This window comes from Lepidochelys kempii, chromosome 1 (genome assembly GCF_965140265.1).
Source record: "Lepidochelys kempii isolate rLepKem1 chromosome 1, rLepKem1.hap2, whole genome shotgun sequence".
Taxonomy (NCBI): domain Eukaryota; kingdom Metazoa; phylum Chordata; order Testudines; family Cheloniidae; genus Lepidochelys; species Lepidochelys kempii.
The window spans coordinates 167,660,296-167,804,474 of record NC_133256.1 but is presented as its reverse complement, the minus strand read 5'-3'; the positions used below and the strand labels follow the sequence as shown (position 1 = coordinate 167,804,474).

At 42.2% G+C, this 144,179-nt stretch overlaps 2 protein-coding genes and 1 long non-coding RNA gene across 4 annotated transcripts; 1 reads left to right on the top strand and 2 right to left on the bottom strand.

Moving 5' to 3' along the window:
- Nucleotides 1–8,526: 8,526 nt before the first annotated feature.
- ADAMTS1 (ADAM metallopeptidase with thrombospondin type 1 motif 1) lies at nt 8,527–18,176 on the bottom strand. 2 transcript variants are annotated; one of them, XM_073363027.1, is made up of 10 exons: nt 17,809–18,176; nt 17,139–17,775; nt 15,464–15,810; nt 14,912–15,044; nt 14,332–14,499; nt 13,708–13,994; nt 13,333–13,519; nt 13,026–13,201; nt 12,002–12,177; nt 8,527–11,624 (listed from the first exon to the last, which is right to left on the bottom strand). In XM_073363027.1, the coding sequence occupies exons 2-10, from the start codon at nt 17,719–17,721 to the stop codon at nt 10,883–10,885; spliced, it is 2,799 nt and encodes a 932-aa protein (XP_073219128.1). In that variant the 5' UTR covers nt 17,722–17,775; nt 17,809–18,176; the 3' UTR covers nt 8,527–10,882. The 2 variants fall into 2 exon arrangements, with proteins under 2 accessions (XP_073219128.1, XP_073219118.1); XM_073363017.1 differs by having other exon boundaries at nt 17,139–18,176.
- A 41,993-nt stretch (nt 18,177–60,169) lies between these two features.
- On the bottom strand, nt 60,170–108,835 carry ADAMTS5 (ADAM metallopeptidase with thrombospondin type 1 motif 5). Its single transcript, XM_073362993.1, has 8 exons — nt 107,177–108,835; nt 94,054–94,186; nt 78,358–78,525; nt 71,663–71,946; nt 69,663–69,846; nt 69,003–69,178; nt 67,547–67,722; nt 60,170–64,211 (listed from the first exon to the last, which is right to left on the bottom strand). The coding sequence occupies exons 1-8, from the start codon at nt 108,194–108,196 to the stop codon at nt 63,641–63,643; spliced, it is 2,712 nt and encodes a 903-aa protein (XP_073219094.1). The 5' UTR covers nt 108,197–108,835; the 3' UTR covers nt 60,170–63,640.
- On the top strand, nt 107,528–117,976 carry LOC140918482 (uncharacterized). The gene is made up of 3 exons (XR_012161203.1): nt 107,528–107,686; nt 108,376–108,659; nt 116,178–117,976. It is a non-coding gene; the product is annotated as an uncharacterized lncRNA (long non-coding RNA).
- Nucleotides 117,977–144,179: the final 26,203 nt, after the last annotated feature.

The window sequence follows — 144,179 nt, the reverse complement described above, 5'->3', positions numbered from 1 at the left end:
CAAAAAAAGTTGTAAAGCTGGCATATCTGGCCTATGGAGGACTTCTCTTACATAGGAGAATCCCCAAGTGGTGTAGAGCAGCTGTAATGGCTCCTATACTATACCCTTCTTCACCTCCTTCAGGTGTAGGAGGCATTTCCAGTGAATCTTTATGTCTCACCATCAATCAATGAATTCCAGAACAGCCCTCTGGGGCCATGAGCAGCCAGGTGTAAGTTAGAAAAACCCAGAGGCTTGCTCTTCAGGATCAGGCGGCATGAAGATGGCTTAACATGACCTTTGCCCTCTGCCTTGCTTCAGCCCCACTAATGTAGTTTGGCTGGACCAGGAAATCTGAAATATTTAAAGTCATTCAAAAGAAAAAAAAAAAACAATCTCACATTCTGACTATGCCATTACCAGCTATGGGCTTCATCAGGCACTCCTTGACTTCTCTTCACTAAGAATAATGGATCCAGTCGTATAGCCCTTACTTATGTGAGTTGTCCCATTGACTTCAGTGGCATTACTCATGGGAGAAAAATTGAAGGATTGTGCTCTCTGTAAAATATAATGGAATTTGTGTTTACCATTAACATATGTATCATTAACAAAACATTTTTTTTCTGCCTCATTCTCTCTTTCACTGCCAATATATTAAAAGACCAAACTATGGTGGAAAATCACTTCATGAGGAAGAAATCAAATGTTATGAAATATCCCTTAGAATTTTTCCATAAGCTGGCAGTTTTGTCCCTTTGAAGAAGTTGTGACTCTGTAGAGTATGGACAGTTTATTGCTAGGGAACAATGTCTGTACATAATGACTATAAGATGTTACATAAAAGCTTAAAACAAGTCTGCAGTAACTGTTGCTTCTACATGGGAATGTCTTTCTTCACATCTGGGTTTCAGAGGATCTTAATTTAAAATAATTTAAAATTAGCATAGAACAATGTATTGTCTTCAAAAAATAATGCTGCCATCCTCTCACATTACAGTGTTACTGACTCCATTGGGTCTTATTTAAGCTTTGTCAGCTTTTCCATCAGAAACCTTGCTGAGGGGGGATTAATTACTTCAGCTAAAAAGGCAAAACTTTTTATTTTTTCTACATTGTATATTTATTGGCACTTACACAAAACTCTCAACATCAATTCACTTGCTTTCAATTGAGAGATCAGCGAACAAATGGAAGAGTTTCACATGCAGCCCATTGTTTAAAATATTTTGAAAAAGCAAGATTTTATTTAGTTATTTAGGGCCAGCTCATGCCTTAGGTGGCCACACAGAGAGTTAAAAGGAAATATGTACCTCCTGCATGGCCTCTCCACATTTTGGCCTGAGTATGTATGGGAAAGCACGGACTCTGTACCTGGTACCCCACCCTCAGCCCATCAACAGGTGGGTGAAGCAGTGGGTGGAGCCATTGAATGTGTCCTCCCCTCAATATGAAACTGAAGAAGGGGGAGGTGGATTGGTGTCTTGGTATGCACAGACAGAGACAGCCACAAAATCAGGGCAGGTCTCTAGGGGTTCATTCAAACATCCAAACAAAAAGCAAAGAGGAGCTCACTAGTCAGACACTGTGGCTATGTCTACACTACAAATTACTTCAGTATAACTTATATCAGTGGTTCTCAAAGCCGGCCCGCCGCTTGTTCAGCGAAAGCCCCTGGCGGGCCGGACCGGTTTGTTTACCTGCCATGTCTGCAGGTTCGGCCGATCACGGCTCCTACTGTCCCTTGGCCCGTGCCGCTTCCCGCAGCCCCCCTTGGCCTGGAGCGGCAAACCACGGACAGTGGGAGCCACGATAGGCCGAACCTGCAGACACGGCAGGTAAACAAACCGGTCCAGCCCGCCGGGGCTTTCCCTGAACAAGCGGCGGACCAGCTTTGAGAACCACTGACTTACATCACTCAGGAGTGTGAATAATCCCACTCCTAAGCGACGTAAATTATACCACCTAAGCACCAGTGTAGACAGCACTATGTCGGGCTTTTTCCACCAACATGGCTACCGCCTCTCACAGAGGCAGGAATTATTAAGGGAGCGCGCTCTCCTGTCTGCTTAAAATGTCTTCATCAGAAGCACAACTGTGGCGCAGCTGCATTGGTGCAGCTGCGCCGCTGTAGCTGCTGCAGTGTAGACATAGCCTTAGGCAGAACCAAAGCAGGAAGGGAATTGCCAGGCAACAAAGCAAATAGGTAAAGTAAATAGGCAGGGAGCCACTGAAGTACAAAGCCAAGCAAAGACAAAGGCACCCTGAGAAATCGAATGGCAGACATCTAGGTAGGCAGAAAGACAGGTGGACAAGCAAGTTATTAGTTAGTTTGATAGGTACCTCTGTAGGTTAAATGTCACTCCTCCACTGCAAAGGCAGCCAAATCCAACCATTATCTCTTAGTAGTCCAGGTCTTGGGTAGCAATCATCTCCAGTCCCAGAATCTCTTTCCTGACCTCCAAATGAAATTGAATAAAAATCTCAGAATCCACTTTCCTGGCACTGGAAACTCCTGGAATCCTCTGAGTATCCACTACTTCGTTCCCAGCATTCTGCAATGGGACAAATCTTCATAGCCTCAGAAGCTATGGATACTCTGAATCTCTGCATTTCAAACCTGGACAATTTATTCACGATCTCCCCAAGAGAGGAGATTAAACCAGGATGATCTGTAAAACTAGGAAGATCTATGTTCCCGCAGTGTGTCTCCATGCACTGCCTGCTCCAGCAAGTGCTGCCCCCACAGCTCCCATTGGCTGGTTCCTGGGGGCACTGTGCAGGGGGCGGGAGCAGTGCGTGGAGCTGCCTCGCCCGGCCCCCCAGGGATGTGCAGAGACATGCCAGGAGCTGGCCACTTCCAGGAGTGGCTTGGGGCCACAGCATGCAGGCAGGCAGCCTGCCTGACCCCTGCTGGGCTGGGGCTCCCTTTAGCCCAGCACACTGGGCTGCAGCCCCTAAAGCCCCTGTGTTAATCTGGCTCTGACCCCAAGGCAGGAATCCCGTCCCAATTCACTCCATTCAGCCAAGGCACCCCTAGAGACAAAGAGCTAGCTTCTCCCCCACTCCTGTTATTGTGACCCAGACATCACTGGGCCACTAGGTCCATTGTAGTATACAATGTGGCCACTCTCCAACCACTTACTCTGAGTGACCAGGCACTGCAATCTATCTTCCGTATGGGGGTATGTCCTGTTCTCCACTTACAGTCAACTTGCTGGTACAGATTGGACAGTCACCAGAGGGTGAAACCTGCTGTATAGTTTCAAAAAGCAGCGAGTCCTCGGGAAAACCTGTTACCTTGAGAGGGAATGTGAGGTGGTGGTGGTTATCCCACAGATTTTAGCCATTTTTCTTATTTGCAATCTCCTTTGCATTATATTTGAGAGAATATGTATCATGACTGAAAACAATGAGGTTTACAGTCAGTGATTCCAATAAGAATAATTATTTTGTTTTGAGCTTACGTTAAATGTTACTCTCACTGCTGGAATATTATCAAATTGTTTTTCTAAATATGGGATTTGATTGGATTAGGCTTGGATTTTCTTAGAGTCCAGACATACTCCCTGACCACTCAGCATCTCTATCCGATGGCTTTCTGGGGCCAGAATATAGCTCTCTTTAGGTTGGAATATTTTCTAATCCAATGACTGTTTCAGAGGGAAGGGAATTTTTTTCCAGTCCAGCTGTGAGATACAGAGGGTTAGCAGATTGGTAGCAGACTCAGTCAAATCTCCAAAAAACCCACTGGAATTTCCGTAAATCAAAATTGATGGGACCCAAGAATATCTTGGCTCTCTGAGCCCCCATTCCTCCCAGCCAAACTTCTAGAGCTACTCAAAACTCCCCCTCTTTCAGCTGCAATATTTCACAGGAAAATTCCTTCAAGAGCCTCAAAGCCCCTATTCTCTCTTTGGATCAATGTAGATAGAACACTTACATTTTCTTTATAATCCCCTTTTTATATGGCCTCAGGCTCATCTTTCCCAATCTGCTGCCCTCCCCCACCCCACAAATTCCAAATCTCCTCAGTAAGGGAGGAATGAATTTCTTTTTATTATTAAACAAACGTCAGTTGGATTGTGTAAAGAAAGGAAATAAACCAATATTTGGAAGAAAATAAGTATTGCTTGATAACTTCCCAGTCGCTGCCTGCCAAATGCTCTAAAGCACAGCTTTCCAGTCCCTCCCCAGATGGAGTTTGAGACTTTCTTGAACTTTGTGCCACTCTTTGCATCCCTTCCCCCCACTACACACTCTTGATCTTCACTTTTAGCAGCCTAGGGCCAGTCACAAAACACAGGATAAGGTCACTTCTCTGTTCTCAAGGACTTATTGGCGTCACTCTGGATAGTCTATGAAAACATCTGCTCAGTGTGCAGCAGCAGCCAAAAGGGCTAGCGGAATCTTAGGAACCATTAGGAAAGGGATGAATAATAAGACGGAAAATACGATAATGCCACTATATAAACCCATGGTACGCCCGCACCTTGAATACTGGCTGCCATTCTGGTCGCCTCCTCTCAAAAAAGATATGTTAGAATTGGAAAAAGTACAAAGAAAGGCAACAAAAATGATTAGGTGTATGGAATAGCTCCCGTATGAAGAAAGATTTTGTCGTTCAGAGGTGTTAAAAAAACACACACCACTGAAAGACAAAAGTTTTGCTGACGAAAAGCACTGGCGTGAACAGCGCTTTGTGGGCGGGAGCGCTCTCCTGCCGACAACGCTAACGCCGCTCGTTGGGGGTGGACGTTTTTTGTTGGCAGGAGAGCGCTGTCCTGATGACAAACAATGGCTACGCTTTGCGCCTTTTAGCGACACAGCTGTAGTGGCACAGTGGCGTTGCTAACAGTTGCGTAGTGTAGACACAGCCTCAGAGATGTTTGCAGTTGCATGTGATCAACAACTTTTTCACGTGTCTAACTTTGTTAATATTTGAACCTTATCCACATGGCAATGCAATTGAATTAGTGCCTCACTGACTGGTGTAAACCTAATTGGTTCATTTTAAAAAAATGAAAATGAATGATCTACTATTTTTTAGTTATAGAAAGTGCTGTTCTGTAACGCACCTCAAGTCAATGGGCGTCTTCCTGCTGATTTCACTGAGTGGGTGTTGTGCCAGGCCTACAGGGTTTTCTCATTTAACAGTAGAGTTCCATTTTTCATTTCTGTTCTTTTTTGTATGTAGAGACAATGTATCATCAGAAATCTCACAGGTTGCTGAAGTGCAGAAGTTAGATATTAAGGGGGGATTGTTAGCATTGGTGTCCTGCTACATATCAGATTTGGTAATTATCGTCTGCCCTCTTAAATTTCCCTTGCAGTTTCAACTGGAGAGAGTATTTTTCTCTATTTCCTTTCCTGAACTACTGTGTTAAGATGTGTTGTGCTGTTAATATGGTATAAATCTGTGATTAAAAGTCCAGGAAGACTCCAAAGGTCTCCCTTGCACACACACAGAGAGTATACCACTAATTCATTGTGTGATCTGGGGAAAATCAGTTAACCTCACTGTGCCTCTTTGTTATACCCACATTACAGATGGATAAACAAGTAGAAGTTTATGATGAATAGTACCACTTGCTTTCCGCTCAACAACTATCTAATACAAAGTTAAAAGTTACATTTATTAAATTATTTTGTTTCAAAATGACATTCAAAATCATCTATGACGTCTACAGTCTGAAACCATACATAATTACAAACAGCAGAACAGCAGCAAAATTGTGATTCAGGTAAGAACGTACTTTCTTACTTTCACAGCTATGCTTAGACCACAGGGATGGGAATATAGCAGAATGCATTGCATGCGGCTTCTTCCATCAATCATTAACACATTTGAAATAATGGTGAATTAGGTCCTGACTCTCTATCACTAGGATCAAATTAGGCCCTTTCCAATTCTGCTTTTAGTAATATGGCAATCATGTAAACCAAAATTTCAGCTCCAGATTTCCTAGTCTTGCCACTGAAATACTATATAGGACATCTGTCCCTATATCAGACTGTAGGTCCATTTCCCAGATAGGGGAGCCTTAACTGGTTTCCCAAATGCCACAGTTTGACATTCTAATTAGCTGGAGAGGGAATGTTACATATCCACATTCCTACCCAAACGCCCATCTGCTCCCTAATTTAGATACCCAAATTTGAAAATAGGGTTCTTTGAGTCTAGTAATCTTACAAGATTTAAGGCCTGATTCAAAGCTCATTGAACTCCACCAAAAGAGTCACAAAGACTTTGGATCACAGAACCTCAGTACCTGGAAACCCCATAGTGGAAGAAGTTCACTACTTCAAGAAATATTCTTGTAATTGCTGTTACTGTCACTTATCTTCTGCTCTAGCAACAGATAAGCTCTTATCAGTAACTGAAAGATAGTGCAGTCTTCGGATGGATTGGCACAGTATAGCAGAGAGCATTGAACTGGAGGATAATTAAGATAAGCAGATTTAATTCATTTTGGCACTTCCAGGCAGCTATTCTGCATAAAATATTTTATGACTCATGGTTCATCTTCTGTGTCCACACAACTCAGATACACCTGTACATTTTCTGGCAATAAATCCAAGCTGGTGGTATTGCTGAGACAGGCAAGTTTAGCTCAGTTAAAATCTGGATAAATGTCCACTCAACTGTCAAAGGGTTAAACTGAAAAAATGGGGTCTGAGGAAGAAATATCCTTGTAACTAGACTTCCCCTTCGTCTGTACCCAATTTCTAAAGGACTAAAAGCACATATTTTTGACATGGAATTAAACCTCAGTTTAAAAGGGGGTGGAGGAGAGGTGCAGGTAAAAGAGGAGAAGAGAAAAGAGTGCCTGCTCATTATCTGTCTGACTGGAGAGGCTGCCGGATACTTATACACCCAATGAACAATGCCAGGTATGACCCCAGAGGGAAACGGTATGCAGGTTACAGTGTTTATGGTGATTAACTCTGAATCTGTTGGGTGAGGAAACTAGTAAAACTGGGCTAAAATAGTCCATCTAGAGTTTGCCAAAGGCCTGCTCCAAAGCCAACTGAAGACAATAGGACACTTTGCATTGATTTAAATAACAGTTTAAATAACAAAGTGCTTTTGATACCTTTAAGGATTATTTCCTATGTTAAAATGTCCTCTAAATAAACACACAACCTGACTTTCTATCTCTCTCTTTCTGGACCTAATTTTGTATTAAATAAGTCAGTAATAATGTTTAGAGGCTCTTACGCAAAAAAGGTGCATTCACAAAGAATAGTGCGCAGGCCAATCCTTCGCCATAAGCGCTATAAATTGGCGGACTCTTATTACAGAAGATATATTTAATTGCTTTGCGATCTCAACTGCCACACAGATAAATCACATCCAGTTTATTTTGCTTATTTTTCCTTTGCTGTGTCACATAAGAGAGTATCCTTTCATGGGGCTAGACTTTCTTTTAACTAAGTTTTTTAAAATCATGTAGTATTTGGTACATGCTCTTTCAGTAACCAAATCCCACTTTTTAAAAAAGAATGATTTTACAAGCCCTATTCTAGTGTTATAGCACAACTGATAAGAGTTCATAAATTGGTGAAAGAAAAATATTACAGCTGTGGTTATCTAGCTAGAAAACTACAATTTAAAAATGTAATCCTGGTCCACTGAGCTACAAATTTTGGTAATGACCTGACCTTTGCACTGCTGTGTTTGTGTTCATTGTGCCACAAACACCAATATAGCAAACAGCCTATCATAACATTTTATTATTTCATTTTGTTTTTATGAATGCAAATATAATCATCATTGCCATGTATATCTTTAATTCTAATATAGAACAAATGTTTAGAATCCCCCCCACACCTCATTTACATCTTAGCTAAAGATACTGACCATTCTAATCATTAGAGTGCCCACATAATATGAGTGTAAGCACTTTAGAAATGTATAGAGAGAAATAAAAGGTCTCATGAAACTTTTTGCAACAATAGGGATCTGCTGCATTCAATTTTATTGAGCGCACTTCGACATGAAAGAGTGTGCATAAAATATAATTTCCCTCTCTAAAAATGTCTTTTCAGCCTTTTAAAGGGAGTGGGGAGAGGATGTCAGCACCATGGAATGCCTTTAATCGACATAGGTATGCTTGTGAGAAACAGTTTCCTCTGTTTTGTTAGCCCTACAAAGCTCACTTATTCTTGGTTGATGTATGTAGTATTGGGTAAGGCACTGATTACTAACCAGAGATCTTGGGCCCAAGCCCATTCCTTAGCTACAGCACATTGCTGGAATTTTATTACTATAACTCACTGGGTTCACAAGTTGATAGCATGAACTGTGCCAGTATAACTAAGCACTTAGAAAATAAATTCGATAGGGAGGAGAGGTGCAGTGTAAAATTAAAACAGACTGTCTTTTTTGCAAACTGCTGTACATTTGATTTCTCACCCATCAACTGTGGTGTTTTTTTTAAAAAAAGCTATGATTTAATGTTAGTAGAAATAAGATACAGTAAAACAATATTTACTCCTACCGTTCTCATGGAAAGACCATGGAATTAAAACCACAAATAAAAGTTAAAATATTTTGTAGTGTTTATTTCTAACCATCACATTTAGTGCAAACTGGCCAGCATAGTAAGGAAAAGGTACTATGTTGCACAAGGGGTGAAATCCTGGCACCACTGACTTTAACAGGGTCAGGATATCACCCGTGGAGTAACAGAGAATTACTGCTTCACAACACAGAAGGCCAAACATTTGTCAGGGCACCTTTAATAGGATACTGTGCCAAATTTTACTTTCCCTTAACAGATGTAACTTCAACAGGATTTCAGAGAGCAGTGAGAGGCCTTCAATTTTCACACTGGGCATACTCCTGCTCCTTTGAAAGCCAAAAGACAAAAATTCCCATTGATGTCAATAGTAGTTTTTCCTCTTGAGCTCAGTGGGCATTGAGTCAGAGTTAAGGGAATAAAATTCAGTTTCTGGATGTTTAAACTCTGATTTAAAATGTCAACATTATTGAGCATGTTACAAAAAATGTTAGAGCAGTTCACTAAAAATGTATTTCTAATTAAAAGAGTGCTTATCATACCCTCAAGAAATTTGCTTAAGGGAACCTCTGACTTTTGGTTAATTATTATTATTATTAAACTTAAATGCATCTTTCCCAGTAATGCATTTTAAAATGTTAAGTACTACATGAAAATTAGCTAGTTTTGTAGAAATTTTGCTGGTTACAAACACAAGCTGACAGAACAAGTTCTGCCCCATCCATAAGCCCAATTAAAATCAAGAATATCAATTAACTCATATTCCATTTTTTCCATCTAAAAAAATGAAATAACTGCTGTGCACCTTGTTGGTGTTTAAATAACAAAACACAAGATTACTCTTTTACCATGGCATAAGACATTATGGGAAAAGTTTTCAAAAGCACCTATAAAACTTAGGCTCCTAAATCCCTTAGTCACTTTTGAAAAGGTTACTCTAGATTTCAGGTACTTTCACTGGAGTAAAAATCTATATATAAAGTAGAAATAAAAACACTCAAATTCAAAAATTCATAGTGTTCATTTATTACCTCTAGTAACATATTATACTGTATAAATACTCTATCCTTGTTATATGTCCTTTTAAAAAAGCGATAACTTAAAAGATCACAGGAAGTATAAAAATAAATAGGTTTATTATGCGCATTTATTACAAACTATAACCCTTCCCAGAAGGTAAAGAAATATAAAATACTTATAAAGTATATATAATCTATAGTAATATATTTTACTATATACATATGGAAAGCCATATTCTCTCATAGTCTATGGACTGGCACAAACTTTTAATTACGCAACTGCTAGTGTACTGCTGTGGATGGACCTGCTATCCTTCAGCTTTGTCTTTCCCGCCTTATAAAAGTGATTTGAGCACTATAAAAATGTCATATATTAGAGATTCCCATTCATACTGGGAATTTCTTTTTCCTCTGATCTGCATAACACAAAAAAGTAAGCTAGTATTGGCTGGAACATGGTAAAAAGTTAGAACTTGAGACAGCGCTCAAATCTTCACTGTCATAACTTTGGTTGACAGTATGGTAGAACCAAAGAAACCAGTGGTTTGGTCAGGAGGCACTAAAAGCAACAACTTTTAGACAGAACCTGCTCCATGGAGATTGCCACTTATTCCAGCTTTGTGGGTTACACATGTCACAATGACTACATCGGCATGGATGAGAAAAATGGATAGAAACATTGGGTGATACAAAGATGCTTAAAAATAGAACATTCTAGTTGTCTGCAGGTTAAGTTAGGTTAAGTTAGAGTGATTTTTCTTGATATTTTTGACTCTACTTGTGGAGAATATGGCTTTATTTTTATATAAAACTAATCTCTGAAACAATAGCAGCCATGAACAATGTAGTTGAAACTCCTTTTCTAATCCGGTTTTTTGTCCTTTGTGAGGTAGGTAAGCCTTGACCAATTATTTTAAGCTTAGATGAAAGCTATTTTCTCCCTCCTACCCCCCACCCCAAGCTACCCACGTAAAAAAACCTTAGGGACTTGAACAGTACCACAACACAAATTTAAGGGGTGGGGGGTCTGAAATGTTTACTTAAACTCAGTTTGGCCCCTGCTTATATTTTCTTTAACTTGTAACGGACTTAAAAAGGAAATTATAATGCCTTAGGGCTTTATCTACTGAAGATGAAAGAGTTAGTGACATTGGCTTCCTAAGCTATCAAATCTGCACTTTGCAGGATATTTTTATGATGCAACACCACCCTAAAATTATTTTTTACTGTCCCTTCTCAATGAATCCTCACCATGCCCTTTATATGCAAGACACATATGCTACCTCTAACTCTCTTGTTTTCAGTGCACTGTTCTGAGAGAAAAAAAAAAAATCTTTAGCTTTCCCAACTGGATACTGTTTAAGTGCACTTTGTAACATTGCAAAAGTCTATTAAATGTTTAGGTTTCTTTGAAGGGTCACAGCTTTCTTGTGGCAACATACTGCCATCGTAAGACATACATTTTAATAATCTCTTCTTGAATCCTTTCCCACATGTCTTAGAACATGGTGACCAGTCTCCCAATTGCCACTGTGGGCAGGGCATGTCTGCACATGATCGGAGATCATTTGGTTTGAGTTCTTTCGCACAGTCTGTGGCAGACTGCCCATTAAGGTCTCTGCATTTGACAGATCTTCTTTGCCAACCGGACCCACATGACTTTGAACATTCTCCCCATTCTTCAATAACCCATTCAGATAAGATCGTCTCCTTGATGGCGTTAAAAGATTCTTTCTTTTTGCTGGAAGCTTTCTCAGACCCAGACTGTAGTGGTTTCTTCACAAAATAGGTATATTTGATTTTAGGTTGAGGTGAGTCACCCACAGTCAGAACCTGGATAGTTAAAGGTTCCATCAGTGGGCTGAAACTGCGGATTCTTTCCAAAGCTGCAGATGAGCCACTGTACCTTAAAACACTGCCTTTATGAGTAATGTCTTGTTCCAATGTCGATAGAGTGTAGTCACCATTAAGAATATATGTGCCATCAGCAGCTTTAATAGCAAGGAAACTGCCATCATGTCGTGAACCTCTGTTATTTCGCTGCTTAACTTCAAGATTGGTTGCCCCAGCAGGAATGGTGACAACATCATGATAACCAGGTCTACAGGGAACAAAATGCAAATGTTGAGTCCTTAGTCTTCCACTAATTAAGGCTTCAATTTAGCAAAAACACTAAATTTTGAGCTTTACCTTATGCACATGCTTTAGTCCAATTAACTTCAATAGGCACAAGCATGTGCAAAAATGCTTTGTTCAATCATCCTAAATTACTGCTACAATACAGGAGATCCTTGTATGATGCACTTAATTTAATTGGGATTTTACTTTAAAAAATTATAACTAAATCAACTGATTTTAAAAGATTAGTTTTCAATTCTAAGAGTAAACTGAGCCAATACCTGTCTTTGAAACAGAAAGGTTATTTTGCAAGATATTAACTATTGCAGTTCAAAAGAGGAACAGTATTTGTAAACTCACTTTGCACTAATGAGAGTGCCTGACACTTTCTTGCAGGTAGATCCATTGCCTCCACAGATACCACATTTGTCATATTTCTTACTGGAGCCTATCATACGATCACAGCCAGCCTTTACACATTGCCCCTGCACACAGACAGAAGTGGAATCTGGGCTACAAGAGGTGCCATCCACAACCTTTAAAAAAGTAATAGTGCCTTTGATTAGAACATGGACATTTTATTTGCAAACACGGATAATAAAATTAAAATATGGATGCAACATGTCCCCTTCATATTCTGAAGATAGCAACTGTTGAAAGTAAAAGTATTCATTTAGAGTATGCAGTGCTACTTCATTCCACTTACAACACTAAAATGCCATGGTAACATGAGAAATTGATTTAATATCAGTGTTTATCAAAGGGACAACTTTAAATTGTTTAAGCCCATATAAGGAAGGACATTGCTTCCTAAAGCCAGTTGAGTCAGTCTTGGGCCATGAAGCATAAGGACTGATAGCCCTTTCAACAGTATCCTACCTAGCAAATAGCTGTAGAAGCTAGTCTTAAAAGCGTATTTATTCCTTAATCTTGCTAAGCCATTGGTTCCCAGTTCCACTGCCTAAATATATTACATTAAAAAGTATTTCTTTTTGACCGTTTTAAGATGTTAGCCTTTTAGGAATGTGAGACAAAGAGCAGATATTTAACCTGAGGCTGAAGGACCTATGAAAAGTTGAATAAAATAATAGAAACACAATGTTCTGTAAAAACTCCAGTTTAATAAAATGTGATAAGTATGTGAGTTTAAAAAGCTGTGACTGAGTTTGAAAGAAGCATGTCCCCGTCAATACAAACTAGATTTAAATATGTGATTAGACTACTTGTAGAACAGAGGAACGGAAAATCTGGCGAAGATATTTTAAAAGCTTATGATTAAAATATTTTAGTTTGCATATCCTTTGACTCCACTTTAAAAAAAGAATCAGAAAAGGTAAGAATTCCTGCTTAAAATGTAATGTACAACACATATTTTAAAAAATACCTTAGGTTGCAGAACAAAGAAATATCCGGTGCCTTTTGCTCGGCAGACAAGTTTGCATCTATCCTTTGGAGAGACTCCAGCAAACTTGGGTGTCCATTCCACTGCAGGTCCACTTCCAAAAGGGGATTTGGAAATGTCATTGTGTATTTCACACTGCTCTTCTCTGAAGGTTTTGCCTATACATAGGAGAAAAATTAGACAGACATTAGATCTTCATCTTTAATTGTCTTGCTCCTCCCCCGCCCCAATCATCTCTCCTGCCCCCAACATCCCCTTCCTCCATGTCAAAGATCAACTCCCAACTTACCATTATTATCTGGACAGTCCTCAATATTACACGATCGGTATTGCACCCGTTTGCCTTCACAGTACTTTCCTCCATTCTTTGGAACTGGGTTATCACACTCTCTAAAGGAGTACTGCACTCCACCACCACATGTCCTTGAGCAGTCTCCCCAGGGTCCCCATGATCCCCAGCCTCCATGGACAGGGGTCTAAAATGATAAACAGCAAATATATAACAACCACCACACTAAAACTCTCAATTAAGTTGAGCCCCTTGCACAAGATTCCTTCTATGTTTTATTAGCTACCGCCCTCAATTTACTCATTATCAGAAATTAAAACTATGTATCTTATTGAAATATTATTGCATATTCTAGATTTTTAAAAAAATACTTACATCATAATGCTTCTTCTCAGTCTTGTTTACACATTTGCCATTCACACACCATTTCCCCTCTCCACAACTGGTGCCATCTGCCCAAGGAAAGTGTTTAGTTTGGCACACAAGCAATTCTCCAGAGATGCCTGTACACCACAAAGTTGTACACGTGCTGGCTGTGTCCGGACAATGTTTGGACTCATCTCCAAATGTAAATTGGCACTGCCTATTGGCATCATATAAAGTTCCAGGGAGATCAGAGGGAAGCTGTATAGGTTTGTGGGGCTTGTCCAGTAAACACTCACCTGGAAAAAATAGTAATCAATTAGCTGGTTTGAATGGGAAAAATGTATTTTATTTGTTCGATTGCACTTAGCTTTCTTGTTCAAATAATTGTTCAGCTTTCATTACACCAACAATTATGTGAACCAGTTAAAGACTTCTTTAATGTTACTGGCAGCCAAGTAAAAATATAACCTTGTACTGGAGTTCTCTAACAGAAAGTGTTGTAAGGAGGGGACTGCTTCATTTTTAGTTTAGTGTTTTGTTTTTTTTTAAAGTAGGAAGAAAACAAAGATACTTTTAGCTGCCACTTAAACGCTAAGAGTACAAACTTGAATAGAAAGCTTAATAAAAACTTACCATATCCATTGTCCAAAAATGTTGTAATCATGTAGGCACTGCACGGAGACCAAGGTTGGCTTCGATCCAGATTGGAAAGCATAGACGCCATCATGTGGGAATCCCGGCTTAGACCATTAATATTGGCACACTGCTTTGCGTCGTCATGGGGCATGTTAAACACATGGCCTTAAAAAAAAAAAAAAAAGGATTTTTAGGAAGTTTGTTTTATGCATTAGCAAATATTTTTAAATGTTAGTCTTGAACTGATCATTGAATGCATTTTAGATACTTAAAAGAATTATCTGAATAGTTCCAACATTTTAAACAGATGCCACCTTCTTTTTGCTTGTCTCATTTGCAAATCTAAGAAAGATGGTGTTTCTGCAATTGCAGTCAAATCTACAGCTCCCACATACAGTTATCTGGCCAATCCTGCCTGACAATCTGCCATGTGCCATTGTCTCCTACTGACTGACTTTAGAAGGAGTTGAGGGCATTCAACACCTCACAGAATTGGGCCCTATTACATAATGAGATATTTACTTTATGGTATCAGACTAGTTTAAATTATTCAAAGCTCATGTCAAAGGTGAATTACCTAGTTCATGGGCTGTTGTGAAGGCAGCTTGCAATCCGTCATCTTCTATGATAGAGCAACTGCGGTTTGGATCACAAATTGTTCCCACATCAGCCATCCCAAGGGTATCACATGTCTTGGCACCACAAAGGTCCTTTAAAAAACAAGGCAGTTTCATTTAACCTGGTCAAAGACTTAACCTTGGCAAGAATCATTCAACCTTGGCAGTTTGCCTTTACTTATGGAAAAAGCATAAAGATTCAGAATTTCAAGATACTATGGCAAAATTCTCCTTTGCAACATGCAAAAATGCTTGTACTTATTCCATAATTTCAGTGCTAAATCTTGCTAAACAATCCATATATTAAAACAGCAGTATGCTGCATATAAAGTGCCTTTCATCTGAAATAAGATAACATTACAAAAAGGTGGTTAATTATTATCCCACTTGTTTGAGTCAATAATCTCAGACGACTGAATCTAAATGTGATTTTTCTGAAGACTGTAATTAAAAAGGTTAGGCTTGCTTTGTTTGTAAAAAGATGAATAAACTTTCCCTCTCCTTTCCCTTACCTGTCTGGTAAAGAGGATTGCTGTGTCATAGTGCTCTGCATGTCGGTCACTGGGTGGATTGTGTTGCTTTTGCCAACTGCAGAAGTTCCTTAAGGTAAGGGCAGCATTAGAAGAAACATCAGGTCCCTTCTGCTCATCATAGATAACCAGAATTTTTACCAACACCAGACTAATAGAGTTTCGGATACTGGGATGCTTGTATAATTTGGCTGCCACAGACAACAGAGTCAAGAGATAGTGCTTCAATCCACTGCCATGGAACTCTGCCATGGACTGGTCTGCTACAAGCATGGTTTCCACATAGCGAGGGCTGGACACAAATCTTTTTTTCCGTGTGCTTCCAGTTTCTATATTAAAAAAGAAAAAGGGGGAAATTGCATATGAATAGCCTAGCCAGAAACATTACTGTAAATTATTATAAGGAACTAGAACAAAATACAGTAACAAACAAAATTTGCATCTAAGGCAGGAAATATTTTACCACATTACTTTATTACTAACGGCAGAAAGACCTTAAAATGGAACCGGAGGCTTGTGAGGGCACACCTACTTAAAACAGCCGGTTTTTGACCTCTGAAACCTGAGCAGTGTTAACATAATCTCACCCACTAAGTCACTTTTGCTGATGCAGTAAAGAGCAACCTTGGCCAAAAGCGTATGATGTGAGACCTTGCAAACGAAAGGGTGACTCAGAAGTCTGAATGAGACTTCATTGGGCTCCACGTGGAAAGCACAGTGCAGTACTCGAGGCTCCTGCCAAGCAACCCGATTGCTACCGGGCCCCTGCAACAGCACCGCCTCTTACTCTAGTAGGACACTGTGCCCTCGTCTGACTTTCAGTTCCATTCCTCTCTCCTCCCCGTTCCCATGTGCTGTTCCAGTCAGATGATTAAACTCCCCCATTCGTAGGCCCTTTCTGGGCTGTCAGGCACTGTAACTTTCCCTCTCTTTGCTACACACCTGTGTCAGAGACACGAGTCCTTTTTCTGAATGAACATACTGTACACTAATTACTAGGGGGTGGGATTCTTTGTATCAACATTTACAACAAATGTGCCTCTGCTTGGATCTGTATTTTGTTTATGCCCCGATTTGGTGAGCCAGAGTCTCTCTTCATTTACACCAGCGTAACTCAAATGACTTTAAAGGAGTTATTTGTGATTTTACGCACATGCAATTGAGATGACAGTCTTGGCTACAGAGTAACAGCCGTGTTAGTCTGTATTGGCAAAAAGAAAAGGAGTACTTGTGGCACCTTAGAGACTAACCAATTTATTTGAGCAGAAGCTTTCCTGAGCTACAGCTCACTTCATCCATGCACACACTCTGTATTTGCAGGAGGTATGGTTTTTCATTGCACTAAACTTCTGTCCTTTTCCAATCCAACCCGCAGTACAGCTAGAGGTTACCGAGGGAGAAATGCTTAATGTGCTGGAAGGGAGTACAACAAAGAGTTCCCCATCCCCGCCTGCAGGGATGTGCTCGGAAGCGGAGGGTGGAATTGCCAAAAGAGCCAGAGGTTCTTTTGAGAATCCCTCCCCAGGGTCTGTCTCTCTCCAACGCGCACGGGACATTCACGCCCCTGAGGACGTGTCGATTTCAGGTCATCAGCCTGAGGCTCCTACGAGAGTAAATGGGAGAGAAGCCGCACGGGAGTCAACCAGGGTCCCAGTACCTGTCTGGCCCACGGGCGCCCGCTGTCCCTCTGCGGCCCGGGGGAAGCTCTGGTCGGTCACGCCGCACTTGGAGCCGCCGCTCGGGCGGACGCTGCTCTGGGGCCGCCGGCGCAGGAGGTGGAGCTGCGGCTGGGAGGCGTTGGCCGGCTGGATAAAGTACTCTTCCCCCTGCAAGTAGAAAGCCCCGCGGAGCCCCGCGCAGAGGCTGAGGGCGGCGGCAGAGCTCGGGTCCCGGTTGACGGTGCCGGAGTAGAAGCAGCGCGCCAGGTCGGCGGCGGGTGGGATCCCGAGCGGGGCTCCCTGCTCCGGCACCGCCGCCTCCTCCTCTTCCTGCCGGGGCCGGCGGCCCAAGGACTGCAGCCTGAAGTCCGGAGCCAGGAAGCTGCTGTCTGGCTCCAGCTCCAAGCTCAGCCGCTTCCCGAAGGCGTCCAGGCGATAGAGCCTCCTGCCGGCCGGCTCGGCCGCGGAGTCCAGCCGCAGGGGCACGATCAGCTCCTGCTCCTCCCGCGGCGCGGGGGTGCCGGGAGCGCCCCGCGGGCAGAGGCAGAGCAGCGCCGCCAGCAGCAGGGGGGCGGGCCCCATGCTGCGCGCCGGGGCTCGGGCGGGGAGGCGCAGGGGGAGCGCAGGGAGCAGCCGGCTCGGGGGCGAGCCGCAGGCGGCCGGCAAGAGGCTCGGGGGCAGGCGCACAGTCAGGGCGCTGCAGCAGGAGCGCGGCGCGGTCTCGGAGTCCCTACAGAGGAGGCGCTGCCCCTGCCATGGCCGGAGCGCAGCTGCAGGGTGGGGAGGGTGCTGCGGGGCGCAGGAGCTGGCTCGGCTCCCCCCGGCTCCTGGCGCTGCCGAGAGAGTTGGTGGCAGGGGAGGCTCCGGCTGCCGGGCTCGGCGCGTCTCCTCTCCGAGTCGGGGCACAGCCGCTTGCACGTCCGCAGCCCTGCCCTGCGCTCGGGCTTGTTGCTGGAGAGGAGGGGGGCGTCCCGTCTTTGCAAACTCCCTGGGCTCCGAGCGCCTCCGCGGTGCGGCGTGAGTGCAGGAGCCGGGGCCGCCGGGGCCGCCCTTTATGGGATTTGCCCGGGCAGCCCCCCCACAGCTGCCCCCGCCAGGCACCGCCCCTAGTTCCGAGCGGCTGGAGCGCTGAGCTCACTCTGCCTGCGCAACCGTGCGGCGGCTGGGCCCCCACCCCGCTCCCGTCGGGGCCTCGGGCGGAGCTGGGGCTGCCCCACACAGAGCGGGGTGAGCCAAGCCGCTGCAGCCGCCGCCGCCTGCTCCCCGCCCCCAGCCTGGGCTCTGCCCGCTGCCCGGGTTTTCCACGTCGGACGGAGAAGGCTGGAGCTGCTCAGGGCTGCAGCGGGGGGGGAGGGAGGTGACAGGTAGCGCAGCCCCCCTCCCCGCCATCCCTTCGTCCCCCTCCAAATTCCCCGCCTGGGTTTTGGCGCTCTCGGGGAGCCCTGATATTCTCCCCCCCACACACACACACACTCCCCGGGGGGCCCAGCCCCATTGCGGCGAACCACTACCTAAAATGCAAGCACGAGAGGGGAACGTTGCTTTTGTCACCTACCCTCGACAGACGCAGAAGGGAGGGAGGCCTGGCCAGGTCCCCCACGCAGAGCTCCCTTTCCACAAGGGCAGCGACGACCTAGGCCACCCTCACCGAGTCAGAGGTAGGGCGGGTGAACTAGGCTAGAAGTGGCAAATGCCGCAGTTGAATTTTCAAGACAAACGGGCCAGTTGTACTTAGATTTCAGCTGGTAGCATTTCTAAAGTTTTACAGCCCAGGTGATTAATCCAGTGCCCTCCTTAACTTGATCATTGTGGGCCAATCCATTACTGTTTCACTCTTTGCACTAAACGATAGTTGCAAAATTTAAAAGAAATTTATTTTCCCTTCCAGTTACTCATTTTCAGACTTCTTCATAGTGATCCTGCCTCTGCCGGAAGCTGGAACTATTGGTTAACAGGTTTAAATATTATGGAAGTACAGGTAAAAGGCAAAGCAAATCTTAAAGTGATCTGACATCTAACAACTGGATTTTTTTTTTTAAGTCTATCCAGCTTCCTGCTTTTTCACAGTCCTCATAACACTTACAATCTGTTGTGCACCTGTAGTTCTGGGACCTTACTCCTTTTAAATCACTTAAACAGAGACATTGATGTAGGTGCAGTCAATAACTTCCTTTAAAACCATAACCAACCATAGTGGTACAGCTAATCCACTTAATTCTTTAAATGGAACTCGTTTTAGGTGTTTACAGTTTGACTTAATATTCTACTTTTCCTCCAATTAAGGCCCTTCTTTAAGAAAGAGGGCAAAGAACCAATAAACAAATGTCTGAATATTAACAGAAATACTATACTTATTAGTGATCCATACCAGGACTTTGAGATTTAAATAATTCCTTAGTGTTACTTGAATAGGAAGGTAAAATTCAGAGGCCAAAACAATTATTCTCCATGATGTGGCCTTTATGTATAGTGAATACTTCTGCAATTTCATTTACCTACTGTACTCTCTCTATATGCAGTGCCAATCCTATACTGCAGCAAGATATGTCTTTCCCTTATTTTTCTTCATACTTTGAGGAATATTACATGAACTTGGGTACATGCATCTTTACTGTGTTGTTATAACAACACATTTATTGCCAATGCAGGATGATAAGCTATAGTCTTTAAGAAATATATTTGGCAGAGGAATGTAACATCTTGTAAGACAATGTATCACTCTCCCTCACTTTTACTAATGTACATTTGGACTAATTCAACATTAAATCAGTCTGCAGTTAGTCCAGTATAAAATGGTTGTGAGTTCAGAGTCAGGCCTAGTGTGTCAAAACATGTCACAATTAGAACTTATTTGTAAGGGATTTTAGTTGATATACTTCAGCAAATTTCCCTCACCTGTATCAAGCATTTTTAGTCCTGAAAGACAGACAAAGTTGTTAGCCCTTCAGGACTGAAATTTTAGTATACAGTGGGTATTTTAAGGTCTATATTTTTGTTGATCCTCAAGTATTATAACTTCAGTCTAGCTATGCTCATAAAGGCTGTAGCCTTACCTCAGAGATTTGGTGATACAGATTCATAGATATTAAGGTCAGAAGGGACCATTATGATCATCTAGTCCGACCTCCTGCACAACGCAGGCCACAGAATCTCACCCACCCACTCCTACGAGAAACCTCTCTCCTATGTCTGAGCTACTGAAGTCCTCAAATCGTGGTTTAAAGACTTCAAGGAGCAGAGAATCCTCCAGCAAGTGACCCATGCTACAGAGGAGGGCGAAAAACCTTCAGGGCCTCTTCCAATCAGTAATGTACCAATCAATAATTTCACTCACGCTTTTCACATTAACACCTGAAAATACTTGATAAAATGCATATTTACAGCATTTATCAGGAATTAACCTTACATCATACCACTGATCAGCAAGGAAGTCCCTCTGATGGTGTGCAACTCATTTAATATTTCTACATTCTCATTGGTTTCATGATTTGAAGAGATACTGACCACCTTAAATGTCTCTATATGAAAGGACTCTCTTTTTCCACCAGATGGCACTCTGCTATTAAAAAAATCTTTTGAATGTATTTCTTTCACAGCTTGTCTCTTGGGTTTTCAAACTATGTTATGGTGAAAACGCTTATATTTTATTACTGTTCTCAAAACTTTTATGATTCGGACAAGTAGTTTAAAGTGTTCCTGCCTTTTATATAACATCCAAGAAACTTTTAATAAATGGCACCAATTCAATGACAGTTTCTTTTTCCTCTTTTTGCATTATGTGCTTCTTCAAATGTAAAATTTTGTATATAAATGACGTACTATGTGAATAACAAAAAAGTGCTAATTAGTCAATTAAACTAGCAAACATCAAAACAAGTGAAAAGTTTAGAAAATAACTTGTATAGCAGTTCATAATCTCTCTGTAACATTGCTATACACTAGGCTCCCCAGTCCTGCAAATGTTTATACATGTACTTAACTTTGTGCATATGAGTAGTCCCACTGAATTCAATTAGACCACCCATGACAAAGTGTGTGTATAAATTTTTGGTAGATTAGGGCTTAAGTCAATCACGTTTTCTCTAAATCAAAAGCGCTGTGATAGTTCCATGAGGGTAATTTTACAAAGCTGAAATAAACTTGTACTTTTCAGTTCCTGGAATTAATGGTTATTCAGAAGTTAGTCACTGAACATTTTCATCATGATAAATGATTTCTATTATTTGATAAAACTGTCAAAGAAAAAGCAACTTGCTTGAATTAGAAAAAAGTGAAATAATATAAACCACCAGATGGAGCTAACAGATCATATTTTAGTCACTGTTGAAAGAACAGCAGTCTATGCATTAATCATGAAAAGTATTGTAAATAGCTGAACAGTTTTAACAATGATGCATTTTTGTGTTTTTATGCCATTACTTTTGTAACTTAATATTTTCACAATTAAAAAATATTTTATTGTATCTGTTTTAAATGCAACCAGGTTTTTATGCTTTAGGAATTATAGTAATTTAGAATTCAAACAGCAGAGGGCACATTAGGCCACTGAATAGGAGATGCAGTCTGATGATGCAACTGAAAACACATAAAAAGGAACATGCCAAGTAAGCTTAAAACCTAAAATATTTTGCTTAACACTCACTTAAAGAACAGGTTTTTTTTCTGTACTACCTTTCCCATCATTGCTGGTGATTCCTTAAGTGTTTGAAGAGAACTCTGTTCTAACCAGCTTGTTTTACTTGTTTAGCAGCATGAGTGTGCTTGGCATTGCATAGAGAAAGAGAACTCATTATAGAATCATATGACTAGAAGGGACCTTGAGAGGTCTTCTAGTCCAATCCCTTGCACTCAAGGCAGGACTGAGTATTATCTAGATGATCCTTGACAGATGTTTGTCTAACCTGTCTTAAAAATCTCCAATGATAGAGATTCCCACAACCTCCCCAGGCAATTTGTTCCAGTGCTTAGCACCCGACAGGAAGTTTTTCCTAATGTTCAACCCAAACCTCCATTGCTGCAATTTAAGCCCATTGCTTCTTGTCCTATCCTCAGAGGTTAAGAAAAACAGTTTTTCTCCCTCCTCCTTTCAAGATGACTGAATGAATTGGGCAAGATTCTTTGCTCAGTCCATTCAGTTACGGCTGTTTGTAGTTTATAACTTCAAGTTTATTACCATGGAATTGATTTTGATGTCACTGTCACAGTGGCTGGAGTGGCTCACAAGCCATAGTGCCAACCTTAGGGTAGACTGTCAAGAACCAGGGCAAAAAATCTCTAAACTGGTTGTATGTTCTATATTTACATTTCATCAACCAACTATCAAGTGTGAACTTCTGAAGCACTACAGAAGTCTTGACATGGAGTCACAAACAGTCCCCTTGGGCACTCCAGTTCATCTTGCCACCCCGGCAAGCCTGACTTCGTGACAGATGGTCACTTAACACCAAAAATCACAACAATATTCAGGTTACTCCCCGTCCCAAAGGACCAGTTACTTACCCCAGGTCAAATTGTACTCAGATCTATAACCAAAGACAATGCTTGTAGACAATCCTGTAACAAACTAGTTTATTAACTAGAAAAAAAAATAAGTCATATACAAGATTAAAGAAGGTAAACATACACACACAAATGAGTATTGGTCTTGAGTTTCAAAAGATAATAGAAACTTCTTTCACACACAGACACTATGCTTCCTTTGGGGCTAACCCAGGCAAAACACATGGGGGACTTTAGCTTATGCTTAGTGATTCTTGCTCCTTTAAAGTACAAGCAGCAAAACAAAACTGAGTTTCTCCTTGTCAGGGATTTTTATCCCTTCACCCCAGAGTCCGAGCTGATGGGATGAAGTCATGCGCCAGTCTCTGGAGGGGTTGAGGAATGCAATGAACAAGGTCTCTGTCCTTGTCTTGCTTCACAATGGCTCATTTGCTCTCAGTGGGCCTACTTTGTGCAGGACCAACTCTTTACTTTAATTGATGCTTCTTTTCCGTTTGGTGAGTTAGTGAACAGATAAGTGAGACTAATACATGCAGCATCCTACAAGCCATTCACAAGGTCTAAACACATTCTTACATCTGGTTTCCAGCTATGCATTCATAAGTGTTCAGTGAGGCCCAGGGCCTTGGCATGAGCTGGCACTTGGTCTGCCAGCACGATAGTCACTAACACTAGACTGTGGTCTCCCTGAATGGGATAACAGGAGGACAAGGCTAAAATATTCTCTTTCTGCATAAATGCTTTCATAACCAGCAATAGTGGGAAAGATAATGCAGGGAAAATTCATGATAGATGTCATATCTTTGAATTTTGGGGAACACATCAGGATCCATGAGAATTCTACGTGATCTTCCATTTCCCCTTAATTTCTCCCTTCACTTAAAGCCTGACGTCAAGCCAACTGCCAAAATTGTAGGAAAGTTTGATTCAGATCTTTTGGAACCCCATCAGATCCAATCTCATGTGTGCTATGTAAAGCAAAATAATAATGTAATATCTAGTCAAATATAGTGCTTTTCATCAGTAGATATTAGAGCACTTTAAAAATTAGGTCACTATTTCTTTCTTCTGCCTTTCACCAACCCCCTGGACCAAGCATGCTGCCTCCACAAGATTTCCAGTTCCTAGTGATCTAGGAAATGGGAGACCTGTCCACTTGTCTGCCAGACCAGTCTATAGCATTATATTATTTAATGGGTTGCCAGAATGTGACTGTTATACTTGAACTTTTTTATTTCTTCAGTTTGTACCTTTTTAGATGATGTGCTGCTATTGGTACTTCAAGGCATGGTATTGTACCATCTAACACGTATATAATGGGGTCCTCGGTTTCATGTGATATGACAAACAGCACTGACTTTTTAAGTGGTGTTTAGATTTTATTAGTGTCTTACTGCAGAATTGAATAAGTTCTTATGAATTCACAATACTGAAAATTGTTGTATCCTACATTTCTTTATTAGAGAAGAACCTTATTACAGTGACTGAGTCCCACTAGGGGAAGGTCACCAGTCTATTGTTATTGGAGCTAACCTTCGGATCCCACATGCCTTCAAACCAGCAGGGTCTGGGAAGCGTTCAGTCACTGTTTCTAAATCTGAGCCTCTAAGGGGAACTCCTGGGTGCAGACCTCCTGTCTGACAACCTTCCTTGGGATGTGAGACTCTGCACTTCAACTGCCCTAGACCCTCAAACCAGTGCTCCGACATCCCAACCCTCTCTAGTCGCTTATGCCCATCCACCAAGTTTCATCTCTTTGGGTGCTCTAGTTTATCGTTCAACTCTTTGGGGACCATGTGTCAGGCAAAGTAAGGAACACAGGCAGCACAAAGGAGTTTCCAAATTTTCAGTAATCTTTACTCTCAAAGCATATAAGAGTTATAGATGTTTAGGAAAACAAGAATAACCTATATGCTCCTCCCTGAATCTATGCTCACCTCTTCTTTAAGTCTTCTGGCCCTATAAGTCTTCTTAACTCCTGGGTTAATTGCTTCAGGGGAGATGTCCAGCATTACAATGAGCTGCCTTGGCCTGTCTTTACCTTCTCTAGGTAGTCATAGCTACACACTCACAGTGCAAGTCACATTCTTCGAAGTGATGGTGACAATGTCAAGTGAAGGACAGTTTGATACAGACTCATGCAGACATATACCTATCCATCACAGACAGGAGTCCAGTTTGGGATTCATTTTTAGTCAAAATGTGGGGTTGTTTGGATACAGGGTTTTGGTTTGTCCAGTTATACAGAAAAGGGCAGCCACAAAGTGCACTCCAGTCTAAAATCCAAACTTACTCAAAGTTTGGGGGAGTTGAATCTGGGCCTTTTCCTAATGTAAAGGTTCAAGCATGTTTCTAGTTCATGACAAACATTTCGCTCTGATTCACACACCACAGAATCGTATGAATGTAGTGGAGCAACATGCATTTTTTTTGTCAAGGAATAATTTAACTCTGGATCTCAAACACCATATTTAATTTTTGGTGGCACAGGTAGTGACACCTGTAGTTAAAGGTTGCCTATTACTTCCCATTAGAAGACTCTGTTTTAGATTGCTTACAGTGTTGCAAAAAATTAATCATTCTGGCTGAAACTTTCTGTCAGGTGTCTGTCTTAAGCTGATTCTTTCTGAAAGTTTTGGATAAAATAGTTCAGCTGTTTCCAGCAACTAGACGGGGGAAAAATACGTCGTTTTGCTCATGTTAAAATTCTTCCAGTCACTTCACTGAGAAGCTCTGGAGACTCCATGCTTTGGATTAGGCACTTGAAATTTAGCAGAGACATCACCCTAGTGTCAGTGATGTGTCTTGCCTTCCTTGTGAAAATTCGCCCAGATTTGGCCACATTATAAGCTTCTGAAAAATCTGTTTGCATGTATTCAGTGAAAACTTTTCAGCGAGTTTGGCAGCTAAATTTTCAGAAGATTCTGTCTGTACTGAGCATGCTCCATCCCCTCACAGCTGCTATGTGCTGACTGGACTGTTCATGCACCATCCCCACAGAGTAATTGAACATGTTATATCCTGGGGCTGCAGAGGCTGAGCAGGACTTTCCCTTCAGTTGCTACCCTTGGTTAAGGTCTGGGGGTGCTGAACAGTGGAACTGAGAGCAGCCAGATTCTCTAGGCTATACAGATCACACTGTATGAAGAGTCTAACTTCTAACATGGCTGCTACTCTGTAACTTCTAGCAGTTTGTTCACACTTGATGAATAGTTAGCCATATTCTCAATAGTGTGTCCAGTTGCTTAATGTTGTATAATTTTTTATAAAGGCTTCTCATAATTTCCTGCCTTGTGGAAATGATCTTGGGAAGAGAGGGAGAAAGAGGACACAGAACCTGTTCTTCGTCCTGTAGTGCACCCGCCCAGGAGTGTTCTGGAGCACTAGAAGGGAGTCCACCTTACACACCAGTTAGCAGTCTATAGTTCATCATTGGAGGGCAAGGAAAGGGTATCCAGGCCCCCCAGTCTGCAACTAGAATATTAAAGTTTGTAGCAGTCAGGACCGGCTCTAGGCACCAGCAAAGCAAGATGTGATTGGGGCAGCACATTTCCAGGCGCGGCATTCTGGCCATCCTTCTTTTTCCCCCCGACCCCCTCAGTCAACCAATGAGCCCCTGCGTGGGGCGGGGCAGCGGGCTCAGCATGGGGGAGGTCCCTGCTCAGGCCCCCCACCGCTAGGGGAGCGGGGCGATGCGGCTCCTCCCCCCGCCCGCCCCTGCCGCACGTGTCACAAGGGGTGGAGAAGCCGGAGCCGAGCGGAGTGGAGCCCGGGATCGGGGCAGGACCTGCGGCCGGTAAGGGACCTGCTGCCTTGGGTGGCTCGGCACTGGGCGGGCGCCCCTGACCCGCCCCCCCAGCCGCTCTGTTAGTTACTGTCCCCTCTGCGGGGGTGGGGCCAGGTCTGAGATCGGGCTGGGGGCCCATGGGCGGGATGTACAGCCCTGAACATCTCACTCCAAACACTGCTATAGCATTACGCATTCTTTTAACATTACCAGTATCAGTGGCTTCTAGTGAGCGCAGTTTCTCAAAACTGAAATTACTAAAAAATTATTTGAGGTCCACGATGTCTCAAAACCGTTTGTCAGGACTCGCATTAATTTCAATTAAAAAGTACCACTGCAAAAAATTTAGATTTCACTGAACTATTTAAAGACTACGCAAGTATAAAAACCAGAAAAATTCAGTTCATATAAATTCTTTTAATTTATGAGAAACAGGGCGCACTGGAAGACACTAACATTTTTCATTACGGTGTATAGTTGAACCCAAATTGTTTGTAATTGTGATTTTGTTAAAATTAAATGAGTACATGAGTAGGAATTGTTTTATTTCACTAACTACAAATTCTTTGTTTTAATTTTTTTAAAATTTAAACAGTCAAAAAACAAAACAAAAACAAAACAACACAACACTGCAAAGTGCAAACGTGTAAAAGCCAAAAAAAAGAGGGGGGGGAATAGGGCGGCCTACATTTTTTTTGCTTGGGGCGGCAAAAAACCTAGAGCCGGCCCTGGTAGCAATAGATAGAGGACAAACGTATAATGAGATCCAGTAGCTGGAAGCTGAAGGAAGAAAAATCAGACTAGAAATAGGGTGCACATTTTTAACAGTGAGGGTAATTAACCACTTGAACAGTTTACCAAGGGTCATGGTGGATTCTCCATCACTGGACTTTTAAAATCAAAATTGGATGTTTTTCTAAAAGATCTGCTCTCGTTCAAAGAGGAATTAATTCAGGGAAGTCTTAATATGTACGACTAGAGGAACACAATGGTCCCTTCTGGCCTTAGAATCTATGAATGCTGTGGAGCACGGTGCCTATTTATCCCCCCCCTTTGTCCAATGAGTCATCATCCTGCACCAACAGCATAGCTCCTCAACCATGGCCATTCTGCTACATATTACCTCTTTCAGCACTCCTTTGATTCATTAGGACAGGATTCTGCTGTATGTCATACTGTAATCGGCACGTGCAAGGAAGTAAATTCAAGAGTGTTGCTTTAACTCTGTCTCTGAATAGCTTGACATCTGAACTTTTAATGCAGACTGTTATTCTACCACGTTATAGTTAAAGATTATTATATCATTTACAGTTACCTTTCAAGTGTATGTTATATTCAACTTCTATAGTATTTCTAGAGCATATACTCGTGGTACCTAAGTGCCATATTTGTACAACATATCTGATCAAATGCGGTATGTGACAAATGGGAAATATGAAATATTTTCCATATGGAACACTCATTCAATGTGGGAAAATCACCACCATTGTCATACTAGATTTTTCTTGTGTTAAATTATATCAATGTAAAATGGCTACATTTTCTGTCTGAAAAAATATTTTATACCAAGACACTGCCCATTGAAGTTTGCCAGCATTTTTATAACCAAGCAAAAGAATTGACGTAGAGAAACAATGGCACTAATTTTAAACAATTACAGAAATTTGATCTGACATTCACAGAGGGTAGGGAGGGGTGGAGAGTAAACCTTTATTTCTTTTTTGTTTTCGCTGACCTAAATCTGTACAAATATTTTGAAGAAACCCTTTACCTTCTTCATTACCTATTGGAGAAAAGTGTATCAACTTCAGCTTCTAAAGCTGATGAGTTAAGATGTAAAATACAATAGATGTTCAGTGCATTCAATGTACAGGAACCATAGAGAAAACTTAGTTCTAAAATCATATCAAATAGTTAGGTAAAACTGATGGAGGTACCAATGGTAGAACATTGTCATTCTAGTCAAGAATTTTGAATTACTGTTGGAAGTCACAAGAGATTCATAATTTGGGTTTTACTGTCTATGGGTTTGTCTTCATTAGGATAAAAAGGATACTTTAGCTAACAAGTTCTAACTAATATGTTCTGAAAGACTAGTGTAGACAAGGCAATATATACATTTAACAATAGCTAGCTGATTGAATTGAAGCCTAGAGGGCAGCCAAGCATTTATGTTTACCATACATGTACACCAAAACCCCAGCTATTATTGGTCACATACCATAATAAAAAACCTCTCACTTATCAAAGAATGTGAATTCAGATATTACTGTATCACACAGATAGCAAAACTATTTGCCTGGGGATAAGAACACAATACAGACTTAAAAGACTGTTGAGGGAGACAACCCATATATACAGTATCTGGTAATAGAAATGTTCCTATTCAAGAATTTGACTCACCACCTAAATTGCTGATGAACAGCTGACTTAAATCCAAATTACCATGGTCAAAGCAACTGCTAGTGTCAAATATACTTAAACCACTCTAGAAATCAGGGATCAAATAAAAGGAAGCAGGCAAAACGAAAAGTTGCATTATATTATGCTTGCTGAAGTGTTTCAGAAGTTAAATATAACAATAGCATTGGTTACAAAATCCCTCAGCAACTGGAAACCAGAGTGAAGTACATTCATATGTATCCTAGACTCCACTGACATTTTGATATTTTTATCACACTGTACTTTTTGCCTGTACCACATAGACTTGGAACGGTGAATTTTACAAATGCAGAATTTACTTAAATACTTCTAGAAATGTACAATTTTCATGACCCTAAATGAAAACTCTAATCAGTTTTATTCATCACTCTATTATCTGAGTGCTTCACAGTTATTGATTTTTAAAGTAAAGGAAGGTTTTTCACCTTCCTCTGTAGCATAGGGCACAGGTCACTTGCTGGAGGATTCTCTGCTCCTTCAAGTCTTTAAATCATGGTTTGAGGACTTCAATAGCTCAGACATAGGTGAGAGGTTTATCGCAGGAGTGGGTGGGTGAGATTCTGTGGCCTGCGTTGTGCAGGAGGTCAGACTAGATGATCATAATGGTCCCTTCTGACCTTAATATCTATGAATCTCTGAAGTATTTTCCTCACTTTACAGAGGAGGAACTGAGGCACAGGTCGCATCTCTTGCCCAAAGTCTCAGAGGAAATCTGTGGCTGAGTTGGGTTTGAACCCAAGTCTCTTAAATGCTATGCGAGGGACCTATCCACCAGACCATCTTTCACACCTAATGTACAGTAGGAAATGACAGAGGAATAAAGGTGCTGTCCACCACTAATGATTTTACAGCTATAGGGCTTGAGCCCAATGGACTTTGGCTCACAGCTATTGGGTTGCTTGCACCTCTCCCCCTCTTTCTGGTCTCTGAGTATACTCCCTTGGATGTTAGGCCTTGTGACCTTAACTCTTTTGGGGTGGAATATCGCAAATTTCTCTCTCTTAGGCTGGGATCTGAGTAGAACATCCTATGCATTCCAACTGCTTATTACCATGCGGGTCGGACTGGACATTGGTGTATCTTCTCTTGGGGAGCTCGTGACCAGTGCCATACAGTGAGGAACAGTTCTTAAAACAAGCAGGTTTATTTAGCAAATGAAACAAGAACACGTCCCTATGATGGTTGCTCCATTTTTTGGCAGTGAGACCCATTCAGCCTCAATGGGTCCCGGTCACAGGTCTTGTGTCTATGGAGGAATGTGCTGAAATCTTCTACTCCACCTGACATTCCACCACCACCTCAGGAATCCTATGTCTAAAACTCAATTTGGGGTACAGATCCATATTCATCACTGGGCCCCCCAACATTCATCACAGGGAAATTACACTAGTCACAGTATCCCATACGATCATTAAAGTAGAATTGTACATCCAGTGTGACGTTTCCAAAAGAGACCTCCGAAGTTTGAAGGCAAGTCTCCCCCCACACCCAGCCACTTTTCCTGATGCTTTCATATATGTTAGTGGCTTGTCTTGACTTCCTATTTTTGTAGAATGTGTTTTCTTAATACTGTGCAGTGAAAATAATGAAGTATCTCCTATGCTATCTAGATAGTACTCTATTGTTCCTTGTTACAATGTAGCTACTGAAAGAAATAGGAAGTTAGTTCAAGAGGAGGCATAATCATTAATAAAACTGAGTTATATGCTTGTAGTTTTCTAATGACTAGTTAAAGTCACAGGAATTGGCCTATGTATGCACCATGTAAAACCTATTAATCATGTTTATTACAGAAGTGCCTCAGGCCAACTGATAATGGGGCCTCAATGTGATAGGTGCTGTATAAAAGAGAGTTGTAGATGATCCCTGCCCCAAAATGCTTACAATCTAAATGGATAAGATGGACACAGAATGGGGAAGGGGTAAAACACACAAGCAAAGCAAACTCGTTAATACCATGATTTTTTTTCGGGGTGGGGGGGAGGGAAGGAGATTGCTTGGGAGGGAATCAACTAAATGGAAAGGGGGGAAAAGGGAAGCGGAGAGAAGAGGGTATGAAGATCAGGTGTGGAGTGACACTGAAGTAAAAAGACTGGAGGAGGGAGAGGGTTGGAGCAAACAGCCAATCAACACAGAGCAGAGAAAGTGCTGTGGAAACTGTAGAAAGTTCTCTAAATGTCTGATGGTCCCTGCTTTGGCTGCTTCTGGTCCTGTTGGCTGGAGCCTCTGGCTGGCTCCTCTCTACAGTTTTCCCCCAATGACTCATGGTGTGGAGGCACCATATCCTGTATATTAATATTCTCATGAAATTTAGGGGTTATAGGTCTAATTCTGCTTTCACTAATGCAGAGTAGTGCCTTACACTAGCAAGTAGTCCCACCAAGATCCATGACACTACTTGTATGGATAGGGTACAATGCAACATGGCTAATGACAGGTTTTCTAGACACACAGATTGCCCTGCCCACCCAACCCAGAAAGGGTGAGCATAAGGAAGAAGTTCAGCAACGTTTCAAGCACATGAACTGAAAGCCTAGTCTTCAGTGCTGAAAAAGGTATATATTTTACTTTGGGGTAACTAATGTACATGAGCTATCCTAAAGTAAAAATACAGTGAAGATAGGGCAGTGGTTTTCAACCTGTGGTCTGCGGACCCCTGAGGGTCCACACACCATGTCTAAGGGATCTGCGAAAGGTTGTCGTTACCAAAGAGCAGTGATTTTCAACCTGTGGTCTGCAGACCCCCGGGGGCCACAAATTATGTCTAAGATTTCCAAAGGAATCTGCACCTCCATTTGAAGATTTTCAGGGGTCTGCAAATGAAAAAAAGTTGAAAACTACTGCGATAGTTTACTTTGTGGCAAAGATAAAGTGCCCTAAGTGAGATCAGCTCTTGGGGGGGGGGGGTGGCTAGTGTTGAACTTGTCTAGTTTACTTTGTGATAAATCTAAAGTGCCTTGTCTCTGTTGTATTTTTACCTTGGGATCACTCAACATCAATTGCCCTGAGGTTAAAAATGCTCTCTCTCAGCAGTGAAGACAAGGCTGGAGATGGCACTTGGGGAAAGCTCGTACTTGCCAGGCACTAGGAGGAAAAGAAGAGAGATGAAGTTCCATAGATTGGGTAGTACTTGCCAAGAGAAGACACAGCTTTGTGGGATACCAGACGATGCTGCTCTTTCTGGGGCAGCCTGCTATGAACTGTGAAGGAGAGAAAGAACCCCTGAGAGGCACAGAGATAGAGGTGGTCATTACCACCCTTTACCATTTGTAACCTGTATTCTATAACATGTTGCTACAGAGGTAGATTGTTTGGTATTAGAGCACAGTAGGACGTGTAGTTTTTGAATAAGGAAGTCTAGATTGGCTCAGTAACCATCCTCTTGTATGTCTCAACTGGACAAGAACTCTATAGTTTTTTCAAGTAATCATCTGCCATTAGAATCCATCCTTCAAACTGTTCAATTTAAAATAACCAATTCATAACAAACACAAGCCTCTTGGGAAGTAAAGGGGGTTTTATTGATTAAAAATCCAGAGTGGAACTTTGTTCTTTGGTGAGAAAGGGGTACGCTGGGCACAGCCAGAACCTTGCAACGGCTATGCATTTTTTCTTCATGCAGCTGTTGGACAATGAGCCTCGAGAATGTGAGGCTTTTCTCATCAAAACAGAGAGTTTTCAGTGTGTCTGTGCTACTTGTACCAGGCCAAAAGGTTTGCTAGTCCCTAGAGCCCTCAGTGTTTTCACTAATCCCAGCAATACCTTCAAGTGATTGTAATGGAGATCAGCTGCTAGCTTCCTTTTCTCTGCCAAACTGGACCTGCATCCCGAGAAGAGCAATGCTAGCCAGCCAAGCATGGAATACTCTTGTCTAGATTTCTTTTATGCAGAACTGATGGAAAGAACATGCTCAGTGATATGTACTTCACGAGAGAGCGCTTTAAAAGGAAAAAGAAAAGGAGTACTCGTGGCACCTTAGAGACTAACCAATTTATTTGAACATAAGCTTTCGTGAATGCATCCGATGAAGTGAGCTGTAGCTCACGAAAGCTTATGCTCAAATAAATTGGTTAGTCTCTAAGGTGCCACGAGTACTCCTTTTCTTTTCGCGAATACAGACTAACACGGCTGCTACTCTGAAACCTTTAAAAGGAAGTTTCAATAAACAGAAAATTAAAGGATTTGAATCAGGAATTAGATGCTTTAATCCAGGAAATCATCAACTCATCCTGTGACCCAAGCAAATCTTTCAAAAATGCTACAGGAGATCAGAATGCAAACTCATGAGTATAAGTGCAATTATGTGTATACTTATTCTGTATTTTCTATATCCCAAGTATGGTACCAGAGATTAGGGCACTAGCCTAGAGCTTGGGAGACCTCTGTTCAATTCCTTGCTTTGCCACACATGTCCTGTGTGATCTTGAGTAAGTCTCTGTGCCTATGCAGCTGCATGTGGGTCTACCAACATTCCCCTACCCCACAGGGGAGTTGTGAAGATAACTACACTAAATACTGGGAAGGCTCAGATACTAGGGTAATGGGGGCCATAAAAGTAGATAAGTAATACCAGTAAAAACATGGTGCCTCATTCTGGTTTAGGGCCAGATTGTGAAGTACTTCCCCTCATTGGTGAGCACTTATGTGACTAGTCCGATTGGCTAAAGTGAGACTACTTGTAGGAGTAAGCGCTTAAAAGGGTGAGTAACAACTCAATAATCTGGCCTTCAGATTTGTAAGAGATCTGGATATTTATTTCTATAATACTTATTTGTTTTGCTCAGTAATGCTAGAATGTCAGATTTGCTTGTTTGACTGACAGTTTAAACACACACACACACACACTATGGTACTGTATATGCAGTTCAGCTGCCACTGAAGGCATCGAAAATCTCTTTATACCTACACCAACTGTTCAGTTTGATTCCTTTATTAATCTCAAAGGCTAGCATGCAGGAGCCTTCATTAACTCTTTCCCTCCAAATACTGTCCTTCTCTCTGTGTACTTATATGGCTCCAAAATGAGCAGCTCACAGTTGTTAATTAATGTATCCTCAAGCCCCTTAAGAAGTGGTGAAGTATTATCTCCATTTTACATATAAGAAACTGAGGCAGAGAGAGATTCTGTGATTTGCCCAACGTCATGCAGGAAGTCTGCAGCAGACCTGAGAACTGCACCTAGATTTGCTTAGTCAGTCCAGTGCCTTTAACACAGACCCATCCTTCCTCATCTTTCTTCCTTCCTGCCATCTCATTAAATTTGTAAGCTGTATTGAAACCGTGTGGTTCATTTCCTTTTATTATTGGACAGACCTCACAAGCACAGTAGGAGAAAGTTTTCCAGTGCTGACTTAGTGGCAGAGAGGGCTATGTGTGGTCACTCACTTGGGGACAGAAGCAGATGGTAGGTTGTACTAGCTAGAGAACAACACAGGCAGTTCATATTCACAGAATGACAAATGGGGTTAAAACGTTCAAAAATCATAAGTCAGGCCTCCCAGAAGCATGACCTTTAGAAAAGAATACAATTTTGGAGTTTTTATTTGCCTTCTGACTTTTGAACCTCTAGGGTTCACACTTTCAAGTTATCTTCACAACCACGAGGGCTAGACTGAGATGGACACAATGTAAACTGAGATTCTGATGTGTTCACCTCACTCTAGGATCTAAGGCTTTCAGAAGAACATCCAATATCACAAGACTTGTGATAAAATAGGGGTTGGCTATATAGTATTTTGCTCTTCCTTTTCTTTCACTGGTTTTCAGTGTCAGAATAGAACTTGATGAATGCTTCGTTGGACTTGCTTAACAGCAACAGCAAAATAGCAGTGTGGGCATTGTAGCTGGGGCTGGAGTCTGGGCTCTCAAGCCTGGGGGGGGGGGGGGCAGGTGAGCCTGAGAGCCCGAGTTGTAACATCCATACTGCTATTTTTAGTGCACTAGCTCAAGCCTCACTAGCACCAGGCGCCTGGGAGGCTCACTGCCACCTGCAGTGTAGACATAGCCGTAGGTGCTTAGGGAATGTTTACTGCAAAAATATAGGTGCCAAGTGAATTTAGGTGTCTAGAAAGTTGGGTAGCAGCTGAGTGGAGGTTTTGTGAATCCCAGTGGGGCCTGATCCTGGCATCAAGGCACCTAAAGTGTCATTTAGGTGCCCAAATCCTTTTGCGAATCTATCCCTTTATCTCTCTATGCCATATATAAAATGGGCAAAATAATCTTTACCTACCTCACAGAGATATTGCAAGTCCTAATTCACGGTAAAACTTTATAATATTCTCAGATGGAAGATACCACAGAAGTGCAAAATATTGTTGTCTTCTGCCGTTTTCACTTAGGACTTTCCATCCCCTTTACTGATTTGCCATTTGCTCCAATCCCTTCCACCTCCTCCTTCACAGTCTCTAATACCTCCTACCCACTCCCTTGCTTTGTCTTTCCATCTAGCTAATTCTTGCCCCCTTCCCAGCATAGCCACACTGAAAGGATTTAAACAACAAACAAAATCACAGAACTAACATTACATTTCCTGCCACTGCACTGATCCCTCTGCTCTGCCTGTGCATTATATACCTTTTCCCCCTATGCTTTGTCAGCCTTGCTTATTCAGATTGTAAGCTCTTTAGGGCAGGGCAGCTATTAGTTTTCGTTTGTACAGTACCTAGCACAATGGGGCTCCAGTCCATACTCTGATAGTCCCTAACCATTACTGTAATTAATAGTTTTATCATGTTAATTTATAATAGACTTGAAATGAAGATGTCCTATGTTCTGTTTGTTGCTTGTGGACATTTTTCTTTCCCTTACAAGGACACTGTGAAAGTTGGGTGGCCCATACTTTGGCCTACCATTATTCTGTATATTTGCACTCTCCATGTAATTATTTTCAAGCGTTTTCCCCACCAAACTAACACTACAATCAATACTTTTATTGCTGAAAAAGTTGATGCCAGACTCCATTATAAGCAACCCTACAATAATGAACCTGCAAGGAAACTAATAATCTTTGGGCGCTAGAAAGTGAAATTAAAGACTGTGACCAAAAATTATTTTTGAAATTATAAAAAATACCTTGACAGTGTCTATAGTGTTTTGCTGTCATGTCCACTGTCATAATGCGTAGCAGAATCAATACTTGTTATCTCTCCAACCATTCGGGGCAACCAATAGAGCTCATGCCTGGTGGCCACATGTTCTCACATGCAAAAAGTGCAGGAGTCTAATATTAACAGTCTTAATATGAAGATGTGTAGTATCTAGCCCAATGATATAATGCACAGAGTAACCACATAATATTAAAAAAACCCAAAACAGAAAAACAAAAAACTGAACAGTCACTTAGACCCCCATCCTGAGATTATTTACACACTGGTTTAATTTCCAGCCTGTTAATAATCCCATAAATGTTTGCAGGACTGGGACCTTCATCAAATATACTGTGTATAATATTTATTTACAAAACATATAGAAGGGAAGCATGTGCAATGGCTTACATAAAAAAAATGAAGTTCTCAAAGAGAAAAAGAGCTACATCCATTTTCTAGCATATCCTAATTTGTACCCATAGGGACTACAAGAGAACATGATAGGAAATAAATAGTTCCTGATACACCAGTACACATTTTAGGCATGCAGCTGCAGAGATTATGTTTATACTGTATATACAATTGGCACCTCCAGATTCACATAACTCTCACTCATCACCACCAGCTCAGCTAGAAAAAATTCTATCCATTTAAGACCAAACGTGCAAACTCCAACCAAAAAATAAAAAAGCCCTTCCTTTTTTAACTGTCAGATAGCATCACTAAATTCCTCATCCCGGCCCCGAATCTGCAAAAAGTTACACATGTTCTTAACTGTACTCCTGTGAATAGGCCCATTGATTTCAGTGGGATAATGTGGATAATGTTAGTAAATGTTCACAAGATTGGGACATTTGTTGTTGCATGTTCTAAAAACTGTTGCTATTCTACCGGCTCACATTTCTTCTCCTAAGGGCTGTAACATGACACAGGTACAATACTATTTTGGATCATATGAAACTACAGTGCCAGTGAAAGGCACTTTTATATTCATGAAGATTTTTTTTATTCATTCTTATTTTCATGAGGTGCTTTGGGGCAGTCATATTACATGATTTAATAGTTCAGATTGCTAGCTAAAGTTTTTAATTAATAAATTGTAGGGATATGCATCTGAAAAGAAATATGCAGAGCACCCCAAATGTGCCAGACATCTTAAGGGGGGGGGATTATAAGAGAAAAAGAGTTTGAACTATGTTTCTATTTACTGTATATAACTGCAGCTCTAAGTATTTCTAACCTTAGTTCACCCACTGCCTAGCCCTGCCTTCTCTTTATTTGGATATTTAAATATTTTTTAAAGCATTCAGTTAAAATCTATTTAAATGTGTGATCAGTGCATCTAGGGATATATTTATTATGGACATATAAATGTCACTACAGTTACTTATTTTGTGCTTGCAACAAATTCATCCTACTTCCCTCTCCTCTGCACATAAAAAGGACTGATTTGCATTGCTGGGCAATACACATACTTGCTTAGTGGTAATGCTCTGCATGGGTACGTGAGACACCTCAGTTTGATGTCTTAGCCCAGTGGTTCTCAAAGTTTTGTACTAGTGACCTCTTTCATATAGCAAGCCTCTGAGTGCGACCTCCCTTATAAATTAAAAACACTTTCAAAATATATTTAATACCATTATAAATGCTGGAGGCAAAGCATGGTTTGGGATGGAGGCTGACAGCTCACGACCCCCTGTGAGGGGTCCCAACCCCCAGTTTGAGAACACCTGTCTTAGCCTGTTCTTTTATCTCTAGGATCTGCAAGGAGTGCAGCTGAGAACACGCAACCCCAGCGAAGAAAGGAGTGCCTCACGTCCTTTAACAGTGACTCTTCTGCAGTTCTTTGCTACAACTACATTCAGTGACAGATTAATGCACGGGCCCATGGAGCCCGTGCCCAGGGGCTCTGACTAATTTGGGGTCCCTCACAGGAGCGCTGGAACCTGTGTAAAAGTGAGGGGGCCACCGGCACAAGAACTGTGGCCCCGCACCCCTACTCCTACTCTTATCCCTGGGGCCCCAGCCCCTGCCCCTCCTCTTCCCTCAGGGCCCCACTCCCTGCTCCCTGGCCAGGCCAGAAGCTGGAGCCGGGCAGGGGGCCAGAGAGCAGTCCCTGGCCTGTGTCCCTGCCCCCTGGGGCACGCTGCCCAGGGCAGCTGGAGGATCCGGGGCTCCCCACAGTGGCCCAGGCTCCCTGGTGGCTCTTACGATGGCCGGGCTCAGACTTCTGGCCTGGCCAGAGGGTGGGGCCTCAGGGGGAAGAGGAGGAGCAGGGGGCAGGGCCCCATGGTGAAGAGTATGTGGGGCGGGGGCCCAAATGTTCTTTGTGCTCAGATCTCCAATAAATCTTAATTCACCTCTGACTACATTGCCAGGCTATAAAGGGAATCCCATATAATAGTCCTTCTCAGCCAGAAGGAACTGAGTGTGCGGCCTCAGGTTTGCTCCCTAGCCTAGGGAGAAAGAAAATGGGACAGGATTCAGTGTGGTGCCTTTTAGGAGATGCAGCAGAGGAGGGGCAAACATGGCTTTAAGTTGCCTTTACCCATTCCAGTTTCTGGGCTGTTTGAGAGGCCAGCATGGCTCGTGGTATAAGTCACCTGGCTGCCTATGAGCTATTTTGAAGCACAAAATTGGCACAGCACATGCCCCTATGCCAGGGATTTTAAGGGGGTGCAACACAGAGCCATGAAGGATGGCTGCCTGCTGGGAGAATTCTCCTAGGTTCTTCTCTGCCCATTCATGGCCACTGTACACTGCTGGGCCAGGATTAAGGGATCATAGCGGGGACTGACCCTATGATCACAACTGTATAGATATATCCATCAATGAGATGCAGGTAACTACCTCTGGGGTAGCACGCACCCACTGCACAAAATTTAGGGAAGGGGAAATTAGGCCAAGCATATCAGACCAACAGCATGCTCAGCACTGTATGAAACACAAAATGAAGACAGTCTCCGCCTAAAAGATTTTTTGATCCAAGGTCCCGATCCTGCAAACACTGATGCATATGGTATAAATATACTCATGCAGTAATTCCACTATAATGGGAACTGCTAATACGAGTAAATCAGTACTGCCAAACCCAAGCATTCAGAAATCATGAGACAAGTCACAAAAATCATGAGACTGGTTTAAAAATAATGAGATTTTAAAAATAAGTGTTAGATTCTTTTTATTTTAGCCTTCTCATTTCTCAGTTTTAGGGTGCACTAATTTCATCTTTTCATGGTTTTCTCTGCAACTAGAAAGGCTAGAAACTTCATTTAAAAAAAACTAAAGTTGAGACTCTCTTGCATTCTCTTGATTCTAGCAGCTGGGGCTTTAATCACACGACTCCCACTAAAATCACAAGGATTGGCAACACTGGTAAATTTGCCCATGTGTTTTTGTAGTACTGGGACCTAGAAGACAGAGAAAACAGGGTGCACTGAGAAAACAACAGGGGGAAGTAATTTGAGGGAGACTTTACGGGGCCTCCTCCTGAGGCTGACATTATAGGAAGAAAGATATGCAGTAAAAGAGAAGGAGGCTCTGAGATGTGTGTTGGGGAGGATTTTACATGGTCTTAAAGGCACGTATCAAAACACCTGGGCAAATGCCTCTTATAGGACCTTTAAAGCCCCCACAGAGAAGATGGGGTCTTATTCTTATCTTTATAGTTAAAAAACAAACAGCTGAGAAACAAGAATACCCAAATATTTTCAAATGCCGTTTTTCACACCTACATCATATTTCTGCAATCATCCAGGCTTTTACTTGGTAATATTTGTGCACTTGGAAAAAAAATCCCAGCTCCAATACAAATGTGTACAAACCAGTCACATGTGTTGCTTTTTTAAAACAAAAGCATTATATGAAAATGTAGCAGATGGATAGAGTAAAAATCAATTTCATAAAAATATAGATTTATATAATGGACAATAATGCCAGATGAACTTTTATGGCTTTACAGGTAAAAATACATGTACTAAAATAGTCTAACGGTGTAGAAGACAAAAAATGGGCCTAAATATATATTTAACTAGAGGGTCCTCCCAGTTTTATTAATGTGCATTTCAAAACTTTCCATGAAAAATGTTTTCTTTTTACCTTTTCAAACAAATTCAAAATAAAACAGGAACACGGGAACCAGATTTAAAAATGACGAAACATTAAAGCTGTAGCATAAAACATCAAAAGCTCAGACATTTTAAGTAATGACAACACCTGAACTTAACTCATGATGTTCTGCTTCTCTTGCCCTCCCTGAAATAAAGTCAGCTAAGGAGAAAATATCAGCTTTTGAATTTTCTAGCATTTGTTCATTTATGTTAACCTTTATGCCATATGGCATAACCTGCGATCTTTTGCATGTAGGCAGACAGCTGTGCATGCAAGGGGACCCTCTGATTTCATATCATTTGGACATAGCTTTGCATTTAATTTCTCTGGTATGTGCATATAAAAGGAGTATATATATTTGCACCTATAGACAAAACCATCCATTCACAATGCACTGCAGTCTTGCTGTCTGCAACAATTCCTTAAAGAATTACAGACAAAAATATAGTATTCTAAATCCTATGCAGCTTGATTGACCTGATTGTACAACAGTGGTGTGAAGAAACCCAAAAATGCAATACCAATGAATGATATGAACAAGGACATTGTACAAGACAGGCATCTCAGCATTACTACCCCTGGGCACACATTAGTCAATTAATATTATAGGCCCCAATCCTACAATCAGGTCTGTGCAGATGGGCCCCATGTGGAGCCTTATTAGATAATAGAATCTCATGCTAAGTAACATAAGAATAATGCTACCAACTATACATTCACATATAGTACTTATCTGCTTAGGGTGACTTGAACAGGTTTCTGCGCAGCATTTTGTTTATGCACGAGCAGGGGAACACAGACTCCCTTGCACCTCCTGAAAATCTCCAGCAACATTTAGATCAGGAAGAAGTATCTAGGGAACCTTTCTATTCACAGATAAATTCTGTGCAGACATCAGCATTTTCTTCGGGAGGCTGCCTTGCCAAAGTTGTTATACTATGTGCACCTCTGAAGTTCAGCATAACAGCTATGGGCTCCTATTAAATTTAAGTTTAGCTGTAAAAAGGAGTTACAAAAACAATTTCTCATGCAGTAGAATAATGTACCAAAAACATAAATATGCTTTAAAATAATTCTGGGGGTTTGATTAGCGGGAGGGTGTGGGGGGGAGATAGAAGAAAAGCTGTCCCTCCAGGCTTTAGCTCAGTGAAAGACAAATTCTGCAAACAACTTCAATTGAGTAACTTAACACACAGGAGTAGTCCTCTGGACTTTGACAGACTACTGGCATGAGTAAAGTTATTCACCCGCATAAGTGGTGACAGAAGCAGGCCCTTAGCTTTGCCCACTGCTGTAGTAGGACATTAAACTAATCAAAAGTGAGTAACTGCAGGCTTAATAAAGAAATGGGACAGAAGAGGTGCATTTCTTTCTATAAGCTTCACTAAAGATTCTGAGAGACTCTATTCGCTGTGGTTATAAGTGCCCCAGATTTGTTTGGTATTAAAAAGAAGCCTCAAGCCTTTCTTCTCCTCCATTACATATCTGGGGGTTTTTTAGACTTTCATTATGGAAATAGGAAATATCTGTCATTGACGTGTATTTTGTTATTTCCAAAGTGTGGTCAACTATTATTTTCTTTGTTACACATCTCCCTGACCCTTCCCTTCGTTTTTCCCTCCTCCCATGGCAGCTTTTAGTGCTTTATGATCCCTATGTAGAGCTTTCTGTGCACAAGTGGAAGAAGCTATTTTTAAGGATTTTAAAATGCTTAAAAGGAAGAAAAGCCTTCCCCCAAATCAGTATGTGCAACGTGAAAAGAAAAGAAAAAAAGAATCTGATAAAATAACTTAGTTTGTTCTTCAGTGTTTAGTTCCTTCTTACCTGAGCTACTGCAAGGCTCTTCCTAATGAGTCCACTAGGAGCCAGCCTACCATCCGTGAAAGCTTTTTACAGATATGATTTCCTGTTTGGATGACAATCTATCTCAGAGAACTCTGGGAAATGTAGTCTTTTAAAAATGTATGTGGTTATTATATTTGCTTTAATGCATTGATCTCATATTAGTATTTCTTGCAAGTATAATCTTGTATACAGTGATGTAGGTTATCAGCTGGCTTTTTGCTGATTGTTTTTTAAATTTGTCATATGATTTGTTTTTGAAGCTAACAGAACATTTGAGGGAAAGGTGGGGAGATTCAATGAGTTAGCTGCTATGTTAGTGTCAAGAGTGGGAAGGAAAAAGTTGCTAATGTATAGCAGAGCTGCGTTAACTGAATAAAAACTTGTTAAAATAGCATGAGTGTTGACCAGAATGGGAGAAACTAATGTTTCTAAATAATAATAGGAAAATATTTAGCTGCTGGGTATTTTAGAGTATGTGTGTTAAAACAAGACTAGAGGGAAATGTCGAAGTATCATAAAAATATTCCAGTCAATTATGGTTGATAAACATATGATCTTTATGATTCAGCCATTTTGAGTTAATTCTTCACTTGTTTTGGGTGTGGGAGCTGCTGGAAGCATTTTGCTACAGGAGGAAGATAAAATCTTACTATAATTAAATGTACATGTACACACTTATTTAAAAGTTCCTTTGAAAAATTAAATCTTTGTTGTTTTGGCACAGTGGAACAGAGAGAAAGAAGCAGAGAGAGAGAGAGGCTGTTTAGCTGTTACATACTCTTTTGCTATCTGCAATGGTATTTTGTGCACGGAGGGTATGGGTAGCATTAGCAATGGGAAAGTAGGCATGAAGGTTACATTCCAACAGTGCAAATCTGCAGGTTGATTTTCAAAGGAGATGATTTGTAATTCTATAGCAGAGTCTCAGAAGGCACTTGTAAGAAACTTCAGCATCCTTTTTTCTGGACACTGCTGGGCAGTTGCTAGACCAGACACCACAGCCACCTCCAGCTCCCTATCCATTACGCCACAGTGCTAAGTTATTGAAGTCTGGTAAATGGACAGGTGAAAACATTCCTCCTCCCCCAAAATTCCAAGTGACCAAGTCCTAGAATTGTGTAGCCTGCTTACAGACAGGTGGCTGCACATGACCCCACCTCAGAAGTTGGGGTACTTGACTGTGACCCTTTTATTATATTAGTTCTCCTGATTCCTGAACCTGACTCTTCTAAACCACAGGTTTCCCGTTATGCCATACAAATGCCACTGCTCATAGATACGGTAGCTGACAAACAGCCCTCAGAAAAGGTTGCTGCTGTGAAAAGGGCAAAGCAGCCTAAAAACCAGTCAGTTATACATGTAGCACAAACCAGCCACCCAGCCCTATCTCCCATCCCACTTCTATTCATTCCTTGTGGTATTCAAGGCCTCAGACACATTTAAAAGTGCAGAATTGTATTGAACTCTCAAATATCACAATAGGTAAACAGAAAAAATTAGTAACCAACTTAAAGAAACAGTAACAGTTTATTTTGAGAATGAATGCAAATTTATATAATCTGTTTGATTAAGCTGCTCTGTAGTAATAGGACCGCCCAAAAGATGGCACTAAACAACAGCTAGTCACTGTATATAATTTATGTATATATAATTTACTCAAATAACACAAAGAAATGGTAGATTGGCTTAATTCTGAAATTTTCTGTGCAAAAGCCCAAGTTCTCCTATGTAATTCTGAATTAGACGAATGAGAAACTGAGAAGGAGCAGATTCATGTAATCAAAGTCCAAAGAAAGGAAATATTGTTTTTCAAGGCCTGCCTGAAAACATTTTTGTCATATGCATGACAATATTATAATAGGTAATGGCTATACCTTTCTTTAAAGAAATAGTATTTGGGAGTTTGGAGTTGAACATGAAGTTTTCTGGTCTTCAGGAGAATTTGAAATCAATGTATTATGTTTTTGGGTTTTATCTAAATATAGGATTATTGGGCCAGATATTCTGCTCTCATTTACATGGTATAAATTTGGAGTTACTCCACTAAAGCTAGTGCAGTTGCTCTGGATTGACATGGCACAATTTGGCCTATTGTGATTATATATTTTCCATAATATATATGACAGGATCCCCGGGGTGCAGCCTGGGACTGTGGGTCTGCTGTGCCCCCTTAATTCACTAATCTGGGTTGTCTCTCATAATACCTTACTCATTGCAAGCAGCAAACCCCTCCAGGTTCTGTTACAACTCAGTACAACTGTATGTGGAGCCTCACACTTAGCCAGATTGCATGAATGCTCCCACAGCCACTCAGTGCTCCCTGGGCGGCTCTTACCGTGGCCTGGCTCTGGCTCCTGGCAGGGGGCAGGGCCTCAGGGGGAACAGGAGAAGCAGGGGGTGGGACTCCATTGTGAGGAGGGTGTGGGAGGCCCAAATGTCCTTTGTGCCCAGGGCCCCAATAACTCTTAATCCACCTCTGCCTGCAAGGAGCTCTGTCTGAACAGACATCTGTGCTCTCTGTGAGGATGGCACACACAATGCCCCGATGAAACCAAGGGGACTCTGTGCAGGAATGGGTCCATCTGCACAAGTAGTAGAATTGGCACCTAGCTGAGGGTTATTCTTCCCAGACAAAGGAATTCATACCCTATCAGATTTGTCTTCTTTGAGAGGCTTTTAGATTTTAGGACAACCAGTTCTGACACCCAAGTGCAGACCAACACAGAACAAGCAGTCATGCTAATTTAGCAGCCATATCAGTTATGCCATAAGAAGATTTGTCAGTTGAAACTGTATGAGTTAGTAAAACATTAATCTCCCCAAACAAATCTGTAGGGAGTTGACAATGGTTGCCTGACACACCCCACCCTGTTAGTAGGTGCTGATGTATCTGGGAAAGGGTTAATTTAGGGTGACCAGGTGTCCCGATTTTATAGGGACACTCCTGATATTTGGGGCTCTTTCTTCTATAGGCTCCTATTACCCTCCACCCCCGTCCCAATTTTTCACACTTACTATCTGGTCAGCCTAGGTTAAGTGCAACTTCATGTAGACTGGTGGCCTGTCACTGCACCTACATATAAGAAAAGTGGGAATAGCTGGCTCTCACTTGAGAGTGTCTAGATTGAACAGTCCTGAGGTAGGAATCTCATGAACAAACAGGCCTGAAGCAGAGGAGGCTTGAGCTCTGCTTTATGTTATTGCTATTTTTTTCATGAATAAAACCAGTCCCCAGAAAGGGAGTGATGTTTTACTATATACACGGTGTATGGATTTTGTTTTAGAGCAGATTACAAAAGAGTCCTATTTAGAGAGTCCTCTTTGGGGCTTACTAGTTTGTGTGGGGAGACAGCACTTGATAGCATGTTATGTTATCTGGTTACTTCATGAATAATGGAACTAGTATAGAGAAATAGGTTTTAACTGATATTATTTTTCTACTAATGGATAATTAAGATGATATCAGGTGAGAGCTAAACATCCCTCCTGGTGAAAGCGTTAAATGACCTCCACTATGCAAGACCTTACTTTCCAGTTACAACTGGTTTTTCATCTGAAATCCATCAAGATATGACTGCAGGGAGGAATCTCTCCTTCCTTCTAATGTGGCCCACTGAGTCTACTTGCCTCTCTGGCTTTCTGCAACAGATGGGGGATTGGAGAAAGACTGCCTTCTTTATACTGAATCCCTGCTCAGTCTCTGCCCTTTGGTCCAATGATAGCTCTCTGTTGAAGGCTTCAGAGATAGCTATGAAGTGAAATCTGTCTCAGCAGCATCCTGAGGCAAATCAAGCTTAGCAAGTGGTTCCAGAACACAGGAAGAGACCAATATCAGATGGATCAGACAACACCACATATTCACAAGCTTGCCTTTGTGTTAGGACTTCCTCACATAGTATTTATAAAACACCTAGACCCACGGTTGATGTGGTATAAATACATGAACAGTATGATGGCAACTCCATCACTGCACTCTTCCCAGCCACTAAGCCTGTGGAGTTGTCACCCTGGCAAGTCTCCGGTGCTTCCCATCTTACTACTGGAGCTTCTGCTACCACAGCCAAAACCAGCCAGAACACAGCTGTTGAGCCTTCCTGTATCCCCAAACACTCAAACAATTTACATGTTTTTAAATTAACTGTATCGACTCAGAAAATGATCTGAGCATCATTGTAGACCTCTCAATGAAGCCCTCTACTCAATGTGCAGCTGCAGTTAAAAAAGCAAACAAGATATTAGGATGCATATGGAATGGGATGGAGAATAATATGGAGATTATTATAATGCCTTTCTATATATCAACGCTCTGGCCTCAGATGGAAAACTGTATGGAGTTCTAGTCACTCCATCTCAAAAAGAATATTACAGAATTAGAAGGGGTTCAGAGAAGGGCTACGAGAATGATTAGGGGCATGGAAAAACTCTCATATGAAAAGAGATTAGAAAGACTGGGGTTGTCCACTTTAGAAAGAAGAGGAATAAGACTTGACATAATAACAGTATATAAAATAATATATGGTCAAGAGCAGCGATTCTCAAAACCGGTCCGCTGCTTGTTCAGGGAAAGCCCCTGACGGCCGGGCCGGTTTGTTTACCTGCCGTGTCCGCAGGTTCGGCCAATTGCGGCTCCCACTGGCCGCGGTTCGCCGCTGCAGGCCAATGGGGGCTGAGGGAAGGGTGGCCAGCACATTGGCTCGGCAGGGGCTTTCCCTGAACAAGTGGCGGACCAGCTTTGAGAACCACTGGTCTAGAGACAGTAGATTGGGAGCTTCTCTTCACCTTATGTCACAACACAAGAACAAGAGAATAGTCAACGACATTAAAAGGTTTGCCACAGTAAACAGTATTCAAAACTGATACAAAGAAATACTTTTTCATAGACTGTCTAATTAAGCTGTGCAGTTTGTCACAGGATGTTGTTGAGGCTAAAAACTTTAGCAAGCTTCAAAAAGTATTGGATATTTATATGGATAACAAGGATATCCACAGTTATAGTAGGTTTCAGAGTAGCAGCTGTGTTAGTCTGTATCCGCAAAAAGAGAATAGTTAATGCTAATATACATTTTAGAAGAGATAGTAAACTCATGCTTCAGGGTTTAAATCAATCTCTAACTACTAGGGATTAGGAGATTTTACATAGGAGGTAGATTATTCCATTCTGTCCAATGTGAGGTTTCTTGCACCTTCTCTGTAGCATCTGGTTCTGGCTATTGTGAGTGATGGGATATTGGACTAGGTGGCCCCTGGGTCTGAGCCAGTATGGCAATGCTTATGTTGCTAATTTCTCAGGTATGAGAATAAAACTCTCATGGAATACCATAACTGCGTCAGCTATCTCTCCTGGCCCCATGCAAATATTTGGCACTGTGATAGGGCCTTCAGTGGCCAGGCAGCCTAGTGGCCAGATTGCTGGGTAGGGGGGCCATAAGGGGACCTGACCCCTCCTTTTCCCTCAGTTTCTGGCCCAGGGTCCTGTGCCGCTCACACCTCTAAGTAGTGGGGCTGGATCTTTCGCCGAACTGTGAGGGGGCGTTTCAGGACACTTTCCTGGGCTGCTCCCTGTGCAAGTCCTTCAACGTGGGGTGTGGCCCCAGTAGTCCAGTTTCCCCACAGTTGGACTTAGCTGTAGGTTCCGCTTAGCAGGGTTTTCCGTGGCTGCGTGGCTGGCAGGGTGCCAGTGTCTGTCTTCAGGCAGGCAAACAGAGAGCTCCTGCCTCTTCACCAATCAGCCCCTGACTAAGCCAGGCCCCCTTCTTTTCTCCCTCCTCCAGGCCTGGCATTGGCTGCAGGTATAACGGGGCTGGGCTAGCTGAACCCATGGGTTTTCTTTAACCCCTGTTTTGCCAGGCAGCCAACTCTCTGCTCCTTCACACATCCTCCCCCTCATGACCACATTTGTGGTGTGCCCCTCCCCCCCAAACATCCGGGGAGAAGAAGTCTACATTTAGATGGGCTCTCCTGGCCCAGTGCTGTACGTGGAAGGAGAAGGGTTGGAGGGAAAGGTACCATCTCATGATTCAGGGGTTTGTGTCCTTCATAGCATGCAGCCAGCGGAGAGGGGCATGGTTAGTGACTAAAGTAAAGTATGTGCCTAGAAGATAATAACGGAGCGAGTCCGCAGCCCATTTTACCACCAGGGCTTCCTTCGTGATTACGGAGTAGGCCTTCTCCCTCGGGAACAGCTTTCTACTAATGTAGAGGATGGGATTTTTGTCGCCTGATGGAATTGGGCTTTCAGAGTTTGAAACACCTCCTCACAGGCTATGGTCCACTGGATCCTTTTAGGACTCTCATTCTTGAGGAGATCGGTAAGCGGGGCCACAATGGAGGAGAACCCTGGGATAAAGTGGCAGTAGTAACCAGCCAGTCCTAGAAACTGGTGTACTTGCTTTTTTGAGGAAGGAGAGGGGCACAGCTGGAGAGCCTGGACTTTGCCATTCAAGGGTTGGATGGTGCCTTTTCCCAACGTGTATCTGAGGTAGGTGGCCTCATCCTTCTTGAGGTGGCATTTAGCGGGGTTCGCCATCAGACCGGCCTCCTTGAGGGACTGTAGCACTGCGGCCACATGTTTTAAGTGGTTCGGCTAGTTGTGACTATAAATTACCACATCATCTAGGTAAGCAGCTATGGGAGTGGAGAATGTGGTCCATTAGTCACTGAAATGTGGCAGGAGTGCCATGCAAACCAAAGGGTGTGGTCTGAAACTGGAAGAGCCTGAAGGGGGTAGTGAAAGCTATCTTTTCCTTGGATTCGGGTGTGAGGGGGATCTGCCAAAATCCCTTTGTTAAGTCCAGGGTGGTGATATACTTTGCCTTTCCCAGCCGCTTGAGCAGCTCATCAACATGTGGTATTGGGTATGCATTGAACTCTGATACTGCATTGACCTTGCGGAAGACAATGCAAAAGTGAGTACTCCCATTGGGTTTTGGGACTAGTACCACAGGGCTTTTCCAGTCACTGAAAGACTCCTTAATCACCCCCAACACTAGCATCGACTGGAGTTCCTGTTTCATGGACTCTCTTTGTTTCTGGGGAAGGGGCAGAGGGTTTTCCCTGACCTTAACTCCCAGTTCCATCTGGATATGGTGGGTAAATATTGCATAAAATACTGTATACTAAAGCTGCATGAAACAAAAAATGTTTTATTGCCCAAAGTTTCAGAAGTTGAATTCAAGCAATTTTATCTTGACAACATTTCTCTTTTCCTACAAAATTTTGCAAAATAAAGTTTTTACAAGAAAGGTAGAGGTTCCCCTCATCCAAAAAATGTTTTAAAGGTGAAGAAAAAAAAATTGGAGGTATTTTATGAAATTACAATAAAATGCAAAAAACCTCATGTTCTGAGGTTTTTTAATTTAATTGCAAATATTTTGCATACTGACGAAAAGATGTGCAGTTCCCTATACAACTCGAGGGCAAACTAGTAAAATTAAAAAACAAAGGGCATAGTAATGAAGTATGAGCAGAGAGAGAGAGAGGGAGAAAGAGAGAGGATTTAAATAGGAACAGTATTAAATCTTTCACTAGTACCTTGGTAAAACCTGTAGCACAACATGTCCAACTCTGGACCCTTCCCTCTTACCAATTCAATTCCCAAAAAGAAATGCAGCCATTTGGCATGTTGTCCTTTGCTGGACAACTGCTTGGAACCAGGGATGCTGCTCCCACGATCCTTCAGAGACTGCAATGCTGGTCTCTCCGTGGCAGCTGTGGCACAGGCTTCAGAGGGCCAGGGGCCCTTTCACGTTATTCCTTTGATTTAAAAAAATGGAAACACAATTGCTACAGTTTCATATATTTTAGAATTAATTTTTTTTAAATGATCTTAAATAACATATACAGTGAAGGGCACTGCTGGCAAAACCCCTATCAGTCTATAGACATACCCGACCCCCATAGTGTCCAATGCCTTGGGAAGACAGCAGACTACTAGTTCAGTTTACAGCAGCAGTCATGTTTGTCTTCATGGACTGGATCTCATGAATGACAATCACTGTGCGATTTTTATAAAGCACTCTCCAGCAGACACTAAGTGACTGAGAGCTTGTCTATCCAGTGGAGTTATGTGCTCTATGGGGTTGTGATTTCTAGGGCACTAGCATGTTGCACATTAATTGGTCTGTGTAGCCCCTGCTGGTGCACTTTAAAGTAGTGGTGTTTGAAACAGTACTATGTTAAAGCGCACCAAGGAACCTTTAGTGTGCACCAGCAGGGTCTACATGGACCAATTCATGCACAACACGTTCAAGCTGTGTGGAAATCACACCTCTGTAGAGCACATTAGCCTACCATGTAGACAAGCCCTGAGACTTCCACTGTTTTGGGTAGGAATATCACCCACTGATGGTTCCTTTTGCAGGCTCTCAACTTGAGTTGATAATATTGATAATTTAGCAAGCATTCAACCTGATACTGAAAGCAATGGAGAAAAATCCCAGCAAGGGATGAATGCAAGTACAGTGATTTGATATTACCATCTGCACATCAGGAGAAATGGGCTATATTCCTAACTGTGCCTCTGATCATTGTTTGACTTTAGGCAGGCACGTCACTTAACCTTTCTGTGCCCCAGAGTCTTCTGCTGTAAAAATAAGGGTTATAATTAGAGCTGGGAAGGAAGATTTTCAAGATTTCAAAAATGTTTTTATTGCAAATTGGGACCAAAAAGTTGAAATCTCAACTATTTTTGCAAACAGAAAACAATTCAGGGCACTCAAAACATTTCATTTTGATCATTTTAAAATGTTTTGTTTTGATTTTGACCTATTTAATTTTTTTTATGCTTTTGTTTGGTTAGTATTTTTTACTATAAATTAACTTAAATTTTGAAATGAAAAGTTGTTTCAAACCAAAAAATTGAAGTTTTTTTTTGAACATGTCAAAATGGGAAATTTGGTGAACTGGTTTTCATGAACAATCTTGTTTTTTTACAAATCATAATTTTTCAAAGGAAAAAATATTTCACTGAAAAATTCCAGACCAGCTCTAGTAATAATACCCACTTACTTTTGCCCCTTCTTTTGATGCCAGAATTACTCTCTGCCAAACAATAGCAGAATTCTGGGGCCTTGTAATTTGCTTTCTTAGTGAAGGACAAATCAGTAACCTGGGGTCTGTGTGTACCTGTGACAGGGTGTACCAACCCTGCACTGGTGAGGCGAGAGTTAAGGAGCTGCTTTGGGCCCGACAGGCCACATCCCCTCCCCTCTGCTAGGCATGCTCCCATTGAAGGAGCATTTAAAGGGAGCAACTCAGCTCAGTCTGGGTGGACTGTGGAGGAGAGCAGTCAGGTGCAGCAGACTCCTGCTGGGAAATTACAAGGGCTCCACACTGCTAGGACCGAGCCTCATAGTGAAGCCACTGGGAGCCAGTTGACCACAGGAGCCAAGGGTGGCTGACTCACTGAGGCCAGTGGGAGAGAATGTGGAGATGGATCAGAGAGATCCCATGTCCAGCCCATGATGATGCCAGAGAGACTGGAACAAGGGTAGGAGGTGACCCAGGGAGCATGCTGTGGGGTATCAGGCCCTGAGCCCTGTACGAGGGCTACTGTTTCAAAGGGTCCTGGGTCAGAACCTGGTGGAGTAGGGTAGGCCCAGCTTCCCCTACCTACCCACCCACTCTTGCCAGTAGGTGATGCTACCCCTGAACTGTAGCCACTAGGCAGAGTGGCCTTTGGACTCTTGAGAGTGGGCAACACTACCTTGGGCTGGAACAGCCAGATAAATCAACCCTTGGACTCACCATTCGGAGTCATGTCTCAAAGTACTGCCACTAGGCGGTACTGCTGACCTGGAGCACACAACCAACCCAACAGTTACCCTAAGTGTAAATTGCTTTATTTACACAGATATACCAGTTCTGACATTAAATGGTAAACAGCTTCTTACAGGAATCTCAGCCCAGCACCAATGACCCTGAGAGCAACTCTGGCTCCAGAACTGACTCTACTCAGAGACCAAAACAGAGGGCAAATTCTTCTGCTGTTCACATCGCTCTCTCTCCCCCTAAGCTGCCTCTGTACAAAAATCTTGCATAACTCCAAACCATATTCAAAACTTGCTCTCACAATATAAAATTGGAAGACTATGCGTAACAGTCCTACTTGCTGACTCCTGACACAGTGCTAACCTTTGTAAAGGGATTTGAAATCCTTAAGTGTTGTTGTTATAGCATCCTATGTGTTTCATATAATAAAGACTAAAATACTAAATCATGAATCACTTTAACTGAAGTAGTGAAAAAGACTATAGTTTCTAAGGCAAAACTCTCAGCCAACTTTAAAAGACATGTATATGGCATATATTCCCGCCCATGGGAAAGAGATGCTGGCTAATCAGAACCAATTGGGGACAAATTCCAAAGCAATGAGATTTTACCAATGAGACCTTGGAAACACAAACTTAATTTCATTGTGTAGTACTGACCTTGATACCTTATATCACAAGTTCCAATACAGTATCACCCATCTCTACTGTTACTTTGTCCTCTAGCTATCTCTTTATTCACCTTGTGTATTGTCTAAAATACTAGATTGTGAGCTCACTGAGACAAGCACTGTCTTTGTGTGGTTTGTTTAAAGAGTATCTCATACAAAGGTTTCAGAGTAACAGCCGTGTTAGTCTGTATTCGCAAAAAGAAAAGGAGTACTTGTGGCACCTTAGAGACTAACCAATTTATTTGAGCATGAGATTAACATGCTCAATAAATTAAATACAGATTAACACGGCTGCTACTCTGAAACCTGTATTAAGGATAAAATTTACCAAAGGAAGAGGAAACCTTTCACTGTTTTTTGTTTTGTTTTTTAACTGTGACAAAATTTGGGAATATTGAGAGTGTTAAATATACACTGTATGTAGAGAAGAATTTTCTTTTAATGTAAGAAAAGGAGTGTTGGTTGTTTGTGTTTTACATTTTTGCTTGTTTAGGTTTTATTTTAAAATGTGAAGGATATTAGTAAGAAGTTCACGACTCTCTCAAATCACATTAGTGACAGATTTTGTTTGGTTTCCAGTTTGCCAGAAGGGAATGGAAGAGTATGCGCCAGCCAGGGAACGTTGCTATCCACTGAAAAATTTGTCTGGATGGAAGAGTTCCTTTTCATGGATGGGTTGTGGCTTTTGGCATGCAGGAGGCAGGAAGCAGTTGCCATAACTACTATGCAATTTTTTAAATAAACTTCTCTTTAAGGTAAAGAGACCTTTTAAAATACATGTTGTTATTACCAGCCCTGGTGGAACCAATCTGTTCAATATGGTGGGTCATAGTATATTGTATGTGGTCTCTCTGGTGTTGGTACACACACTAAAGATACACTTCTTTTAGGCCTGTATCCAGTGATGAGCTGCCAAAATCTTAACAACCGGTTCCCTATAAAAAGTTCTGATTTAAGGGATGTGCCCCAGTATGTATTTTTTGTACCAACAGGGTTACCATATGTCCGTATTTTCCCGGGAGGAATTTTTAAAATTTAAAAATTCCTCCCGGATGGCGATTTAAGAACCAAAAAGCCTGACCTGCCTGGGAACATACGGATGTATGTTAACCCTGCCTAAAGTTCTTTTTTAAAAAGATGGGCCTGAACTAGAAATGAGCACCGTTTCATGTGTGGGTCCCCGCCACTCCCTGGGGGTGTGCTAGGGTGACCAGATGTCCCGATTTTATAGGGATAGTCCCGATTTTGGGGTCTTTTTCTTATATAGGCTCCTATTACCCCCCACCCCCTGTCCTGATTTTTCACACTTGCCGTCTGGTCACCCTAGGGTGTGCACGTGTGGGTTCCAGCTGCTCCATACCCCCCTCATTGAAGCAGGTGTGCAGGGTTACTGCCCTGGGAACTGCAGGGCAACAGTGGACATGGGGCCGGCTGCAGATGGGGGCGCGGGGCAGGGCTAGCTGGAGGCAGGGGCTGCAGGGCTGGCTGCGGGCAGGGCATGGCGTGCGGAGCTGGCTGGAGACATGAGGGTGCGGGATTGGCTGGAGGCAAGGGGGTGTGGGGCTGGCTGCAGACAGGGCAGGGGCTGCTTGGAGGTAGGGGCTGGCTGCAGGCAGGGCAGGGGGGTGCAGGGCTGGCTGCAGATGGGCTGGCTGCGGGCAGGGCAGGGGGTGCGGCAGGGGTTGGTGTGGGCAGGGCAGGGGGTGTGTGCGGCAGGGGCTGGCTGCGGGCAGAGGGTGCGGGGATGGCTGGAGACAGGGGCTGGCTGCGGGCAGGGAGTGCGGTGGTGGCTGGAGACAGGGGCTGGCTGCGGGCAGGGAGTGCGGTGGTGGCTGGAGACAGGGGCTGGCTGCGGGCAGGGCAGAGGGTGCGGTGGTGGCTGGAGGCAGGGGCTGGCTGCGGGCAGGGAGTGCGGTGGTGGCTGGAGACAGGGGCTGGCTGCGGGCAGGGAGTGCGGTGGTGGCTGGAGACAGGGGCTGGCTGCGGGCAGGGCAGAGGGTGCGGTGGTGGCTGGAGGCAGGGGCTGGCTGCGGGCAGGGAGTGCGGTGGTGGCTGGAGACAGGGGCTGGCTGCGGGCAGGGAGTGCGGTGGTGGCTGGAGACAGGGGCTGGCTGCGGGCAGGGCAGAGGGTGCGGTGGTGGCTGGAGGCAGGGGCTGGCTGCGGGCAGGGAGTGCGGTGGTGGCTGGAGACAGGGGCTGGCTGCGGGCAGGGCAGAGGGTGCGGTGGTGGCTGGAGGCAGGGGCTGGCTGCGGGCAGGGAGTGCGGTGGTGGCTGGAGACAGGGGCTGGCTGCGGGCAGGGAGTGCGGTGGTGGCTGGAGACAGGGGCTGGCTGCGGGCAGGGCAGAGGGTGCGGTGGTGGCTGGAGACAGGGGCTGGCTGCGGGCAGGGCAGAGGGTGCGGTGGTGGCTGGAGGCAGGGGCTGGCTGCGGGCAGGGAGTGCGGTGGTGGCTGGAGACAGGGGCTGGCTGCGGGCAGGGAGTGCGGTGGTGGCTGGAGACAGGGGCTGGCTGCGGGCAGGGCAGAGGGTGCGGAGGTGGCTGGAGGCAGGGGCTGGCTGCGGGCAGGGTGGTGGGTGCTCACAGGGAGAACAGCAGGACGCAGCCCAGGCCCAGCAGAGCAGCCGGGGTCCCACCTGGAAGCAGCGGGAGCCCCAGGGCCAGGGAAGCAGCAGCAGCAACAGGGCTCGTGCCAGGGGGCAGCCCACATGGCTCCCACAGCGCAGCGCCCCCCGTGGCCGGAGGAGGAATTACATCACATCCTGGCTAGAGCCCATCAAAGCCTCAGCGCCCCCTGCAGGGAAGCGGGCTAACAACCGGTTCTAAAACTGCTTCAAAATTTAACAACCGGTTCACGCGAACCGGTGCGAACTGGCTCCAGCTCACCACTGGCTGTATCCTACCTTTGGCTCGCCTGGAAGAAAGGGTGTGGACAGCCGCAAAACAGAGCACAAGCAGCCTTGCGTGGGATGAGAGTGCTTGCCCAGAATCATTTCATGGTGCTGAATATTGTGCTAGGAGATCATTTTTAAAGCATAAGGGTAGGATTTCCGAAAGCAGCTAAGTGATTTAGAAGCACAAGTTCCATTGACCATCGATGCGCTAGGCGTATACACACATAATTCAGTACATAAATACATTCAAATAATAAGAGACCAAACTGACAACAAACACAAACAGAGCTGGCTAACATCCCAAACTGAGCAGCACTACATAGCCTCAGCTTATGTTTCCCTCAGCATTACACAAGCCACTGTCATTATCAATGAGCAATTGGCAACTGTTGGAAAGAGCAGAAAAGAACAATGCAGAGAACATGGAGCTAGGTCACTGTAGGAAAGCCTGGCATTTGCTGACAGGATTTCTTGTGAACAGAATGCACTGGCCGGTGTCTGTATTTCTGTGCATCTAATCTAGCATATTCATATTGTGTCCATCATCATAGTATCCAAGGTCCTCTGCTTCACCTCACTGTGCAGCCTGCTGAGTGCGTAGGCAGACATTTTGTGTGGGTGGTCAATGTTTATTTGTGAGATACATTATTTATGTCAACCTCTTCTCTGAAACAAAGTTGATGACAAATTGCATTGCCCTCAGAAACAGCGAGCTTTGAAAATCCTGAAGACCTACAAAATGTGTCAAAGAACTATGGTCTTCCGAAGCATTCCTCTTCTACTCCATCACCATATCTTAAATTCTTACAGGACTGGGAATTTGCAGGAACACTACATACAGAAACCAATTCACTGAGACAGAAGTTGTCTTATCTGTACACTGCATTCATTTTGAAACTAAAGCCATCATATTTGTTTTGTCCCTGCCAATACAAGAGAAGACAGAAATCCACAAAGCACTCTTCATTTCCCCTTAGCTACTGTCTCATCATCTCCTGTCTCAGAATCTGCCTGAGCTCACCTACTTGAGGTCAGTAGTAGGCAGCAGAAGAAGGCTTACAGGGGAAACCTGGTGGAATGTGACCATTTGACCTGAATAGTTTTGTATCAGCATCTTTTGGGACATCACATAGATCTCCTCCTGACTTGGGTTTAAAAAAAAAATTTAGGTTGATAAAAGCCAGAACTAGCCTTTAAAAGCCAGAACTAGGCTATATTTATGTTGAGTGTGTTCTGCTTTTTTAATCACTGGAGAATGCCACTCCATCAACATATCGGTTCTCTACTCACAGAGATACTACTGTTTTCTTTCCTTTGTTATTTATACACAATTCCATCTCCTCTGTGCATACCTTATATGTTTCCATTACTTGTTTTTGAGTTTCATATTTTAACTATTCTTAATCTGGTTTATAGAAATGTGGCCTAAATTGCTTATTATGTGTCTTATTCTGCATGACTGAAGTCATTGGCCCTGCTCCTGGAATATGATACTCAGAGACTGATTTCTGCACTCACCTGAAATCAGTGAGGCTCCAATAGGGCTCTGTGACTGCAGTTGTCCACCTACATTCATCATATTTGAGGATTGGGGCAAATGCAAGCTTTGTGATTGTGAACAAACACATAGGTGTTTCCATTTTCCACAGAACACACAAAAACCGCTACGGAAGACCCCAAGCCCACCAGTACAAATGTATGATGTCTACATGTAGAAGAAGTGTATGCCTTGTTTTCTGGATGAGGTCAACCTCTTTTAGCTTGTACATCTTTGGGATACAATTGGAAAACAAGAGTCCACAGACATACCATATAGAATGAATATTTGAATCTACGATACAATTTATATTTATTAATTTCACTGAAACCACAGAATCAAGTGTTTTAAAATTACAGCTGGTAAATTATACACAGGGAATAGTACATTGGTAAAGTATTGTCAGGATACAGTACAGATCTCATACAATGAAGTTCAAACAGATTTAGCCTATATAACAGATTATTTATGGTGTAAACTGGCTGACATGGTTGTGCTCTATTTTGTTAATTCACCTTAATTAGTCATTTATCAAAACAAAAATAAATTTTAGTAACATATCTCAGTTTCCCAAAAGGTACTGGTATTTCAACAACACGCTATGTAACGCCTCACTGAATATGTGGCCCCCAGTACAGCTTATTAAGAGGTATGTGAAATTAACTGGAGACAATAATTATGTGTTTTCCCCCTAGTCTTCCCTACGACACCTCTCATTTTGGTCCTACATGACTTTATGTACATGTCCCAGTGGTAGAACTGAAATGGATTATTAAACAACTGCCCCAAAGTGTTTAGATTCAGCATAATTCCTGTGTCTCACGAGACATTAGTAATGTACATTTGCATGACTTTCACTGAGTAATGCTTCAATGACGAACAGTGTTCACTGCACACTACATCACATTTTATAAGTCAAATTGTGCAAACCAGTTTATGATACATTATGAGAAATTCTGCATTTAGTTACAATAGTATAAATAGAAGTCGAATCATTCCGTGAAGTTACTCTAGATCTACATTGGTATAACAAATCAGAATTTGGCCCTGTATATGTGAGAATACTGGAGACCCATGTACCTGTCCATATATACAAAATGCATTTTTATATAGACTGAGTTAATCTATACATAGTCATACAGATACCTAATTGTTCAATTTTGAATAGATAAGATTTCAGCTGATATATACAGAAGTGTTTTTAATGTCCTGACAGCTATTGTAAATATCTAAGTAAGGAGAAACAACTGTGTGGCTTTTGTTTTTGACAATTAACACTGCATAGAGAAAGAAGCAGGACAACAAATCTGCCAAGATATTCAGGAGAAATATTGAGTGTCAGGAAACAAGTTCTCATTTCATTTACCCAGAAGAGTGTTATTCTAGTTGGATTCTTCCAAGACTTTTGTGTTACCACTGAAAACTTGAATTTGCAACAACAATGGGCCAGATCCTGGAGCTATGTCAATTAACTCCACCTGAAGATATGTCACTGACAATTTTTCTCATGCTAAGAATCACTACAGGTGTGCACATTAAAAACTGAAATAGCTGAAGGAACAGTTAATGGAGCTGACAAGTGTAAACATTAGCAAGCATTTGCAAAGTTACTGACAAATGTGTAGAGTTCCAAACTAGAGAACCAGCCTTATAAACAAGCCAATATTCTGTGCACTCATATGGATGGTAACAACAAACAATAACCCCCTTGGGAATGCTCCTCGTGACGAATATTAATGCAAAGCCATGTGTTGGCAACTATTTACAAACTATGCACTATCACAGAGATGTGCCAAAAATAAACTCCCTGTTTCAGCTACAAATTGCAGTCCTCACTTAAGATAACGTTCGATTTTGGCAACCCCAATATAGCAAAGTGCTCCTTGCTCCTACCATTTCTTTGCAGAGGACAACATATAATTTTTCTTATCAGTCTTAATGAGAGGAGAATGTTTACCCAAAAAAGATTGTTCTGTAGGACAAAATGATTAACTCTCCTTCCCCAAAAGTCTATTTTTAGGGTCTGATTCAAAGCTCCCTGAAGTCAATGAACAGGCTTCCATTGACTTTAGTGGGCTTTGGATCAGGTCCTAAGTGAGGGAGAACTGTACACACTATATAAACGATACACAGCTGAATAATTTGGACTAGCTTGTTTGCTTTGTGTGGCACTAGCATTAAGCTGGAGTGATGAGAAGGTTATTTTGCATCATTAAATAAATGACTATACAGATGTTGTAAGTTTGCTTACACTGCTAATTTCTCCTCAAATAGGGCCCAGTCCAATTCCCATTGACTTCAACAGGAGCTGAATCAGACAAACTGTGGAAGCAATGAGAGCTCATAGTCCTGTCCAGGGACACATTGTGGGCTTTTTGGCAAATGCACATTTGGATGACTTTTGTGTGTGTCTTTTTGAAGTGCAATATAGTATGCATGGCTAGAAAATACTGAAAATAAAATGAAGCAAGTGTTTCTGGTTGGCTTTTCGTTATACCTGACGATAGGAAGATGATAGTATTGAACTACGAGTGCTGATGTGATTGGAAAAGTAGCATATGTCACTGTAAATCAAATCCTACAGTATTTGTGGTATATTTTCTAAAAGGCACAAAGGAAGAACTATTCATAGTGTCCGCATTAATGTACAAGCGGTTGTGCGACTGAACGCTCACACACCATCTCGACAACTCAGACAAATTTCACTGTTGGAAGCATATACGCATCTCCCATTCATTATGGGCCTGCTCCTGCTTCCACTGAATTAAATGGCAAAACTCCCATTGACTAGAATGGTCAATGATTGAGGCCTCTAATAGAATCTGTATGAAAGGAGAATCTGGCACTTGTGGTTCAATGATTTTTAGGTCAATGGGCTCTACGATTTGGTTGTTATGAGACTTCAGAAGCACATTAAGTATATCAAGGAGCTTTGCACACTGTTTCACAAAAGTTAAAAATCAAAACTTCTTTTGGAAAGGAAAAATCTGGTAGCAGAAAATGAATATACATATATACACTGTGTGTGCATATGTGTATACACACACCTATTTCATGCAGAAAACTTCCTTTAAAAAACAACCAAACAAAACAAACAAAACGCAAAAGCAACCAGTGCTACACATCATGTAAACTCAGAAAGTGTATTTTCCACACAAATATAAAGCATAAATAAAAAAAAAAGAAAAGAAAAGATGATAGCAAAACATTTTAAATATAGAATTTGCACAATTGGTAATTTTGTTAAATAAGAATAAATAAATTCATTACATCCATTCACATACCAGCTGTAAAAATAATAAATTATTTATTTATTTTCAGTGCTGCGTTGCTTTTTTTACATTTGTGATGAACCCCCAAACTCCCCTCTTCCCCCCCCCCGCCCCATGGGACAAAACTGTTTCCACAGGAAGGTGACTAAGTTGAGTTTCTTGATCAACTCAGATCAAACGTAATAACCTTTGTCATAGTGAAAATAATTATTCTAAGAATGTGAGATGTCTTATGTAGTGTAAGACCCACCAAGTAATAGCGACACGAGTGGAAGACAATGGAGATGCATCCCAATACATCAGCTGTGAATTTAGTACTGGAGACACGAAAGGAGATTCCTTCTGTGTTTTATTTCTACATAGAGAACATTATTTTGGGTTTTTGAATTGGGTTTCCATTAGCTAGAAGCATTTTCTGAAGCACTTTGGGCAAAACTTAGCAGTGATATAAACTGTGGTGTAAAATATTAATTGAATACTTAGGGACTAAGTTGGTAAAACAAGAGTCAAAATGATAAAGTCATGTAACTTGCGCCAAAATTGCATCCAGCAGATGCACAAAACAACTGTAACTGACACGTGGAGGGGCTGGAATTGGCATTGTAGCAGGAAAAGCAGCTAAAAGCAGGGTGTAAAATAAAGCAGGCAGACTTACCTTACTTTTCACCATCCTGTTAGCTGCTTTCCTTGCTATGTCACTCTAGGCCCCCTCACTGTGTAAGTTACACTTGTTTTGCATATTCACTGAATGCTAAATTGATGCAATTTATACTATCTTACTCCTTTCACCTGTGTTTTAGCCAACTTACTCCAAATGCATAACTTAAACTACTAGTTATACCACCACAAGATTTGGCCTGGAGACTTCTAAGGAAGTTGCTCCTCTTCATTTGAGTCCTCCCTCTCCTGCACCTGAGCAGTACATGTTCACTTCACAAGTTTCCTCTAGCACATGCCTTTTACTATAAAAGGTTGCCACTCAGTAAGGGCCAAATTCATCTCTGGTGTAACTTCACTGATTTCAAGTGTCTTTGGGACACTTGCTCATGATGCAGCTTTGGGGAGAGACAGGGAACATTCCACACACATGCACAAAGACAAATCTCACTCCCCTAATCAGAGCCTGAACCAAAGACCATTGAAGGCAGTGAGCTTTGAATCAGTCCCATTGTGAGATTGTTGTCTACTCCCCCTCACATTTTCTCTACAACTACAAAGTAATCGACTCTTGATCATCAGTCTGAAGATCTGACAATCCAGTTTCCGCTCAGTTGCCCAATTTTATGTATTTGGTAATCCCACTAAGGTGCTACATGAGTTAGAAAAACTAATTTTAGTTAAAGGATGGGTGACAGTGAAAGGGAAATATTCACTGTTTGGCTTGTTCTGATACCTACTTGTTACACAAAAACTCTAAAAAAGTATACATTTGATCTAAGAATTCTTTAAATTTAGAATCCTTTGTGGTTCATTTTCTGGAATTTGTATACCATCCAAAAAAAGTTTACTCATCACTGTTTAAAATATGAAAAATATGATTCAAACACAACTCCTTGCACATTCTGTCTTCATAAGTAATGAAATTTTAGAAGAGACACTGACACTGTGGGCATAGTCTTTCTTTGTAATGAACAGAGACGGAAAGTTTGGATCTGAACTGACTAAAAGTTTGGGGATGGTCAATGTCTGTTTAGATTCATTTCATTCAATTAAGTGTAAGAATTCTAAAAAAAATCCATATTTTTTGTCCAGGTACATTTCTAGCAATAAGGCCACACTACTCTTGACAAAAGCAGTTGGTCTCATGTCTAGTAACATACCCACGCATCCAATTATCACAAATTAACATGTCCTGTTTCTATTAGTATAATTAATATATTGTACAAAAATAGACATTTGTCCAAGTTCCAAATGTACAGCTGTAGTAATTCTCTGCTATTTGAAAATGACTATCTGCTTTCTAGAGTTCAGAGTCCCAAATACATGCTTGTGCCAGTCTGAAGGGAAATTTCCCTTTTGGGCTTTGCAAACAAACCAGTTTCCTTTACTGAGTTACTGGTGATGTCAAAGACTGATCTTTTCAGAAGAGCCTCAGGGAGTCAGATTCCCTCAGTCCCTTAGGCTCTTTTGAAAATCCTGACTGAAAAACAGACATCTAATTACATACACTCAGACCATGTGGACAAACTGGTGGATAAGGTCTGGGTCAGAATCTATTTTGTTCTAATCTAGGTTCTATTAGGTGCATCAGCAGGTTTATGTAGACTTTAGGCAACATTTGTTCTTTTGGGGGCTTGGAATCAGCCCACTATTTGTTACTTGCCTACAATGAAATGGCCTTGAGCAGTGCCAGATCTTCTGTCAGATAATAACATGATCTGGAAAGAGTTGCTGAAAAACATGAAGAGCTTCTACCTACTCTGTGGAAACAGTCTTACTGAGATTGATTATATCCACCACATCCTGACGTGGTTTAACTTCCCTGTGACACTTAATCCTCCAAAATATGCAAGGTGTACGAAACGTGAATGACTTCTACAGCTTTTTAAAACACAATGAAACAAACAGAATTTTTTTTACAAACTTCTACTGGTAAAATGGATACCAGAGTTAGATATGGTGGACAAAACACTGATCAAATACTATTAACTGCTTGCTGTGTTTTTTGACCTTCTATAGTCTCTTCAGTAGATGTAGGTACATTACACATTGTTAGATTTCACATGGAAGCCATAGAGAAAACAACAGAGAAAGCAGCTGAGAACAGTCTCAAAATATCTGAGTTATCTGAACTGTAATTTTTGGTTCTATAACTTGCTTCTACAAAATAATATATGCCTTTATTTTATTTAAAGACTAGCAGCTATTGTTCATCTGCATGGCTGCTGAGATGCTCCCTCTTGTGAGAATTTCTTGGAGGAAGAGCATTGTTTATTATACAATTAAATTTTGCTGTCAGGAAATTCCTAGAATGGAAATGCATTTCCTGTTGTCAGAAAATTGTCGCAACTCTTAAAAACAACAGCAAGCTCTTCGTTTTCCAGTAAAACGTCCACAGCCATTTCTGAAAAATGGAAAAGGTCCACAATGGCTGCAGACATACTTTGGTCAATCACTTTGCTTATAGAAAGATTGGTTTTTTTTAATTAGTAGAACCAAGTGATATAAAGTGACATACCAAAGGGAAGACATTTATAAACTGTATAAAATAAGCTACTGTGGTATCATGGGTAAATATGACAAAGTTGTCTAAGGACATACTGTATTAGAGGTAGCTGAAAAGGGGGAGATGATTCTGTAACCTTCAAATATCCCATGATTGTCCATTCACTGGTTTTTCCTCTTCCTTTTTTGCAGACACAGAGGGCTTATAACAATTCTAATGTTTAGTTTCTGCGACATACTAAGATCACCCCACTGTCACTTAGAGCAGTGCACATCTTCATTTGGTCCAAATAGGCAGATTCTGCCCATAATTTGAAACTGTATGTAAGTACATTGAAGCGTTGGCTTCTGTCTGGCTAGGTAGACCTAATACTAGTATGTCAACAATGGCTTACTTAGACCTCTTTTTAAGAAGATCATAACCACAGGTTAACATTTTTTTAATAAGCACTGCTTAAATGCCGATGGTCTCTGAGAGAGAAGACATCCTTTAGCTAGTTTTCCATGCCCATCTTGGCACTGGACAGTCCTGGTATGCCATCCTGTGTCGCATGTTCGAGAACAAGAAAGCCAGGGTCCAGTCACCCACTGTGGCTGCGTGAGCTGTGGTGTTACTTTATTACTGTTGCTATTGCTCGTGACATAGTTAGTCATCTGCGTTTGCTTCTTTGGCACAAAGAAACTGTAACGGACATCCACTGCTTTAGTTGGGTCAGTGGCAAGAATCTGTACTATAAGAATCTCCTTTGTGGCAGAATGTCCCATTGCATGCAAGAAATCATCCTTGTGACTCCAGCCACTATAGTTCATGACAGTTCCATTGAGGTCAATGATTGTTTCTGAAGTGGAGATCATGTATTTGCCATTGACAAGATACTCACCATTTTTCCTCTTTAGGGCCAGGTAAGCTGTGAACCTGTTCTGGACTTTAGACTTGAACTGCCGGACTTTGATGTGAGTTGCCCCTGTGGGTATTTTCACTATATCCGTGTAGCCCTTACTGCAAGGAGGAAAGGAACATGTTAAGTAGCTAGTGAGAAATAAATGGACATGCTTTGAGGGCCTAATTCAAAGCTCACTGAAGTCAATAGAAAGCCACCTGTTGACTTCAATTGGCTTTGGATCAGGCCTTGAAAGCACTCGGCTTGAGGCCCATCTCAGATTGATGCTATCCAATTAATTTTTAACACGTTGTTCATTGTATTTTTTGATTCATTTTTATGTCCTTGAATAAAATACACTGCACTTACTTCAAATGACTTAATCTTTGGTTTCAGTACTAATATTATATGAGTTGGATTCAAGAAGAATGAACAATAACTGACAGTTTATATACCTGAAGCTTCTGCATTTGAGCAAAGGAGGGGAGATATGAAATTGGAAGCACATTAGGTTTGCCAAGGAAAGCTAAAAAGATATGCATCTGGAGCAGGTAGCCACCCCCTACAGCTGAGTCTCCATAGCAGTCCTCACTTCCCATGCAGAGCATCTATCCCAGTCGCCTTCCTATCTCTGACACCCCGACCTTCCATCGCTGTCTGCTTCCCCGCTCCTCACGCAGAGCACCTCACTCTACCCCCACTTCAAATCGAGTTTCTGCCACCTCTGTATGCGTTACATTGTATTGGTTACAGCTGTTTCATACTGCCTTTGCTATAATGATGATTAAGGAAAGAGTGAGCAAGCTAACAGCTGGGTAAGGTACCTTGGGAACATTTAAAAATAATCTTGAACACTGAGGAAAAACTGTGTTTCCTTTGAAACTTCATAAAGCTAAAGGTTAATTGCAAAATGTCTAATGAAAGGCACGGTCAAATGTTTAACTCAGATAATTACAGCATCTTTACTTCATTTGTCAACCACTACTTGCAAGGTATCTTATTTCAATTCAGATTTAGAAAGAGATGTCTAATTCTTATACTCAAGGTCACAAGTATTCAGAATTGTAGGCTCTCTAGAATATCTAATATCTCAAGAGGGATACAATAAATCTAGAGAAATAATAAATACATCATTATAAACTATTAGCTGAACTGTTGATACATTTATTTTCACTTATAAATCTCTGACAAATAAGCTGATGTTGGAAGTATCACATTTGTGTTTGAAAAGGCAGTGTAATATCTTTTTAAAGTAAAAGGAAGGAATCATGAGAAAATGTGATAAAAATATAAAAAATGAAGATGTCTCTCTGGGAGCCAGTTAGCCGACAGGCCGCTATGTTTATGAAGTTTTGAGTATTTATGTAAAGACTAAGTAAATGTGCTACTCTAGATTAAGTACTTGTATTATTCCATTGTTTTCCTGGAATAACTAATGATTAAAATCGAGTTACACTGCCAGGAGTAATGAGGTACAGATAAAGTCTATGAATTGCACCATCCACCACTGCAGGAAATATTTGTATAAAATTACATTACATATTTACATAAAATACATATCCAAAAATCTGTGTTGAAAGAATGTTATTAAGGTTACAAACTCAAGAGCCCAAAAGTTAGGAAATGTCAGAATTAAGGTCGCTCATGGAAAAAACAGTATGTGATCATGTAATTAAAGACTGTATCATAATGCAAAGACAAAAGATTGCACAAAAAGCCTTAGTTCTGGCATCTTCTAACTTCTGAGTGCTTGACTTTGTAACCTTAAAATTCTTTAACATTAAAAAACCCTTAGAAAATTACATTAAAAATTAAGAAAAAAGGCGTAAACAAATTCTATTACGAGCAATTTTTACAATGGGAATTATTAGGTAAATTTAATATAAGGCATATTACTGTTCCCCTTATAAATAGAAAAACAACAGCCACTGTTTTACTGTGAAGGATATACTGGTTGGACAGAAACTAATTATACCACTAAGATCAGTAATAATTCTGTCTTTTCTGTGACAAAGAGATTTTTTTAAATGGAGAGCTCTCTTTTAAATTAAGTATTGTATTTGTAGTGATGGTGGTAAAACTTTTGATCAACAACTTGCTGTAAATATTTTTAATTGAATAAAAAATCCATCCTTGCTGGCCAGCATTAATCACAACTGTTCAGCTGCCTGGGAAATAAGGGCCACCAAAGGTTGACTGATTTAGTTTCCATAGATAGAGAGTGATATACAGACAATGAGATATTAAAGGCAATATGCTTGATTTGAGCACATGATTATAGAGGGATGTAATTTGCAACCATGCCTCCAGACTGCACGTAACCTAGCAAGGGGCAAGTAATAGTGCCAGCCCTCCAACAGAGTTGAGTTTTTCAATTCAATTTGTGACTCCATAGGACCCTCACAAGCACAGGTCACCTGGGAAATGCACCATGTCAGTGCATCACTTGACTGCTCCAGCCCCAACCCTTGCTGCCTGGTTCCCCACATTCTAGGGGATACTAACCTGGCTCCAGGCCCTCTGGTACACATCTATGGTTACAGGTAGCTTGTAAAACTACGCCTCTATTCCGGGCAAACTTTTCATTGCTGGGGCTGCAGCCTAGGTTCTCTAGCAGAACCTCAGAATTGAATTCGGTGCAGTGTTTTTCTCTGATTATTACATACCCTGGATAGTGTTAGGAAGCTTGTTTTAAGCATCTGAGAAGTGCAATAAAACTTAGGCCTGTCTGGGATGTCTTATATAAATGAAATTCATGAATAGAAATCTGGCACCCAGTCAGACTTGTGCCTTTACAAGGTCTTATGAGTAAGGCTATGTTCTAGTCACAGGTATTTTTAGTAAAAGTCATGGACAGGTCACAGGCAGTAAACAAAAATTCACGGCCCATGGCCTATCCATGACTCTAATTAAAAATACCAATGAACAGAACTTGGGGGTGGCGGATGGGGAGGGCTGCCTGGGGGCTCCGCGGGTGCTGTGGTTTCCGGCCAATGGCAGCTGTGAAGCTAGTGCTCTGGGCTGAGGCAGCCTGCAGAGCTGCCTGGTCATGCCTCCGCCTAGCAGCTGAGCAAGGGGGATGTCGCTGCTTCCAGGGAGCCCCACAGGTAAGCGCCGCCCAGAGTCCACCTCAGCCCATCCTGTGCCCCAACTCCCTGTCCCCTCCCACATCCAAACTCTACTGTGCGGCGGCACGGTGGCCCCAGACTGCCTGAGCCGCCCCTGAGCCGGACACACCGGCCGCTGCGGAAGTCACAGAGGTCACAGAAAGTCACAGAAGCCATGACTTCCGTGACCTCTGTGAGAAACTTGCAGCCTTACTTATGAGCAGTACTTTTACTTCTAACTTAGACACATCTATTCAGTAAGCTTCATTTGCATCTATAGTTATAAAAGCCTGCTAATAATTCTGCTTGCACAAAAGGGTACAGTTATTTCCATTCAGAATTATTACCTCTTTTTATTAAAGGTTCCCATGACTTTTGTGCAGCTGGAATTGTCTCCTCCACACACCCCACACTTGTCATATTGGAGCTTTGAACCGATGATGCCATCACAACCAGTTCGAATGCACTTTCCCCGGACACATACTGAATTACTGTATGGCCTACATTCAGTTCCGTCAGTCACCTAGGGAATTAAATCTTTGTTAGTTAAAACTGTAAAAAAAAAAAAAGATTTGCTTTTGTGTATTTGATTGGCAAGCATCGCTATTTATTTAGTTCAGCCACAGTATACCTACTTCAGAGTAACAGCCGTGTTAGTCTGTATTGGCAAAAAGAAAAGGAGTACTTGTGGCACCTTAGAGACTAACCAATTTATTTGAGCATGAGCTTTCGTGAGCTACAGCTCACTTCATTGGATGCCTACTGTGAGTTATCTAAAGCTGTACTATAAAGGAACAATTAGTGTAGTTTTTAACAGTGCCCTCTGCATGTTTGAATTCTAGTTCACACTTTTCTGCTTGCTTGGCATTTGGTGTGATGATTAACAGAATACAGTTCTTATTCTGCCAGCCAGGACTGATGCAATCTAACCCTCAGGGCACTGAAGCAGCAGAAACATTAACAAAGGGGCCACAGGCATCTGACATATGGCTCTTCTGTTTACCCTGAGGCACTAAATCAGAAGTGCTGATTTAAGGATGATTTTATGAACAGTGATACTTTGCACTTATAGACAGCCTTTCATCTGACCATCTCAAAGTACTTTATAAAACCTGAATTAACTCAGCCTCAGAACATCTAGAGGAAGAAAAACACATAACTAAGGGATTCATAGGAATCACTTCACTCTTGATTCTACCATGTCAGAAATAATAAACTTTGATCATAGGTCACATAACAGACCATTGGCTTTAAGACAGGTTTCAGAGTAGCAACCATGTTAGTCTGTATTCGCAAAAAGAAAAGGAGGACTTGTGGCACCTTAGAGACTAAAATTTATTTGAGCATAAGCTTCATGAGCAGCTGAGCTCACGAAAGCTTATGCTCAAATAAATTGGTTAGTCTCTAAGGTGCCACAAGTCCTCCTTTCCATTGGCTTTAAGTGAGTTACTCTGGATTCATATCAGTGTAGCTTGGAGCAAAATTTAGCAGTTTACAGACAGACAAAGCAACTCCTTTCAACTAGAAAGATCCCAGTGTGCACTGCCATCTATAAAGAGAGAAATCTTTTCACCTACTATTGATGTGAAAGTAGTATTGACTGAATTAGCAAATGCAATTTCATGTGCATGCACAAGTTTAGATGTGGAAAACTGTCTAATTTTAGAGGTCAGTTCTGGCCAACGCTCTTCTGGAACACACGATTAAACAAAAGGTATTCTTCTCCTTGGTACAGCCTAGCTACAGAGCTTTCCAAAATACCCTCAGAGCCTGGTACTGAAATTGTCATGGAAGGTACATTACCTTTGGAGAAAACACGACGTAGTAACCCGTCCCTTTGGCTCGGCAGGTGAGCTTGCACACATCTCCAGGAAGCACTCCAGCATACTTAGGGACCCATTCAACAAATGTTTTGACACCCTTTGCATCAGACTGATAGCCATTTCTTGCTTCACATTGTTCTTGTCGAAAGGCTTTAGCTGGAGAATTATCGTTCATCTCATTAGTGTTTAATGTAGGATATACTGCAAATGTCAGTATGCACAGCTACCTTCTTTGGTCTTATGATACCATGTTTAATTCACACCATCCCTCCTCCTTGCCCTAACACCTGTTAACGGCTTTTGAAAATCCTCTGAATCTTTTATTTTGGCAATGCTCCCATGACATTATAAGCATCTTAGTGACAAAACTCTGCTCATCTGGTTCATTTCTGCAGAGCAGGGCTGCTCTTTATGGAATCCTCCTGTCATCTCTTTACAGGGTTAATTATGCTTTTGAATTTAAACTGGGTTACAGTGACTTTGTTATCACTTGTAGCTAAAGTTTCCACATTGTGGTACACTTGGGGGAAGCTATAATGGACAGCTTCTTCTTTTTTTGTCTCCTATGGAGATTACTATTTACCATATAACAGGAACAAGAGCTGTAACGTCAAGCAGCTTTGGCTGCTGCAGAACATACCATTTGCTGGGCAGGATGCAACGTTGCAGGAGCGATAGATGGCCCTCTTTCCAGTGCAGTATCGCCCGTTGTTTCTAGGAGCTGGGTTGTTGCAGTGACGATAGGCAAACTGAACCCCTCCACCACATGTACGGGAGCACTGTCCCCAAGGACCCCAGGAACCCCAGTTACCGTGGTTTGAAGCCTAGAACACATGAAACAGTGGGTTGTGAAAAAAATGATTCAAACCAGAATGAAGATACTATATCTCAAAAGCACAGATACTTGTCCCCAAAATGGAAGATGTATTTCCTCTCGTTTAAACTGGGGTTTTCCTCATATTAGGATGTGGAGGAACTCTGAGAAACTTTTCACTTGCAGTCATATCCATTTACTGCCCTTGATCTTCATGTAGGTGGCATGATGTCTGGCGGAGTTCTGGATGTGGGTCAAGGGCAGTATATGGCCTAACTCTGCAGAACCAAATTCTACCCATTTCACTGGGAACAAACACTTCAATTTAAAGGACTCCTAATCACATTTCCATTCTTTCTTTGTAATAATTGCTCTGCCAGGCTCACTTCACTTAGCTCCACTCTGCCAAGGTAATATGCTGCTATTATTGATCATTGTGATCCCTGAATATTTAAGTAGTACAGTTGTATGCCACTGCTTGTGGTAAGGAGATATTGTTCTTCATCGTGGAGTCCTTTTGCTAGATTATCAGTTAGATAAATAGCCATGACCTGACCAACCTAAGCAAGATTATGTGACTCCGATTTGTATTTTAGATTTCTCAAGAAATGTGAATAGTGTTCATGGTACCTTTATCAAAATCACTTTTGTTTTCAAAGTGACACTTCATATGCATGCCAGCCATATCACAGAATGCTAATTAAATGATCTTCCTGAATTATATTGCTATAATCTTCCCCAATTAAGTGACTGTCTTTCGTTTATTCAGCACATAAACAGAAATACAAATTGAATTTCATAGCTGTTCTAAGTTCAAGATGCAAAGGTATGAGCTGGTAAAACAGAGCTTGGCAAAAGGAGTGTAGTTAAAGTAACTTCTCAACCAGTGTGCTAAAGTGCTGACAGGCATTGGCATAAGAGAGAGCAGTCAGATACCGTTTGCAGCTAAGCTTGCCAATCAACTAACTCTGTGCAAAATGCACCACTTCCACTGTAATTACACTTCTGAAATGTATGCATTTTATACCAGGAGGATGGGAATATGTCATTTGTGAAAATACAGTTATACAAAGAAAGAATGCATGTAGGTCTGAATTATTCTAACATTTCTTAAACATTCTCACAAAGCTGTTTGGGGCAGGGACCTTCTTTTAGGATTTATCCTGTTTCTCGCACCAGTGTCGTGCAACATGAACTTCAAGCAGCTCAAGATTTGCACTGGACAGTTCCCCTGTCTATGGAGAAACTCCATCCATGTAAAGCTGGTGGAGGGGCTCTGTCACCTCTTGTACCAGCTCTGATACCTCCCGCTCAAAAAATCTGTTCTTGGTGTCACAGGCATGTTGAAGAGGAGCTCCAATATACCTGATTCTCCACTGGTTTAAGGTCCTCAAGGAACTTTTCTTCTGTGATGTAAATTAAAGCTATGCATATTTAACTTACGTCAGTGGTGCCTGAGAACCAGGGAGCTATGAATGGGAGCCTGACAGCCCCTCCATCTCCTGAGTTCTACCTCACTGCGGAATCAAGGTCTATATATTAAAATAATGTTTCCAGTTTTCCTAGGGTGAAAGCTCCAATACCCTGGGAGAAGAAAACGTGCTTCCTGACATTCAGCAACATTTTTCCAGAGGTATCAGAAGAGGGTCTTCACAAGCAACAATTTAATTGCATATCAGATAAACAAGAAGGCAGTTTTTACTCGATAGACTATGGGCGTAACCCTGCCAATGCTCCGTCCCTTTAACACCCATTATAATCAGCACATTGCAGGATCAGGCCTTCTAAGATTTCCCCAGGCTTTGGCCCTTGGAGCACTAACATACCGAATAATATTTCTTCTTAGTTTTGTCAACACATTTTCCTTGGAGGCAGATCCTTCCTTTCCCACATGGTGTCCCCTCCACAGCAGGTAGCTTCTTGGTCAGACACACCATCTGACCTTGGCGAACAACTGCACACCACAGGCGAGAGCATACGTCCATCCCAGGACACACTGTGTACTCAGGTCCAAATGCCAGTTTGCACTGACGAATGGCATCGTACGTTTGTCCTGGAAGCTCCTCAGGGCCCAAGATCTGCTTTCGTGGTTGGTCAAGTAAACAGTTCCCTGAAAGAACAATCCAGTTTATTACTCACTTCCTTGTTATCTGTACTATAGGACCTGTAGCTTTCAAGCTGTGATAATGATTATGGACCTGATCCAAACCTCAATGAAGCTAACAGAAATACTCCCATTGACTTCAGTGGGCTTTGGATCAGACACTGTTATTGCAACTGGGTTCTCTATCTTCAGCACTCCAGGGAACAGGTTTCAAACTCTTGTTTGTCTAGCTGTTTATTTTGTCCTGTGGTGAGCCCTTCCTCCCTCCCCCCCCCAAACCCCCCCCCCCAAACCCCTATAAACATTAGGGCACTGAACTGCACTGAGGCAATTTGGGACTTGCATGGTGTTTCACTGTATCTGAGTTCACTCAAAGTGGGTTCCACTCTATTTATCAATCTGTGATTTGAGGCATGATCAAGAGTCACATAAAATAAGCAAAGCTGTCATTTGAATTTTGAGCCAGAACATTTGAAAAGGCAAAGCTGCTAAAGGAAAGCCAGAAAACGCATGAAAAAATAGATCTGTAGCCAGTAGGGCCCTTTAAGAAAAAAACATCAGTTCAAAGAAAAATATAAGCAGCAAATCAAAGGTTATGTTGGTGGTAAATTTAAATTGGGCTCCTCATGTAAAGAATCACAGTTAGCCACTTCTGGACCCAGTTTTATTAATCTTTAAATAAAAAAGAAAATAAATTAAAATATAAGATAGAATGCTGTTATTTGCAAAATGTCAAAAATCTGCCTGGCTCCCTCTCTCTTTAAAAATGCAATGCCACATTCACATTCTTCAAGAGCCCTGTTCTAACAAAAAATTTCACGCCACTGACAAACTCACATGCTGACATGGGAAACTCGGTCTTCACTCTAAACTCTGTCATATCATGTGGTATGGGCATATTTCACTTATCCTCAGCCAGAATGATTTACCACAACCCATCTTGTTTTGCAACCAACACCAGCACCACCCCTGCCCAATCCTGGGTAAAAAAAATGTGTAATATAAATACTTCACAATTACTGTAGCTTACAAAATATGAGAATTCAAGGTCTGGCATCATGTTTCAAGACCTAGTTTAGAGGCTTTAAAAAAAATGAACAACAGGTTTCATTTCCCTCAAGAAACACATTTACTGCAATTGTTTGCTTTCCCTAAAGACCACTAAGGGCTCTCGACAGCTAAATTCAGCCAAAAATCCTTTCAGCATCATCACTTATTTATTACTGAGAAGACCCATCTCATTAAATTTAGTCTGGACTACACTGACTTTTTAAAAATGAAAACAAGGTGTGCTTCTTCTAACAGATAGGCTGGTATCCCAAGATGAAAGTCATTAAAAGGACCCTACTGTGTAATGTGTCTTGTAACATAAAATACTAAAGGAATAGTGGAGGGTGAGGACACACACGTTTTCTACAAGATGAAGGGCTTGGGTTTCTAAAAGGAAAATAACAACTAGCAGCAGTTGCTGTCAAAAACTGTGTTCAGTAAAAATAAAAAAACAGCAAATGTCTGCCCCCATCACACCATTCTTGCTGATGGAGGAAGTTAGCACCACTTTGGGATGCTGACAAGAAAGAGGACCAGCTTGTTAGACTTAGCTGTATTTATTACTACCAGATATACATAGTGCTTATCAAACTCTACAACACCAACTATTCAGTATTTTAAAACATATGACAAAAATAATACAAAACTGCCATAGTATTAATACTCAAACATTCCTCAGCCCCCAATGGCTTGTCTACACTCGAACAAACCATTGGGTTTTAACACATGTTAACTCACATGATTGAAAATTCTAATGTAGACAGGACACAATCATTTTAGTTGACCCTTGGATTAACCATGACCAACTAAAATGATTGTGCCCTTCTATACACTAGAATTTTCTGTTCTCTTAGTTAACACATGTTAAAATCCAATTCTGTATTCAAGAACAGACATTCTACATATGAGCCCTCATGCCCAGAAAATCAAAAAACTCAAGTTTTTCCTAACTGGGTGGGGAGTCAATTCCAGAAATGAATTCTCTTTACTAAAAATACCCTGTCACCAGTCCCTGGACAAATATATCTAGGGACTATAAACTTAGGCAGGGTGATTTCAGCCAGTTTAGCTCTCATCCAAGCCTCTATCTCAGCCAAGATCTGTGAACACAATTGCATTGTGACTGACTGCACAGTCCAGATCTGATTAAACAAAGATCTAAAATTAAGCGTTATTGACATTTGATGGCAATGCAGTCCAAGCCATCTCACTATCTCTTCTAGCAGTCTTACACACATGTTGCACAAGAGAGAATTGTACAATAAAACTCTGCATGAGGCAGATGAGCAGCGGTTGTAAACTTCTTGGGACAGAGACTCTCTTTGTCTAGGCTCCGTATGGTACTGAACACACTGGCATGCAATAAATAATGACCAAAAATACAGACAATCAGTACAATATGGTAGAAAGAAGGTAAAAGCAAATGAAAGGAATTTTCTCCTGTCTTCTGAAGAGTAACTAGGCCTTTTCTTCCACAATATCATATTGGTGCCTTAAGTGAAATCAGAAACAAAGTCAGCAATTAAATCATGGCTGCAAAACCAGAAGAATAATCCAGTGGTTAGGCTGCTAGCTAGGTGTCAGAAGACCTCAGTTCAATTCACTGCTCCACCACAGATTTCTTCTGTAATCTTCGGCAAGCCACTTAGTTTCGCTGATTCTTTGTCAGTAACATGGGAATAATGTTGCCCACTTGCCTACATCACAGGGGGTGTTGTGAGGATAAACATATTAAAGATTGTGAGGTGCTCAAATACTATGGTAATGGGGCCATAAAAGCACCTTAGATAGATGGGGGGAGGTGGGGAACTATATGGGAAGGTTAACTAAAGTCTTAGTAAGGAAGTCACCCTTCTTTTATGAAGACAGCCTATTAATAAGTCCAGCAATTTGGATTTCATTTCAGTTTCAACATGCTTTAGTTATCACAGTTAATGGTTCACAAGCTTCTGGTCTGTCCAAAGCAAAATACAGTGCTAGTTTACTATGTTCCAAAGAAAGAAAGTAAATCTCTTCTTCTTGTACAATCTCTTCCATATTAGATTGCACAGGACAATGTAAAAGTCAGAGACAAACAACTCCAAAGCATGGAGATACTCTCTCTCTCTGTCTCTCAGAGATGCTATAGTGTGTTCTACAAGGTATCTCCTCCTCTATAGTGTGGTACCTGCAGCTCCGTGCTCATGATGTCTGAATGAATGGGTAGGTGCCTCTTTCTGCCTGATAGCATTTTGGAGTCACAATCTTTTCACCTGTCTACGTGGGGAAATGCAGAAAAGTAACTTCTTCAAACGAAAAATTCAGAGGGAGCCATCCTAAACTTCAGCCACCAGGAGTGGGCCAAGAGGGGAAAGGGTGCAATGGGGAAGGGCTGGCACTAAATTATTTTGGGGAGCCCTGAAAAATCTGATGTATCTAGGTCAGTGGTGGGCAACCTGCGGCCTATCAGGGTAATCCGTTGGTGGGCCATGAGACAGTTTGTTTACATTGGCTGTCTGCAGGCACGGCCACCCGCAGCTCCCAGTGGTCACAGTTTGCCGTTCCTGGCCAACGGGAGCTGCGGAAAGGTTGCCCACCACTGATCTAGGTCCTGTTTACTCTTAATACACCCTGGCCTTCAAACTGGCTTCATGATCCAATAGGGTTCAGTGGCTGAAGTGACATCATTTGTATAGTGCTTGCTGGGGCGTTAATCTAAGTGGGAGCTGTTCATCTGTGATTTCAGTTAACCTGAAAAAGAATAAACTAAAAGATTCCCATTCCTTGTACACCGAATGCCCTTGCAACATTGTTATTCAGGGAAATTAAACCATTTAGACTGTTGATTAGGGTTTTTTTGGGGAGAAGGGCTTGATTTCATAGGTTATGTTTATATTTTGTCAATGCAAATCTTTGATTTTAAAATAGATGGAAGATCCCACCCACAGGGGATACAATAGAATGCAACAAAACTATTACAAAAAATGTCTTCTCCGTTTAGAAAAGATGTAAGTTCAGATGATCAAACAATCCGACTGTCCGAGCTTCTACAGAGACTCCATTATGATTTTGAAATAAATGGAGTAGTACCAGGCATGAAAGTGGCTCGTAGGTCAGATTGTGGAGCACTTCACCATGTTGGATATTTCAATGGAACTATTGGTGTTCGTGACTAAGTGCTCAGCAGGGTGAGAAAGGGCAACACAACCTGACCCAATCATGTTAAATGAAAGCCAGATTCTGAGAGTCTTCCTCACTTTGTGTAGTATATTACTGTGGGAGAAGTGGCACAAAAATCTTGGGGATGTTTTGTGTGGTAAGGTACTACTCATTGTGAATAAGAAGATTGAACATGGCCCTGAATGATTTGGGGCCCAATCCTGCTCCCATTGAAGTAAACGGAATGAGCCCTTTGGGCTTGATTGCCACAACTCCAGTTACTCTCCAGCTCAGACTGTGACTCCAGCCATGGGGTAGGGCGCTGGGGCTATTCAGTATACACTGCCCAATGCAAGCAAATTGGCAGTGAGGAGAATGGGAGGAGCCCTGTCTTTGCACTCACACTCATTGCCCCTCATAGAGTAGCTGGCAGGGTTCACAGTATGGGGAGAAAAGGGATGAAGTAACTTGCTCCCTCCCCAGAGAAAGGTGGGGGGAAAGGGAATAAACTGTGGTTCTGAATCACAATTCATTCTTTGGTCTGCTCCAGGCCTGACACAGCTATGTGACACAGATCTGCTCTTGCACATGTGGAAACTTACCTGTTAAAATTAAATTAATGCCAAAGCGATATGTACCATAAAACAGGACAACCCTAGATTAATGGAGCTCATAAAATTAGGAGTGAAAAAATGAAGTAATTTTCCAGATACAATAATAGGATAAAGCATTTTGGACAGCCCTGAAATTAGCCAATAAAATATTTACCTTACTTGCTTTAAAAAAATCCCGGACATTCTGACATGTGGTACCTTTCATCCATAAGTGTTGCAGTTACCATAACAACTTGATCCATTCGCTCAATTACGTCATTTTTATCTAAGTATTTTGGAATTTTTATGGCTTGTTTAAGAATTGCAGTTGCTTTGCAAGCATAATGAAGAATTGAAAATGCATTTAGGATTATTGATTATGCTTTTTTTAAAAAAGCTTTTTATTAAGTCAAAGTTACAATAAAATGTTAACATACTACGTTGTACAGTACTTTTTCAGGATCAGGTTAATAATCAAAGACCCTGACTAAAGACTCTGGCTTGCTAGCTGAGGAGCCCTTCTCCTCTGAGTATGCTAGACATTTCTAAATAGCTACTTCGTTTTGGCAAGAGATAGAATATTAGTTTTGTCCTCTAAAGTACTGTATAGTAGACTGGGGCTGAAGTTGTCTTTTTGTTATTTGTGTCAATAGTACCTAGCACAAAGGAGTCTTAATTCCTGGCTGGCACCTCTAGACACTAACATGACATAAATAATAAAAAATAGTAAGTTGGAGGAATGAGGCTTCTAAGTGTAGCATCTTCACTTTTTTAGCCGAATATCTGATAACCTTTAATGCTGATTTTAATTCCTTGATAAGCCAAGGTGTTCATGCATCTTTTGGGTAAAGTGCTCCCTGGACTCTCTTCTTCAGTATTTGGAAAAAAAAGTAATACTGTGGTTGTTAGCTAAACTTTACCAATGTTCCCAGTGAAAACATCACATAATCCACCTACATTCCATCCATGTTTATCATGCAGGCTACTCAAGGGGCTAGATTATGCCAGCCTTAGGGCTTCTCTATATGAACAAAAAGAAAAAGGAGGACTTGTGGCACCTTAGAGACTGACAAATTTATTTGAGTGTAAGCTTTCGTGAGCTACAGCTCACTTCATCGGAATGCATCCGATGAAGTGAGCTGTAGCTCACGAAAGCTTACACTCAAATAAATTGGTTAGTCTCTAAGGTGCCACAAGTCCTCCTTTTCTTTTTGCAGATACAGACTAACACAGCTGCTACTCTGAAACCTGTCTATATGAACAGTTAGCATGCAGTGCAAGCTGGGTGTAAATCTATCTTGCACCAGCCTGCTGTGTACTAACTGTCATATGGACACCACACACTAAACATTCCATAGTGTGCTTTGATCTACACTGTTTTGAAACAGGAGTTGATTTACACCCATGCTTGCCACATGCTAACTATTCATACAAACAAGCTCCTAGGCATGCTGTGTACTACCTACTGCTTGCAAGTAGCTGCTTGGTACTTCTCAATAGCAGTAAGGATGGCAGAATCTGGTCCACAATTTTCCTAACAACATAAGAATGAGCTTTTTGTCAACACTGCTGTGATATACAACAGGAGTGTGCAAAGCTGAGGTCTATATCTGACACCAGGTTTAATAATACATACCATGACCATCATCCAAAAATTCAGTTATGGTTGCTGAAGTGCATTTGGACCAGGGTTTGGACGCATCAATGCTAGTCAGGATGGAGGACATTAAGCGCTTATCTTCCATGGAGCCAAAGTTCTCCTCACAGAATTTGGAGTCATCATGGGAAAGCCCAAGCAGGTGCCCTGTAGCAATGCAAGTAGGAAATGTAATTATATTATTTCCCAGTGGATAGGATTTTAGCAGGGAAGTGTCTATTCAGAGTGGGATGCATCAATCTGAAATGAAAACGTGAAGATGGCCACTTTTAAGCTTTCCATTGGTCAGATTCTCAGCTTGAAGTCAATAGAGTTCTGCTGATTTACACTAGTTGAGACATAAATGGAGCAATGGTGATTTATATCAACTGAGGATCTGGTCCTTAGTGTTTGCAGGATCAGGGACAAAAGGTGTAACAAGGAGGACAAACAGTGATCTCTACAAATACATTGATATTCTGTGACTGACTGGTCAGGAGGGTGCTCAAGATGAATATCTCTGAGTGTTTTCAAATACCAGATTTACTCAGTTGCTAAATCTAGCAACAACATCTACTCCTCTCAGTCTCTGGGAAGCAATGTATTCATTCAAATACATTTTCTATTTCACAAAAACATATAATGTATTCCGACATACTGCGGCATAAATGTTCGGCAGAATTTAGCTATGCAACTCTCTTTAAATGTAATTAGTCTCATATAGTTAAAACCTGTACACTACAATAAAAATTGATCTCCGTTACTATCTGCTATAGTAATGCGATATTATTATGTGGTAATACAGTGTAAATAACAATTCTATACAACAGTATGCTTGCACTCATTCATACATTACTGTAGCAACATATTAAACCAACTATTTATATGTGATGAATGTCTAATTATAGACTTGTGATATCTATGACATGTAGGCATTGTTTTTTTCTCTGTATATATGAATATTTTCCTTTGGGGATATTTAATATGTATGAGCCATATTCTGCTACCCTCACTCTGCAGTAAGGTAGTACTCATGTTTTAGGGTGGTCAATTCTGGCCCTATGTTACGATTTAAACACCCCATGCAAACACCAGTTTAAAAGAGTTGACAATTTTTTTGTTTAAGGCAAGTATTGATGCTGAATAAAACTTATTGGAAATATTATTATCTTGAAGAGATGTGTCTCTTAGAAAGAGCGACTGAATAATCAATGTGCCATTGGTAACCTATATTACAAATTCTATGATGTTATAGACTGATAGCTTAGCGGATCAACAACTAATTTAACAATGAAGGCTCTATGATGTTCTGCTTCTGACTTTGCTAAAAGCCCTGCAAGCCTTTACTCAAACAATGAGCTTCTTCAAGAAACCTTAAGACCACACTTTGTTTCGCTGTCTCACCATATGATGTTATCAGTTCACAGTACTTGTATCATATTAATGAAATGAATGGCAGGCACCAGGGTGTAATTCAATGTCTGAAAAGAACTCTAGGTGCAATCCAACTGACATATTAATAAAGACTGACTCACGTAAGCTTCTTAGCCACTGTAACTAGAACTGCTTTGTTGACTTGTTAAATCACTGCCTCGTAACAAATTTACACCATTAGTTCCCACAGCTCTGCTGACATATTGCAGGAGTGTTGGTCAGTTTCTAATGAGAACAACTGGCTATTACCATGACTAAAGCTAAATGAACTTGCTGATGCATTGATTAATAGGAGTATTAACACAAAAAATAATTTAAAATATCCCAACAGCCATGAGAATGCTATGCTGATGAGATCTAATAGCATAATGGACGGCAGCTTTAACGGCTCAAAAACAATTGACAGCATAATGTCTAAATATCAAAGGTCATTAGAGGGCACTAAGGTTGCATTAATTACATTCAGGATAGTGTGTTTGTGAAATAAGGCATTCATATCCCATGAACAACAAGAGGAGCTGCATTTCTAAGTCTTTGGGCATTGTGCTGAATATTTGCCATTAAGTGCCTATAAATACTCTACGATTACCACAGAAAGGGATATGTAACATTACATGGCACATACTATTCACTAAATATTTGGGTATGGATAGTTATTGAGTGTGAATCAGCAAGTACAAAACTTAACAATAAAAAGAGAAGACCCACTGAAGTTAATATTAAGCATCAGTGAGGTTAAATAAAAAATGTATTTATGCATTTTTATATATTCCCCAGCATGTTCCAGGGTAACATAGCTGGAGCACCACAAAGCTGGCCCTGTAAATATATACCATCTGCTCATTCAGTCCAATTACTACCCAACAAAATTAATGGTGACCTAAGTCACCCAATGGACTACTAAACTTTTCACAATTGCAAGTGCTGTAGTGAATCAATGTTTCACACTGTCCACTGGAACTACTCAAGATTTATATCTGTATAATTGAGAGCAGAATCTGATGCTAATCCAGATTTACATTAATGTAACTGACAACAGAATTTGGCCTATTGTTTTAGGAGCAATATAGTTGCCTGTTATTTTTTCATTTAAGAATATTGCAATAACTCAATACTATAATTCATGAATAACATTGTTGCTGCTTGGGAAACTATTAATCACCTTTAGTTTAGATCTTACTGGGTCTCCTATCTCAAAGTAAAAGGCTCAGATGATTTTGGAGCTTGTTCATACTGCTACAATTTTATCAACTAAAGCAAATTTAGAGAATGAAGAATCAGTGTTTCTGGCACGTTAAAAAAAGTGAGAAATCAATTCTGTCAGAAAACAATTTTAGTAGCTTACTGATTTCTGAGATAGTAAATTTGAAATGACAATTTAAGTAGGCAAGACAAAAAAAGAGCGGGAAAAAGGTAGAATTATTATCCCCATTGTACACGTGGGGAACAGGCATGACTGTTCCCTCTTGGCCATGCGTACCTTCCTTTCTATCCATCCATCCACCTATCCAACCTACCTACCCACACACACACACACACACACAAATAGTAGGGTAGCAAAGTCAAGCACTCAAAAGTTAGGGAATGCCTGAATTAAGGTTGCACATGCAACCTATAAGCAGGCAAAACCCCACTAAAAACTGCAGGTAAGAACAGAAACCTTGGGAAAATATTCTTCTAACAAGTGTTTTTATAAATGGTGCCAACTGCAGCATGACACTATTTTGTACTACTATGAACTTAAGTCAGGAAAGAATAATAATAATACTAAAAAAGGCTCCCAACAGCTGTCTGACAATGACTGATTCAGACTGGGTTAGTAGATCATTTTATGTTTTTTACTTAATGAAGCATCTTACTGGTGTTGACAGTTCCCACTGAGTGAAAATGATACAATATCATTTTCCCAGAAGGATGGTTTTTAGTTATGTTATGCTGCAGGAATGCATAAAAGGGTAAAAGAAACAGAGTAGATGATGCAAGGTTCCCCCTGGTGCATGCTAGTCTTCTTACACATTAAACTGTTCTCTTCCAAAACAGCAAAAGAAAATTTAAATGGACTCACAGCCTCATTAATCCTTCTGTTTTGAAATTAGGGAAGGATTGTTCATTTTCCAAACTATTAAAAGCAACATTAAAACAGTATAAGGACTTTGTCCTAAGAAATGCTGAATGTTCTTTGTCAATGTGCTCAGTGCCCTCAAATCCTATTGACGTCAATGGGAGAGGATAGAACTCAGCACCATGGAAGAATTTTTAGCACCTCACAGGATTGAGGCCTATATTTTCAGATGGACACACAGAATCTTGCAGAAAAATGAGAATACTCCTAAGGGACTGTCACAAACCCACCAAAGCCTAAATCTCTCTGAAAACCAGTGCACAATAGGCCTGATTCTCAGTTATACCACAATTCCTTTACTGTGCTCTGGCAGAACAAAGGGGTGCAGAGGGTCTCTCTGACCAGCATGGAGCTGGCATAAAGGGCTTTATGCTAGCCTTGCTCACAGCGTCTGGCATAAAGGGTGGTTCAGGGGCACATATGGGGTGTGTTGGGAGCTGTGACCAAAACTTTCCGGCTGTTCTCTTCTTCCCATGGACTGTGAAAGCAGAACAGAAGTCTGAGCACACCGAGTCTGCTCTACTTTATGCTGGGGGTCAAGTAGATCCCAGGTGGGCCTCTGTACATGGGGAGTGCAAAGGTAGCGTCAAATCACCTTTACTCTCCATCCCTGTCCCAAGCACAAGAACAGAGTGAATGAGAATCTGGCCCAACATATAGCATGTAAATTACAATGTAAAATATAATCAAAGATCCAAAATAGTGTTTGGGGAGCAAAGTCTGTTATGCGTATACATTATCGTTTAGTCCCTGGATTAAACAGCATACTAAAGTATTGTCCCTAAACTAAATTTGACCATTGGACATATGCAATGACAGAGCGTGCTAAAAAATGTTCTAAACATTATAATTTGTTTACTTAGGAAAGCTCAGCTCAGATGAAGCATCTGTTTTCAGTGAGGTCATGCCTTTCACCTAATTTTCCAGCTGGGATGATTGAGATATAAGAAGGTCAAGAGACTTGCCCAAGGTTGCACAATGAGTCAGTAGCTCACATGGGATTAGAGTCCAGCGATCTCCTGGCTCAGAGGTTTTTGCTCTAATCACCAGTCCATACATTTTGGATAATCACTTTTTCTCTTCCATGCAGTAACTCATTTAGGATAAAAACAAATTTTTTACATTGTTTTTCTAACTATGAAAAACAATTGGTCTTCATGAAGAGCCACATCCTGCTATCACTCACAGGGAGAGATCACTTTGAAGTCAATGGGAGCTTTACATAAAAACTGACAACCATAAGCAATAGTGATTTACAAAGTTCTGTTTTATAAGGTGTTTTGAATTGTAAAAGCACAACAAAATTCATACTGAGAATCTAAAAATGTGCTTTCCCCTCTACTTTCATTTGAATCTTCATTTTCTTTGACTGGTATTCTTCAATTATGACCAAAAATTTACTTTTTAATTTAAATCTTCAGCCCAGAGGCAATTTTAAAATCTCATAGTTAATAAAGCTCTGGACCACTGACTTGAACCTTAATGATTGCATTAAAGTTCAGTGCAATAGCAGACAAAAACAGAGAACAACGCACAGCCAAAAGGGCCTTGTCTTACAGACATCACATAGACAGAACTCCCACCAGTCACTTATCATAACAGGCTTCAATGGGAGTTCACATATACATTCAGTCCAGGATCTACATCAGGATCTGCTGGTGTTGACCTTGATGGAGCACATGGGTGGCAGAAAGGCCACTGAGGAAAGGTTCAAGAGAAGAAAACAGCTGCCATCTCGCCTCCGTGGGGGTGGGTGGCGAGGGCTGTAGAAAAGTAGCTCATCCCGAAAAATGTTTAGCATTGCCTGGGAAGAAGGCACGGCCAGGAGATGCGCTGATTCAGCACATTCTCTCAGAAGCCTCCATCAGCAGGATTCCTGTGCCTTAAATCTGTTCCCCAAATTTTGAGGCACACCACATGAATCCCCTTATGAGACACAAGGAGATTAGATATTGCAGGAATGTATAAATTACATCTCCCTGTGCCAGGTTCATTGATTCTCTGACTACAACATGAGGACTTCAGGGATCAGGACCACAATGTTTATCTTCATTTACAGCACTAGCAGAATATTAAAAAATTCTTTGCTCTCCTCTAGAACATGAAAGGCTGTGGGGGCGGGACACACATGCCCAACATACACTTTTACCGATAATAATGATCATGTTGAAACATCAGGCGAAACCTGGTTTCATTCCCACTTCCCTTCAGATGGCTGGGACGCTGATATTTGACTCTGTGGGTTTAATTTATGATGTTTCAAGATCCACTGCAGCTTATCAAAACACAGCCTTGTTTAATCTAATCATGTATGAGGGTATATTCCTACCTAGATCAGCACAACTCCCGAAAACCTCTAACCACAGCAGCAAAACTCGGCAGTGAGGCTGTTGTGTCTGAGTCACTTCCAAAGTCTCTGGCTGAACATTTTGCTCTGATTTTGGATCCTCTCACTTCTCCTTCACAATCACTTCACAGCCTTCAATAAAGCAAGGAACTTAACAGGCTTAAAAACAAGCATTAGAGAAAGAAAAGCTTACGCATGTTCAGAAATTGAGGATTCAGGTATTCTAAATCAAATCAACCTCTTTCCGCCATCCCACCTTCCATTCCCACCTACAGCCAATTACAAACTGGCCCAGCTTCAGGAAAAGGCGAATTATTTTTAAGCCCCATGTGTGCAGCAGGTGGAATGTAATAAAAATATTTCTGGATGAGCCAAGATTTTTTAGTAAACATTTAACCTGGCATTAACGACAAACCCTTTTGTACAGCGCCTGTTTGTATTTTGAAACCATCGCTGAAGTCTCTGCCCTATTCCTTACCTCTCACCAGGACTTAGTGTTGAGTGCTCATCTTGTTTCTGAGGTCTTAACCCAGATGCTTTGGTAGCATCAAAAGTTAAAATGTAAGCTTGAAAAAGAAGATACAAAAAGAATGTATTAAGTGATTCTTCCCCTGGATACCATCAGAGAAGATTTGGATGAATTGTAGTCTCTTGGTTTTAGAAAGAAACTCAGACTAATTATTGTCACCTGGATATTTGCCCAAACTTTACCTTTCATGTGGGAAGAGTAAGATGAAAGTTAGACATCCTTCACCATTGTTTCTCGTGCTATGAGATTCTGTGCCCTTGGCACTGTATCCCCTTGGGATGGAAGGACTACAAAAGATTTGTTCCGATCTAGCCTAGGGCTTTTTCTTATCTGTTTTATCTTGACAGCCTTAAACTCAAAGGGCTACATCTTCATCAGTAAAAACAAAAAGCTACTGTGAATTTAGTTACATTTTGTGCATATACGAAATAACACAAATGTTAAAACACTGACATAGACAAAGAAAATGACAACTTTCTCTGCGTACTCACATATCTGTCATATAGTATAATTTACCTGTGAGTAAAAGCGGTGCTCAGATATCAAGCGAAACTCACATTGACTTCAAAGTCTTGTGGAGAAAGGTCATAGTCACAAAGTTTGCATGCAGAGTTTAAACACGCCTATTTCAGTGTGAGGGAGGTTCAGATCCAGGCTCTGGGTTTGGCCTTTTATGGAGATAAGAGACAACTATCAAATTCACAGCTGGGTCCAGGTTCTGAACCTGCCCTCAACCCTTTTATCATTTTTGCATCTGGGGTTTTGGTTTGTGTCTATACTTCAGTATGTTTTTCCTGAGTAAGGATTGCAATATCACTGTCTTTATACTGAGCTCAGAAGCATGTCTGCAGTGTTAAGAGTATTTGCACTTGCAACTGTAAACTGGGTTCTCACAAAATGGGAGCATGTGCTAACGCATACCGTAGGATGTTGACACAGAGAAAAAGTTTCAGTAAGAAACATGTTATTCCCAAATTGTAGCTTCCATACCGCTCCATAATGTCATGACTGTACCTATCTGTTGAAAGTGGAGAGGAGGAATTACAGGGAAAAGGATTCAGAGTAACAGCCGTGTTAGTCTGTATTCGCAAAAAGAAAAGGAGGACTTGTGGCACCTTAGAGACTAACCAATTTATTAGAGCATAAGCTTTCGTGAGCTACAGCTCACTTCCTCATCATTTTCTTTTAGGGAAAAGGATGAAATTAATGAACAAACAAAAGCTTAATTAGATCAGTGTTGTAAATGTCAAGTTACATTCTAAAAATAAAACACTGGGAAGAGCATATGTGAGCCACATTACTCAGGAGGATACAGAGAGCAGTGATGTGCCAGTTTGATCACAGACGGAGAATTAGGCAATTTTCAAAAGGCCAGATGAATGTTAAGGTTCCTAGCAGAGAGACTGATGTTATCCTCCATCACTGCTTACCAAAATTGCCTTCTGCAAAGTTGAAATAAAGAACAATTAAATGTTCAGTTGGAGCCTCACCTGGTAAGTTTCTATGCACATGTAACTCTCCATGAAGTAAACAGGAGTTTTGCATGCTGTTTTGCGGTGAAGACAGTGGACTGGGATGCAGGTGATGTAAACTGGGTTCCTGGCTCTGCCGCAGGGTTCCTCTGTAACGTTGGGCAGATCACTGGTTCTCTGTTTGCCTCAGCTTCCCAATTGTGGAATGGGGGTAATACTGTGTCCTTTCTCCTAGCCTTTGCCAGTCTTATTTCTTTAGACTGTAAACTCACTGGGGCAGGGTCTGTCTCCAATTATGTGTGGGAAAAAAATCTAGCACTTTGGGGTCCTGAAATCAGCTGGGGTTTCTAGATGCGGCGGTAATATAAATAGCAACAAGTGGTTACTAAATTGACAAGTGTAATACTGAAAATTAAAGGATGTCTGGCGACTCTGCATCATGTCAAAAGCCACATTCTGATTGGCTGCTTGAGCCTTTTAATAACATCACGCTCATGCAGCATACCTCAACAGGGCACAGATGGGACTTCCACAGCGTTAGCAATGAAATCTTTCTCTCACATTTCTATAGTCCCCACTACCATGGGGCCTAAGCACATCACAATTTTTGATGTGTTTATCCTCTGTGAGGTGGCAAGTATTTTTACCCCCACTCTAAAGTGGGGGAACTGAGGCACAGGGAAAACTAAGTGACTTGCTTTAGGTGACAAAGGAAATCTGTGGCAGAGCAGGGAATTTAACTCATGTCTTCTAAGTTCCAGGTTAGAGCCCTAAACTCTGGACTACCCTTCCTTAAGGGGAAGGACAAAAAAGCTGCAACTGTCAGGAAACAGAACCCAATAAAATAGATCCAAAGTAACAGGGAAAAGTTATTTACAAACCTTTTCCTACGTGTTTTGCTCACTTTTCTACTAGGAACTATTTGCCATGGAAGAAGGATACATTGCATAACCACTCCTAGAACTGTTTTATTTTTAAAACTGAAAGGTAAAGATAAATCCAAATCAGGGTGTGCATGAGTAACCTACTGGTGACCTTTTCATGTTCATAGAATCATAGAATATCAGGGTTGGAAGGGACCCCAGAAGGTCATCTAGTCCAACCCCCTGCTCAAAGCAGGACCAATTCCCAGTTAAATCATCCCAGCCAGGGCTTTGTCAAGCCTGACCTTAAAAACCTCTAAGGAAGGAGATTCTACCACCTCCCTAGGTAACGCATTCCAGTGTTTCACCACCCTCTTAGTGAAAAAGTTTTTCCTAATATCCAATCTAAACCTCCCCCACTGCAACTTGAGACCATTACTCCTCGTTCTGTCATCTGCTACCATTGAGAACAGTCTAGAGCCATCCTCTTTGGAACCCCCTTTCAGGTAGTTGAAAGCAGCTATCAAATCCCCCCTCATTCTTCCCTTCTGCAGGCTAAACAATCCCAGCTCCCTCAGCCTCTCCTCATAACTCATGTGTTCCAGTCCCCTAATCATTTTTGTTGCCCTTCGCTGGACTCTCTCCAATTTATCCACATCCTTCTTGAAGTGTGGGGCCCAAAACTGGACACAGTACTCCAGATGAGGCCTCACCAATGTCGAATAGAGGGGAACGATCACGTCCCTCGATCTGCTCGCTATGCCCCTACTTATACATCCCCAAATGCCATTGGCCTTCTTGGCAACAAGGGCACACTGCTGACTCATATCCAGCTTCTCGTCCACTGTCACCCCTAGGTCCTTTTCCGCAGAACTGCTGCCTAGCCATTCGGTCCCTAGTCTGTAGCTGTGCATTGGGTTCTTCCGTCCTAAGTGCAGGACCCTGCACTTATCCTTATTGAACCTCATCAGATTCCTTTTGGCCCAATCTTCCAATTGGTCTAGGTCCTTCTGTATCCTATCCCTCCCCTCCAGCGTATCTACCACTCCTCCCAGTTTAGTATCATCCGCAAATTTGCTGAGAGTGCAATCCACACCATCCTCCAGATCATTTATGAAGATATTGAATAAAACCGGCCCCAGGACCGACCCTTGGGGCACTCCACTTGATACCGGCTGCCAACTAGACATGGAGCCATTGATCACTACCCGTTGAGCCCGACAATCTAGCCAGCTTTCTACCCACCTTATAGTGCATTCATCCAGCCCATACTTCCTTAACTTGCTGACAAGAATACTATGGGAGACCGTGTCAAAAGCTTTGCTAAAGTCAAGAAACAATACATCCACTGCTTTCCCTTCATCCACAGAACCAGTAATCTCATCATAAAAGGCGATTAGATTAGTCAGGCATGACCTTCCCTTGGTGAATCCATGCTGACTGTTCCTGATCACTTTCCTCTCATGCAAGTGCTTCAGGATTGATTCTTTGAGGACCTGCTCCATGATTTTTCCAGGGACTGAGGTGAGGCTGACTGGCCTGTAGTTCCCAGGATCCTCCTTCTTCCCTTTTTTAAAGATTGGCACTACATTAGCCTTTTTCCAGTCATCCGGGACTTCCCCGGTTCGCCACGAGTTTTCAAAGATAATGGCCAGTGGCTCTGCAATCACAGCCGCCAATTCCTTCAGCACTCTCGGATGCAACTCGTCCGGCCCCATGGACTTGTGCACGTCCAGCTTTTCTAAATAGTCCCTAACCGCCTCTATCTCCACAGAGGGCTGGCCATCTCTTCCGCATTTTGTGATGCCCAGCGCAGCAGTCTGGGAGCTGACCTTGTTAGTGAAAACAGAGGCAAAAAAAGCATTGAGTACATTAGCTTTTTCCACATCCTCTGTCACTAGGTTGCCTCTCTCATTCAGTAAGGGGCCCACACATTCCTTGGCTTTCTTCTTGTTGCCAACATACCTGAAGAAACCCTTCTTGTTACTCTTGACATCTCTCGCTAGCTGCAGCTCCAGGTGCGATTTGGCCCTCCTGATAACATTCCTACATGCCCGAGCAATATTTTTATACTCTTCCCTGGTCATATGTCCAACCTTCCACTTCTTGTAAGCTTCTTTTTTATGTTTAAGATCCGCTAGGATTTCACCATTAAGCCAAGCTGGTCGCCTGCCATATTTACTATTCTTTCGACTCATCAGGATGGTTTGTCCCTGTAACCTCAACAGGGATTCCTTGAAATACAGCCAGCTCTCCTGGACTCCTTTCCCCTTCAAGTTAGTCCCCCAGGGGATCCTGGCCATCCGTTCCCTGAGGGAGTCGAAGTCTGCTTTCCTGAAGTCCAGGGTCCGTATCCTGCTGCTTACCTTTCTTCCCTGCGTCAGGATCCTGAACTCAACCAACTCATGGTCACTGCCTCCCAGATTCCCATCCACTTTTGCTTCCCCCACTAATTCTACCCGGTTTGTGAGCAGCAGGTCAAGAAAAGCGCCCCCCCCAGTTGGCTCCTCTAGCACTTGCGCCAGGAGATTGTCCCCTACGCTTTCCAAAAACTTCCTGGATTGTCTATGCACCGCTGTATTGCTCTCCCAGCAGATATCAGGAAAATTAAAGTCACCCATGAGAATCAGGGCATGCGATCTAGTAGCTTCCGTGAGCTGCTGGAAGAAAGCCTCATCCACCTCATCCCCCTGGTCCGGTGGTCTATAGCAGACTCCCACCACTACATCACTCTTGTTGCACACACTTCTAAACTTAATCCAGAGACACTCAGGTTTTTCTGCAGTTTCGTACCGGAGCTCTGAGCAGTCATACTGCTCCCTTACATACAGTGCTACTCCCCCACCTTTTCTGCCCTGCCTGTCCTTCCTGAACAGTTTATAACCATCCATGACAGTACTCCAGTCATGTGAGTTATCCCACCAAGTCTCTGTTATTCCGATCACGTCATAGTTCCTTGACATCACCAGGACCTCCAGTTCTCCCTGCTTGTTTCCAAGGCTTTGTGCATTTGTATATAAGCACTTGAGATAACCTGTTGATCGCCCCTCATTGCCAGTATGAGGCAGGAGCCCTCCCCTCACAGACATTCCTGCCTGTGCTTCCTCCCGGTATCCCGCTTTCCCACTTACCTCAGGGCTTTGGTCTCCTTCCCCCGGTGAACCTAGTTTAAAGCCCTCCTCACTAGGTTAGCCAGCCTGCTGGCAAAGATGCTCTTCCCTCTCTTCGTAAGATGGAGCCCGTCTCTGCCCAGCACTCCTCCTTCATGGAACACCATCCCATGGTCAAAGAAAACCAAAGCCTTCTCTCCGACACCACCTGCGTAGCCATTCGTTGACTTCCACGATTCGACGCTCCCTACCTAGGCCTTTTCCTTCCACGGGGAGGATGGACGAGAACACCCCGGGGAGGATGTTGTTCAAGGCATTAGACCTTTGGCCTCATATTTTCCAATACACCTGTGATGTCCACTTGTTTCATATTAGTATGCAACCTGTGGGTTTACGGTTATAATTAACCTATCTCTTCAGTTCCTAATGTTATCAACCACATGAATAGTACCATGCCAATTACATGTCCAATGCATATTTTAATACAGGAAAATCAGTACATATGTATTCACCACAAATGATTGAACATCTTTACAGGTTATGTTTTAAAAGTATAGCCCATACCTGCTGCTTGCTTTTGCTTGTGGCAGAAACTGGATTATTACCTTCAAAGGTATGGAGGTCTCTTCCATAAATACTGTTTTTGATGCATCATCCTTAGCATGAAGAATGTTGTATCTGATTCTCCTTCACCATATGCCTGTTTTATGTGAGTCTAACTTCACTGGGCTCTGTTAAATTATTCCTGTTTTACACCAGCATAAGTAGGAGAAAATTGAAGCCCAACTTTTCTGAGTCCCCTGCTATGAAACCTTCTCCAAGTCTAACTTACTGTCTGCTAACCAGTGTTCTATGAATGTTATTTCAAGACTCCACCAGTTTGTTTTTGCTTTCATGTTCATAGACCTCTGTTGATTCCACCTGTCATTGCTAGTCATTCACATTCTGTCTTTCAAAAACCACTGTGAAAAATTCACATATTTTCTCTTTTAGGGGTAAATCCAAACCCGATGTATGTGGGTGTGAAAGTCCTGCTGGTAGCAGAACCACTGAGGTTCCATGCTGTAGCAGACAGAAGAGTCCCCTTCTGGCCCCCTATGCATTTACCCAGCCCCAGACTGTGTACTTGGGATGCACACAGCTGTGGATTTGATCCTTATTTCCATTTATTTTATTGATCTTCCTAAGAAAGGACACAATCCTGCAAAAAGTCCAGCGCCGTCTATGAGGTGGTAGGTGCCTTCAAATCCCACTGAATTCAGGTCAAAGTAAGGGTGTACAACAATTCACAGGGTCAGATTAATTAGTTACCACATTTGGGTTCTCATGTTATAACACATCATAAGTCCCTTAAAGAACTGCAGACAATTATTCTGATTTGCTTCTTAGCTGGCTTGCTTAACCAATCCTGCTAATAGAAAAGACCAGCTAGCTTTGGAATACTTAGAATACCCCTGTCCTGAGGGTGTTTTCTGCCCTGCTAGGTGAATTCCACTGAATAACTAAGTTATTGTAAAATTAAACCCACTCCCTTCCTGCAAAAAAAGGGAACTGTAAGACTCCAGTATGGTAGGAAGGAATTCGGCCTTCAGCTTAGACACATCAGGGTTTTTCCCAAAGAGTTTAACTACAGGGTAGTCCCACCACACTTTTATTTTTCTTGACCTTTACTGTCATCTAAGTACCAGACTAAGCAATGTTAGTGTGTTTTTTGCCAGTGTCTCCCACTTTGGGTCTCTCACACACACACACTTCCCAGCATCTCACACTTTGGGTAACAAACACACACAAAGACCAATCTGTGACTGGACACCCCCTCCTTATTAAAATCTTATGGTGAGGAAAACCTGGCTATTAGTTTAAACAACTTAGAACTAGAGTTCTTGTGTGCAGTGGGGTACTTATTTATCCACTAGTTTCAATCCCTGCCTTTTTTATATTTAAAATTATAGCTTTTACAGGTTCACGGTAAACCTCTAGGTAAGAAAGTGGTGGGATTTTTTTCAAAGAAAAATCTGCTTCCAAATTACTAAAAATAATTCAAGCATGTTTATATTTTCTTCTAATTGAGTTCAAAGGTATCATCTTACTCATTCATCTTCTCTCTTCTCTTTAATGTATAAGATATTTAAAAGTATTCTATGAATTTATTACTGGTGAAAAGTATCCACAGAACAGATCTAGTATGAGTGGCAGCAGTGCAAGCTTCCACAGCATTCTCTGCCAGTATGCATTAACCTTTAGCTGGAGGTGCCATCTCTAGAAGTCAGAGGATAATTCAGTCTATATGCTCCTTAATTCCTTAGCAATTCTGCTAAGGGTGTCAAGGAGGGAATCAGTCAGCTCCAGTTCTGAAGGTGGGTTTTGTGATGTGGACTCTTCTTGCTGGGAAATGAACTAAGCAAACACAATTCCTATAGGGTCAATGAATAACTATCATATAGTGGCACCTATCTACCAATGCTTTGAATTTGTGACTTAGAAGGGCTTTATCTCCTATTATGATTCCAGCCCCCCTGTTTAAGAACTTTCAGGATCAGGATCCACTCTGACACCATTTTATAGGTTTTCCTACAGCAAATGATTTAGCTCAAGCCATCTGTAGTTTCATTCGACTGTGTCACTGCAAGAGTGCCAGGTTAGTTTCTCCTTATTATTTGAGGGTGTCTGGTGGAGAGGCTAGAGCCACTAACATGAAAACCATGAGTAAAGCCCAAGTGACTTCTGATTGCCATTCTAGGGATATTAGACACAGGACTCTTTCCCCCTACCTGCTAGCTATTTGAAAACTGAACTAGTGCAATGATACTCCCCAAACAAACTTTACTTTGGTTTGGCATGAGGTACAAGGCAATTCAGAAGTTGGCACTGCCTGAAAGTCTCTTGCCTTGTTATTTCCTTCCAAGAATGTTAAAAAAATTGTTTTCCATTTCCATTACCGTTCACGCTACAGAGCTAATAGTTTTTATACAAACAAATCTCCAGCAATTATGATAGTATGAATGATTGAGGAAAGTGAAGATCTGAAACATAGTGTGGGATCTACTGGTAAATTAAAACTGACGAAGGTGTCAGCAATCTGTCTCGAGGAATATATGATACCAGATGTAATTTACTGGTATGCAACCCCTCCTCCATCATTAATGCAGTCTTAAATGTCACCTTCTGAAGGCCACAGAGTGGATTTTTAGTGTAAATTATTGCCTGCTGAGCATCAGCTGACACATGGTTGAGTGATTTTTGAGACTAAGTCTCTGGCACCTAAATACTATTTTCAGCTATTTTAGAACTGATTTTAATATTGCATTTCACCATAAAATTGGAATGTTAATAGGGTGAAAATAATATCAGCATTTTCCCATTCCATGAAAGCTGATTTCAGCCCACTCAGCAGACAATAAAAAAACATACTGACTGAATGTTCATAACGATTGCTCCTGAAAGGTCCAGTAAGTGATTCTGCAGTGTAAGTTACTTCCCACAGTATGTATACTAGATGCATATAAACCATAATAGACCAGGCTAATATTTTCTCATAAGGGACATGTACTGACATTTTTGGACAGTAGCAGTCCTTGAATTTTCACTTCAACTACTGATTTAAACTGACATTGTCAGAAAGGAAACACCTACTGTGCGCCTTCACTTGCCTTCTGATCTCTTATTAGTTAACCCCAAAGTGCATATGTATACAGCTTTAATCCCCAAGTGTACATCTGAACCAGGGGAAATCTGGAATTAATTGTGAAGTATTTTGGTTACTAATGCAGCTGTTACAAGTGTTTGATTTGGCAAGGGAACAGAAAAGGCACTGCATACCAATTTCGTGAGCCACTGTAAAAGCTGCATGGAGGCCGTCATCTTCAATCACTGCACAGCTGCGTTCAGGAGAGCATATGGTCCCAACGTCTGCCATTCCCAGAGTATCACATGAATGATGCCCACATAAATCCTGCCAAGAAAGAGAAAAAAGTCATTAAGATAAATGTTTATACCCACAGGTAACAACAAGTAGAGTCACCGGCCCTTTGCAAACAGCTGGACCCGGATAATACTACTAGTACTTTGGACGGTCATCTATTAAGGATCTCAATGCACTTTAAAAGCATGATGGCCCAATCCCACCCCCATGAAAGTCAATGGGAGACTTTTCATTGACTTTGAGGGGAGTTGGATAAGACTCGTAATTAATTACTATGGTGCCTAGAGGCTCCCACTGACATCAGAGTCCAATTGTGCTAGGCCAGGGATCGGCAAACTTTGGCACGTGGCCCATCAGGGTAAGCCCCCTGGTGGGCTGGGCCAGTTTGTTTATCTGCCGCATCCGCAGGTTTGGCTGATCGCAGCTCCCACTGGCCGCGGTTCGCCGCTCCAGGCCCATGGGGGCTGCGGGAAGCAGCGTGGGCCAAGGATGTATTATTAATCGCCATTTTACAGATGAGGGAACTGAATTGTAAGTGATTTTTTTCAAGGTCACTTAGAGAGAGCTGGGTATGAAAACAGATTTCTTGACTCGCAGTCTCCTGTTGTAACCACAAAACTATGCATTCCTAAATGGCACTTATAATTAATAATACCTATATTTTTCATCAGTAGATCTCAAAGCACTTCACAGGCGTTAACTGATTTATCCTCATAACATCCTTGGGAGGAAGGGCAGTGCTATTATCTCCATTTTATGGATGGGGAGCTGAAGCACAGAGAAACTCAATGACTTGCGCAAGGTCACACAGGAAGTCTGTGGCAGAGGAGAGAATTGAATCCCAGATCTCCCAAGTACTAGACTAGTGCCCTGACCATTGAACCATTTTGCCTTTCTTGCTGTCCTTTAGATTGTCGAAAAACTATGCTGTATGCAGTGTGGTTGGAGCCATGTAGTGGTGGGAGTCTGCTATAGACCACCGGACCAGGGGGATGAGGTGGATGAGGCTTTCTTCCAGCAGCTCGCAGAAGCTACTAGTTTGCACGCTCTGGTTCTCATGGGTGACTTTAATTTTCCTGATATCTGCTCGGAGAGCAATACAGCGGTGCATAGACAATCCAGGAAGTTTTTGGAAAGCATAGGGGACAATTTCCTGGTGCAAGTGCTAGAGGAGTCAACTAGGGGGGGAGCTTTTCTTGACCTGCTGCTCACAAACCGGGAAGAATTAGTGGGGGAAGCAAAAGTGGATGGGAATCTGGGAGGCAGTGACCATGAGTTGGTTGAGTTCAGGATCCTGACACAGGGAAGAAAGGTAAGCAGCAGGATACGGACCCTGGACTTCAGGAAAGCAGACTTCGACTCCCTCAGGGAACGGATGGGTAGGATCCCCTGGGGGACTAACATGAAGGGGAAAGGAGTCCAGGAGAGCTGGCTGTATTTCAAGGAATCCCTGTTGAGGTTACAGGGACAAACCATCCCGATGTGTCTAAAGAATAGTAAATATGGCAGGCGACCAGCTTGGCTTAACGGTGAAATCCTAGCGGATCTTAAACATAAAAAAGAAGCTTAGAAGAAGTGGAAGGTTGGACAAATGACCAGGGAAGAGTATAAAAATATTGCTCGGGCATGTAGGAATGAAATCAGGAGGGCCAAATCGCACCTGGAGCTGCAGCTAGCGAGAGATGTCAAGAGTAACAAGAAGGGTTTCTTCAGGTATGTTGGCAACAAGAAGAAAGCCAAGGGAAGTGTGGGCCCCTTAATGAATGAGGGAGGCAACCTAGTGACAGAGGATGTGGAAAAAGCTAATGTACTCAATGCTTTTTTTGCCTCTGTTTTCACTAACAAGGTCAGCTCCCAGACTGCTGCGCTGGGCATCACAACATGGGGAATAGATGGCCAGCCCTCTGTGGAGAAAGAGGTGGTTAGGGACTATTTAGAAAAGCTGGACGTGCACAAGTCCATGGGGCCGGACAAGTTGCATCCGAGAGTGCTGAAGGAATTGCCAGCTGTGATTGCAGAGCCATTGGCCATTATCTTTGAAAACTCGTGGCGAACGGGGGAAGTCCCAGATGACTGGAAAAAGGCTAATGTAGTGCCAATCTTTAAAAAAGGGAAGAAGGAGGATCCTGGGAACTACAGGCCAGTCAGCCTCACCTCAGTCCCTGGAAAAATCATGGAGCAGGTCCTCAAAGAATCAATCCTGAAGCACTTGCATGAGAGGAAAGTGATCAGGAACAGTCAGCATGGATTCACCAAGGGAAGGTCATGCCTGACTAATCTAATCGCCTTCTATGATGAGATTACTGGTTCTGTGGATGAAGGGAAAGCAGTGGATGTATTGTTTCTTGACTTTAGCAAAGCTTTTGACACGGTCTCCCACAGTATTCTTGTCAGCAAGTTAAAGAAGTATGGGCTGGATGAATGCACTATAAGGTGGGTAGAAAGTTGGCTAGATTGTCGGGCTCAACGGGTAGTGATCAATGGCTCCATGTCTAGTTGGCAGCCGGTTCAAGGGGTCGGTCCTGGAGCCGGTTTTGTTCAATATCTTCATAAATGATCTGGAGGATGGTGTGGATTGCACTCTCAGCAAATTTGCGGATGATACTAAACTGGGAGGAGTGGTAGATACGCTGGAGGGCAGGGATAGGATACAGAGGGACCTAGACAAATTGGAGGATTGGGCCAAAAGAAATCTGATGAGGATTCAATAAGGATAAGTGCAGGGTCCTGCACTTAGGACGGAAGAACCCAATGCACAGCTACTGACTAGGGACCGAATGGCTAGGCAGCAGTTCTGCGGAAAAGGACCTAGGGGTGACAGTGGACGAGAAGCTGGATATGAGTCAGCAGTGTGCCCTTGTTGCCAAGAAGGCCAATGGCATTTGGGGATGTATAAGTAGGGGCATAGCGAGCAGATCGAGGGACGTGATCGTCCCCCTCTATTCGACATTGGTGAGGCCTCATCTGGAGTACTGTGTCCAGTTTTGGGCCCCACACTACAAGAAGGATGTGGATAAATTGGAGAGAGTCCAGCGAAGGGCAACAAAAATGATTAGGGGACTGGAACACATGAGTTATGAGGAGAGGCTGAGGGAGCTGGGATTGTTTAGTCTGCAGAAGAGAAAAATGAGGGGGGATTTGATAGCTGCTTTCAACTACCTGAGAGGTGGTTCCAGAGAGGATGGTTCTAGACTATTCTCAGTGGTAGAAGAGGACAGGACAAGGAGTAATGGTCTCAAGTTGCAGCGGGGGAGGTTTAGGTTGGATATTAGGAAAAACTTTTTCACTAGGAGGGTGGTGAAACACTGGAATGAGTTACCTAGGGAGATGGTAGAATCTCCTTCCTTAGAAGTTTTTAAGGTCAGGCTTGACAAAGCCCTGGCTGGGATGATTTAATTGGGGATTGGTCCTGCTTTGAGCAGTGGGTTGGACTAGATGACCTCCTGAGGTCCCTTCCAACCCTGATATTCTATGATTCTATGATTCTATTTTGGTCCTAGGCTATTAGAGAAACAAGGTAGGTGAGTCATATCTTTTAGTGGACCAAATTCTGTTGGTGAAAGAGACAACAAAATTAACAACAATATTACCTTTCCCAATGCTTTTGCTTTCAGATGGTTGCATTAATGTTACATTGCGTGGACATGCATATACATATTTGGCCTGATGTAAAGGTCAACAGAAAGACTCTCATTGAAATGTCAATGGGCTTTGGATCAGGCCCTTATGTATTTTGCATATATGTAGTATGGACTGCTAAATCGTCAGAAAGTTTAGCACACTGTAATGTGCAAAATGCAATTAACAGACAGATGGTCAGATGGCTTAAAGGGAAAATACCAAAATATGCCTATTCCATAGTCCATCTACCACTTCAGCATGGTTGAATGAAAGTGCCATTTGAAGACAACTATATTTTCAAATGGATCTGTCAAAGAAATATCTCTGCTTGGTACCTTTTTTCTCTAAAATAATTCAGATTCTATTCCTTTCTTCCTTCCTTCAAATCTCCATTTAAAATGCACCACTTCTGTCAAGCCTGAACATACATATTACTCTAAAATTTCCAAAGTGGTGCATGGGGATTTCATCCTGCCACTTCTATTAATGTCAAGACTGCTACATATACAGAAGTTGGTCCAATAAAAGATATTACCTCACCTACTTTTTGTCTCACATATATACATGTTTCAGAGTAGCAGCCATGTTAGTCTGTATTCGCAAAAAGAAAAGGAGGACTTGTGGCACCTTAGAGACTAACAAATTTGTTAGTCTCTAAGGTGCCACAAGTCCTCCTTTTCTTTTTACATATATACATGTGGCTTTCAACATGCCAGGGCATCTGTATTCAGCAATGCTTTGTTAATATGGACATGTTGCTGACATCACATCAGACTGCATGCTGTGTGTCACCACACAACAGACAGGGTTTCAGAAATTTTGCAACACCACCCAAAAAGTGTATTTATTCTCAGTTCCAATAGTTGACCAAAGGGCTGTACATGCCAAAGTCAAACCTATACCCAGCTCACCAACAAATGTCACTACCGTGCTCATCTTTGTAACATTTGAATTTAGCCAAATTAAAACAGGCTGGAAAGATGTCCCCTATATTTTCTTTAACCTTTTTTCCTGTTTTTACAGAATTTCACATAAGGCGATTTGAATCCCAGATGAGCTGCATTAGTTAGTCGTCACAACCGGAAAATCCCAAGGGAGGAGATCAATTACTCTGAATGCCATAACTTTCAAGCCATGATGTTCCTAAGGTGTCATGCTATTAGGAAGGGGTGTGTGTTCCCTCTTAGGGAGGGAATGAAACATGTGACCATAAACCCCTATACAGGAAAAAAAAGAAGGATGAAGGGAACAACAGAAATTGTGGATGTAGAGAGCAGACCCATGGATCCAGTATTTGGTGGTGGTAAAAACTTTGGTCATTTGGGTCATCTAAGCGTCCATTCCTGTGATGCAGTAGGTGCCAGGCAATGTGGAAGAAGGGTGGGTGTACACTGCAGGCTCAGTCTATTAATTCTGGTAGAGAGTTGGGCACGAGAGGTGTGTGTGTTGGGGATGGGGTGGGGGGTTAAAAGAGGACCTGTGGTGTGGGAATTGGAATTGCTGTCTGGTATTAGCTTCGTGGTGTAGAGCGATTATTGGAAGAGTGTGGCTGTGGGTTGCTCTTTAACAATGGCTGTAACTAGAGTCAAACTTGAATTGGCTGGGTTTTGGAGATTCAGATTTACATACTGCCAGCAGCGGTTTATCCTGTTTTTCAATCCTGGGTAACTGTGCATAGATGCATTTTTTTTTACTTAAGTTAATGCTATCATTACCAACATTTAATTAGGCAGACTTTTAGACACGCATTTCCATGCTGTTCTCAGCTCATGATCTCAATTACGTTTCTTTTCCCCTGCATCTCCATGGCTGCTCAGACTTGACCTATGTAACTCATTTTACTGTGGTTCTGTATATGTACACTATGCATTTTTTAATCCTACCAAGTGATAATTCTGAGACAACTGTTCTGCAATTACATTGCTTCATACTATTTACCTCAACTCGCTACCCATTCCCTAGTTGCTTGGTCTTTTTCAATAGCAAAGACTTGAATGTATATTATTAAAAACCTAGCCTGTTTATACTTCTGCAGATTGAAACTTTTAGGACAGATTTTGTCCTGATGTACACATGTCAGTGGTCCCACTGACTATTGATGGTTAGTTGTAAGTATCAATAACATTCTTAGCTTCCCTTGGAGGTGTCAGATGCAACCTTAGATGCTCCTAAAGTAAAGTTGCTGGGAGTATATTGGAGGTTTTTATTGCACCTGAAGAGTATACTTGCTTAAAATCAGGCCCTGATGTAATGATGTAACCTAATAAATCTGCAGGCTTGCTCAATTTTTCAAACTGCATCAAAAGCACTAAGCAAGCATGGGCCCATATAATGCTTTTAGTTAGTTTCCAAGCATTATTTCCACATAATGTGTGGTTTTCATTTAAAGAGTTAGATACCCATTCATATCTGTCTAATTTCATCTGACCTTTATCTCACTTAATTATCTCCAAATAGTGGTGGAAACTTTCAAAAATAAACATTTCTTGCTGTTTCTAAAGAAAGAATTCAGTCTGCCCTTTGATCTAGATTGCAGTAGTTTCAAAATGATGTATCAATAGGAAACGCATTCACTGTACAGGAGACAATAGATGGTAATCCTAAAGGCTTGGCAAAGAAATGATTTAGGAAAAATGAGCTGTGCATCGAAAGATCAATAGTTAATTAGACAGCTCATTAAAGGCCAAGTTTTCTCAGCATTCTTGAAGTGCATCAAGGAAGTCTGGTCTTTTGCCACCTCCATGTGGCATTGTTGTGAATGAAGACAAGTGTGAAGTGTCCCTACTGACACTGGAAACTAATTTTGCTTGAAAATCTTTAATTCTAGTTGTATGTCTGAGAACTGGAATAAACTGATCTGTAACAGATGCAAATTTTGAACCCTGACATTAAATAGTGCCTTAAGCTCTAGCTAGATATACTTTGAGCAAGAAGTTTAACTTTTCCCCACATTTCTTCCATTCATAAACCTTGCTCTTCAAACACACTTAATTCTTCATCGTGTAACATCTTTTGCATGTTAGAACTGTAAAAGCTGTCTAAAAGCATTTGAAAGAGGTTTCTGGACATGCCAGAAAAAAAGTGCCTTGGGCTACCAAATTGGTAATCTGGCAGACAATTAGAAGTCTGTGCATAAATGCATTAGGCCTAGCTTTTTGGGGGGAGGAAGTCAATACAAATATTGTGAAATATTGCAATGGTTTGCTCACATCTACTTACATGCACAAAATTACCACATATTATTTTCCCCAATGACATTTCCTACACAAAACATATGATATTTATATAAGGTCAATGGAACTGCTCTGCAAGTAAGAATGACAGCAAATGTTGTAATTGTTTAGTGTAATAAGGATCAGTTACACTGGACATTAAACATCAAAAACCTATGTAGAGATACTGCTGGCAATTGGCACAATGACAGAGTGACCTCTGGCTTACTAACAAAGGATAATAATTTGGATGAGATGGTAAAATAAAAAGAAATAATGAGAGCCAAAGAAAGCACGTTCTCCACTCAGTGAAATTATCATCCATTGAGCTGAGATAATCCAATGCTTGCTGTTAAATTTTAACAGCACTGTCAGCTTGATAGTTAAACTAAATCACATAAGCAGGACCCATATAATTGCTATGTGGAAAAGGGCAGGACTGTGGCCTCTGGCTCTAATGTGAACTTTTTTGTTAGAGCCAGGCATGACGGTACTATCACTGACTATGCTGAGCAGTACTTATGAAAGACTTTTTCATGTTCTGGTTGCCTGTATTTGTTGTGAGAAGTATCTATTTTAGTTTTCATATGATTCAGGGTGGAATGAAAGGAAAGAAAGAGAACGGGATTTTGTCCAGATGTTTTCAGTAGTTCTCCTCTGGGAGCTTGCATTCAAGTTTAGCTTAGGTCATGAATGATACAGGTTGGGGGAATTGTACACAGGCCTGGATTAAATAATTTTGGGACCCTGTGCATTATGGAAATTACCCCATCCTTAAACTACACAGAGCATGTGATATAGAAGACAATTGCCACCGTAGGCAAAACTTCACTGTGCCGCTTCCCACCTATAAACTCTTAACAATACGCTCTTAACAATGCTATCCCCTTGAAGAGAACGTCTCAACTGGGGGCAGGGAATGGTCAAATTTTTGGGGCTGGAGGGGGCATGCAGCAAAACCTCTGTTTGGTTTGCTGGTTGTGGGAGAAGTGGAGGGCCCAAGCGCCAGTTCACAGCACCACTCACACAGGTTTGCCCCGGCCACCACTCCGTCATGACTGGTCAAATCTGAGTGAGTAGGGTTGCGACCTGGAGCAGGGGCTCATAGAATCAATCAGGTTTTGGGGGGAGGGTGGTTTGGTGGTCAGGGACCTCCTGAGATGGGTGGGGGCTGTAACAATCAGCCATACCTAACTCTGTTTTAGCTTTCAGCACAAGCTCTTCTATTCCTCCGCCCCACAAAGGCAAAAAATAGTGACAAGAAACAAAAGTGATAGTCCTGAACTGGACTGGTACTGCAGTTCCTCTGCCACCCACGGAGCTCAAGGCCATACCTTAGCCTCAGGGGGGACCACAGGGCCTTCCTGCCCTGTTGCAGCCTTCCACTGCTGCTCAGGAAAGTGTTTGTCTCTCTTGTGCCCCCTCCACTCACAGATCTGGGTCTTACTAATATCTTCCAAGTGGGAATCAGAGCCAGTCATTAAAACTGCTGCTTGGCTGTATCAGCTAGTTCCCAACACCAGTCTGATGGATTCTCCTTAGGCCAGGGCTTGCTGCTCCCTGACTCTGCAAGCCCTTAAAGGGGCAGACAGTGCTGTGCAAGTTCACACTTGTTAATCTGGCCTGATTTTATTGGGTACTTGCTGAGAAGACTTAACCCAAGAAAACAATGGTACAGGTTCAAGTACAGTTTGGAAGCTACATCACGCATGTGTTTGTGTTGTGACAAATAGTCTGATATTTACTGTTAATGTTAATAAGCATTGTCAATATAGCAAATAAATAGTTTCCAAAGTCTAAGCATTAGACATAAACAAAAGAGATTTAAGCAAAACAGACTAAATTCATCCTTGGTGTAACTCCACTAAAGTCAATGAATTTACAAAAAGTGTGAACGTGGCCCAGAAATTTAGAACCATAGTTAGAGACCTAGCCACAAGGTAAACAAAGACAATAACAGATCTATGGAGAATGTATTTATCTGGCCTAATGAAAAGTCCTACAGAATTTAATGATTTCAGAGTAGTAGCCGTGTTAGTCTGTACCAGCCAAAAAACCCTGAGGAGTACTTGTGGCATCTTAGGGACTAACAAATTTATAATTTAATGGAAAATTATCACCTATTATATTTTTTTAACCATTCTATAGAATTCAAATACTCTACGGGGCCTGGTTCTCTCACAGTCAGCAGTAGGGGCAGAACCAGGCCTACAGAAAGAATATTTTTCTTTATGAAATTATGTAGGCTTTGAAATAATATCTGTATAACCCTATCACATTTCTACAGAACCTAGTGATTTAAAAATTTCACCTCTATTAAATTCTATAACACTTTTCTGTAACATTGAAGCAAATCATTGAATTTGTCATACAAGAGTTAGGATTAATTGAAACTAATGGGTCTGATTTTGTAATCCTTACTCAGGAGAAGCACTTGTTGATATCAGTACATAGCCCTGGATCCAAGTTAACAAGAATTTTCACTTAAAACTTTGGGCCAGAGTTTTAAATGCCCATGGGTATTATGGTGCCTAGATGCTTTTGAAAATCCCACTAAGTGTCTAAATACCTTTCAAAGCCTGGCCATTTGTCTATATTAGAGAGAGTTAAACCCAGATCCCTTGCAAATTATATATTGACCTCTTGTGTTATGCAGCATGGCTCATTTTGAAGCACTTACCAGATTAAATACAGATAGACCACCTATCATTGAGCCATAAAGGTCAATTGCTTTTTCTAAATCAGGACTCAGTAGTTCTGCTTAAAAACAGATTGCATAGGCACTACCTGTAATTTAAATACTAACAACATAATTACTGGTAATAATTCTACACTGAGGGAAAGCCTTTGGTGCATTCAGTACTATGAATATTTACATATTGATTTGTCTTTAAAAAAAAAAAAAGTGAAAGGAAAACAAGAACAAGGGGAAGGACCTTGAAAGCACTTTCACATTCAAGCAAGATCAGTATGTCTTTCAAATATTTTGCTGTGTGTAATGTGAGTTCTGGTACAAGAGTCCTTCCAGAATCAATGTAAGTGTTAGGCTAGAGAACTACATGGTAATATGCATGCTTAATGTACACACTGATGATGCATAATGAGTTACTTAAAGTTTGTGAAATGTGTTAGTTTGATAAATGAATTGTCAATATTATTCTGTTGACACACAGACGCAAAGATCAAGGTGGGCTTGGCTAATAAACAGACGGAAAATGTATCTCACACATTTGCTCCATGCCTGAAAAACAAGCCATTTAGAAGAAGACATCTGGATGTACAAACACTGAGCACAGCAGCATTCAGAGCCCAGGAAAACATGGAGCCGTAGCTTGGCGTCTAGTTGCTAAGCAACCTACTTCATACATTCAAAACACAGTTGTAAAAGTTGGATCCTCATGCCAACTGCTGCTTCTTCTCATTGAAAAACAAAACTGTGTGTGTGTGTGGGATCTTTCTTTGAGGTTAAAAAAAACCCTATTTTCTAAGAGCTGTACCTCTTCTGCTTGTTGATCCTTTAACCCTTTTTCATGTTTACATTCTGAGGTCTAACTGAGATTCACTTTGAACCTTCCAACACCATCAGATGAAAGCGGTATGGATCTCAGCACATTCCCTTCAAAAACAGTCCAGGAATGCACATAGTAAGAAAATACCTGTGTTTTTTCTCAGTAAGACAAATATACCTATGATGCAACCTCCATGAGCTTAAAATACAGGGACAGATCCTCAGCTGATGTAAATCAGTGCAGCAATTCATTAAATTGAGTTGAGCTATGCTGATTTACGTCAGCTGAGGATATGTCAAATAATTAATTGTGTCAAAAACCATAAACCAAGCAAACCGCAGCCAATGATTTTTCTTGGAACATATTTCCGTTTGTTTGGTAATAGTGCAAACTATTTTTCCATATGAAGGCTAATGTGTCCTATGAATGTTATTACTATAATCACTAAGATCAAACAGAGACTGCAGAAATTGTGATATTTTCCTCTTTGCTGTGATATTTTCATTTAAAATAAATGTTTAGGATCAGATTCTACCACCTGTAGTCCCTTTGAAACCTAACTCACAGAGTAAGATATTATGCAATGCAGTCCAATTGTTAGTGATCATCTCAAAGTTTAGGGCCACAATCTGCCATCCTTATTTGTGTGAAGCACAATTAGTCCCATTGAAATCGACAGAAGTACTTACAGAGACATGTGAGAGTGACAGAATTTGGCCCAGAATCGCCATTCAATATTGATGTCTATAATCAAAAACGAAAGCAGTTTGATACAATCAAGCTAGCTTCCTCTCCTTCAGATTGTAATTAGCAAGGTGACTGTTTTAAAATGAGATCTGATATAGCTTTTAACAAACAGAATGGATGGGTTTGAACTACCACAAGAAAGCGCCTGCTGTACAAGTTTGGGATGACAGAGACTGAGCCTAATATTTCAAGTATTTACAGCTACAAAAGTAAGCCAGTCTTTTTTCTTTCCCTTTCCTCTTGAGCACCTCCTTCCAGAAACCATCCAAAGAATCCTTTTTGGCAGCCTCCTGTGATGCAGCAAAGCAAGAGAATTCAAACTAACAGAAAGTCCTGCAGTTTTTTATTATTTTCTTACTGAGGAAAGAAAAAATATAACTGAACGGGATATTCTTACAACAGATCATTGCCTAAACTATACCACATGTCCACAGGAGCAGTGCCCCTTAACTATGTATGGCAATGCAATTAAGGCACTGATGCAGAGTTTTGCATGGATGAGAATTGTGGTATCCGGCCTTTAATTGATTAGGAGACCAATTTTTCACTATATGGATAGCAAGGTACTACATGCTCCTCCACAAACTGAGTTGAACGGAGTTAGTGTGGCTTCGTTTATGTGTCTTATATTTAAGTCCTAGTTTTGTACCACAAGTTCTGTATTCCTCCGGGCCTAGTGCCATTTTTCTGTCATGCTGGGAATACCATGTTAAATTACAGCAGCTAAGCAAGGAAGTCATGTGCTCCTTAAGGTGTCATCTACCAATTCATTCTGTTTTCCTAATCTTAATCGGTCAAATTCATTCTTGGATTAATTTGGTCTAATGGGTGTTGTCAGTTCTTTACTGTGATTATACATAAATGATGGAAGATGAACTCCTGTTAACAAGGAAATGTCAAACAGACTATGACAGCAATGTAATTTCTCAAGTGGAGATGAATTTGGTCTAGTCCAGGGATCGGCAACCTTTGGCATGCGGCCCATCAGGGAAATCCGCTGGCGGGCCGGGCCAGTTTGTTTACCTGCCGCGTCTGCAGGTTTGGCCGATCGCAGCTCCCACTGGCTGCGTTTCGCCGCTCCAGGCCAATGGGGGCTGCGGAAAGGGGCGTGGGCCAAGGTATGTGCTGGCCGCCGTTTCCCGCAGCTCCCATTGGCCTGGATTTCCCTGACGGGCCACATGCCAAAGGTTGCCGATCCCCGGTCTCGTCTCTAGTAGCCATGTGTCCAGATTATACAAATTAACACCGGCCCTAAACACTTGCAGTCTCTATCCAAAAGTAGCCCAACTCTGGAATAAACATGGGATGCTGCCGGCCAGGGAGGCAGTGCATCAGCAGATGCGCCAGAGAAACTTGCAAAGCACCTGCACTCATTACACCTCAGTTTAGATAGCACCACTCATAAAGTTTGGAGGGTTTTGTTTTGCTTTGTTTTTTTAATCATCATGATTCTGTGGTGTTGTCAACTAAGCAACTAGTTAGGAAATGAGGTAGGATCCCACACAGCCGGGGTTTGCAATCAACTTTGTTGCTGTCCAGCGCAGTGACCTACACACCAACAGAAGCGAGGGTCAGACACCTGCCCTGCAGACTGGAGGACTGTAAAGGTGGCTGTAAAAGAAAGGGAAACAACGGAGGAGGAAGGAAAATCAGGCCAGACAAGAAAGGAGGGTAATTAACCACTGAAACAATTGACCAAGCGCCATGGTGGCTTCTCCATCACTGACAATTTTGAAATCAAGATCGGAAGTTTTTCTAAAAGAGATGCTTATCGTGGGGACATTCTCTAGCCTGTGCGCTACAGGAGGTCAGACAAGATGATCACAACGGTCCCATCTGGCCTTGGAATCTATGACTCTAGAGACCACTGTCCCATTGTGCGGAGCCCTGGTTGGGCTGGGCAAGGGGTGCCAGGGCCGCAGGCCACCTACCTCCCGGGTGAAGAGGATAGCGGCGTCGTAGTGCTCCTCGTGCCCGTCCTCCAGCGGGTTGTGCTGGTGTTGCCACTTGCAGAAGTTCTTCAGGGTGGTGGCCGCGTTCTTGTTGACCTCCAGCCCCTTCTCCTTGTCGCCCAGCACCACCACCTTCACCACGGCCAGCCGGATGGGGTTCTCGATGCTGGCGTGCCCGTAGAGCCGGGAGGCGATGGTGGCCAGGGTCAGCAGGTAGTGCTGCAGGCCCTTGCCGTACTTCTTGGCCATGGAGCCGTCGGCCACCAGCAGCAGCTCCACCTGGCGGGCTCTGGAGATGGAGCGCCTGCTTCTGCGCCCGGCGCCCGGCGGGGCAAAGGGCCCCGCGGCCAGCTGGGGCTGGGCGGGGCGCTCCCGGCCCCCCCGCAGCCCGCCTTTGCCCTCCAGCGGCGGGGCCTGGCCGGAGCCGCGCGTCTCGCAGCTGGGGCGCGAAGGCACCGTCTGGAAGCTGAACTGGTCCTTGCGGAAGAGGTGCGGGATGAGGGCGGAGCCGGGCCCATAGACCCGCCGCGGGGCCGCCCCCTTGGCCCGGCGCAAGGGCTTCACCGTGTAGCGGGCGTGTTTGACCGCGAAGTAGCCATCCAGCCCCCCGCAGAGGTTGAATACGGCCAGGGACTGGGGGCTGCCGTCCACCGTGCCCCGGTAATAGCAGTGAGCCCAGCCGCGGGGGTGCTGCACAGGGGCCTGCGGACCCACCAGCTCGTCCCTCTCCAGATCCAAGAGGAACCTGCTGCCCCCCGCGTAGAGGAGGTAGCCCACCTTGCCTCCCCCGGAGTAGATCTGGTCAATGTTCTGCACCGGGCCGCTGGTCCGGGGCAGCTGCTGGGGGCCAGGCTGACGGGACGCTGCTGCTGCAGCCCCGGGAGGCGGCCGGGTTTTATCATCAGCAGGTGCTGCTGTTGTTGCTGTTGGAGATCCGGTCTTGGCAGCGGCAAAGTGCAACTCCGCAGCCAGCAGCAGGGAAACAAACTTCAGGACCATATTTGTCTCTCTTTAAAAAAAAAAAAAGAAAAAAAGTCACCCGGTGGAGATCAACAGCGGAGCTTAAGGGGGGTGGGGGGGGGGAATCCTCCCAAGCTTGAAGCAAGTGTGAGTGGGAGGAAGGGGGAAAAAATGTCAACAAAGGCAGCTCGCGTGTGAACTTTCGCGTTTCTCTGCAGGGAAGAGTCGGGAGCACATGGAAGGAGAGCGCCACAATCCTAAAACAGCTGCTGCCCAGGAGGCGAAGGAGGGAGGCTCACACCCGGCGAGCGGAGAAGTTTGAGCACTTTCCGCTCTTCTTCCACTTCTCTCGCGGAGTCACTGCACCATCCTCCTCAGCAGAGGCCGGCGGATCCGCTACAGATCGGCCCTTTCAGCAGCAAGTGCCTCGCCTTCCTTTGCCCCCTTTTGTTCGAAGAGAGGAGAAGAAACACACACGCCAAAAAAGGCTCGATCGTCTCCGGTGAGATGGTTAAAATAATAATAAAATAATAATAATAATAATGCCCTGGATTTTGTAAAACAGCTTCTCCCTTTCTAGTGCGGGTTGTTATCCCCAGTCTGTCGATGTGAACAAGAGGAGAAGGGAGAGAAATGTGAAGATGAGAGGAGGTGGAACAATGAATTTATAGCGGAATGCCATCCTGCAATGGCAATTTCAACAATTCGTCACTGCAGGCTGCCTCTTAAAGGGAGAGCTTCAAAACCACCACTCCCACACTTCCTTCTCATTTAATCAGACACAGAGAGAAACTGGGGGGGGGGGGGGGAAGAGAGAGGGACTGAGGGGGGAGGAGAAAAGGAGAGAGAGAGAGAGAGAGAGAGAGGGACTGAGACAGGAAGGCAGGAGAGAGAGGAAGGAGCAGGGGAGGAGAGAGAGACCGGGAGAAAATGTTTAAGAAAAACACAAGATTTCCTTTGAATCATTTAAAGCCACAGTGTCGCCTGGAACTGTTTGATATTTCACAACTGATCGGGGTTGACTAAGCTTTGCTTACCTCATGTCCCGCAAGGTTCCTTCCCTACCTTATTGTTATTTGTGTATTTTTTTAAGTGGATGAGACAGTTTTATGCCTTTCTTTTAATGGGGATAGGAAGTTGTTGGGACTTTTAGAAGTGATCCTTTCCACAGAGGGCTGTAAAGCACATGATATCACTTGGCTGGGGTTGTGCAACCAGCAAAAAGGATGAGTTGCTCTGTTTAACGGGAAAAAGAATTAGCAAGCCGGTGTTTTACAGTGACTTACTGCTTCCTGTATTTACTGCAGGGACACAGATTGCTGCAGGAGGTTTTCTAAAACATTTGACTTTAGAAGTTGGGGAGATTCATGCCTCTCTTCTCAGGGCAGAACCTGCCACATTTACTGGTCAGAAGAAAATGCAAAAAATTTCCTCCCTTTGTCTGTATGACTGTGATTCTTCTGCACACACGCCTGTCATTATTTCAAGCAAACTGTCATTTAGTCTGGGTGGGCTGTAATTTCCCTCAATTCCCAGGGAGGAGACAGGGTGGGGAAGAGTTAACACTTACTTTAACCTTTGGAATGCTTTCAAATACTTAGATCATCCCCCCACTTCCACACACACAATACACACATTTACTTTTTCATCTGATCACAACATGTAAAGCTATCCATACTCAGGTGAATTGTCTGATGAACAGTACAACAGTTCCTTAGAAGGGAAGGAAGAATCACTGTCCTGGTCTACACTACGAGTTTAGGTCGAATTTAGCAGCATAAGATTGATTTAACCTGCACCCGTCCACACCACAAAGCCATTTTTGTCAACTTAAAGGGCTCTTAAAATCAATATCTGTACTCCTCCCCGACAAGGGGATTAGCGCTGATATCGACATCACCGATTCGAATTTGGGGTAGTGTGGATGCAATTCGACGGTATTGGCCTCCGGGAGCTATCCCAGAGTGCTCCATTGTGACCGCTCTGGACAGCACTTTCAACTCAGATGCACTAGCCAGGTACAGAGGAAAAGCCCCAGGAACTTTTGAATTTCATTTCCTGTTTGGCCAGCATGGCGAGCTCATCAGCATAGGTGACCACGCAGAGCTCATCAGCACAGGTGACCCTGGAGTCCCAGAATCGCAAACGAGCTCCAGCATGGACTGAACAGGAGGTACTGGATCTGATCGTTGTATGGGGAGACGAATCCGTCCTATCAGAACTCCGTTCCAAAAGATGAAATGCCAAAATATTTGAAAAAAATCTCCAACGGCATGATGGACAGAGGCTATAACAGGGACCCGCAGCAGTACCGCATGAAAATTAAGGAGGTGAGGCAAGCCTACCAAAAAACCAAAGAGGCAAACGGTCGCTCCGGGTCAGAGCCCCAGACATGCCACTTTTATGATGAGCTGCATGCAATTCTAGGGTGTGCCCCTACCACTACCCCACTCCTGTCCGTGGACACCTGCAAGGGGGGAGTCTCATGCAACAGGGATAAGGATCTGGGGGACGAGGAAGAGGAGGAGGAGGATAGCGCACAACAGGCAAGTGGAGAAACCGTTCTCCCCAACAACCAGGAACTGTTTATCACCCTGGAGCCAATACGCTCCCAACCCTCCCAAGGCAGGCTCCTGGACCATGAAGCCGGAGAAGGCACCTCTGGTGAGTGTACCTTTGTAAATATAATACATGGTTTAAAAGCAAGCATGTTTAATGATTAATTTACCCTGAAGACTTGGGATTCATTCATGGCCAGTACAGCTACTGGAGAAGTCTGTTAACTTGTCTGGGGATGGAGCGGAAATCCTCCAGGGACATTATTAAGGGGACATTCAGAGGTGGCCGTTCCTGCTGGGCTGTTTGCCTGAGGCTGAAAAGAAATCATCCCCGCTTTTAGCCACGCCAGGGGGTGGGGATGGGGGGTGGGGGGCCTGTTCACGCTGAGCTGTTCACGTTTCGCTGCAGGGATCTTCCCTGATACTAGTCACGTGGTGGGAGGAGGGGTGAAGCGATCATCCCAGAGAATTGGGTGGTGGGGGCTTACCATGGCTGCCTGCAAGCCGCAAGAATCCCGCAAGGTTCCTTCCCTACCTTATTGTTATTTGTGTATTTTTTTTAAGTGGATGAGACAGTTTTATGCCTTTTTTTTTTAAATGGGGATAGGAAGTTGTTGGGGCTTTTAGAAGTGATCCTTTCCACAGAGGGCTGTAAAGCACATGATATCACTTGGCTGGGGGTGTGCAACCAGCAAATTACAATGGGAATATTGGTTTTGCTGAGGTCTGAGCGAGTCTGTAAACTGCACCAGCACACTTTTAAACTTCCAAATGCACATGCTACCACCATTCTGCACTTGCTCAGCCTATAGTTGAAGAGCTCCTTACTACTGTCCAGGGTGCCTGTGTATGGCTTCATGAGCCATGGCATTAAGGGGTAGGCTGGGTCTCCAAGGATAACTATAGGTATTTCAACTTCCCCAACAGTTATTTTCCGGTCTGGGAAGTAAGTCCCTTCCCGCAGCTGTTCAAACAGAGTTCCTGAAGATGCGAGTGTCATGTACCTTTCCCAACCATCCCACGTTGATGTTGGTGAAACGTCCCTTGTGATCCACCAGTGCTTGCAGCACCATTGGAAACTACCCCTTGTGGTTTATGTATTGGCTGCCAAGGTGGTCCGGTCCCAAGATAGCGATATGCATTCCGTCTATCACTCCACCACAGTTAGGGAATCCCATTGCAGAAAAGCCATCCACTATGACCTGCACATTTCCCAGAGTCACTACCCTTGATAGCAGCAGCTCAGTGATTGCGTTGGCTTCTTGGATCACAGCAGCCCCCACAGTAGATTTGCCCACTCCAAATTGATTCCCAACTGACAAGTAGCTGTCTGGCATTGCAAGCTTCCAGAAGGCTATCACCACTCGCTTGTGAAGTGTGAGGCCTGCTCTCATCTTAGTATTCTTGCACTTCAGGGCAGGGGAAAGCAAGTCACAAAGTTCCATGAAAGTGCCCTTATGCATGGAAAAGTTTTGCAGCCACTGGAAATCATCCCAGACCTGCAACACTCTGTGGTCCCACCAGTCTGTTCTTGTTTCCCGGGCTCAGAATTGGCATTCCATGGCATGAACCTGCCCCATTGCCACCAGGATGTCCAAATTGCCAGGGCCCGTACTTTGAGAGACGTCTGTGTCCATGTCTTCGTCACTCTTGTCACTGTGCTGCTGTTGCCTCCTTTTGCAGGTTCTGGTTCTGCACATACTGCAGGATAATGCGCAAGGTGTTTACAATGCTCATAACTGCTGCGGTGATCTGAGCAGGCTCCATGCTTGCCGTGGTATGGCGTCTGCAGGAGAGCAGAATTGCAGCGGAAGCGGTGGCTGACAAAGGATGCCATGAGAATAGTTATTTATAGAGCACGACGAGAGGACCTGCAAGGTGGATTCATGAGAGCAGGAGAGCAGAGTTGCAGCGGAAGCGGTGGAGGATGACGGTTAGCACCGCACACATTTCCCAAGGAAGAACACACGTACCCGGGAGCTCATGACAGACAACATGGAGAAATTCACTATTGAGACAATAGCAGCAGAGCAGAGTTGCAGCGGAAGTGGTGGATGACGACGGTTAGCAGTCCTACTGCACCAGCTGCTGAAAGCAGTATGGCATCCGCACGGAAAAAAGGTGCGAAACGATTGTCTGCCGTTGCTTTCACGGAGGAAGGGGCGACTCATGACATGTACCCAAAACCACCGGCGACAATGTTTTTGCCCCATCAGGCATTGGGAGCTTAACCCAGAATTCCAATGGGCAGCGGAGACTGTGGCATAGCTACCACATTGCACCGCACCGTAAGTCGATGCTAGCCATGGTAGTGAGGACGCACTCCACCGACTTAATGCGCTTAGTGTGGACATACGCAATCGACTGTATAAAATTGATTTCTAAAAACTGACTTCTATAATATCGACCTATTTTCGTAGTGTAGACATACCCACTATAAGGCAGGCCTCAGAGAATCATAGAAAACTACAAATGGAAGGGACCTCAAGAGGTCATCTAGTCCGCCTCCCTTTGTTGAAGCAGGATTAAGTACACCTTGACCATCCCTCGAGGATGTCCATCTAACCTGTTCCACTTGAAGAAAAGGAGGGCACTGAGGCATAGGAGGGCATTGCTTCTGCTGTTCCCATTCACCTACCTGAGAGAAGGTCAAATCACACAACTTTCATTTGCAGTAACTCAAAGATAAATCATTGCTTGAAGCAAAGGAGTCTAGTATGATGCATTTGGTGTGTGTCCTTTGAGGTTCTCCAGAAAAGGACAGATTGCATCAGATGATTTACAAGGGTTGCAAGAGCCCATGCCACTTAGCTTTCCATGCAGGTTAGGACATCTATGTGTCATCTCACATAAGAGTTTAACTTTACGTACTTCAAATAGTCCATGGAAGTTAATGGAACTACTCACAGGAATGATATTTAAGCATGTGTAAATTCTTGCAGGATCAGGACCATATTATCAGGCAATTAAAAGAATGTCAGATTAGGGTTTGAATTCAGCATTCCTGGAGACTCCTTAAAGAATAGAATACTTTTTTAGATAACCACCTAGACTGCATGTTAACATTTGTAAACCATTTACAACACAAATATTGCCATATAAGTGCTAAGTAATATAAATTGACATATCCCTAGTCTTAAATTATTTCATTCAATGATTATGCCAGGATGAGAGTTCACAAATGAAAGTTTGCATCTGTTCATTTCTCTATGCAATCCTTTGTTTTTCTGAAGATACTAGTACTTGGATTCAATAGTTAATTTCTCTGAGACCTGGTACTGCTTATTCCCTGTTACAGTAATTTGCGAGCATCAGAAATTGTTGGCAATGAAAGGCTACATTATTAGAGCCCTGCATGGATACAAAACTTGTATCTGCATCCGATCCACAAAAATGATCAGCTGATATCCGCATCTGCAGAAGCCAATATCTGTGGATATAAAGTGGATAGCCACCGATTTCCAGAGCTTTAGATATAAAATTTGGATCTGCATCCATCTGCAAAAATGGTGGTGGATATCTGCATCCACGGATGTGGTTATCTGTGAATATCTATGGATTTGCAGAGCTATATACATTATGCTTCAGGAATGACTCATCGTTTGAAGTTTCTTGAGCTACTTCCCAGAGCTGGTCAATATTTTCTGAATTTTGTAATTTTATGAAAAGTCAACATTTTCATGGTTTTCCCACCTTTCAATTTGACCAGCCGCAGAATTGATAGAAATTTTTACAATTTTTGACATTAAAAAAGGGGGGGCAGGGAAGAGAGGAAGATTTTGAGAAAATATTCACAATATCCTTCCTTCCCTGTTTTGAACATCTTGCATTTTTGATTTTAGTAATGAGTAGGCCTAGTTACCCTCAATGAAGTCTTTTCTTATTTACTTTAGTAGGAGCTGGAACGGGCCCTTGGAAAACATTTAGCACCGGTCTGAACCAGCAAAATACCTTTGAAAGATGGGCTAATGACAAGATGGATGATAAAAAAGTAGCTTGAATAACCAATGCAGAACTCTTATTAATAGTGTGAGTTCTCAGTGAAAGGAAATACAGAACTGAAGGACCAATGTAATGTTCTTCTACATTGTAATATAATTCCAACGGCTTTATTATAGCCCAGGAAAAAGAGAAAAATGTTAAAATGATTATTCAGATTGGCTTGTGTTATTGCTTATCCATTCTGTTGCCATAGATTGTCCTATAGCTAGAGAAACTCCCCCAAATTTTAGCATATAGAAGACACCATTTCCCCAGAAAGGATCTAGATTCTTAAGAAAGACTTGGGCTTATAACATACTATTCCATGGAAACAGTATTGGAGAGCTCTACAATTTGCATTTCAGAATTGTAATAATTCAGCACTGTGACAACTGAAAGCTAGTTCAATTATGGCTTCTATTCTCAGAATTTTCAAGTCTGTAAATCACTTAAGATAGTCTTTTTTCCTCTATATTTTGCTTTCTTAGCCCCTTTTACAGCGTTCCCTTTAAACTAGAGAGCCTGGGAGCACATCTCAAGTTGTGGATAGCACTAAATCCTTGTCAAACAGTTCTGACCTGGAAATCACAGGACTGACCTTTTCCAACTGAAAGATACAAGGCCACAAATCCTCAATTAGATCTAAAGCACAATTTAAGTAGTTAAATACTTTACAGCAATTTCAGCACTGGTTTAAACAAACCCAGTCCTATTGACTATAGAGCAGCAGGAGGAGCTGCTTACATCAAGGTTGTATCTCACCCTTTGTCTGTTGACCAAGAAAAAGCTTAGAATTCTTCTGGTAAATTTGTACCAGTAGTATGGGATTTCTGATTAAAGGGGTTTTGCTGCATGGGAGATATGTCTCCATGAAGTAACAAACCACAGCAGTAAGGTATTTTCTCCTATCATTGAACAACTTAGGCTGCCTATATTTCTTGAGAAGACATTTAGATGTTTAGTTTCAGAGATTCCAAGATCAGAAGGGACCACTGTGATCATCTAATCTGACCTCCTATATAACACAGGCCATAGAACTTCCCCCCCAAATAATTCCTAGATCATATCCTTTAGAAAAAAAACATTGCATCTTGATTTTAAAATTGTCATTGATGGAGAATCTACCACAACCCTTAGAAAATGTTGATATGATGTTAATCCGTTTAGCTGCTCTTCCCTCAGAAGTCGTTCTATAAAATGTCCGACTTATTTTCTCACTTTTTAGGTTTTCAATCTTATTAACAGAGATGGGCCTGAATAAAAACCATGGACCTGAAGTACCAAAAAATAATTTATCATTAATTTGTATATATTTTATTGTATTTATATCTCCCATGGGTCATTTTTAATCTAAGACTGGTGGCAAATCTGTTTTTTATGTTAATCAAGTGTGGGATATTAGTCCCATTTGTTTCTCGTCTTCACATATTCATATTAAACTCATAGCCCTAACATTTTCCTTTTCCTTTATTGATTTTCAGGAGAACTCCCCCTAAGAAAGCCTACAAAGGAGAATAAAAACTGCCATATAAAAATGCTCTAGTAGTCTTCGTAGTTCAATAGCATATTTACAACCATTACTAATACTGAATGCTTCAGAGAGGGAATAAACTCCATACTGCACCTATATGTGCAATATTATCACAAAACATTTTTTCTGATTCCAGTTGATCAGTTTATGCTGTAAAGAATAAAGACAGAGAGACTTTTTCATTTTATTCTGGACATTGTTACTACTCTTATTGTCTTTTTTATGTTTTGAATTTATTTTTTATTAATTTATGATAATGTAATACTTTTACATAATTCCTTTCATCCAGAAGTGCCTTACAAATGAATTGCAGTCCCTATACACCTGGGTTGGAATAGGACAATTGTTAAACACCACACACAGTAATAGTGCTCAATAGTGCTCAAAAGAGGAAGTAAAAAAAATTAGAGCTGAATCTGACCCCTAGTCTTTATAACCAGGGTCTGGCCTGCAAATACTAAAGCCCCTGAATAATTTTATTTATGTGAGTAGTCCCACTGTGTAATTCATTGTAGGATCAGACCTTGACAATGGACTGTAACTAATATTAGAAAGATATTGCATTGAAAAACTAAGTATCAACTACTGGTTCAGTAGTAATAAGGTGTACAATGAGTCCAATGGAACTACTCACATGCTATTAACTCAACTCACTATGTTACTCACATGTTTCAATGTTCTCAGGATCAGGCTCATTCATTTCTTCTTTGAAGAGATTACTGTGGTGATGGCCTATGACTTTTTTTTTTTTAATGTCATGAGTTGGTTTCTCTTTGTTTTTTCCTTTGGAGCAATTGCTATGACATTAGTTTAATATGCGCTTGATAATAAGTCCTTTACTTTGGTTGTGATAAGAAGTTTCATATATTAAAATCCATTTGTGGATTGGTCAATAAATACAGAAAGTTTTCACGCTCTTATGGCACCTTCTTTCTTAGACAGGGACATGTCTATTATCTTCTTTCTTAGACAGGGACATGTTTAAATAGTAATTCAGTTCTGCCTCTTTGATTGTGGTGAAACACAGCAGGCCTGATTTTCCACTGCTTAGCACCTTCTGTAGCTAGTTACACCAGTGCAAACACTGCCATTCTGGATTAATTTTAAACAGTTTATTTTGATCATTTGGAGTAATTATTCCATATTTTAGCTCTTTTTTATTATTTTGGATTTAACAATAATTAAGAACAAAAACCAGACAAGTCCTTTAGGAAGGGGAAAAGTGCAGATAGATTTCCATAAATGGAAATCTCTCCCCAACGCTGTTTGCTGGAATCCCTTGGTTGTAGTCAAGCCTCAGTGTAAAGACTTCCTACTCAGAGCAATCTGGCCTTCACCATTTTAATTACCCTTCTTCATTAATTCTTCCTTGGGAATAAAAAAATGTTTATGCTAAGATTAGCTGAGACCCCCTAATTCACTGGGTGGGGATTATTTTAATTATTAATTTGTGTAAAAAATGTAAAACCGACTGTTTTTAGTGCAAAGACTGTCAACCCAAACCCAGATGTTTCTACAATGGGCTTTTAAGAAAATTCAAAAATAACGTAATCAGACACACAACATATAGGCAGCACTTTGAAAATGTTGCCATCTCTCTCCAAGCTTTTAGGAGTACAAGGCTTGTACCCTATCAATTACAACATCCTTTCTACCCACGATACCTACATAGAGCCTAATTCTAATCCTTTATTTCTTCTTAATAATCTTCAGGTAATTCTTTGTAGCCTTTGCAATAAAAATCCATCACTGCAGCATATTGATTTGGTCAGTAATTTTAACAATCCAAGCATACAGACCTTAATTTTTAGTCCATTTGTTTTAAACATTTCTTTTGAAAATACATTCAAAACCAATTAAGCAATTTCCATGGAAAGTGCTCATTATTAAAGGAAATATGTTACAAAATCATTTTTCAAGCAGTTCTAAGAGATGTGTTTTTGTTTGTTTTGTATTTTAATAAGGTCTAGGTGAGTTGGGGTTTATAGTAGAATACACATCCTTTCACCTACAGGTTGCCAGGCTGGGGTTTTCAAAAGCACCTAAGTGACATAGGAGCACAAGTCCCATTGACTCTCCTTGGGACTATGCTTCTAAGACAATTAGGGGCTTCTGAAAATTCTACCACTAGTTTATATTTAGCCATGCTTGATAGTGATTAAAAATTGTTCCCAGTAACCGCTGCTAGTTGTTACCATATGATACTGAAATGGGATTGTGGGCGTGCTCCAGTCTCTAGTAAATAAGTAAGCCATCACCACAATTGGCACTGCGTTGCACTCATACTGGCAGTCTCAGCAGACAACCAAAGATTGAATACATCTGGAGACTGAACTAACATTTTCATCTCATCCACCCTGCACCTGGGTGGAGGTAACTTAGAGAAGCTTGCATTCCATCTGTCTCTGTACTTCTTTTTTTTTTTTTTTTTTTTTAAAATAGAGGAAGGACTTCAGTTTCCAAGGCTGCCAGTTCACCATTTTTTGTAGGCCCTGATTTATTTTTAATATTATTTTAAATTAAGAGACTATATTTGCCTTATAAAGCATTAAGATTGAAATATTAAAGTGGATTAAGTATCATCACAGTGAAGAGCTATACACTGGCACTGATTCATATTATTTCATGAACACCACAATTGTCCCGTTGCTTCTTTCATGGGATTGAAAAGTGATAGTTAACCACTTGCTTTTATTGTAACTGAATTTAGTATTTCAAGATAAACTTATTCAATTACAAGACCAAAAATTTACAGACAGCTGTGCCTTAGTAAGAAAAGTTAAGTCCTCTTGGTGTGGAACGCTATAGCTTTAAGGGGGAATGTTTTACTTTCTTCTTTATGGTCAATGACATCTTCCTCAACTACAGCCGTGTGGGAAGCAAAGACGACACCTTTGGCTGAGGCCTTATGTTTTTGTAAGTGATGTGTGTAAGTAACATCGCATGTGTCTCAGTTTCAGCAGGCTGAAAATTCTATATTTGACATCAGTTTCATTTAACCCCTAAGGGCGAAGGGAACTGGCCTTGGGGGATATGGGGCTCATACTGGATTGAGCAAAATGTATATGGTTTTATTGTTGTATTACAGTGACAGAAGGATGCTATGAATTTGCCAGCCCAAAATAACATTAAAATTAGGAAGCTGAGTTGAGGCCCGGCTGAAAATCAGGTTGTTCAGGGTATCCACTTTTGGGGGAGGGAAAAAAAAGTTGTTAGTGTGACTGACTATAAAATTAATCATGCGGGATAGCACTACATCGTATAGTACGGCATTTACTTCCATAACACAATCCAATTGACCTGACATCTCACACACTGCATCAAAGGTTCAAATGTCTCTGTCGGCAGTGCAATATTTTGATCAGTGTCCGAAGGACCATTCTCTGCCCTGTCCACTCAGAACTGTACAAAAGAGGACAAGTAAAAGAAGACACAAATGACAAATGGTACTTCCTCTCTATTAAGCTAGCGCACCTTGGGACAGACCAGGTTCTCTCACCTTCCTGCCTCTGATGCAACTGCTGAACTCACAAGCCATAAAATAAAACAAAGAATCATGACTATTGAACCTAATACGAATTTTGTTTTAAACATATGTTGGGTGGAGGCAGCAGTCTGCAGGAAGTATCAGATGCTGCTGCTGGACGCTTATCCTTTTTCTCTGAACAACAGCAAGTTAATGAGAGGAAGGGTAAAATGTTAAATTTTCCTTATAAAAAATGACATTAGTTATAAGGATACATTTTAAGACTACAAGATATACACATGATGTATTCTACAGCTGTTTCTTCAGCAGACTGGAAGGACTGAAAAACTCTAGAGGCTATTTTGTGTGCGGAGCAGCAGACATTTAATTAATCTCAGCTCCAGAGTTTAACAGCCAAGATGTGGTTTTTGAACATCTCTCTTCTAGTTAACAGAACATCTGTGGCACAAAAAGCAGAACTTAAATAAATCTGAATGTATTTAAAAAACTTCCGTCTTTTTACTATTATTTCTTTAAATGGTTTTCCAAAGATTTGAACATTCAACTCCTTTCCCCCCTCATTTGCAAGCTTACCCTTTCAGTCAGTGATACGTCTTAACAGAGGGAGTTAAAAATTGATTTAGCTCCAATTAAGTCAATAAAAAAAAATCTACATCGCACACTGTCTTTCCCCAATTTTGGGTATATTCTTGAACATACACTAAAGCGACAAGACTGGTGCTTTATTATAAAATAAACGTCAAAGGATTTTTCAAACTATGGGGCAGATTCTCAGCTGGTGTGGATTTACACCAGTTGAGGGTTTGACACCATAAATGACATTCCACTACTGGAGGCTGAAGTCTTTTTCTATGTTATCAGAGACATAAACAAGAAAATATGCTTCTCTATACTTCAAAGATAAAACTGAAGGAGTCATGACAGAGAAATTTAAAACAAAAATGCTATTGCTAGGTCTTACCTGGCAATAATGCACACAAAGCACCATTAAGCGACGGAGTTCTGGTTGCCATATGCACAAATTTTCCATCTGAATTCTGGTTCCCCAAAAACTAGCAGAGAGAGAACTTGGCAGGTCCTCTGAGACAGCATTCAGAGAAGAGCATTCTGAGTGGGCTGAGGTTTGACACAAGTATTCATGTAGCTTATTCTTTCTCCCAATAGGAGAATCTATAATATGCACTGGGCTTGGTGGGGGATGAAGGGAACACTGCTAGTCAGAACACTGATGCTCTGTGATGTTGCTTCTGCCGCTAATGTGCTCTCGTTTTGGCGCTATTTCCATGTTGGTCCAGAATTTGGTGCAAGGGTTTTTTGTTTGGTTCTACCTTACAACAAAGTGAGCAGACAATTGCAGATGAGCAGAAGACAAATATCTAGAGACAACAAGGATGGAGTGCCAACTGAATGCTGAAGTATGAATATTCCTTTTCAGTTGCAAAATCTTGGACACTTTTGTAAACTATTCAAATAATAAAAAGAAACAAAGTCTTTCTCTGTGTATATTTCATTGTCATTAACAGTGAAAATCATAGACCTTAATGATAACATTCATCCTTATGCAAACGACCAGAAGGTATATGCACCATTCAAATCTTGCTTAATGCTTATTTTGATGGCTTAAATGGAACTCAAGAGTTGTATATGGTTTAATCTGGCCCATGCACAGGGATAAAATTCACCCTAAAAGGAGAGACAAAGCATGTCTCATCACAGCTGCAATATTCATTTCTGGAATGAACCCAACTGGTGTTATCCAAGCTACTACAGACAAGCAGTTTGAGATTTTCCAGTTCCTAATGATTATACAGTAAACTGGAGTCACTTGGCTATTTTCCACTGAGAGCAAAACTCTCTTTGTACTTAATATCTCCCTGAAATAGAGGTGGTATAAGAAAAGTCTGTCTTTTTATTGATTAATTATGTTTATTATTTATTGTTTCAGTACACCAAGAAAGTTTAATCCAGGTGGTTGCAGTGTAGGGCAAAACTACACAATGTGCAGCACATCTTGTTATACCACTTTGGATGCAACCTCTATAGGAACAACCAGCCTGGTAACAACTTGAGGCTCTGTCTCATTTTTCTGAGGGTCAGGTACAACAGTGTGCACAATATTTCAGTCTGGGTTTCCATTTCAGTGACTGGAACAGTGGAACTCCTCGTGTATTCATGACAGGTTTCAGAGTAGCAGCCGTGTTAGTCTGTATCCGCAAAAAGAAAAGGAGGACTTGTGGCACCTTAGAGACTAACATATTTATTTGAGGAAGGTGCCACAAGTACTCCTTTTCTTTTCTCGTGTATTCATATATTTCTTCCAGGCCATTTCCTCCATTCTTTAAGATGGTTTAGAGCAGTGGTTCTCAAACTAGGGGCTGCCGCTTGTTCAGGGAAAGCCCCTGGAGGGCCGGGCTGATTTGTTTACCTGCCGCGTCGGCAGGTTCGGCCGATCGTGGCTCCCACTGGCTGCAGTTCACCTCTCCAGGCCAATGGGGGCTGTGGGAAGGGCGGCCAGCACATCCCTCGGCCCTTGCCACTTCCCGCAGCCCCCATTGGCCTGGAGTGGCAAACCGCGGCCAGTGGGAGCCGCGATCGGCCGAACCTGCAGATGCGGCAGGTAAACAAAACAGCCTGGACCGCCAGGGACTTTCCCTGAACAAGTGGCACCCCTAGTTTGAGAACCACTGGTTTAGAGGAAAGGGTAAAGCCGCCCGCACCCCCAGAGTGCACCTGAAAAGTTACATCATACTATACTGTACTACAGGAAATAATTTCTCTGCAACCCCAGCCGGAGACCAATGTATGCTGTGAAATGTGATGCTCCATAGCTTTCAACAAGTACCCATTAATTTATGAAGAATTAAAAAACTGATTGCCAAGTAGGTGTATAGTTTGTGCAAACCATCAGCTTGATTTAGAGAAGTGTTGAACACCTACAGCTCCCATGGAAATCCAAGAGTAGTGGGTGCTCAGTGCCTCTGAAGATCAGTTCCCATGTTATTTAATTCTCATCTCAGTGAAGTCTCTGGCACAAATCTTATGAACTTCAATGGGAGCATGATCTCCCATTTCTCGTCTCTTTCTTTAACCTTGGAGTTTGTCTGTTTTAGATGTGATCCTGCATCTCAGTCACTAGCTCTAAGTCAGATTCATCAGATTTACATTACCGCATGGGCACATGCATTGTAATGTAAAGGACACCCTGTCTTTCGAAATTAGTGTGAAAGTAAAGACATAGGGAGAATACAAAATAAGGCAAGAAAACTCTCTGAAACAGCCCATACTTCTGCTTTCCTGGAGTCCTAAACTTTTTAACCAGTACACATTTTAAAAGATACTTCTTAAATTCTCTCTCACTGGACCCTGTCTCTAGTTCTGAGACATTTCCCCAGCCCTCTGCTCCCACTTGATTTCTCTGTAGTATCTTCTGTGTCTTCAGATTGTTTTAGAGGGACATTTTGCTAGTTACGTTTCAAGGTTCAGATCACAACCACCACTACAAAAAAGAAGCAGCAGCATTTGCCAGTTTCTGTGTTCTCCAGCGTGAACTGAAAAATATGTATACTGAGCTGTGTCAGTGAGAATCATGATCCTCATGGCTCATAAAATCTCATCCATCCCATTTGTAAAGGGTCTATTCTCCTTTGTGCAGAGCAAGAGTTCACATCTTCAAAACAAGGAACCATATGGCATAAATATTTTTAAACAAATCTTGGAAAATTGACCAGTTTGGGCACCTGGTTAACCGCGTGGCTCCAGCTGCAGTTACATAACTTGTGCTAAGTGGTGGTGTTGTATTTGCCATGGACACCGCAGCTTAAAATCAGCAAACTGTGGGCCCAACTCACGGCTGCCCTGTACCTTATTCGGTTATTTATGCCCATGAAAAGTCACAGTAGTATGACTGTAGAATGCTGTCATTCTGATTTGGTAGCATTCCACAAGACACCTCTTAACCTTCTCTTTGATAAAGTAAATAGATTGAGCTCATTGAGTCTTTCACTATAAGGCATGTTTTCCAATTCTTTAATTATTCTCGCGGCTCGTCTCTGAACCCTTTGCAATTTTGCAACATTCAGCTTGAGTTGTGGAAACCTAAATTGGACTCAATATTCCAGTAGCAGCTGCACGAACTCCAAATACAGAAGTAAGATAATCTTCTTATACCTACTCAATATTCCCCTGTTATAAATCCAAGGTCACCTTTCACTTCTGTTTGTCTTCTTCCCGTTATGCTTGGAATTCCCTTTCACTCCTTGTGAAAACAAAACAAAAACATATTTGCACATCCTTGAGATATAGCCTCAGTATGTGTATTGCATTTGTCCGAACCATATTCGCTGTTTCTGGCTTAGACTGGGAGCAACTTAGAAGAGCTGTGCAAACAACAGATTTTTCAGTTCACTGGCTGTACCCCTCCAAAAATATTATTTTGGGTGAACCCCAATGGTTTTTTTTTTAATTTTTGGCAACCTAAAAATGGTTTTTTGTTTCAGCTCAAAACAAACATTATGTTCAACTTGAAATGAAATGTTTCATTTCATTTGAGGGATTTTTGTTTTTTTTCACCGTTTTAAAATTTTATTTTAATAAAAGTGAAGTAAATTTCAAAATGAAGTCATTTTGAATTTAAAAAAATCATTTTGAAAATGTCAAAATGTAATGTTTAGAATATCTTGGAATTTTTTAAATCTTTTTTTGACTGTACCAATTCAGTAAATTTGACATTAATTCAAAACATTTTTTTGGTTGAACCAAATCTGCATTTTTAGGCAAACCAAGTTTTGTCTGAAAAATTTCGCCCAGCTTTATTCTTGAGATCAGGATTGTGGGCCTGATTCTCCACTCTCTTTCACCTTATGCAGTTATTTGCATTGGTGCAAAGTGGGTATAAAACACTATCACCTTTAAATGACTGGAGCGTGCTGATTTGGTAGGTTTTTGCACCCACTTTGCACAGGGGTAAATGACTAAACAAAGTGCAAGGTCACAGAGAATCATCCCCCTTGTTTTCCCTCTATCTGCACAGTGTTGAATCTAGCTCCCAATTAAGTCTCACAGGACCCCTTTGGGTATGTCTACACCACTGTTAAACATTCACAGTTGGCCCAGGTCAGCTGACTTGGGCTCACAGGGCTGTAAAATTGCTGTGTGAACCTTTGGGCTTGGAGTGGAGCCTGAAGCAGGAGGGTCCCAGAACCTGGGCTCCAGCTGAGCCTGGATGTCTACACTGCAATTGTTAGCCCCATAACCCGACCCCCGCGAGCATAGGTGCTGGAAGTAAAGGTGCTGGGGTCGGCAGTGCCCCCTGGCTTGAAGTGGTTTCCATTATATACAAGGTTTACAGTTTGATTCAATGGCTCACAGCACCCCCACTACACAAATTGTTCCAGCACCACTGTCCACGAGCCTGAGTCAGCTGATCTGGGCCAGCCATGGCCATGCCATGGATCTTTTATTCCAGTGTAGACATACCCTTTGTTACTACCCTGGTTTTACAGAAGAGTAAAATGAGGCCTAGAGCACTCAAGTAATTTGCCCAAGGTCACACATCCAGGAACAGAATAAAGGACTCATCTTGAACGTGTATGAGCCAAAGTATTAAAATACCTCAGTTAAGATCTTTCTGCTCCACAAACCTTGGATTTGATTCCTTTATATATTTCTCTGTGTAAGTGGGAGAATAGTCCCTCTATCGTGGGGAACTTTCCTGGCTTCTGCAGTACTCCGGTGAAGTGGGCTAGCGAAAGGATCTGAGTCCTTGCTCCCACTTCCTTTACCCAGTGGCCTGCCCTTCCACTCTTCTGTCTGGCAGAGTCCTCGTAACCCCAACAAGGCTAAGCGCAGGATTCCTGGGGGGCTCGACCCCCCACCCTGCTGTGGTCACCTAGGACAGGGGTTAGGGTGTCCCCACTCCGGGGTACTCTCTCTGCACTGGGCACTTCTCTGACCCACTGACCATTACATACAAGTTAAAGCAAATGCAAGTTATTTAATCAACAATTAATTTTAAAAAGAATAAGGAAAAATGGGAAAGGTTAAAGGAAACATCACCCCGCTCTGTGGCAGGGAACATCACAAACAGTGTCTCTGGAATGTCAGGGCAGTTCACAGTCTGTTCCTTGTAAGTCCCAGGCCTTCTTCTCAGACCCTGGCTGTGCTGTAGGGATGCTGTGGGTTGGACACTTGCTCTGGTGGTGGCCACACGCTCTCAGGCTCTAAGTGGTAGGACCCTTCTTCCCAGTGTCACCCCCACCCAAACTCCAAAGCAAACAGACACTGTTGGGGCTTGTAGCAGGGTGCTGGTGCAAAAGCCCCTAATTAGCCCAGCCCAGTCAGTTCCAATCAGGGGAAAAGTGGATGGGAATCTGGGAGGCAGTGACCATGAGTTGGTTGAGTTCAGGATCCTGACGCAGGGAAGAAAGGTAAGCAGCAGGATACGGACCCTGGACTTCAGGAAAGCAGACTTCGACTCCCTCAGGGAACGGATGGCCAGGATCCCCTGGGGGACTAACTTGAAGGGGAAAGGAGTCCAGGAGAGCTGGCTGTATTTCAAGGAATCCCTGTTGAGGTTACAGGGACAAACCATCCCGATGAGTCGAAAGAATAGTAAATATGGCAGGCGACCAACTTGGCTTAATGGTGAAATCCTAGCGGATCTTAAACATAAAAAAGAAGCTTACAAGAAGTGGAAGGTTGGACATATGACCAGGGAAGAGTATAAAAATATTGCTCGGGCATGTAGGAATGTTATCAGGAGGGCCAAATCGCACCTGGAGCTGCAGCTAGCCAGAGATGTCAAGAGTAACAAGAAGGGTTTCTTCAGGTATGTTGGCAACAAGAAGAAAGCCAAGGAATGTGTGGGCCCCTTACTGAATGAGGGAGGCAACCTAGTGACAGAGGATGTGGAAAAAGCTAATGTACTCAATGCTTTTTTTGCCTCTGTTTTCACTAACAAGGTCAGCTCCCAGACTGCTGCGCTGGGCATCACAAAATGCGGAAGAGATGGCCAGCCCTCTGTGGAGATAGAGGCGGTTAGGGACTATTTAGAAAAGCTGGACGTGCACAAGTCCATGGGGCCGGACGAGTTGCATCCAAGAGTGCTGAAGGAATTGGCGGCTGTGATTGCAGAGCCACTGGCCATTATCTTTGAAAACTCGTGGCGAACCGGGGAAGTCCCGGATGACTGGAAAAAGGCTAATGTAGTGCCAATCTTTAAAAAAGGGAAGAAGGAAGATCCTGGGAACTACAGGCCAGTCAGCCTCACCTCAGTCCCTGGAAAAATCATGGAGCAGGTCCTCAAAGAATCAATCCTGAAGCACTTGCATGAGAGGAAAGTGATCAGGAACAGCCAGCATGGATTCACCAAGGGAAGGTCATGCCTGACTAATCTAATCGCCTTTTATGATGAGATTACTGGTTCTGTGGATGAAGGGAAAGCAGTGGATGTATTGTTTCTTGACTTTAGCAAAGCTTTTGACACGGTCTCCCATAGTATTCTTGTCAGCAAGTTAAGGAAGTATGGGCTGGATGAATGCACCATAAGGTGGGTAGAAAGCTGGCTAAATTGTCGGGCTCAACGGGTAGTGATCAATGGCTCCATGTCTAGTTGGCAGCCGGTATCAAGTGGAGTGCCCCAAGGGTCGGTCCTGGGGCCGGTTTTATTCAATATCTTCATAAATGATCTGGAGGATGGTGTGGATTGCACTCTCAGCAAATTTGCGGATGATACTAAACTGGGAGGAGTGGTAGATACGCTGGAGGGGAGGGATAGGATACAGAAGGACCTAGACCAATTGGAAGATTGGGCCAAAAGGAATCTGATGAGGTTCAATAAGGATAAGTGCAGGGTCCTGCACTTAGGACGGAAGAACCCAATGCACAGCTACAGACTAGGGACCGAATGGCTAGGCAGCAGTTCTGCAGAAAAGGACCTAGGGGTGACAGTGGACGAGAAGCTGGATATGAGTCAGCAGTGTGCCCTTGTTGCCAAGAAGGCCAATGGCATTTTGGGATGTATAAGTAGGGGCATAGCGAGCAGATCGAGGGACGTGATCGTTCCCCTCTATTCGACATTGGTGAGGCCTCATCTGGAGTACTGTGTCCAGTTTTGGGCCCCACACTTCAAGAAGGATGTGGATAAATTGGAGAGAGTCCAGCGAAGGGCAACAAAAATGATTAGGGGACTGGAACACATGAGTTATGAGGAGAGGCTGAGGGAGCTGGGATTGTTTAGCCTGCAGAAGAGAAGAATGAGGGGGGATTTGATAGCTGCTTTCAACTACCTGAAAGGGGGTTCCAAAGAGGATGGCTCTAGACTGTTCTCAATGGTAGCAGATGACAGAACGAGGAGTAATGGTCTCAAGTTGCAGTGGGGGAGGTTTAGATTGGATATTAGGAAAAACTTTTTCACTAAGAGGGTGGTGAAACACTGGAATGCGTTACCTAGGGAGGTGGTAGAATCTCCTTCCTTAGAGGTTTTTAAGGTCAGGCTTGACAAAGCCCTGGCTGGGATGATTTAACTGGGAATTGGTCCTGCTTTGAGCAGGGGGTTGGACTAGATGACCTTCTGGGGTCCCTTCCAACCCTGATATTCTATGATTCTATGATTCTATGAAACAGATTGGGGCTGATGGAAAAGGCCTGATGCTGGCCTGAGGATTGGCAACACCTGCTGGCCTGACAAGCCAAGGGCTATAAAGGCTGGGAGGGAGCCAAAAGGCTAGGAGGCAGCCAGGGAGAAATCAGTCAGTGAACTGGAGGCCTCCTACCTGAAGGCTCTGCCTGTAAAGGAGGAGATTAATCCTGTAAAGTTGTATATATGTAACCCTTCTGCCTGTCAGAGTTGACAGCAACAAGGGCCGGGTTCAATATCTAGGGGATCCATTCCAATAACACAATGCAAAACCGGCTTGAGCCCCCACCCAGTGACCTGGGACAAATACATACCACCCCTGCTGGGCGCCTCCAAGAGGCAATACTTCCTCTCTTGCAAGCATAGAGTCTGAGTGTGGCAAAAAGCCTTTTAATAACAGAGAGAAACAATGTGGCATTATGTTGGGGAAACACCACCAACAGGATTCATAACACAACCCATGAGCAAAAACCTACCCCAAGCAAATTGGGTCGTGTCCTTTCCCTTTGGTTCTTGAGTCCAGCAACCCCAAATCACCCAAAGTCCCAAAAGTCCAATGCCCCAAAAGTCTCTGTCCCTGGTCAGGGCAGTCCCAGAGTTTGAAAGTTTATCTGCAGAGCTTTACCTCCCAACCTGGGTGGAGATCGGGGGAGGGGAGGAAGAAGAGAGGTAAGGGGCACCTTACGTGATCTGAAGCTGACTGCCCCACAGCTCCACAGGGCTCCGCTCCGCTCCACCAGTCTACATCCCACAAGCAGCTCCCATTGTCCCACAAACTGCTCCACCAGCCGGTCCACGAACTGCTCCGCTCCACGTCCCACAAGCAGCTCCTGCTATCCTGCTCCACAATATATCTTCAGGTTCCCCCACTACTTAACACAATGCTCAGTGATTTTAGCTCTTAGTCAGTTCAGCTCTTTGGTGAATTCAGCTTGTAGTAGGGGAGCCTCAGTACTCATGCACCATTAGCCCAAAGTGAGCTCAGCAGCCTGTAACTAGACTCCTAATGGAATGCAAAATTAGCTCTGATATTCTACAGTGAAGAGAGGAGGAAGTGCAATTAGCATATAAGGCCCTCACCAAGGGGCCCATGCCATCAAGCATTAATACTTGTCCCCAATCTCACTCAATTCACAGAGTTTTGGAACCCATGACCCATGCCTAGCGAGTGCTACTTAGTTGATGGTGAGTCCCTCCATCATAACAAAAGGCCAAGTACAGTTCCAAGCACAGTTCCCATAATCAGGATAATAACAATTTATTTTTCCTGCCCCAATAACAGAGACACTGGGGATCCCACAGCAGCCAAAGTGACCATTTGGGCAGCTATGGCCTCATTCTAGGCGGGGTGGGTGTGCCCATGCAAATGAGATCGGCCCCTGAAGTTCTTTTCCACAACTTGCCACACTTCACCAGCAGATGTCAGGATGGAGCTCATCCTGACTCTGCTTACATATAGATAGACACTAGTGGTGGGATAACCTTTAGTGAATAAAGACACAGGTGTTGCACAACCCTGAAGCCTCTTTGAACCTTATTGGGGGCAGCAAGCGGGCCTCAGGAAGAGGGGTGGGTCGTGGGCCCTGTTACAGGGCTGTAAACACTACGTAAAGTTGGAGCTTGCATATTTGCTGGTGATGAGATTTTCATTTAGTTCACATGTCTGAAAGCAAATCTCTTTCATTCTCCAGCCTCTGGGTTTGCTGGGTTACAGAGAAACCAGAGGAGACCCTTCAGCCACAGCGTGTATATAGTTAGCATTCTAAACATTTACCAGCAACATGAGTTTTGAGAAAGAAATGCAATCCTTTTGTGCTGTGTGAGCAGAATTCTTCAGATCCATACCACTGACTAGGGGAATTCCAGAATGGTGGGTTTTGTAATGAGATTTCCAGAGCCACCTACATCTGCACCATAGTTTGCAAAATGCTGCTTTAAAACTGGGATGAATACACCTGCCCCACCCACACCGCCACAACAGTTACAACCAAAGGAACATTTCCGAGCATCCTTTGTACTTTTTCTACCTATCTAAGAACATCAGAGCTCTTCACAGAGATAAGGTGGGTGAGGTAATATCCTTTATCGGACCGACTTCTGTTGGTGAGAGAGACACACGCTTTTGAGCTTGTCTCTCTCCTCAACAGAAGTTGGTCCAAAAAAAAGATATTACCTCATCCATCTTGTCTCTCTAAGATTCTGGAACTGACAGGACGACCGATCCACTGCACAAAGCCCTTCATAGCCAGAGGATGAGGTGATGCACACCTGTGCACCGAGGGTGGTGCAGAGTTACACTAGCCCCATGGCAGCTTCGGTGGCATTTTGCCTCAGAGAGGAAAGAGACCTCTTGGAGTTCTTTGGTGTATGGGACAGTACAAAAATTTCTATTTTCAGTTAATGCATGCAGCATAATCTCTCCTGGCCGATTTGGTTAGCACAGCAGAGCTGTGGGGAGCTGTACATTTAAAAGGCTCTGGCAAGAGGTAGTTGGATCTAGTTGTTATGTTCTGCAGTAGTTCATGTTATGCAATGCTGATCAGTTAGAACTCAGATACTGCATGAAATAGAGTTCTGTCGAGACTCCTTGGCTCAGAGTAAACACTGAACACTACAAAACCATGGCTTTGCCTACACCCTGCCCCCTTTGGGACATTGGTTTCCTCATGGGATGCATCACAGCAGCAGCCATACACTCTCCTGAGCACAGGGAATTCAATCCTGTCTGGTTCTCCCACAGGCCACGAAGTGTAGGGAAGTCTTCTTACTACTCTCTCTCCCTAGCTGCATGCCTCCATAGGCCTGGCCAGAATCTATCTCTGAATTAAGCCCCACAGGACCCCTTTATTACTACCCTAATTTTACAGAGGAGTACATGAGGCCCACAGCAGTCAAGTAATTTGCCCAAGGTCACACAGCATGGCATTGTCATATCCGAGACTAGAATAAAGGACTCAGGTCCTCACCGGAACTGGTTTCCTCTTGAAACGTTTGGACATAAGGACTTTCTAGGACGCAGCCATCTGGTGCACGTGACAGTATCAGCCACTTTGTTTCATTTAGCTGAACCACACTTTAGCTTTTTCATTCCTCAGTACTCTCCTACCAGAGAAACAAGTTTAGGTATTTCTTGATTTGAACACTCCTCACTTCAGCTCCCAACCACAGTAACTTATTCCATATGCTCACGACCATTGATATGAAGGTAGTTCTGCCACATTGCCCATTTACTTCTCAAAGCCTAGAAACAGATGGATAAACAAAGCATGGAATATCTGTGTCTGGCTGAACCTGATTTTTGTTTGAAATCCACACAAAATTTGGGTCTCAGTAGATCAATTTAAAATAAGGAAATATTCCCATAAACCTCTCTTACTTCTCCAAACAAAATCAAACATGGATGCATTCTGGATTAGAGGACCTAAACTGACTTGGAGATAAGATTGCCTACATTTTGTTCTAGACTTAGAAAGCCACAAAGTATTGTAAAAGGTTTCTTGTTGTGTGTTATGTACTTATTTATTTGGAATTTAACCAAGGTTTTACTGAAATTTAAAGTCATATTTCCCAATTTATTTCATAGGCTTTTCCCCTCCCTCTCCTGAGTACTTTCTGTGCAATGTTGGCTGAACTGAATATGAAATAAAAATCTCTTCTTGCAGTTAAAACAAAAACCTCACTTCTTTTTCCAAGAGATCAAGTCACCAAGATGTCTGGAAGTTTAATACAGGTCTATCATGTTAAGCTGATACTCTCCATGCTTTTGAAAACTGCCTGTGAAAATGATCAAAATATTGAAAATGAAAGAAACCTGTCCCTCTGGAGAGAGGCAGACGTGAGAAGGACATAGAATTATAATGCTACAATTTGAGCAGGGGAGACGTGGCGTTTTACTGACACAGGTGATTAACATTATCTGGCAGTATGTTCAACCTACATTTTCCCCCTCCACCTTAGCCTCTGACTCTCTCCACGAAGAAAACAACACTGAAAAGCACTGGACAAGCTTTGTGACCTTTCAGCATATTTGTTACACTCTGTCCTTTCCAAATCTCCTACATCAAATCTGCAGTTGTTTTAATAACATGTCAACAACAGGTGCTGTCTTTGGAATCCGGTTTCTCCTGCTCAGATGCTTCATCACAGGCATTTAGTGTTTCCCTGTTCAGGAGAATGAAATAGTGTGGCCTACCACTACCCTGTTTATGTGGGTTGCCCTTCTATTTCTGATCACCAGCAGGTTGTTTGCACACCGTCAGTGTCTCTCAAGGAGAGTGGTTTTGGCTGCCATTTGCCCCTAGCTTCCGTCTTTTTGGCCAGCAGTCATTCTGGAAGCCCTGCCCAGGCTTATTGCTTCAAAGGAAGCAGAGATAAGATGGAATGTTCTTTTTATTAGCGAGTGAATGGACAAGTGAGAAAGGAACTTAGTTGTGATCAGAATAGCCAACAGGATCCATATTGGGACCATATTCATTAATGATCTGGAAAAAGGGGGTGAACAGTGAAGTGGCAAAGTTTGTGGACAATACAAAATTATTCAAGATAGTTAAGTCCAAAGGTTACAGGGGGATCTCACAAAACAGGGTGACTGGACAATAAAATGGCAGATGAAATTCAACATTGATAAATGGAAAGTAATGCACATTGGAAAACGTAATCCCAACTATACATATAAAATGATGGGTTCTAAATTAACTATTATCACCCAAGAGAGAGATCTTGGAGTCACCACAGATAACTTCCTCTCAGTGTGCAGCAGTGATCAAAAAGGCTATCAGCACGTTAGGAACTATTAGGAAAGGGATAGATAATAAGACAGACAATATCATAATGCCACTATAAAAATGCATAGTACTGCTCACACGTTGAATACTGGGTGTAGTTCTGGTTGCCCCATCTCAAAAAAGATGTCATGGAACTGGAAAAGGTTCAGAGAAAAGCAACAAAAATGATTAGGAGTATGGAATGGCTTCCACATGAGGAGAGACTAAAAAGATTAGGGCTTTGAATGAACAGAGAAAGTACTTTTTCACACAACTCACCTGTGGAACTCATTGCAACAGAATGACAAAAGTATGACTGGTTTCAAAAAAGAATGGGATAAATTAATAGAGGTTAAGCCCATCAGTGCTATTAGCCAAGATTATCAGGCATGTACAACCCAATGCTCAGGACAACCCTAAAGCTCTGACTACCAGAAGCCAGGAGTGGAAGACAGGGAGAATCACTCCACAATTGCCTTGTTCTGTACAATCCACCTGAAGCTCCGGTATGGGCCACTGTCAGATACAGGATACTTGGCAAGATGGACGATGGTCTGACCCAGATGGCAGCTCTTAAGTTCTTATGATGGTAGTATAAAATGGCCTTACAAAATGGAGAAGACTTTTGAGGGGCAATGACCACAACTTTGTTTGGGAAATTGGGACCTTTTGTTGCACAGCATAACGACAATGTAAGTTCTTGAATTTTTTTTAAATGTCATTTTAAATTGTATTCTAAACTGGGAATAGGCCATGTTCTATTACTTGGATTCTGAACAAAAATTAGGCTAGTTGGGCATGGTATAAGGAACTGTATCTCTCTGTTTGGAGCATTCTGAGGAATTCTCCAAACTGAAGGTGGGTGCTGCATTAGTTTTGAAAATCAGGCCCCTGGTCTGGGCATTGTGGCCCTAGTGACATCCTTGGCAAATGGGATTTTCAGGAGTCACTTTTCCCATGAGGCCTAGCCACTGCTGTGCCCACTAGTTGCCAAATGCCACAGTTTCCTTCTGCCGTGGTCTCCAAACAGCAAGAAGATGCACAGGCTCAGGAGATACATACAGGGTCAGAAATGCAAAGGTACTTGCTTGAGTAAGGCAAACCTTTAATCATTCATATTCTGCCTGCTCAGGCTAAGCACAGTTGCAAAGCTGCAGAAAAGGAATGTACACAAGGTAAGGGGCCACAGCAGCATCTATCTGTCTTTTAAGTTATTTATACCTGTCCCTGTTACCTTAGTATCTGACCACCCCTCATTGTATAGTATTTTTATCCTCGCCACACTCCTGTGAGATATGGAAGTACTATTATCCCCATATTACAGATGGGGTACTAAGCCCAGAGAAACTAAGAGTACATCTACATTGTAATAAAAAACCGTTTACACTGAGTCTCAAAGCCTCCATCAATTGACTTGGGCTCATGGGGCTCAGACTGCAGGGCTAAAAATGGCAGCTCTTAAGCCAAAATATCTGCACTGCCATTTTTAGCCCCTTGCCCGAGTTCCGCGAACCCAAGTTAGCTGCCCTGTGGCCAGTCTTTTATTGAAGTGGATGGCAAACATGCCGTGAACCACAGCTGAAGTGAGCCACAGTCCACTTATGAAAATTATGGCAATAATTCCTCTAGTGATCCAAACTCAGGTATACAGACGAGATTTTTCAAAGAAGTCAGGTGCTCACTGCAAGTCAATGAGAGATGAGTGTAGGATTTTCAAAGAGCATCTAAGGTGACTTGGAAGCACATTCCAATGTTCAATATCTAAGAAGAATTTCAGTGGGATTTGGGCACTTCTGAAAATCAGACAGAATGGGGACTTGTGCATCTAAATGACTTAGGTGCTTCGGAAAATCCCAGCTGACATCTTCTACTCTTTCACACCGCAACTGTAATCACCTCACTTTCGCCTCAGGCCTTGAAGCAATGGAACTTTTTTGTATACTATCAATTTAAAATACTGCTTCAGTATACGCAGCTACATTTCTACAGCATGTGTTTCTTGAGCCTATTACAATTATGACTGTCACATTAAAACAAGATTCCAGGTCAAATATCTTGGACTAGAACTATGCAACCAAATATATGGACCTGCCTAATAACAGTAACTGAGAATGTAAGATCTCACTAGGCGTTCATTTTACATCACACAATTTTATTTTTACTGTGATGTTTCTCTAAACCAAAGCAAATTTGCTCTGAGTAATTTTTCTCTTACTGATGTTAGCTGTACAAATATTTACTGACTGCTGAAGCAGGGTTTCAGTTAAAACTGCTTTTATCCAGCTAAATTAGGTAATTTACTCTGTCATATACCATTAAAAGGGAAGAATTTCCACTCCAAAATATAGTCTTTATTTATGGTGAAAGGTGATTTACTACATTTGACCTTGTACTAATGGGTGGGTTTTTAAAAAATGTATTGGAGCTCAATAATGCAGTCTCCTAGCCATCAGTTTAAGTCTGGGCTTCAGTTGGCTGAACCTGGGATTGAGTGGGAAAGAAGAAGTGGAGGCATAAGGGTAGTTGGATTTCTATATTGGGGCGGGGGCTCCAGCCAAGCTAATGGAGCCACGCTTGGGGGCGGGAATTCCATGCCTGCAGGGCTGGCCTTACCATGAGGTGAACTGAGGTGGCCGCCTCAGGTGCCAGACTGTGGGCGAGCGCCACTAGGACCCAGAGTGTAGAAAATTGTGTCTGCTGCTGGTGCATATGTATTCTCTCTGCTCTAGATGCACAGAGATGGTGGAGTGCTGTGCTGGAGGAAGGAGGGCACAAGAGACATAACAGGCAGGCAGAAGAAAAGGTGAGAGGGAATAACAGAAAGCAGCAGGAGCTGCAGAGAGAGAGAGGAGGAGGAGCCTCTTATATACCTCTCTAGTACCCGCAGGAGCCTGGACTGATTAACACCAGCTTCTCAGGAAGCTTCCTGTTTTCTGCTGCTTCTCTGAACCCACTTGAGGAGAACAGGCAGTCAACTGAACTAGTAGGAGCCAGTTAGGCCCTTAAGATGCTGATATCTTCCCTCACTCAGGCCCTGCTACCAGCCTGCTTATTTGTCCCCTTCAATTGAGTGTTGAGAGCCACTATAGCTGGCACAGAACAGCAGTCATAAGTGAAAGAAGAAAACGCCCCTCTGGGGCAGCATTCAGAAAAAGAAAGAAAGCAAAAGAAGCTTTTCTACCTAAGCAGGAAGGAGCTCTCCTGAGATATATAGACACAAATGTTCACGGTGAGCCTTCCGGCCCCAGTGAAGATGTGAATCGTGAGGAGATGCCTGATCTTCCAGTTAGTCAGAGTGCAGGTGACCTGGCAGCTACTGCAGCATCCATATCTCCATCTCAAATGGATGTAACCATGCTCATTCCTGAAGAAAAGTGTAGATCAGAGAAGAGTGTGGCAAAGGCGCAAGAAACAGCTGCTGCTGAGTTTAGTTCCTTAAGTCTAGATGATCCAGGACTGTGGACCCACTTGAGCAGTAGCCTGAGGGACTTCCTTGTACAGCATGGGCCACAGCAAGTGAAAAACTTGTTCCCCAAAGACAATGAAAATAGAAGTTTCCATCCAACACATTACTGGCATGAAATCTCTAATGATGACAAGGGAGAGGCCAAGGCTTATGTACTCAGAAAAACAGAATGCTGCATACTGTTTTTGTTGCAAACTCTTTCAGTCAAATGTTCCAGCCACACTGGGTTCTACAGGAACAAAGGACTGGAAAAATCTGGCTAGAAATCTGGCATGCCATGAGAAGGCAGCAAATCACCAGAGAGCATTCCATAGGTGGAAAGAGCTTGAGATGAGACTAAGGTTACAGGCCAGCATAGATGATCAGCATCAAGAGAAGATTTCATCAGAGTCTCTTTATTGGCAAAATGTTCTGAAAAGGCTCTTTGCCATTGTGAGAATGCTTGCTACCCAAAACCTAGCACTGCGTGGCACTTCAGATCAGCTGTATGTGCCAAACAATGGAAACTTCCTTAAAATTGTGGAGCTGATGGCTGAGTTTGATGCTGTACTCCAGGAGCATCTAAGAAGAGTCACCACCCAAGAAATGTAGACACACCACTACCTTGGAAAAACAATTCAAAATGAGATCATACAGTTACTGGCAACAAAAGTCAAGCAGAAGATTGTGGCAGATCTGAAGTCAGCAAGATATTACTCTGTTATTCTGGACTGCACACCTGACATCAGCCGTACAGAACAAATGATTTTAATGGTGCATTTTGTAACAACAACAGAACCTAGTGAAAATGTCCCTGCAATGGTGACTGTCAGAGAGCATTTTCTAGAATTTATTGATATTGATGATACTACAGGAGCTGGTATGACAAATGTGCTTCTTAAAAAGCTGGGAGATACGGGAATTGCAATAGCTGACATGAGAGGTCAGGGCTACGATAATGGTGCCAACATGAGAGAAAAGAACAGAGGAGTGCAGACACGGACCTGAGAGTTAAACCCCTGAGCTTTTTTTGTCCCATGCAGTTCTCATTCATTGAACTTGGTGGTCAGTGATGCAGCATCAGCTTCTATTGAGGCTGCTGCATTTTTTAATGTAATTCAAAGCATCTATGTATTTTTCTCTGCATCAATTTATTGATGGCAAATTTTGAAGCAACATCTGGGAACATCCTCTCTGACAATGAAACCACTGAGTGCCACTTGATGGGAAAGTTGAGTGGAGGCGATAAAGCCTATCGCACACCATATTGGGAAGATAGATGTTATCATTCTGGAGGATAATGCTATGACAGGAACTGTTCATGGGAGAACAGTGGCAGAGGGAAATGGAATCACCAGAAACATACATAACTTCACATTTCTGTGTGGCTTAGTGTTGTGGTATGACATACTGTTTGAAATAAATGTTGTAAGCAAGAGACTCCAAGATGTTGACCTTGACATATCTGGAGCAATGGAACAACTGGACAAAGCAAAGTCATACTTACAGCCTTACCAGTCAGGTGTGGGTTTTCAAAATGTTCTGAAGAGTGCACAGACGTTGGTAGAGGAACTTCACACTGAAGCTATTTTCCCACCCATTCAAGAATACAAAAGTCACTGAAGAAGAAGACATTTTGATTACGAGGCACGGGATAATCCCATAAGAGACCCAAACAACAATTCAAAGTTGAATTATTTAACCAGGTGCTAGATTGTGCAATACAGTCAGTTGAAGAACGTTTCATGCAGCTCAAGGAACACAGCAGTATATTTGGGATGTTGTATGATATTCCAAAATTCCTCACTATACCTGAAGAAGACCTACACCAGCAATGCAGGGCACTAGAGACAATGTTGACACATGATGACATGCGCGATATTGATGCAGGTGATTTAGGTGATGAACTGAAAGCCCTTTCAAGATACATTTCAGCAGGATCAACTCCAAAGGCTGTTCTGGAATATATGTGCACAAATAAGACGACCACCCTCTTTCCAAATGCTTTTGTTGTTCTGTGCATACTTCTAACACTTCCTGTAACAGTTGCCAGTGGAGAACGCAGCTTCTCCAAGATGAAGTTAATTAAAACACATCTACGCTCCACAATGACACAGGAGAGGCTGGTCGGCCTTACAACCATCTCAATAGAGCATGAGCTGGCCCAGACCATAGACCTTCAGCAGGAAGCAGTTCAAATCTTTGCAACCAAGAAGGCATGGAAAGCACCACTTTGATTATTCAAACAGATAATAATGCGAGTGTTTACTATGCAGACAAGAAAAGTTACATTTGCTGTTCAGGCGTTTGAAAGTTAAGTGTTACTTAAAATTTTTGAACAAGGCATTTTAAATGGTTAGTTCTCCTTCATTGGGGTAGGTAGCAGAGCAGTACCATGAGAGGAGTAGAACGGGAAGAAGGCAGAATTGAGACCTTTCAAAGTTTTGACCCAAGCAAGGGGGTATGGGGGCGTCATTTGAGCTCCCTGCCTCAGGTGCCAAAATGTTGTGGGCTGGCCTTGCCCACAGGGTTGCCATTTCAAATTTGGGGGATGGGCAACTTTAACCGTGATTCCAGGGGCTATTTAGGCAACTGAAAACTCTAGTGTTTTTGCAGATAATAACTTAGACATATCTGACAGGAGCATGGTATCTAATTCCTATATCAAGAAAGAAAATTAAATAAATATTAAACCCACTCAGCTCTAATACTAACATGTTCTGACATCTTGTGGCAAGTCACTTATGGGACACTGATTAGGTTTAAAGTTGTAATGTATATTATTACTCATATACTCTTACTAAAGTCAGAAGGGTCAATCATGATCAGCTAGTCTGACCTCCTGCACATTGCAGGCCACAGAACCTCACCCAGTCATTCCTGTAATAGACCCCTAAGCTCTGGCTGAGTTACTGAAGTCCTCAAATCATGGTTTAAAGATTTCAAGTTACAGAGGATCCACCATTTACACTAATTTAAACCTGCAAGTGACCCTGTGCAGCAGAGGAAGGTGAAAAACTCCCACGGTCTCTGCCAATCTGACCTGGGGGAAAATTCCTTCCCAACCCCAAATACGACCATCAGTTAGACCGTGAACACGTGGGCAAGACCTACTAGGCAGATACCTGGGAAAAAACTCTCTGTAGTAACTCAGAGCCCTCCCCTTCGAGCGTCCTATCTCCAGCCGTTGGGGATTTTTGCTACAGGCAGTCGCTGATGGGCCACATGCTACTGTAGGCAATCTCATCATACCATCCCCTCCATAAACTTATCTAGCTCAGTCTTGAAGCCAGTTAGGTCTTTTGCCCCCACTGCTCCCCTTGGAAGGCTGTTCCAGGACTTCACTCCCAATGATGATTAGAAACCTTTGCCTAATTTCAAGCCTAAACTTGTTGATGACCAGTTTATATGTATTTGTTCTGGGGTCCACATTGATGCTTAAATTAAGTAACTCCTCTCCCTCCCTAGTATTTATGCCAATGATATATTTATACAGAGTAATCATGTCTCCCCTCAGCTTTCTATTGGTTAGACTAAACAAGCCAAACTCTTTGAGTCTCTTCTTATAAGGTAGGTTGTCCATTCCTCAGATCATCTTAGTAGCCCTTCTCTGTACCTCTTTCAGTTTGAATTAATCTTTCTTAAACATGGGAGACCAGAATTGCACACAATACTCCAGATGAGGTCTCACAAGTGCCTTGTATGAGGATACTAACACTTCCATATTTCTACTGGAAATACCTCACCTGATACATCCTAGGACTGCATTAGCCTTTTTCACAGCTGCATCAGATTCATGGTGCATAGTCATCCTGTGATCAACCAATATACCCAGCTCTTTCTTCTCCGCTGTCACTTCCAACTGATAAGTTCCCAGTTTATAGCAAAAATTCTTGTTGTTAGTCCCTAAATGCATGACCTTGCACTTTGCACTATTAAATATCACCCAATTTCTATTACTTCAGTTTACAAGGTCATCCAGATCTTCTTGTAGGATATTCCGGTCCTCTGAGGTATTGGCAATACCTCCCAGCTTTATGTCATCTGCAAATTTTATTAGCACACTCTCACAGAAAAAGAACAATATATAGAGAAAGAAACAAAAGCCCTCCATACAGAGAACTCCTATTGATTATTTGTTAGAGCTGCTTGGGGATTCTCTTGGGATATCTTTCTAATGTTGTACATCTTTAATATAAAGGGGATTAAAAAACAAAACCAAAAGAATATAAGCAGGATTTACAGGATCAGACACCCCTTAACCATGTCTGATGCACTAATCAGGTTTTGAAGTAATTACTACTACTTCCTGGCCCTATTCTGCAGCCCTTCCACTGAGTTACATTTACTCATGTGAGTAGTTCCATTTAAATGTGTTGTTTGCATGAGAACAGGTTTCCGAATCAGGTCCTCTGAAAAAAAGAGAGAGGGATGCAAATTCAGACTCCAGAGGCAAAATTTATAAACCATTAGTTAGTCAAGCAACCTGGGAGCAGTCCTATTGGTTTGAATGGAACAACCCATATGAGTAAGAGTTACTTATGTGAGTTTGCAACAATGGGCTCTTACATAGTATCTCTGAGGAGGGAAAAGAGGAGCTGGAGAAAATCTGTTCAGCTATCATGGTAATTAACATTTTGGCACAGTTAAAATAGGCTTTCACCTGTTAACTGCTCTCACTTTGGGTATAAAAACTTGTTAGTCTGAATAAAAAAGGAAGGAAGGATCTGTCAACATGTTGTAAATAGGGATAGCAGCAGTTAGAAAATTGGGCTCTAATCAGTGTGCACATTTTCTTTCTTTCTTTTTCTTTTGAATTATGCTTCTTCATATCTGACTTACATGTGCAGTAGGAAGGCAGTTATTTGCAGTTGTTCTAGGTGCATAAAAATTCATGAAAATTGGCCTGATTCACCATTGCCTTCCAGCTCATGCAGTCATTTGTGAGTATAAAAGTATATCAGAGCGGGGTAGCAGCATTTTACATCCCTTTTGTACTGATGTAAGTGACTGTACAATGTATAGGGCAACAATGAATTTATTTATAGGATCTTGATTCTGCAAATCCTTACTTACAAATAAGTCCACTGATTTCTCTGGGACTAGTAAGGATTTGTGGAAGGAAGCCCTACATTTGCACTTAATTGCACCCTACTTGTTGCACTTAAAACAAAAGATAGTCTTTGAAAATTTTAGCACGCTTCCCTGCCCCCCAAAATTAAATATAATCTGCTATTCTGTGCAGATAGCATAATGTACAAGTAGATAAGAACATGAAATTGTATTTGAGATGAAGTAATTGTAATTTAAGATTTAAAGCAAAATATGTTTGCTGAAGAAAATTTTTTGGAATAGCCAGATCTTTTCATGCAAACTGAGCTCATACTTAAAAACTTTTCCCTGGAAAGAACGTATTCCAGGACACCCAGTTCCTCACAGCAGCTTGAAATTAGAAACAACTTCTCCTCCCATCAACTGAATATGAAAACACAGCATGTTCATCCTCCCACCATGGTTGATTACTTGTTGGACTAATTTAAACCAGAAAGAAAAACTTTAACTAGGGAGGGTTCACACAATGTTTTAAAGCTTGGTGAGTTGCTTTAAACAACAGATTCTTGGCAGCAAAAGCTATTTAAGATGCTCTTTCCTTTATAGAATGTATTAATATTAGCCAAATATTACGAGTTAATTTCTCCAGAGTACTGAAAGGATGGAAAACACTGTCTAGAAGAGGTGGAACCCTTCAAAATGCACAAAATTCAAGACCCTACTGGGTACTAACATTCTTTGAAATGTCTGCTTTTAATTACACTCATAGCCTTTCTGCCAGATAGCAGGTGGACTGGCTTTCAATTCAAGTGGGATCTTACATAAACTCCTCTCAGCAATTCTTTTTAAAGGATTCTCTTTTAAGGCAGCCTGCATCAAGATGAACTCAAGCAAATGTTCTTCATTCAGATGCAGCTACTTACATAGAAAATAAGGTGCTGTATTCTGTACTGAAAAAAGGCAACAAATCTTAAACTTGCTCCATTTCCCCTTATCTACTAACCAGCTGCATGACTTCCCTGTTTTGGAAAAATAACACTCCTTCTCTGAATCCAGCTTGGCAGAACTAATTCAGACCTGCAGTTAGTTTTCATTCATTCTCACCTTCAGTTCAATCTGCCAGGGATACTATTTTTTTCCTTACAGCAGCTTGGTAAAATTTTTGCTGCACCGCGTCCATGGGCGGAATTAATGCAGCTGCATACATAAGTGTGATCGAAAGAGGCAGAAATTCAAACTCCCTGTTTCATCACTTGAGTTTGCATGTGCCACCAGGTTTTTGTGCATGGGCTCTTTGCTGACAGACATAAGAGGGTAGAGGTCTGAGAATTCCTAGAGGTATTATTACACTATGCCAAAAATATCTATGAGGAATTTGGAGAATGGTATAGATGTTGTGTTTGATCTTTTGGAGTGACTAGGTCTTTTGGTAAGGGACATATGTGTCTCTCTGAAAAGTACACATTTTATAGTAGACTATGTGCATTTTTGTCATTAACGCCCCAATTCAACAAAACATGAGATTTTAACATATGCAACAGTGCTTTGCTGAACCGGGGGCTACATCATTTTATAGACAAACATCCCATAAGTGTCTCTTCTTCCTGAATACATGTACAATTCTCATTAGCATCACTGCGGTGTATATGTGAGAAAGTAAGGTGAGCACATTCTTAACAAATCTACCATTTTTAAGAAGCATTGTTGTTTTCTGTTAAAGATCAAATGAAAAATACAGGATATTTGAATAACTATAGATCTTTCTGAAAATAATAATACTGGGTGCACTTGTGTTATCTTGGCCTCCATCAACTATGGTATAGCTAAGGAGCTCTCTGTAAACCATTATAAGGCTTTGGTTCTCATGTCTCATAGCAAAAAAGGAAAAGCTCAAAAGTGCAGCTTTCCATAAAAGAAGCAGATATTGAACACTATCTATGGGCCATGATTCTGGATGAATTTCAGCTAGTACAGAGGGACAGAACAAGTAGGTCAGTGTACCACTTAGGTCTCTCTCAGGGGACCAGATTCTCAGCTATTGTAAATTGGTGTAGCATTGTCAGTTTACTTCATCTGAAAAGCTGGTCCAAGCACTCAATGTAGAGTTTAAGACTATGTCTACACTACAGACCTTACAGCGGCACAACAGCGGTAGCTATGTCGGCAGGAGAATGTCTCCTGCCGACATCACACTGTCCACACTGGCACTTCTGTAGGTGTAACTTATGCCTACGGGGGTGTCTATGTTTTTTCACACCCCTGACCAACCAAAGTTTTACTGACAAAAGTGCTAGTGTAGACATAGCCTAAGTGGTGCATAAACCTTATGCTGGTCCTCTCCACACAAGTGAAGTTCACTCTATGCCGATCCTCTTGAGTCGGTGGCATGTGACTAAGTAAGTGTTGTTCGTTCAAACCAAACATAGGTATCATCCTGCTATTAATCCCCACTTCTCCAACACAGAACAGCAGAAACAGTGAGAAATCCATACCACCAGCAGCAGCCACCTGTCCAGCAGGACATATTGACTGCTTTTGCTTATGCAGATATTCTCCCTTCAGTAACTTCA

What these genes read in the sequence shown, in the direction of transcription:
- ADAMTS1 (XM_073363017.1), bottom strand. Translation starts at nt 17,721, where the DNA reads ATGGGGCCCGCCCCCCTGCTGCTGGCGGCGCTGCTCTGCCTCTGCCCG. An exon ending in GGACTGTCCAGATAATAATG is followed by an intron (nt 13,202 to 13,332) that starts GTAAGTTGGGAG and finishes TCCTATGTATAG; the next exon opens with GCAAAACCTTCAGAGAAGAG. An exon ending in GGCACTCTCATTAGTGCAAA is followed by an intron (nt 11,625 to 12,001) that starts GTGAGTTTACAA and finishes TGTTCCCTGTAG; the next exon opens with ACCTGGTTATCATGATGTTG.
- ADAMTS5 (XM_073362993.1), bottom strand. Translation starts at nt 108,196, where the DNA reads ATGGTCCTGAAGTTTGTTTCCCTGCTGCTGGCTGCGGAGTTGCACTTT. An exon ending in TACAGTGGCTCACGAAATTG is followed by an intron (nt 78,526 to 94,053) that starts GTATGCAGTGCC and finishes GCATTGCTACAG; the next exon opens with GGCACCTGCTTGGGCTTTCC. An exon ending in TGCATCCTGCCCAGCAAATG is followed by an intron (nt 69,179 to 69,662) that starts GTATGTTCTGCA and finishes ATAATTCTCCAG; the next exon opens with CTAAAGCCTTTCGACAAGAA.